Raw genomic sequence first — 140816 nt, 5'->3', positions numbered from 1 at the left:
CCCGCATCTGTTCCCTGGCAAGCCCTCTTCCCAAAATGGGGCGAAGTCTCCAAGCCCAGGAGTCTTTCTGTCTTGGTGTATTAGGGCTCTCCCGAGAAACAGAACCAGTAGATAGATAGACAGAGAGATGACAGATAGGGATAATTTTTTTCAGAGAGAGAGAGAGAATGACTCCCAGGGACTGCCTCACGCATTACGGAGGCTGAGAGGCCCAGCCGCCGCTGAAACAGCACTGGTCCCAGCCTGGAGGCCTGAAACCCAGGAGGGCCGAGTGCTAGGGCTGGAGAAGACCGATGTCCCAGGTCAGCAGTGGAGCAGAGAGAAGGAACTCCTGTTTCCTCCACCTTTTTGTTCTACCCAGACCCTCAGTGGACTGAATGAGGCCACGCACTTGGGGAGAGCACCCTGCTTTACGGAGCCCCCCGGCACGTGCACCGTCAGGGTGCACTCGTCGGGGTGCACCCTCACACACACGCCCGGAAGGAACACTTAGCTCAGTATCTGGGCATCCTGGGGCCCAGTCAGGTCGTCACAGAAAATTAGCCGTCACACTTGGCAACTTGGTATAAAGATCAGGGCCTCAGGACAAAAGGCTTTTTGTGGTGGAAACTGTTGGTAAAAAAGGTGGGGGCGACCACAAACTAAGCCTGACAAACTCCAGGGAGGCCGGTGTGGGGGCCGCCAGACTCAGAGCAAACACACAGGATGGTCTGAAACTAGGACTTCTCAACCCCAAGCGGGTCAGGGCAGGTGGTCCTGTCCCAGGCCGTGTCTTCCTGGACAAAGGTCAGGCTTTACATTAACGGAGCCTGTCTGTGGTCTTCCTGCCTCTAGGATAACACACCTTTAGAAGGTTGAGTAATCACCTTCCCTGGGACCCCTCAGGGCACCATTTCCCGCTGCAGCACCAGACCACAGAGCCCGGCTTTGTTGCCTTGCTGCCCAGCCCGCCTCCGTGAGCTGTGAAGGCTCATTGTCAACTGCCCTGTGCCCACAGCGTAAAGGAAGCGTTTGTCGCCTCCTTTTCCTCTTCATCCCATCTCAGATTTCTCCGCTCTGCTTTCTCCCACCTCCCTGATCGACCACCAGTGATTTTCATGTAGCCCTCCGCACGCCTCCTCCTTTCACTGTAATGTATGGAAACACTGCAAAATGCCATTCTCCTGAGCATTTCCTCAAACTGTTGAGGTTTTGCTTACCTGCAATTGTCACCAGTTGGGCTCAAAGAAACTCACAGCAATTCCCTGCAGGTTTGGACGTTCCTTACTCCAACAGAGCAGATATTGGAAACCTCAGTGGTGGGAGTGGAGCAGGGAGAGGCGGGTCGGAGGCGGCGCAGTTTTTACACCGATCGGCTCAGCAGGGCAAGTCTGCAGCGGCACGTTCTCTGCCATGAACTGACTGGAACCCAACTTCAGCCCTTGTCAGAAACAAGTGGCCCCGGACACGGGGGAGGCGTTCTGTGCAAGCACGATGGCTTTCAAAGTTTCTAACGCAGCAGAGCCCCTTTATTTGCCACAATGGGAACAGCATGCAGAACCCCGATGTGCAGAACAGACGAGAGCACAGCTGCTGTGGTGGGAGCTTTCCTCGTGACACCCTCCGAGGGAGCCCCAGGCACCTCCGGGCGCAGTGAACTGACATCGTCATAGAAGAGACGTCTTTGCTCTCTGGAATCTCTTGAGATGCCTCCACAGCCACCATGTGACTTGATGTGTGTACGGTTCGATTTCTCTTTAAAGATTTTATTTATTTGTTTTTAGAGAAAGGGAGGGAGGGAGGAAGAGAGGGGGAGAAACATCAATGTGTGGCCCGCACCCGAGGGATGGTCACTTCTCTAACCGGAAATGCACACCAGGGGTGGCTAGCTAATGTTTACCCCCCAAAAGCCACCTTCCAGAGTCAGGAGCCCTGAGTTCTTTCATTGCGGTCATCTCTAGTCATCCACAAGGCTTGCTACTCAGCGTAATGGAGCACGGGAATGCACTTGACTGGTGACATGAGTGATGGCTGAGAGCAGAGGGCTCAGTAGAGATGCTCCCATCTTGTAAGAACAGGACACAAGAACCCGGGAAGTGTTCGCCTCTCCCCTGGGCCCAGTTCCTGAACAGTCCCGGGTGGAGGTGCTGATTCAGAGATTCCTGGTCACCTGACCCCACTAGAGGGGCAACTAATTCGGCCTTTGAGGCTTATTGTTTGCTTCACCTAAGTCTTGCAGGAAGCGTCCTGTCAGAGCAGCTCAGGGGGCGCAGAGTGGGTCGTCACCGAGGTCACAGAACAGGTTTTGGGACGGATCCCCCAGCTGGTCTGATGATGCACGTTTGGTATTTGAGGCAGAGGGTCATCTGACACTTGCCTCTGCTGTGATCTGGCGGCGAGATTATGAAGGGAAAGAGCGAATGTCTTCGTCTATCTAGGGCCGGGGCCAATTTGTGTGAGGCCTGACATGTCTGCTTTAAGGGCCTTCTTTGAGAAAGCATGAAAAACTACAGATACAAAGTCAGGTACAAAAGTAAACACTTATACAGGATGAGAACAGAAATTATAACATGTGTTGAATTTTAAAAAGCTAATAAATGCCGCAAAGATCTAGAGAATGACATATTTCCATTAATTATGACTGGTACAGCTCTGTGACACGTATTCCTGCATTTTGGGACGGTCTCTTCCTGTGACAGCTACTCTGTACTATTTTCTATGGAGAGAATAAAATTAATTCAGTCCCTGTTCTAACTTGGTGGATCAAAGTTTTGTGTTATTAATTTTTTAAATTCATAAAATATGCAACTTCAGCAGACCTGTCCACCGAAGTTCTTCCACAGGATTTGTACCCTATACACAGAGGAATTCTGATCAATTTGATTTTACATTGGTTCTTCCAAAAAAAAGAAAAAAAACCAGACTGTTCATAATCGCAGACGCTGTACAGAGAGTGTATTCCTGACGGTTTCCTTTGCTGAGAGTGGATGAAAACTGAACTTCCGGTTACAACTCGATGGCGCCTGATGGAGAAAACTTTCTGCACGGAGTGTGGAGCTCACGGAATGAAAGGGGCTGAAGGTGAATGAGGGGACGGACTTTACTGTTTGTTTCTGTGTTGTGGTTAGGAAGGCTGCTACTTCAAAGCATTATCTTATCTAAAGAATCAGCACTAAAAAAAAAAAAAACCCAAACCAATTCTACCATATTTTGCCATGTATAATGTGCTCCCACATTTTTGACCCAAACTTTGAGGAATAAAATCTTTTGTTTTAATTTTTTAATTCACTTTTTATGTATTTATATTTAGATACTTGTTTTTATATTATAAAGGAATTTCAGCATTTATTTTTGAACATAAAGTACAAGAAATTTTATGTAAGAAATAATTACATTGAGCCCTGGCTGGTGTAGCTCAGGGATTGAGCGCGGGCCTGCGAATCACACAATCGCGGTTCGATTCCCAGTCAGGGCACATGCCTGGGTTTCAGGCTAGTTCCCAGTGGGGGACACATAACAGGCAACCATACATTGATGTTTCTCTCCCTCTCCCCTTCCCTTCCCCTGGAAAGATAAATGAATAAAATATTAAAAAAAAAGAAATAATTACATTGAGCACGGGCCTGTGAACCAAAGGATTGAGGTTCAATTCCCAGTCAGGGCACATGTCTGGGTTGCAGGCCAGTCCCTAGCAGGGGCCCGTTCTCATCAGGGGTCACACAAGAAGCAACCATACATTGATTTTTCTCTCCCTCTCTCCTTCCCTTCCCCTCTAAAGAAATAAAATCTTTAAAAAAAAAGTTAATCAATATTTTAAAAAAAGAAAGAATTACAAAACACAAGAATAGATACAAAGTATTTTAGGCATCTCCTGTGGGAGGAACTCAGTCCAGCAGGCTCCCCCCCTGGCACACACAATCTTGTTGTCCCAGTGGGAAAAGGGGTAGCAACTCCATCTAGTGGAGAACGCCCCGAGCCCTTCTCCCAAACAGCTTTCATTGGGAATGGTATGTGCAGGGGTACACAGCATACAGGCATAGCTCATCAATCAATGTCAAAAGGCTATAGTCATACAAAAACAGGTATTATCTACAGGTAACAATGGAAGGAACACAGAGATTTGTCATAGGTCAGGGTCTGTTAGTCATGCTGACGCCAGAGGGTCTTTGAGACGCATTTCATGAGATAAGGAGTTTACTCCTCTGCCTTGAACTTAAGCATCTGGTTTATATGACAGGGCTATGCTGGGCAAAGCAGAGCAGGCTTCAGTGGCTACAACGTGTTTATCAGGCCTGGTTCCCACGAGAACCCTCGGTGTTAGAGTCAGGTCAGGTCTATCACCTACATTACCTGGTTTTCCAGGGAGACTTCTGGCCCCGTTCAGAGCCTGCTCTTGCGGGGCTGCAGCCTCCAAAACCACATAAGTGGTCTCCAACAACTACCCGTGTATAATACGCATCCTTCTTTTCCCTCAAAAGTTTGGGCGGCAAAGCCCTGGCTGCTGTAGCTCAGTGGATTGAGTGTGGGCCTTCGAACCAAAGTGTTGCTGGTTCAATGTCAGGGCACAGGCCTAGGTTGTAGGCCAGGTCCCCAGTGGGGCAGGGGGTGCACAAGAGGCAACCACACATTGATGTTTCTCTCCCTCTTTCTCCTTCCCTTCCCCTCTGTCTAAAAATGAATAATTAAAATCTTTTAAAAAAAATTTTAAAAGTTTGTGCAAAAAAAGTGTGCATTAAACACAGCAAAATACGGTAGCTTCTGGTTTTTCGCAATTACAACCTTGTTTCTTTTGCTCCCCTCACAGATGCGCAGTGGGAATGCCATGGAACACACTCATCTCGAACAGGCTCTCTCGTCCCGAATCTCCCTATCCCATCAGTGGGTAAGTTTGCCCAGTGGGTTCTAAGAATATTCCTGCAAAGGACAGATAGGAATAAGTTAGCTATACATGGAATGTCGGCAAACCACACAAATACATCCCACCGAACCCAAACTGAATGTGTCAACAACTCAGTTTTCCTCAGCTAGATCCCCCAAATGCATATGACCGCTTGACACAGCCTGACGAGAGGGGAGACTGGCCGAAAAAAACTCTTAAAACCAAGGGACAGTGCCTTCATGGATTGTGGTACGAATACCCGCCTTTGCAGAATTTATAAAAAGCATCTGCCAGGTAGCCTTGGCCAGGTGGCTCAGTGGGTCGGAGCATCGTCTGGCAGACCGAAGGGCTGCGGGTTCAATCCCTGCATAGGGGAGGCAACCGATTGATGTTTCTCTCTCACACTGAGGTCTGTCTATCTGTCTGTCTGTCTCTCTCTTCCTCTCTATAAAATCAATAAACATACCCTTGGGTGAGGATTAAAAAAAACACAAAACTCCGTTTACCATGTAAACAGATTGCCGGGGACCCAGGGTCTTGGAGGAGGCCATCAAGTGGGAGCTTTCACACTTAGATTCGTCTGTTTCATGGTGCACCGCCTCTGCTCCAAACTATCACAGGCCACCAATGCCTCCCCAGCTGGGAACGGGCCTCAGGAGGGTCGGCAACAGAAAGGGTAAGCAGAAGATGGGCTTTCCCCATTTACAAGCTCCTGCTTATAATTATCAGAAAGTCACATATAACTGACATTTTTTGTGTGTTTTTGCAAAACTCCATGGCCCTAAATGCAATTGAACATGGTAGAAACTAGCTACGAATCACACCCAGGGGTTTGTGAATGAGGAGGGGAGGATGGAAAGATCCCAGGAGGCATTCTGGAAAGGGTAGGTTTTGGTACAGCTTTGGTAAACGGTGAGACACAAAAAAGAAAGGGAAGAGCATCCTAGGAAGACACAGAAGAAGATAAATACGCTGGAAAACATCAATCTGTTTACAGGAAACAGCTTCAAACTGGCTAGAGCAGAGTGTTTGTGAGAACATAAAATTAGATTTTAGCAAGCCTGTGTCTGGACATAAAGGAGTAACTGGTAGCCAGCCAGTCCACCAGGTGTGAACAACCAGGAGACTACACAGAGCATACGAAAGAGTTATTCAGGTATTGGCCATCAGGCGTTTCTGGACCCTGATCCCTGGGAGAAAAGAACTGAGAGAGGTGAACCCTACCATAACCCTGGAGTTTGTCTTTCAAATGGTCTCTGGACTGGGTGCAGGAATGGGGGTGTCTAGCCCTCTCTTGGCTGTAGTAGATGATTTTTGGATGGTTCCTTCAAAGCATCCCCACACCTTTTCCTGGAAAGCCCTCTCCTTATCCACATGAGGTAAGAGCTGCCTTGTTTTTATATGACATCCCCACGCCCACTCCCTACTGTTGATTGGTCCAGGCCTGGACACCTGATCCCAGCTGGACCAATCATATTTGATCCCTGGAATTATTCAAAATAGGTCTTGATAATAGTGCAAAGGTTCTTGGGTACAGAAGAGTCTCTACAAGGGTAAAAAGTGTTGGGTACAGAATCTGCTAGCTGTTGCCAGCCATGTCAGAAACCAGCACAGAGAAAAATTAAAGACAGGTGATGGATGAGAGCCTGGGCCGTGTTCCAGTGTGCTCCAGCTGTTCCCAAGCCCAGTGACATTCCTTCCATTCCCACGATTTGGTTTTCAATGCTCTGTTCCATGGCCCAGAAAGTCGCACCATTGCCTAAGTGAGCTTGAGTCACCCGCGGCACAATCCTGACTAATACCCAGCAAAACTTTCCCCCACACATTTCCTCTGATATGCCACTGGGCTTCTGCCCCCAGCCTTCCCCGGGTACATCCTCAGGGTGACACCAGGCCAGAACCAGCTGCCAGCCAAGAACCGTAAACCCCAGCGCTGGTCCTGGTGGGTGTTACCATGCCGCTGAACACCAGCGTACCAAATCCGTGTGTTCACGGCAACAGCTGAAAAGAGCCCACAAAAGCCCAATCTTCGGTGCGCAGGCCCCCACCACCAGATTGTGGAGACCCTCGGGGCACAGCTTAATGTGCACAACTATTTGCAATGCACAATTTCCTTTTTACTCATTTAGACTAAATTAAATTCACTTTGGATTTCTCCAAGTTATTGCTTGTTGACTTTTTCCCACTTTATGTTCTAGATACATTCTCCTTCAAGCTGAAAGCCACTCCTGGTCTCTATTCCCTGGGAGCCTCAGGTGCCCAGTGCAATAGGGTTCACAGAATAGGTTAACTCCTTCACTGCTGGGAGGTTAGAGAAACGGAAAATAAAATCTGTTCCACAAAAAGGCAAGCAGTGTTAGAACTTCAACACACACACATGCACACATGCCAGGCCTGGCTGAGAGCAAGAAGCCCACCTCCCACCATCCCTTCTGCAGACAGAAATGCTGGCATTCGTAGCCTGTCACTCCGAGGAGGACAGCAGCTGTGTTATTCTATGATTTATGGAGCAGATTTGCATTTCCTTGCCTTTGAAGCTTGACTGTAATCTGCCACATAAATATTTGAAAGACAGGATGGGGGAAACAGAACGCAGCAGCTTCATCGAACACTTGGCAGGTAGAAGATTTGGTCTGGTGTTCATTTCAGAGGACCCCGTCGCCCCTGGGCCTCTTGGGGGGGGGGGGTGTGCGTAAATGGGAATTCAGTGTTTAAACTCAATTCTGCAGACAAAATCCCACTTGAAGGAAATGCCAGAAGAACGCCTGTCAGTAGTCAGGGCTCATCTCGCGTCCAGTTTCTTGGGCCACAGAGCAGGCAGGTTCCCTGCACCTGCTCCAGGACGTGAGGAGCAGGGTGCGGGAGTCTCCCAGACAGTCCAGAGCCCCCCACCCTGACCTGTGCTGATGGGGGCCTGAGCTCTGNTTGGGGGGGGGGGGTGTGCGTAAATGGGAATTCAGTGTTTAAACTCAATTCTGCAGACAAAATCCCACTTGAAGGAAATGCCAGAAGAACGCCTGTCAGAAGTCAGGGCTCATCTCGCGTCCGGTTTCTTGGGCCACAGAGCAGGCAGGTTCCCTGCACCTGCTCCAGGACGTGAGGAGCAGGGTGCGGGAGTCTCCCAGACAGTCCAGAGCCCCCCACCCTGACCTGTGCTGATGGGGGCCTGAGCTCTGCCCTGCCCCACGGACCCCTGGGTCAGGGGTCTGGACAGGCAGGGAGCTCGAGCACTCACCTCCCTGAGACCATCCGAGCATCAGCTGTCCCAGGGAACCCGCCACCCTGCAGGGGGCCCTCGGATTCTCCGGGTGGTACAGAGAGTACTGTCTGGAGGTACTACAGGTTGGTATCAGGTGAACTCTTTGTAGCCCATTATAAGCTCTGAGTCCCGTGGTAGAAGCAACAACCTAAGTTTGTTTCACTTACTCGTCTGAGCAGGAAATGTGCACCCCTGTTTTCACAGTACTCTTATTGATATACCACAGAGTAAGTAGAAAGTGGAAGTTGTGTCCTACTCCAATTCAGTATGTGCTGCTCTGCCCACGTGTGTGAGAGAAGGGAGCAGCCCAGGTGGCCTCTTTCCTCGAGACCAACTGGGGGGGAGGGGAGGACACTGAAGGACGGGCACTCCGATCTAAAAGGCCCTCACCTAACACTTTGAGGGGACAGGGCCCGAGATCCAGGGACCGGAGACCCAGCCTGAATGTCAGGAGCATGGGTGGCGTGAGCCTGCCCTGCCCCACCCCGCCCCGCCCCGAGTGTTCTGGGGCCTGAGTGCAGGTACTCCCCTCTCTGGCCAGTCGTCTGAATGACCTGCGGCCTCCCTTTCACGCCGACGCTCTGTGGCAGGCTGGCCCAGAGCCACGGTCCAGGTATGTCCGGTGGGTGGAGTGTTCTCTTCTCCCTGGAGGTCCACCTGGATTTCCAGAGCTCCAGAGAAACCATCCCTCCCACCACCACCCTGTCTGTACCAGGGGTTACCTGCAGAACATGAGACAGGGAGATTGGTGACAAGAGTCAGGCATGGAGCCCCTGCACGATGGCACAACCTCAAGGAGAGAGGAGCCCTGGCAGACTCAGCAGGGAGTTTCAAGTCGGAGGAAGCAGTGCCCCAGGTCCCAAGTGGTGGGCTCCACTGCAACCATCCTCCCTGGAGGCAGGCTCACCAATTTCCAGCCCCCAGAGGCCAGGCCTAGGGCCTTATAGCATTGCCACCCTGGGGAGCTCTTGCTCTCAAACCCCAAGCAGACTGCCAAGACCCAAAGGCCCAGAAAGGCCAAGCAACTTGCAGACATGGGTGAGACATCCCAGGGACTTCCAGATAAACTGAGGTTTGAGGAACCCTGGGCAGGGTGGTGCCCTGGGGCAGTGAGCCAGGGACAGGGTGCTGAGACTCATGTGGCTTCACTGGGACAGTCCATGAGCCTGTACTAGTTCCCAAATTCTTAAAGGAAAGCGGGACTTAACGTGGATCTGGTGACTGCATTCTGGGGAAGTGGCTGTCGGCAAGAGGGATGCAAGAGGCCGGTTCCCAGAGGAAGCCAGGCGAGCGCACCTAACGTCACAGCCGGCAGAGGAGGGGCAGGGGGGACCCCACTGCCTCGGGCCTGGTCAGGCTCTGATGGGCAGGACTGGTTCAAACCGGCAGGGCCAGGTGAACGTCAAGGGAGAGACTCTCGCTGCAGGCAAAGGAGGGGAGGAGGGGAACTCCCAGTCTCTGAGGTGGAGTGAGATTTGGGGACCCAGTGCCACAGTCAATCCTTATGCCCCCCCAGAAGTGGGCTACAGAAAGGTGGGGGAGTCCCGACACCAAGAGTCCAGACGCCTCCTCAGAGCTCCACAGAGTGGCCACCCCTGCACCCACACAAAACAGGAGCGGGTAGCCCAGCGCCACAGTGGGGGAGCTGTGAGCCATGCAAGGCCACGGGGGACACGGAAAGACACACCCAGAACGTAGATCCGCTGGTTGGTTACCTTGCACTGTCTTCTTATACCCCGTTGATGGGAGCAGGAGTTCTCTGCTACATGGGTTAGGCAGGGCCCAAAGGCACCTTTGACCCCTAGGAGCTGTGGTCAAAGCCTCGTGGCTCTTCCTCTCCTCCCTGGGCTGAGCCACGCAGCCAAGCCCATTGTCCCATGGCCTCTGCTGCCGTGTCCCTGACCTGGGAGGGGCTGCAAGTCTGAGCAGGAGAGGCTCCTGGAGCTGGAGTCCTTGGGGGTGCTCTGTCCCCAGTCTGCAGCTGGAGCTGGGCTGGGTGCCAGGAGCAACTTCAGCTACCTCATTAGGCAGACTTTGCTCCAGCCCGACCGACACTCACCTTCTTCCCGCCTCTTGGCCTTTGTGCCTGCTGGTGCCCCAATCTGGAATACCTTCCTTCTGATGTTTACCTGACATGCGCCCCCTCTCCATCAGCTGCCACCTTCTTCGAGAGGCTGCCCCTGACCACCCAGGGCAGTGTATCCTCTGTTCACGCTCTGCTGTACTGATCTGTTTATTCCTGTTAACACTTAGGCCAATCTGTAAGGACCCTAGCTGTTTACCTGTTCATTCTCTGCCCACCGGAATGTCAGCCCCTGCGGAGGAGGGACCTTGTTCCTCGTTCACCGCTGTCCGAAGCACTGGCTCAGTGCCTGGGTGTGGTAGGTGCTCAGTAAGTATCTGTCAAATGAATAAACAAAGGAGTGAGTGCAGCGTCTGCAAGCTGTGTGGTTGCTTATGCAAAATAACTTCCCCCCACTGCCCACCACCCCCTTCATAGCAGAGCCCCAAACTGCGTTTGGCCACCTGTCCTACTCAGGCCCGTGGGTTCCCCTGAGCATTTGTGGTGTCCCTGTGTCGGTGACTTTTGTCAGACAGGAGACGTGACATCATTCTGGCAGAACCACCCGCACAAGTCTGCCAGGTCAGGGTCGGGGGTTCTAAAGAGGTCTCCCCTTTTATAAAAAAGCAGCAGACTGTGCCCTTTGACCTGGATACGACACCCATAAGGCTGCGGAGCCTGTCCCCTCCATGACTTCACTGAAGAACAAGACTCCTTGTCGGGGGCGTGATGAGTTTCTCATTATTAAGCCTCCGTGAGTTGCATCTCTTGAAACTCACAGCCAAAAGCATTTGAACCACAGGGGCTGTGGCTTATACCACCCCTCCATCCTAGTGACTGCCACCAGCTCTGTCCCTTGGGTATTGTGTCGGGTAGATGGGAAGTGACGAACCAGTTCCTGCCTTGTTTCATCTGCACAACCAGCAAACCTCCCTGAACCTCCTGCAGCAGGCAGTGTGCCAGAGTGACTGACAAGGAGTGGTCCCTGCCCTGAAGGGGCCCGAGCCCACAGGAGGGAGAGCTGGCAACAGAGCCTGGCAATCAGGGCGCCTCTGACAAGAGAGGTGCCCTAGCAGAGCTGAAAGCAGGGGGGCGTGTGCCCAGGACAAGGAGCTGGGAGGGTGACTGAGCAGGTTTCACAAAAGAGCTGAGTCGTGAACAAAAAGCAAGTCGCCCAGATGGACGAACTGGCCAAGAGCCTGTCAGGCGGAAAGAGCAACAATCTCCCATGCTCCGGAGAACAAAAATACCTAGGCTGGACCACTTTTTAAGCACCTGCCATGGGCCGGGCGCTGTGCTCCGTGATACAACATACATCCCGCCTCTGGGATCTTGTGCGAGGTCAATACCGTCGCCCCACTTCACAGTGTGGAAAGTGAGGTTCTGAAGAGTTACGACTCGCCCAAGGTCAGTACAGCCAGAAAGTGGCAGAACCAGGCTTGGAACACAAACCCCCAGGCTCCAGAACCCATGTTCTTGCTACCGCCCCCGCTCTCCTCCGGCAGGAGAGGACCCTGTGTGTTTGGGAAGCACACACTGGCCCAGTGACCTGCAGGGAAAGAGCACAGCTCTGGGAGCAGAAGAGGAAAGTGGGTGAGCAGGCAGGCTCTCCTGGGCGGGTTTCTTCCTCCCCGCTGGTCGGGTAGTGATGAGGCGCGAGGCTGATGCAGGCAGTGGGCAGGAAAGAGAGTGTAGGTGGCCTATGAGTACCGAGCTCTCTTACACTGTGTTTATTTTTTAAGTCGAATATCTATATTCAGGGCTGTCATCTCAGCAGCTCCTTTTCAATCACCCTTACGGCTAAATATGATCCTAAAAATTAACCAGCCCACACATTTGTGTTCATCAACCTGCTGCTAATATTATACAGACGGCAAAACAAATGAAACCCAGCGATAGTTAGTACAAGCCCCCTGACATGGTAACTGGCCTGCGGCTCACAGGGATGTGGCTTCCAGACTTGCCTTATGTGGTGACCGACGTGACCGGGAAGGTGAAATAAACATCTGGCCTCCGGCTCTGGGAGGCACTGCAAGCTGACACCCCAAGTCCTGTGGACCCTCTCCTTGTCACAAAAGGAGGGGGATGGCAGACACCCATCATCATAATAAAACCACGGCACCAGCTAATTCCCGAGGCCTCAGCCTCAGCAGGGAAGGATGAAATATTGCAAGCCAGCAAAAGCCAGCCAAGTGATGATACAGTAGTTCTGTTTTACGTTACATTAAATGTTACTATTTCTGAAGGGAATATCTGTGGAGCGCTGGGGTAACCCATGGCAACCAGCTAATAAATTGTAACTTACACTGCCTCCACTTATTGGAGGGGTGGAGAAAAGCAAGGGGGAAAAGATCAAAAAATTGTGAAAAGCAAAGACTGGCAAAAAATGCCACATTCCCTCTACCCTGACTATCCCCCCCTACCACACACACACACACACACACACAAAGACAGGCTGACTCAGCATTCTCTAGCAAAATTACTTAAGGAGAAATTAGCAGCTAAGTGTCTAGAATCTTTGACCTTCATGTTCACATATGTGGTGCCTTTCTGAAATGTTGGTCTACTTAAATGTTGCCGACTCTGGGCCCTGCCCTCTACAAGGACGACCCTCTGCATCATTTCACAGCCTCTGCGGAGGGTGACGGTCCTCCACACCGAGCTTGCACGGGGGTCTGAGCGCTTAGCTCACGTTTTTTCCCTCCTGTCTGCAAATAGCTCATGCCTAATTGCCCTCATACTTCATACTCGCAGTGGGCCGGGGAGACTGGCTCTGCTGAGCCTGCTCCCTGACCTCTACTCCCAGAGATCCCTCCCATCCATTAACTCCTGTTCCCTGGGCCATTCGGTCTTTCACACACTCCCTGAAACCTGGGCAATGGATCCATCGTTCCAGGGAATTATTCATGAGGCACTTTGGGGCCTTCAGACAGTACCATCGCCTGTTAGGACTGATTAAGTGTGTACACGCCCTATCTGTCCATGTGAACAGCACCGAACTTAATGAAACTGCTCCCTGTTCTGAAGTGCCCATCACTCAGCCACCTGGGAAGAAGGGACCAGTGCTCACGCCAGCTGAATGAGTGTCGCTGCGCATCTTTTTCCCCCCAGTCTAGCCACCTCTGCCGTGTGCGTAGAAGAGGAAGCCCGGCAAAGCCCTCGGGGCTCAGGCTGGCGGGGCTCTCCTGGTCTCTGGCCCCGGGAGACCAGCGCGGGGCACAGAAACAAGTGGGGGGCTGGCATCGGACACTTGGGATCAAGCACCACCTCATACTTCTTTTTTAAAGTATATTTTATTGATTGTGCTATTACAGTTGTCCCATTTTTTTTCTCCCCTTTATTCCCTTCCACCCTGTACCACACCCCTCCCACCAGCATTCCCCCACCTTAGTTCATGTCTATGTCTGTTCTTTGCCTTCTCCATTTCCCACACTATTCCCGTAACATCCCCCTGTCTACTTTGTACCTACCATTTATGCCTCGTACTCCCTGTACCTTCCCCCCATTCTCTCTCCTCCCCCTCCCTGCTGATAACCCTCCATGTGATCTCCATTTCTGTGATTCTGTTCCTGTTCTAGTTGTTTGCTTAGTTCATTTTTCTTTTTAGGTTCAGTTGTTGACATTTGTGTGTTTGTTGTCATTTTACTGTTTATATTTCTGATCATCTTCTTTTCTTAGATAAGTCTCTTTAACATTTCATATAATAAGGGCTTGTTGATGATAAACTCTTTTAACTTGACCTTCTCTGGGAAGCATTTATCTGCCCTTCCATTGTAAATGATAGCTTTGCTGGATAGAGCAATCTTGGATGTAGGTCCTTGCCTTTCATGACTTGGCATACNTGGGCATATTTCCCCCCCCCCCCCCCCCCCCCCCGTCTAGCCACCTCTGCCGTGTGCGTGGAAGAGGAAGCCTGGCAGAGCCCTCTGGGAGACCAGCGCGGGGCAGAGAAGCAAGTGGGGGGCTGGCATCGGACACTCAGGATCAAGCACCACCTCATACTTCTTTTTTGAAGTATATTTTATTGATTGTGCTATTACAGTTGTCCCATTTTTTCTCCCCTTTATTCCCTTCCACCCTGTACCAACCCCCTCCCACCAGCAGTCCCCCACCTTAGTTCATGTCCATGTCTGTTCTTTTCTTCTCCATTTCCCAAACTATTCCCGTAACATCCCCCGTCTACTTTGTACCTACCATTTATGCCTCGTACTCCCTGTACCTTCCCCCCATTCTCTCCCCTCCCCCTCCCTGCTGATAACCCTCCATGTGATCTCCATTTCTGTGATTCTGTTCCTGTTCTAGTTGTTTGCTTAGTTCATTTTTCTTTTTAGGTTCAGTTGTTGACATTTGTGTGTTTGTTGTCATTTTACTGTTTATATTTCTGATCATCTTCTTTTCTTAGATAAGTCTCTTTAACATTTCATATAATAAGGGCTTGTTGATGATAAACTCTTTTAACTTGACCTTCTCTGGGAAGCATTTATCTGCCCTTCCATTGTAAATGATAGCTTTGCTGGATAGAGCAATCTTGGATGGAGGTCCTTGCCTTTCATGACTTGGCATACTTCTTTCCAGCCCCTTCTTGCCTATAAGGTCTCTTTTGAGAAATCAGCTGACAGTCTTATGGGCACTCCTGTGTAGGTAACTGTCTCCTTTTCTCCTCCTGCTTTTAAGATTCTCTCCTTATCTTTAATCTTAGGTAACTTAATGATGATGTGCCTTGGTGTGTTCCTCCTTGGCCCAACTTCTTTGGGACTCTCTGAGCTTCTTGGACTTCCTGGAAGTGTATTTCTTTCACTACGTTGGGGAAGTTCTCCTTCGTTACTTGTTCAGATAAGTTTTCAATTTCTTGCTCTTTCTCTTCTCCTGCTGGCACCCCTATGATTCTGATGTTGGAATGTTCAAAGTTGTCCCAGAGGTTCCTAAGTCTCTCCCCATCTTTTGAATTCTTGTTTCTTCATTCTGTTCTGATTGAATGTTTCTTTCTTTCTTCTGGTCCAAACCATTGATTTGAGCCCCGATTTCCTTCCCTTCACTGTTGATTCCCTATGCATTTCCCTTTATTTCACTTTTCATAGCCTTCACTTTTTCCTCTATTTTTTGACCATACTCAACCATTTCTATGAGCATCCTGATTACCAGTGTTTTGAACTGTGCATCTGATAGATTGGCTATCTCTCCATCGCTTAGTTGTATTTTTTCTGGAGCTTTGATCTTTTTTTTTCATTTGGGCCATATTTCTTTTACTGGGTGTGCCTGTTATGTTGTAAGGGGTGGAGCCTTAGGTGATCTGCAAGGCATGGCAACCCACATCACCTTGTTGTGGCGCTGTCTGTGGGGGGGGGCTGGGAGGGAGCAATGCTTCTTGCTTGGTCTTTGGCTGGTTTTCAGTCACTTCCCCCACTAGCCACAAGCAAATTGGGCCCTTCTGGTGCTGATTCCCAGGTGGGTGGGTGGGTGTACGCTCTAGAATCCTGTGGGTCTCTCCAATGAACTTTGCTGTGATCCTGGGAATTTCGCCTGCCACCACAACCCCCACAGGTGTTTTCAGTCAGAGGTTTGAGGCTTTATTTCCTCGGGCTGAAACCCTGGGTTGCGCAGTCTGTCTCGCTCCCCACTTGTTCCTCCTGGTTTATCTGCACATGAATATGGGACCACCAGGTCCTCCAGCTGCCACCTTGCCGTGAGTCCTCTCTGCCCCGCTGCCCATCTCCGCCCCTCCTATCAGTCTGGATGAATGTTTCTTCTTTAACTCCTGGGTTGTCAGACTTCCATTCACTTTGATTTTCTGGCAGTTCTGGTTATTTTCTGTTTTTGCTTTGTCGTTGTCCTTTTTGTAGTGCGAGGGGGCAAAGTGCATCTACCTACAGCTCCATCTTGGTCAGAAGTCTCAGGCACTCCTTAGATGGGTATTATTTGGCAAAATCATTTTGTTTATGGGGACTTCATTTCCTCATGAGCAAGTGAGGACAGTGTCTCAGTTTTGCATGCTGTTGTTTGCAGTAACCGAAAGCTCAGCTCTGAGAGGGGGGATGTGTTTGTTCATAGGACAGTGGGTCCCACAGGCTGGAGGCTCAGCTTCTGCTTCCTGGGGTTCTCTCCTAGGGGGTTCATTTTGCCCCAAGGTCTCCACACCAGAGCATGTCTCTCTACCACGGGACTCGTTACACCATGCTTCAGTCTGTGTGTCTGTCTCCTGCCGTAGACCTGATCCCATCATGTGTCTCTGAAAGCCCCCGACTCTAGCTCTGTGCCAGGCACGGATGTGGTCAGGATGAATAAGTGGGTGAATGAATGAGTGAATGATTCTAAGCAATCTCATTTCTTAGAGGAGGAAAAGGAAACTTGGGGGAAATAAAAAGCTGTAATATGTGTGAAAATGCTCTGTAAACTGTGAGATGCTGCAAAAACATTAGGAAATGTTATGATGACTGATTATTCCACTCACGACGCTTTCTGCTCTGGGAGTGGCTTCTCGGCTGCGGGGCGAGCCTGGCGGCGGGCCGTGACGCATGGGTTGTCATGGGTTGTCATGGGGCAGGGTTAGTGACGGGACAGAGGAAGAAGGATGGCTTTCCCAAGTAGGATAGATGACTTTTGCCCCCTGAAAAAAGTAAGACTGGACGCAGGGAGAGCACGATGTGAAGACACAGAAACACACACACACGGAGGAATGACGCCACGTGAAATGGAGACAGAGAATAAGAAACTGCGCTCCTGCACACCAGGGACATCCTGGGGCCACCGGAAGCGGGAAGAGGCTCTGGCAGGAGCATGGCCCTGCTGGCACCTTGGTTTGGGAGGCCTGCCTTATGGCGGCCCAAGGAAACCCACACACGGATGCTGCTGGGTGTAGGCAGAAACCAACTGTGTTTTCTTCCCTCCGCTGCCTTTCCCTGCCCAGATGGAATCTGTTAGCCATCCGTCCCAGATGAAATCTCAGGGAGATCCCATAGCTTCTTTGAGTCTTCTTGAAATATTAAAAGGCTAAGTCTGTCTAAAGTCAAAGCTTCGGTCCTCCTTCTATTCAAAGCTTCTCCTCTTCCCAGTTGTAGGGTGACTCAAGCTGAGAGAAAGGGGAGCACGGGGCTACTTGGGGTGGTGAACCCGTTCTACGTGAAATTGCATTGGCAGCTGCAGGACATCACGCAACTGTCAGGCCCGTAGAATGTAAAGAACAAACTTTAATGTAAAGTTCAAAAGAGCAAACTTTAATGTAAACTGGGGGCCTTAATTAATGTAATGATTAAAATGTGTACTATGTAACAACAACAAAAGAAACTTTACCACCCACAGTGTAATTCATTACAAAGGTCAAAAGGTGCCTTTGCTGTGAAGAGATCTGATGGACATTCCCTCAGCCAGCAGTGAGGGGATGGCCTCTGGCTATGGGCAGAGGGCAGCACAAATGTCACCTGTGGGTGTCCTTGCCTCAAACACTCAGCCTGAGTCCAATCACGATGACATGATCAGCAAAACCTGGGTCCTAGGACACCAACAGGGCAACCAGCTGAATGCCCTAATGATATCAGTGGTGTTAGTTCAAAGGTCAAAAGGCGGGGCCTCTTCCAGATTAATGGAGACTGAGAATATGTAACAAGCAAATTGTAGTGAGTGAACTCAACTGGATCCTGGATTATACAAGTACTATCAAACACATTAGTATTAGATAATACTATTGTATTAATGTTAACTTTCTTCAGTGGAATAATGACATTTTAGGAGAGTGCTTTATTCTTAGTAGTTATATAGCAAAGTGTCATTATGTTTGAAATTTATTTTGAAATGCTTTGGCAAAAAAAAAACACACCAAAAACCACTCACATAAATACAATCATGTAAACACACACCACACAGAAATATATACACAGGGAGAAAAAGCAAATGTGGCAAAAGACTAACCAGTGAATCTGGGGGAGGGACGTGTAAATATTCATCACGCTATTCTTTCAAGTTTTCTGTAGCTTTGGATTCTTGCACTAGAAAGCATTATGGGGAAGGCAGCAGAGAGCGTGAAAATCCCATTTCCTCCTTCAGACACCGTCCCAGTTAGCCGGCTGCCTTTTGTCCACTTGTCCATCTGTCTGCGGACTCCCTTCACCGCGGCCGAAGTAGGAAAATCAGGGTAACCTATTCGGGTGCATGCCTTTGTTGTGATGCATTGTTCTTTCAAAACCAGGGGCCTGGCTCCTCTGTGTATTCCTACTGGGTCTCTCCCTCTCCTTTTCTCCCCTCCCTTCTCTTTCTACCAGGGATCTCCAGGGCCCCAGACACGAGCGTGGCCTTCACACCCGCCCCCCCTCCAGCCCTGCACACCCAGGTGAGACGTCCTCGGGGCAGAAGCAGGGAAAGAAGCCCCAGTCACAGCCCCAGCACCCACCTCCCACTTGGACGGAAAAAGACAGAGGGACTGACACTTAGCTTTAGGTTACCAAGCCCACAGTAGGGGTGGTATTTGGACAGGGTTTTGGTGGACAAGGGGCTCAGAACTGCGTGGTCTGGCCCTGGCCGCAAAAATGTGGACCAGGCCAAGCCCAGGGCACTAGACCATCCAGCAGAGTTTCTGGAAAGGACAGGTCCCTGCAGCTTCTTGTCACTGATGCCAGAGAGGCCAGCCGGCCCCACTGGCCCTTGGCAAGGGTCCCTTTGCCCTCTGGAGTGTCCAGTCCTGACCGTGTGCACTTCCAAGGGCCACACACCCCTCTGGTATTTGGCCATCTTGTGACATCATCCCTTCACTTCCCTCTAGGGCACTACTTGCTCCCCACACAGGGCCAGTGAGGGGATTGCCATGACATGGGGGGAGCCCGGGGGGACCCCACCTCCCTGGGTATTGCCCGAGTTCCATGGCAGTCAGTCCTGGCTTATCCGTCAGGTACAGCGAGCAAAGCACCTCAGTGAGGCCCATGATACTTTTAGGGGCCCGCAAAAGTGTTTTAATTTCTTTTAATGTCAGAAGAAAAAAATAATAAACTTTTAGGGCCAGAGATTAGATTCTTCTTTATACTAACACAGTCATAAAATGTAATTGGTAATATTTTTTGCAGAGGAAGGCTTGCCCCTTCACCCTCCAAAGAAAACCTAGGCTATCGGAGGTCGAGACACAGCTCTGAGCTCTGGCCGGCTCTACGCTCCCACCCGTCCCCAAACCCAGGGTGCCCAGGAAGAAGCCCCATGGCCCTCCTCTCTGCTGTGACACCTTCTCAGTGTCTCTCCTGCTGCTCTTCTGGGGCTCGTGACTCTGCAGCAAAATGAGACAAATGAGGACAATGTGACGTGTTCCTCACAGCGCTAAACGCACACCAATTACAGGACGGGTGTTTGTTTTGGTTTAAATCAAACTATGAATGTCTATTTGCTTCCTTTATTTTTGGTAGTGAATTGTCCCTTCATCTCTAACATTAGGGTCATTGGAGATGATATTCGGTGACATAATGAATGACCATTATTTCACAAAATGTGAAGGTGGTCCCGTCCCTCCCCCGTCGTGTGGACGTTGAGCTGCTGGCTTCACGCTCTGACAAGCAGTGGCTGAAGCCATCTGAGTTTATTTTCAAGGGACTCCGGTAGCTCGTCCTTCCGGAAGCCTTCTCTGGCCCAGGCCCTGGGCTCCGTGGGTCCCCGCAGGTCTCCACACCGCTTAGCGGAGAGCTCACCTCCTCTTGTCCTGTGAGCTTTTTCTCCTCCGCCTCCCCTCACCTTTGGGGAGACGGCACTGAACCCCACTTCTCTGTGTCTCCTCCTCTTGGCACAGTGCCCCGGCACGTGGTAACTGCTCCATCGACCTTTGTTGGATAGGCGAAGAAGTAATGCGGATTCCCGGAAAAATTAAGTTAATGGGTAGAATTTCTCCAGTTTTTAGTCTTTTTCTCTCTACAGTTTTTTAGAGCTTTGGCACCTGTTATTGCTTGTCCACTGGCCAGTGCTAGCAGATGACAGGAAGAATTAGCAAGTGGCAAATGAATATTAATGGGCCCAGACATTGTGCTAAGTCTGACAGCTTGTCTTCTCTGTGGCCAGGTGTTGGGGCTTATGCTTGTGGTCTCGTATTGTGTGTCAGAGTCTGGAAATTTAATTAAATTCAACATTTCTAAGCAACTTAAGCACACAGTAGCTAAATATATAATTTTGTGCTAAATCGTAGGCTGTATTTTGATCTTAAATTTATCAGTTTTCCATGGTGCTCTGCAAAGTGTGCTGTGACTAGTAGGAACTCCACTGTATAAAAATGTTCAAAGCCAGACCACAGAGACCCTTGCTACCAATAGTGGTAGAAAGACAAGCAGTCAGGGGAGGCGTTTTAGGGTTGGAGCACTTACTGACGGCTGGGTATGATCTGGTAGGAGAGGAAAACCGGAGGGCGAGAGAGACGGGGGAAACCCACCACTGTTTTGGGGGCAGAATGGGAATGGAATGGGGCTCCCGTGGGGGATGGGAGCCTGGACGTGAGGGGATACCGGAAGAAGGGTTGGCAAGATTTGATCAAGGCCAAGGCCAAGGATCTGTCCCTGTTCCTTCCTCCCACTGCTAGGCTCTGGGAATGTGGCTTTCTCTTGCTTGTTCTTGCTCAGGCTTTAGGTGAGTCTGTCTTAATGTCTGTGGACACTGAAGGCACAGTGAACAACTAAATCAATTAGTTATTATTGGGTAAGAAGAAATACCTTCAGTCCCTCTGCTAAAGATGAATCTTCCCCCGTTCAGCACTGAGGGTGTTAATTGTCTACTGAGAAAATCTCCAGGGGCCACCGTGTCCAACCCAGGCAAACCCTAATTTCTTGGCTGGTATGTGAGGACTGCCAAGTCCCGGCCCAGTGCACCTTTGCCACATTGTTGCCATTTCAGCTCTACACACACTCCCTGAGCCAGCAAAACTGAGCTTGCCTTGTAGCTTTCCACACCGGTCCAATGCCTGGCCTCTACTTTTGCTAGTCCAGTTCCCTATTTTCCAGACCTGGACGGCCTTTCACTCCATCTCCAGCAATAAAAATTTGGCCTGCTTTTCAAGATCCAGCTTACGTTCTACCCCCTTAATGGAGACCAGGCCTATTTCCCTAAGTGGATGTTATCACTATTGTCTTTGAACTCTCTGTTTCCTTCAAAGCACTTAAGAGATTCTGCTTTCGAGAACAGTGATTTCTATATTCTATTATCTCTGGTCCACAATGCAGACCCACAGATTTGTTGGGAGACATTCAGGGTAGAGAGTTTTATTCATCTGTGTCTAATACTATGCCTGGCACACGGCTCTCGTTTTGGTTGAGCCGAATTCGTGCCCTCGGGAAGGCCGAGCTGAGCTGTGCATCTGTTCTGGGGACAGTCTGTGCATCCGAGTTCTCCAGGTTGCAGGTCACAGATGCGCTAACAGGAAGGGCATAGCCGTGAGGAAAATGTGTCACCGCATCTCACATACTCAGGTGTCCAGGGGCTCTAGGGTTGACTACGGGGGTTCAGTGGTGTCCTTATAGACTGGCCTTTGTCAGCACGGGGGCCACCCTGAGACCCGGTCACAGGGTAGCTGCCGCAGATACGAGTTGTACACACACACCACACACACCACACACACAGCACTGGGGAGCAAACACAACAGACCCTTCCTTCTATGATTCTTCATCGCAAGGAAACATCTTGTCTAAGACTCAGCCAGCAGATCTCTTATCACATGTCACTGGCCAGAAGCAGGACACATGGCCACACCTAAAACACCTGCTGGCCATGGGGACAGAATTATCAACTTTTTTTCCAACCCCACAGACTTTATCCAGAGTTCACCCATTGTCCTACTTGTCCGGTGTAGTAAGAATACGGGGTCCGGGGTCCAGTCCAAGGTCACCTGCTGCCTTTCGGCTCTCACGTCTCCTCGCCCTTCCTGCCTCTGCCTCAGTCTCAGCCTTTCTCTTGTCTTCTGGACTTCGACACTTGGAAGAGATGGGGCCGGCTATTTTGCAGAATGTAACTCGATTTGGGTCCACCCGACGCTTCATTCGAGTTGGGTTAGGCGTGGGGGCAGGAAGACTCCAGAAGGGACGCTGTGTTCTCACTGGTCCCCCCAGGGAGCGGGCCATTGTGACTTGTCCTGTTGGTGGTAACTTAACCGCCAAGTCCTGGACACGCCCTCCAAGTTTCTCTCCGGCACAGTGCCGTTTGTCTTTGTAATAGATAACTAACCTGGGGGGGAGTGATTTGAAGTTACCTGAATCTCCTGGGAACAGAATTATCTTGATTGACTCGGACAACCAGATTCACAGCCTTGGTTGGGGGAAGGGCTCAGAGACACCCCTGAGCACATGGCCACCACCTATCTGCATCTTGCTCTGTGTCAAGGAGGAAGTGACAGTCGTGCCAGGCAAAGTCACTCTACATCACGGGCTGTGTAAAGCCTGGGCCCACCGCAATGGGGTCCTGAAGTCCGGCAGTCATGGGCAGGATGGAAGCCCCCCCCTCCTACCAGGAGGTTATAACAATGGCTGCCATTCACGTCTAGCCCCTTCCTCCTTTACCTCCTCCCCCATCCTCAAGCTCGGCCAGTGACCCTGCAGAGAAAACGTGAACGAAGGAGTTCCATATTCTTCTACCTACATCGTCGCCCATGCACTCAGCCTCTCCTTCCACATTACATGCTGCGTCTTGCTCCCAGCTCAGGCCACGGCCCCGCGGGCACCCCAGGCCCCGTTCCCACTCATACACTCGAGGGCGTCGCCCAGCAAATTCCCCGTCTCCCTCGCCCTCCGGTTTTCCTCTCCTACCAGATCATACCCAGCCGTCAGTAAGTGCTCCAACCCTAAAACGCCCTCCCCTGACTGCTTGTCTTTCTACCACTATTGGTCCATTTCTCGATTTCCCTTTATATCAGAATTTCTCAAAAGGGGTGTCTGCAGCCACGGCTTCCATTCCCTCTCCTCCTTTTCTCTCTGTGACGTCTCGTTGGTAGGCTTCCACACTTACTACTCCACGAAGACTGTTTCGCACAAAGTAACCTAAGACGTTCATTGGCTAAAGCCAGTGATCCAGTCTCAGCCCTCATCTTATTGGATCCATTAGCGGCACAGTATTTGGCATAATTGAGTCCTGCTTTCTCTCAGAAACACACTCTATTTCTTGGTTTCCAGGACACCACGCATGCCTGGGAGGGTTTGTTTGTTTGCTTGTTTTTTCACTTGCACTGGCTGGTTCTTCTCTCTCCCATTTGCGATTCTTCCTCCTTTCTGAATGTTTTGGTGGCCCCGGGGAGCTCAGTCCTCGGACTTCTCTTGTCTCACCGATACTCACTTCCCTGGTGCTTGTATCAGGCTGGCGACTTCAACATGCTACCTCAGCATGCTGTCATCTACATGCTGATGGATTCTAGACTCAGACACCCAGCTGCCTACCTGACACCCTAGTTTGAATGTCCACAAGGAATCTCACAGTTAACAAGATTTGTTATCTGCTGTTATATAACAAACCCTAAAGCGTAGTGGCAATTTGGGCTGGGCGCAGCCGGATGACTCACTGGCTGGCCTGGCCCGAGGTCACGCATGCAAATAAAGTCTTCTGGAGTCTTTACTGACACTGCGTGGTTTGAGATGCCCATGCTTGTGTGTCTGGCTGTTAGGTAGAACAGTTGACCAGAGTACCTTGGTTGTCCTCCATCTGACCCCCCGGCAGGCTGGCCTGGGTCTCTTATGAGGCTGAGGCAGCATTCTAAGAACGCAAGCCCCGTGCGTGACTCACTGGGCTGTTAAGGTGATCATCTCTCACCTTGCAATGTCAAACAGAACCCACCCCGGCGTGCTCCACCTACAGGCTTTCCCTCGCAGTGTAAATGGCCACTCCACCCTTTGGGGTGCCCAGGCCAGAGACCCTACAGTCATTCCAGAACTCTTCTCCTGCTTCCGTGCTCCTTACCACATCCACCACCAAATCCCACCAGCTCTTCCTTAGAGAGACATAGCCTGGATCCAACCACTTCTCACCGCCGCCTTTTCCACCGCCCCTCGGTGGCTGCTTCCATCTCTCACCTTGATTGCCACACCGGCCTTTCCCTGGTTTCCTGGCAAACACTCTTGACCTCACAGTCTGTTTTTAACGCGGGAGCAATTATATTAAAACATGGATCAGATCGTGTCCCTGTTCTCCTCAAAGCCCCCCCCTCCAAAGTTTTTACAGGGGCCCACAAGCACCTGCCTGATCGCTGGTGTCCCCTCCCGTGCACACAAGGTCACCTCTCTGACCTCATTGCCAGCTCTCCTCCCTCCCTGACCCAGCCCCGTCACAGCGGCCTCCACTCAGTTGGACCTGGTGTGCTCCTGGCCCAGGGCCTCTGCACTTGCTATTCCCGGGGCCCAGAGTGTTCTCACCCCAAACATCCTCCTGTAGGGCTCCTTCACCTCTCTCTGGNTCTCCTCAAAGCCCCCCCCTCCAAAGTTTTTACAGGGGCCCACAAGCACCTGCCTGATCGCTGGTGTCCCCTCCCGTGCACACAAGGTCACCTCTCTGACCTCATTGCCAGCTCTCCTCCCTCCCTGACCCAGCCCCGTCACAGCGGCCTCCACTCAGTTGGACCTGGTGTGCTCCTGGACCAGGGCCTCTGCACTTGCTATTCCCGGGGCCCAGAGTGTTCTCACCCCAAACATCCTCCTGTAGGGCTCCTTCACCTCTCTCTTGTCTTTATCCAAGTGACACTTTCACAGGGAGATTCTGACGGCTCTATTTAAAGTTGCAATTCCTCCTTCTTCAGCACACTCTTACCCCCTTCCTGGTTTGAGTGTTCTGGCCGTGTGGGAGGCAGTTAGACAGACGTGAGTGGGGGATGCCTGGCCAGATCCAGAAGGTCATCAGGGCAGAAAGTCCTGGGTGCCTAGCAACAGGCAAAGCTGGGAAATCAGGAATGTCGCCCCCAGGGTCACCTTTCTTCCCCTCACGTAGTGCTGGTCGTGAGGTCCAGACCCTCCCTGACCTCCCCTTCCCTGGCACGCTGCTGGTCCCGCTGCAGACCCCCTTGGAGGAGGGACAAGGGGCTGATGAGTGGCCTCATGCGACTCCCATGGGGACCCTCGCACAACCAGTCTCGTAAGCAGTAACCCCTAGAGATAGCATCTAGGCCGCAGGTGTGTTTCAGCTCCAGGCCCAGAAAAGCAGCAAAACCAGATGCAGTTGTCTCAGGACCAGCTGCACTGACTAATGGCCCCCCGCTTAAAGGGCACACCTGGAAAGACAACGCGTGTTCTGTTGAGATCCTCCCCTGACACCTCCCCGAAAATCCCCACCCTTGAAGCCCTGGGGACAGAGGACCCAGCAGGGCTCTCAGAGAAACCAGCCGAGCCTTCCCCCACTCCCTTCCCCCAGATGAATTTTCCTTGCCTCTCTCTTTCTCCTAAACTCTGAGGGTTCGTCGTTGGCCTCTGCTGCTTATTTTATTTCCCGGGCCCATTTCTTCTACCTCTGTGACTTTCTAAATAAACGTTCTCTTACAATTTGAGTCTTAGCTCTGAGTTCTCTCCTTGCTGGAACTCAAGTCCCAGGTTGCTGACCCCGTCTGACCCCGCCTAGTCACCTGGTGCCGTTTCACCACCACCAACAGCGGCCCTTTTGGCATCTGACACACTATTTATTTTACTCATTTACTTGAGTAAGTGAGTAAACTCCTTGAGAGCAGTATTTCCTTTTCATATCTTCCATCTACCCAGTACCTGGAACAGAGCCTGGCGTTTAATAGATGTTTAATCATACTTGTTAAATGAATGAATTCATTGAGCATCTACTATGAACTAAGCATTGCAGCCAGTGTTGCCCCTACATTTCCCGTACTAACCCTATTAAAAACAAAAGCACTACGGTATCTCCTCATATAAAGTTGGTATTGATAATCTTAATTTTACAGATGAGGAAACAGAGGCTAGTGGGTTAAATACATTATCAGAGGTCACAGAGCCAGTGAAAGAGAAAGTATGGAATTTGAGCTTGGACTAGCAAGCTACACTGCCATTTGCCTTGCCTATGTCCTCTGATGCCCCCGAGGTGGGGCCGGCAGCTTGGTGGCCCTCTGGTCAACATTTTTGTGGTGTGGCTTCCGACTGCCTCGCTGGAGTTGCATTGCTGATCCAGACCCGCAGCGATGAAAGAAAAGGAGAAGAGGAGGAAGAGGAGGAAGAGGAGGAAGAGAAGTGTGGACTGCAAGGCGATGGAGAGCCGGGAACCATTTGGCTGCCTCCCGAGTCTAGGATAGAAGGAATACAGGACCACCAGGAAAAAACCTGAAGAAAATAAAAACCGGAGCCACTTTGAAAGAGACACATTGCCAGCCCAGAGGAACTGCCCCAGGAGCCTTATCCTCAAACCTTGGGAATGTTAACGCAGGGCGGGGTAACCTCTGGGCCGAGCCAAAGGCCACCGTGTATCCCCACTACTGTTTGGGAAGATAATGAGAAAGTAGGACTGTTAGGACTACTGAAAAGAAAGTTGAAAACGTTCTTTAGAATTAGCATCACTAATTAGCTGACCCACACCCACAGAAATGCCTTCCTCCTATTGCCGTCACTGTTCCTCTCCCCTTTCTCATAGACACCCCTTGCCTTTGTCCCTCATTGGAACTGCTGCTTGGGTTTCTGCCTCACCAGTGAGTGCTTCCCAAATCCCTGTCCTTTGGGATCTCAGATAAATGCTTGCTGCCGCCCACTTTGGCTTTTATTTTCAGGTTCACACACCCATGGGAGGACTCTGTGTGTTTCCCCCCGCGCCCCCCCAGCTCATAGTACTCCTTTCAGACCCAGGGTTAGGTCTGTCTTCTTCTTCTCTCATGGTAACCATGGGCTTCCCAGGCAGGAAACAAGCCTTTTAATGAGCAGCAGAATTTAGGAGCAAATCTAACCCCACCCCATCTGCACCTCCAGGAGGCTTTGCTCACTCCTCCCCCCTCCCCCACCACCAGCTGGCCTCGGGCAAAACTGGGCCTCCGTCAGATCTGGTGGCATTCAGAAATGGTTGTGAATTCCCACCACTCCACAGGGCGAGGGGGCTCTGCGGTGGGTGAGGATGAAAGGGGACCACTGACTGGCTGACATCTGGCGGCCAGGACTGGGCTGAGGCTGGGAATTCCATAGGTCGCCCATTGTTGCAGGGTGGCTACTTTGGTCTTGTGACTGATACGCACACACATATTTCTTCTTAAGGGTTTTTTTTTTTTTTTAATAAACAGTCTAGGACCAAGACAGACGGCTGTGGTTGATAAGGTTGGGAGGAAAAATAGCAAGTACTGTGTTTGGGTTATCACGTGCTAGCTCACAAAGAAAAGGGCTTTGTTCTGCGTTGGTTTCTTTAGTCAATTAAATATTTAAATCTGCCATGAGGTCCCTGCTGTTTAAGCAGAGATACTTCAGATAAATTTTATAGCCACATGTGGTTATTTAATTTAAGGTCTCTCCTTTCTTTCTTTCTTTCTTTCTTTCTTTCTTTCTTTCTTTCTTTCTTTCTTTCTCTCTCTCTCTCTCTCTCTCCTGCTTTCTCACTCTCTTTCCCTCTTTGCTGTCAGCTCTCCCCTCTCTCTCCTCCCTCTCTCCCTTTCCTCTCTCTTCTGCTCCTTCCTTTATTCCTTCCTCTTCCCCACTTTTCTTTGGCTCAGTCTCTCTGTTCCTACTTTTTTCCTTCCCTTTCTGTCCCCCCACCCCCTTGTCGATAAATGGGAAGTTATAAGTGAAGAAAAGAAAGATGGGGAGGTCACAGAAATTACGTGATTACAAAAGCAGCTTGTTTCTATCCACGTGTGATAATTTGTGTTGTGAGCCCCAGGTACACGTGTGGGCTCCTAAACACTGTCGGCTTCCTGTAAAGCCTCAGAGGACATGCTGTCCCTGACTGAGTCCCCAGGGCCCAGAGTCTGGGCTGGGGTGGGACTTGGGGGTCCCAGGGAGACGGGCATTGCTGGTGGACGGCTCAATCCCTTGCCAGGAGTTTTGTGACAGAACTAAAGAGGATGATCAGAAATCAAGGCTTTTAGGTACAAGTAGAAACAAACAAAAAAACCTGTCTGTATAAACCATCTGTTTAAAGCAGTTTGGTGTCTGCTACACCGAGAACTAAGTCACCCAGAGGACGCTCATGAACTCCCCCAATTCCTGGACGCTGCGGCTCCCTGGAGCAAGGGAAGTGGTGGTCGACCCTGTGGGCTCGAGTGCCTGCTAGGTGCCAGGCACAGTGCTCTCAGTCAGCCTGACTTCCAGTAACTCACAGGGTGACACACACACTTGTAAATAAACGACTTAAATCAGTGAGAAAGCACGCTCCTGGAGGTCTAGACTAAGCCAAGGGCTTTCCTAGCTGATTAACTCGGTGTTGGAAGGGGGCAGGCAGTGGAGGTGAGGAGGGCTACCCTATAGAGAAGCTGATGTTTTCGTTATTCCTACGAGAAGAGTGGGAGTTGCCAAGTGCATGGGTGAGGGAAGGAGAAGCAGCAGCTCCAGCCGAATAATAAATAGCACATACAAAGGCACGTCCAGGAAACCATCGCACCTGGGCAAGGCCAGGTCAAAGCAGGAAGATCCAAGAGCACAGAAAAGTTGGGGGAAGATGGGGAGCAGCTGGGGAAGGGGGCTGTGCCTATAACCCATTCACAGGAGTTTGAAACTGCTGCAAGCAATTGGCAGCCCCAGAAAGGGTCGCCCTGAAACTCTAGGAGGGTGGATGCATGAGACCCCCACCGGGGAGACCAGGCTGGAAACCGTGGCAACAGTCTAGAAACAGGCAATGAAGCCTGAGTGAGGGCAGAGGCCACGAAAACGAAAAGGAGCAGCAGCTTTTAGAGATGTTACAGAGACAGAACCTGCAGTCACTGGTGCTACCTGGACGTGAAAAGCAAGAAGTCTAAAATCAATCTAAATGTTCTGGCTTATACATTTGAGTGAGAAGTGGTATCATTCACTGAGGTCGGAAGTTGAGCAAGAAAAGGGATAGTTTAGTGGGAAAATTACTGAGCTGAGTTTTGGGCATGTTTGGTGTCAGGTCTGGTGACACCCAGGTGGAACATTTCAAAAGGCGGTTGGCTTTATAGGTGTACAGGTGAAGAGGAGGGACAGGGCTGAAATGACAATTAAAGCGTTGTCTACGGCGGGGAAAACAGGGTCAGGGGAGAAGGGGCTGCAGGCAGAATGCACTGGGGTACAGGCTGTTTCCCACACCCCACGTCTAACCCAACTGGAAGATTGTCAGCTCTCCCTGCACGGTGCATCCTGGTTCTAGTCTCTCCACCGCATCACCACCACCCTGGTCTAAGCCTCTGTCAGTCCTCACCGGGCCCTGCGGTAACCTACCGGCTGGCCTCCTTGCTCCTGTTGCTGCTTCCCTGCAGTCTGTTTCCTACACAACAGTCAGACTGGCCTTTGCATATGCAAGTTAAGTCCTGCCACTCTAATGCTCTGAGCCATCCAACGATTTCCTGTGACTCACGGCATAAAACCCGAATTCTCACAAGACCCGAACGATCCGAACGATCCGGCCTTTGCCTGCCTTTCTGAACTCACCCTCCATCAGCCTCCCCTGGCTCTCTGCTCCTGCCGCCAGGACCTTGTCTCTCCCACATGCCAAGGGGCTCCTGCCTTGGGGCCTTTGCACCTGCTTTCCTCTGAGCGTGAAATGCCCTTCCCCCAGATCTTTCTGTGGTTTCAGTATCTCCAACAAAATCAAGTCTGACTTTTATCTCCTTGAACACAGTGTAGTTGCTCTGTGGGCTGTGTTGGATGACGCCAATATCCCAGGGTTTTGTGGACCTACCTCAGTTTTCTGTTGTTCCTATTGGTCCTCACCCGTATTGTCTTATTTCTGGGTTGTATCTGACTATGTACTGGAAATTTCACTTTGGAATCTTTTGGGGCCCAGGGTGATAGGCTTCTCTTCCTGGAAGGAGTTTCATTTGCTGTGGAAGCTACCTGGTGCTGCTCCCAGTCTGGAACTACTTTAATCCCAGTTCAAGGGTTACCTGGCCCCCTGCCTTCTGAGACCACCCCAAAGCCCAGCTGTTTTGCAGATACTTATTGCATCTCTGTCGACGTCCTCAAGGCAACAGGCCTCCGAGGGATGCCCCCCTCTTCTCTTGGCTCTCGCCTGGTCATTTCTTGCCACTTTTACCCTATTTTTCAAAAAAGATTTCATTTATTTATTTTTAGAGAGAGGAGAAGAGAGGGTGAAAGGGAGGGAGGGAAACATCACTGTGTGGTTGCCACTCGCAACCCGCCCCCCACTGGGGTCCTGGCCTGCAACCCAGGCATGTGCCCAGACTGGGAATCGAACCAGCAACCCTTTGGTTTGCAGGCCAGTGCTCAATCCACTGAGCCACACCAGCCAGGGATGCTTTCACTGTATTTTTAACATTCCTTGAGTTTTGTCCAGGTATTTTGGTTGACAGTAGGAAAATGGGTCCAAAGTTCTCGGTCTGGTAATACCAAAAGCAGCAGGCCTCCTCCCCCTGTTTCTTCCTCATTCCTCGTCCAGGCCTCTGTGCAAACGTTGCTCCTCGGAAGAGCCGTTAATGACTGTCCCATGGAAAACAGCCACCTCCATTCCTGTTCTTCTGCTCAACCCTTCTTCATGGCACTCGCCACCATCTGACATTGGGCACATTTATTTGCCTACTTGTTTATTGTTTGCCTTCCCAACTAGACTTTATTTACTCATTCATTCAGCAACAAAAACATTTTGGGAGCACGTATTTTGTGCTAGGCCTTATTCTAGGCATAGGCAGACACTGGAGAACAAAGACCAGACTCTGGCCAGCAGAGACCTTCTGTGCTGATGGAGAAGACGGACAATAAACAGGAACATAAACACATAACTGAACTCCACGGGGACAGGAAGCTTGCCTGCTTTCTTTAGCACCTCAGGGTGTAGAACAGGGCTTTATGTTCACTTTTGTTAAATATTTGTTGTTGTTTTTTAAAATTCTTGTCCTCATGTTATTTTCCAGTATTATTTCATCACTGGTGTTTCAACTGTGCAGTTGGGTTACTGCTTTTTCCCCTCTTAGGCATAGTAAGGGTTAAACAGACCTGTATGTCGGCTTGGAAATATAATCACCATTTATTATATTACTGTTATGGGGAAATATGTTCTGAGTTCCAAAGAATTAACTTCCCAGTGAACTTTTGGAAACTGTCGGCCAGGCTCATGTGCATTTGGGTGAGCTCTGCCAATGCCTTTGCCCTCCTTCATAGAAAGGGGCGACGTGCCAGCCGGATCGGGCCAGACAGCCCTAGCGATCGGCGGGGTAGCAGATGTCTGAGAAAGAGCGCCCTCCCGTCCAGAAGGCTCTGTTCTGCTCCGCGCTTGCGTGTGTTTGGATTCCTGGAACACCAGATCTATGGCGACGCAGCTTCCCCCGTGCGAGGACAGGAGCTCGGTGATCAAAGTAACACTTTTGTTTTTATTTTTATTTTAGTTTTTTTTTTAATTTATTTCCAGAGGGGCCAAGCCAAAGTCTGAGGAGCCCTCCACCTGGACACCAGCCTGGCTGCCCCAGGACATTGAGAGAGGGGGAGAGATCGGGGGTCAGCCAGTCTAGCGCAGAGAAGTCACTCCAGCGTGACAAGTGTGGTGGCATTCGGGCTGAGCCAAATGCTTGCCTACCCACTGGCTCTGGGTTATGTACGCTCCGCTTACCGAAGGCAGTGGGCGCGCGAGGGAAGAGCACAGGCAGTGAGCCAGAGCTGGGCACCAGACGAAAGAGATCTGAGGTTAAAAAACCAAAGGAATCGGGGTTTGCAGAGATCTGGGGAGAGAAGAACTGAGAGCAAGGAAGCACTCGGGGTCTGGGTAGGAAGGATGGGGGGGGCCTCTGGAATGGAATATGGATGAAAAGGCAAACCCTTTCAACTCTTTTCATCCGGGCGACAAGCTATGTCGTTGAGGGACCTGTCGATCAAAATTGGAAACGGACTCGGACAGATGAGATGGGACCATGAATTTGTGAAAAGCCGTCAGGAGATTCTGAGCTGGAGGAGCCCGTCTGGTTCAGTCTCACACTGACGTTTGGACGAAGCCTGGGAATCTGTATCTTTTATGCTTCTGGAGTAATTCACGCACAGCCAGTGTGGGGCCTTCTGACCAGTCTAACCAACTTCGTTGTACAACAGGGGAAACTTGAGTCTAGACAGGTCAGAAGACACAGAGGTGGCAGAGCCTGGACTGTTTCTGGCTCCTGGTTTTCTGCCCCTTGGACTGTGTGAGATTCATGATTATGGGAGAGAACAGCGAGTGAGGACTGAATGCTAAGTACCAGGACCTTTCACTGTGAGGGCAGGTGCTCTCGTTGTGCACTTCGCGAAAGGGGAACCGAGGCTGAGGGGGCGGAGCAACCTGACCAGAGCCGAGCACCAGGGAATGAAGATCTGGGACACAAGACTTTCCAGACCCGCTGTTCTCCGTAGACCTGCGAACAAGTGGGCGCAGCTCTGGGGCTTCGTGGAGGAAGGAGGCTGTTGGCCAAATAGAATCTGACTTCCCACTCTGGGACGGGCCAGTCTTCAGGCGGCCACGGGGGCAACTCCAGCCCCTTCTCCAACACTAGATGCCATGCCTCGGGTTCTTGGCACCCCCCTGTAGGAAATGCCTCAGCGACGACCAACCTACCCCCTCGCCACCCTGATCTCAAGATATAATAGTCAACTGGTTTTTTGTTTTTTTTTTAGACAGATGGCATCCTATGTGAGCTATTCCTAGTCTTCAGCTTCGGGGATCCTCGCCTGTGTGGGAGGGTAATCACCAGGAAGAAACTAGCTATCTGGAGGGTTGTTTAGCGGCTGCTTTGTGCGGTGGGGAGCTTTGCTCTTTCCACTTGGCATTTCAAAGTGCAGCAGAGCAATTAACATCTGTGCTGGAGCACCAAGTGTCAGGCTGTCTGTGCACAGAACGCCTTGCCCTCCGTGTTCCTTGAACGGACAGAAGGGAACTTGGCGAACGCCCCTCTCCCCAGCATTCGTATCTTTGATGACAGCTACGGTGGGTCTGGAGCCCCCCTGTATCTTAACCACAAATGTGGTTTGTGTTGCTCTTTCCCCCAGGGTTTTCCTTATTCTGAAACACCAGCTTCCAATGAAAAAAAAAAAAAATTAGGAAGCGTCCAACGAAATCTGGCTTTCCTGCTTTTCTTGAAAAGTAAGAAAATCGGGCAACACTGGCCCTTTGTTCCCCACTGCGACGCTTTGCAGAAGCTGGGAGTCAGCCAGGCTTCGGAAGGCTTCTGTGTTTAACTCCCTGGGGGAGAAGAGTAAGGAAGGAGTCTTCCATAACATTCCAAATAGCTGCCCGATTCCAGGCTGATTCAGGAGAGGTTTCTGTGTTCCAGTGTAAGATCTTGGGAAGCAAGCTACTGGTGTTCAGAGTGGACATCAGAGGCACTGGCTGACTGGGGACTCTGTCCCCTGCTCTCCTTTGAAGCCTCTGTCTCCCTTATGGCTGTCTCTGCCTGCAGATGACCCATCATGCCACTGGTCAGCTCTCGCTTTATTTGTTTCTACGTGTGGCGGGCAGAGGCCTTCTTTTCATTGAATTTACTCTCCGTGCCCTAGACTTAGCATCGTCTTTTGGATATCTTAGCTGGGTCACGGATGTGGCAATTAGAAAGATGCTACCCTGTGAACCAGCCTGGAGTTGACAGATTCTTTAGGAGGAGGCAAGGGGTCTGGGTGATACAAGGTGATGTAGAATGAGAAGAAACAACTGAGAAGGAATAACGGAATACAGGTTCAAGGACAAGAGGAAGTGGACCAGGTGGAGGTTGGGGGCAAATGCTTGGGAAGTATGGGCTTAGAAAAGGGGTTGGGCAGCGTGGTGGGTCAGAGAACTCCGAAGGAAACTTGGGTGGGTCTTCTGGAAAATTCCTTGACTCTGCTCTTCCTCTCTGCGTCCATATCCAGTTCTCCAGAAAATGCCATTGAGTCTACTTTCAAAAGGCGTCCAGACTCCACGCATTTCTCAGACCCTACCACCCCAGTCCTAGCTGTGGTCACCTCTCACCACGGTAACCATAGGAGCCTCCTTGATCGTGCCCCTCCTCCGCTCCTACCTCCCAAAGCTTGACCCTTTCTCTGCAGCCAAACTGCCACCCTGGCCTGTGCAACCCTGCAGGATCGGGCCTCTGGGACCCTTTTGAAAACATTCCTCCCTCTTCTCTCTCTCTCTCTCTCTCTCTCTCTCTCTCTCTCTCGGGGCTCTTTCAGGCACGCCTTTCAGTTTCTGAGCCTGTTAAGGGGCTTTGCCCTTGGTGTTCCCTAACTTTGGAATGCTCTCCCTCAGGAAATCCCCAAGGCTCCTGCATCCCTCTAATCAGATGTCCCCTCAAGTGTCATGGCCTGAGGCCTTCCCTGACTACCACGCCTAGAAGGGAGTCCTCCTCCACACCCCGCCGAGGCATGCACACTTCCCCCAGGTTATGATATACATGTATCTGCTTCCCCCTAGAATGGAAGTGCCAAGAGAGCAGAGACTTCTCTCGGCACATAGTAGTGGCTCAATAAATAAATGCAGGGGTCTAGCAGAGGGGGAGAAGTGAGAGATGCCAGAACCAGGGTTGCTTTGGGGGAAAGAGATAATATTCAGCACACAAGAGGAGATTTTCAGTACAATACTTGGCATATGTGATAAATATTTAATCCAATTCAATTTAATTCGAGTATTTATAGTGCAATTACTACATGCAGGTCACAATGCCAAGAGTTGTTTGTAATAAATGGTTATCTAAGGGCAGATCCTGCCGGCAAGGAATTTATAGCTAAGGGAGAGGGGTGGGGGTGAGTAAGACCCCTTGGTTATTTTTAGATCCCTCATAGCATGTTCTTTGTTGCCCTGTATGCCAGGAGTATTAATGTCTTTTTTTTAAATAAGTGAATTATCAGTCTATTTCTTCACTAAATCTTCTCACTGTCATACAGTCCAGTAGGGTGAAACAAGTGTTACAAACCCATAGTCCCTTTCTCAGCTTTGAACTTCAGCCCACCTCCCCCACCCCACCGCTGTTTGGCCTTCTTCACTTGCATGCCCTTGGACATCTCTAATACAATCCATCCAGCCTCATTCTGTGTATTCTGATCTCAGCCATGGAGGCTGAGCTGTTTTTTTCTGGCCCTTTCTCACCCTCAACCCCAGGAGCCTACGTCCCCACCACCAGGGGACCCCCTGACCCCTCTCCCTCCCTAGAGCCACTTCTCCGGTCCTGGTCACCATCACTTTCTGTCTGGATTTTCAGCAGCACTCCCAGGCTCCTGTAGAAGCCCCCTTCATCCGCCCTCCACGGCCAGGCCAGTGTGGTCTTCTTACAGATGGATGTCTAAACACAGTCCTGTCTTATCCAAAAGGCCCTGGGCGAAATTCCAACCCCATTAACACATCATACAAAGTCCTCCTGGTTCAGGCACTGGAATTCTTCTCTGCTCGTTTCTTGCAATGTCTTGTCGCCTAGTTAGGACCCAATAGTGATTTCTGGTCTTCTAAGTGGGCCCCTCTCTCTTCCCTCTGTTCCAAGGCCTGTGCGTCCTCTGTTTCCTTCTCGCCTGTTCTTTTGATGCTACCTAGTTATTATTTCCTCTGAGAAGCCTTCCGGGGTGACCAAGCCCCCCTGTTCCTCACGTCTGGACCCCCAACACAGGGCCTGCGTCCTTGCATGTGCTTCCTCAACACTGTTCTTTTCTTGCCACACCTGTTTTGTGGTCTTCCCACCAGACTTCAGGCTCCAGGAGGGAAGGCCTATCCTGCTGCCTCAACACCTTGGGAGGGTGACGGCCCAGCACCTGTGGATGTCAGGTAAGTACTGAATGAATGAAAATGCACTCGCTTGGACAGGACTTCTGTTACAGAACACACACACAGGGGCCCGGACCGCGGAGGACGGTATACTANCAAGCCCCCCTGTTCCTCACGTCTGGACCCCCAACACAGGGCCTGCGTCCTTGCATGTGCTTCCTCAACACTGTTCTTTTCTTGCCACACCTGTTTTGTGGTCTTCCCACCAGACTTCAGGCTCCAGGAGGGAAGGCCTATCCTGCTGCCTCCTCAACACCTTGGGAGGGTGACGGCCCAGCACCTGTGGATGTCAGGTAAGTACTGAATGAATGCAAATGCACTCGCTTGGACAGGACTTCTGTTACAGAACACACACACACAGGGGCCCGGACCGCGGAGGACGGTATACTAATACTGTCCGGACCACCTCCTGGGCTCGACTGTCTGCCACCAATTGGAAAGACGTCTCTCAGTGCCAGAGATTTGTGAAAAGGAAAGGAATGGTTATTTAATGCTATACAGACCTAATGTCTTCAGTGAAACATCAAAGTCCTTTAGGATATCCACCTACGCACACAGCGTTCCCTTCTCCCCCTGCCCTAATTCAGGGTACCGTAACTCAAGAATAGAGCACATGTCCGTGTTTCCAGGCCACTGGCACCATCAGCTATGTCGCTGTCCAGGCAGGATCTCTAATTAATCCAAAACCATGTGGTACCTTCTCACAGTCCACTGGCAAGAGTTCTTTGTACCCATTTTTCTAGGCAAAAGTCTCTTCTGTTTCCCAGGCCACATGGCCAAAGGCAGCACCCCAAAGCTGTGTGAGCCTTTTCTACCAAAGCTGCAGGGGTCTGCACTCTGGCCAAACCACGGGGATCTCTTTTCTTCCACCAGAGCCAAGAGGGGGTCCTCACTCTGGCAAAGCCTCGTGGTTCTTTCTCCTTCACATGGCTGCTGTGTCTGGGTTTAAATCCCCACGCCAATCTTCCTCTGTACCCCCATTTCCGACTCCTCCCACAATCAGTTACACCTGACAGCATTCCTGTATTATTCCAAGTTTACTGGGCTGCCATTGTGAGTCTGGGCAGACATGGCCCCGTGTCCTGAAGCGAATCTTCTCCGAGCTTCCATGCAGGCACTGTAACTCGGGGGACCTGCCCCCCTACTTCCATCTTGGGGGGAGTGACTTCTATCCCTCTGGATCCACGCCTGGCCACAGCTATTTAACATATCCAAGTGACCCACCAAAGGTTATGATATGTTAAATGACCAGGCCCTGGATTAGCTGCAAGGCTGTGGCTGTACAAAACAGCCCTGCATGTTCTGTTCCATGTGTCCCTTCCCCCGACTCACACCTGTGGTGGGGAAGGGGTGAGGACATCTTATATGTCTTTCTAATATTTCCTAGACACCTTGAGCTCTGGACCCAATTCCAAATCCCTTTTGGGGGCCCCTCACTTGGCTGCACCCTGTATCACTTCCTCATAACATAATTACAGCTTCCATCTGCTGAGCACTGAAGATGTGGCAGGCACCATTCTGTTTCACAAATGATGTCATGGACATCTCACATAACCCTATTAAGTAGCGGCTATTTCTCCATGCGACAGATGGGGAAATTGAGGTAGAAAGAACATTCCACCAGGTTAGTCTTGAGGAAGTGGAGAGGAACCAAGAGTTAGAACCCAGGCAAGGGCAGAGTCCAGTTCAGTCTCAACTTCTAGGAAATTCAGTCCCAGAGTGAAACGTAATATGGGGTTCCGCTACGAGAACAGATTCAAGCCTTCTGCGAGGGCTTTGTTTTCGTGTCGCAGAGAGAGGACGCGCTCCTGTGCCGCCCTCCTCCAGGTCCTTGGGTCCTGTGGGGCTTTGGGACGGGCCTGGGCATCTCTCCGGCAGCGAGAGGCTGTGTGTGAACCCTGGTTAACTTGGGGGGCTGCTGGCCCGCACGCCAGATGCGTCCGGGTCCTCGGGTGGCCCTCCCCACCCCAGGTGTGGCACCCGCGTGGCCCCCTCCCACGCCCAGGCCCCCGGCCCAGCCGCCGGTCTCGGGGTCTGGGGGAAGGGGCGGGCCCGGGGGCGGTGCCTCTGGCCCAGGCCGCAGCGCTCGCCCTGCGCTCTGCCCGCCGGGCGCAGCGGCCGGAGCTGGAGGGGGCGGGGACTCGGGAGGGGCCGGGCACCGCGACTGGTGCCTTAGCGGGAGGGAGGAGGCGGCGCGTCCCCTGGGGCGAGCTCTGGGCCCACGGATCCACAGACGGACGAAGGCGCTGAGGGAGAGGGCTGCGGCGAGGTAGGATCGGGGAAGCGCGGCCGGCGCAGGGAGTGGCGACGGCGAGGGGAGCGGAGCCCCGGGAGGGCACGGGGAGGGGCGCCGGGGCCGGGCGCCCGTGCACTCCGGGGTCAGGCCCGAGACCCTCCCCTGGCCGGTAGGGCGCACAGCGAGCTCGTCTCGGCAGCGGAACGCAGAGCCCCGGCTCCCTTCTGCCTCCGTCCCTTTTCTTTCCACTCAGCAAAAAATAAACACCCGCGAAGGTAAAACAATAGCGGGGCCACCTGGGACGCTGCGTGCGCCCCGGCTCCCACGCCGGGGCTGGGGGCCGGAGCTGGGGATGGAACCGGGAGTGGCGGCCCCGCCTCGGAGCCCCTTCCCGGAGCCCCTTCCCGACTTGGCCCCGCGGAGGGTGGGGCTGCCCGCGGCCGGCTCCGAGGGAGGCGAAGGGAATTCCCAGGAGTGAGCAAGCGTTAGGCGAAAGTACGGCGGGAACCATCGGGCTTCCCACTGTCGCCCTGCTCTGGGCGGGGAAACTGAGGCGGAGAGGACGCGGCGACTTGCTCAAGGTCAGCGCGCGAAGGAGGACCGCTGGCCCGGAGCGCGAGCCGGGGCTCCCACCGGCACAGCCCTCTCGGCTCTGCGGCGGGCAGGCTGGCCTCTGACGAATCTCTGCCCTGTTTGCTTTAGGAATCTGCTGGCATTGTGGGAGCGCCTGGGGCACCGGAACGCGGACCCGAGCCGCGCTGTCGCCTCGTTGGTGCCCGGCAGGTCCGGGGCAGGTGGCAGCTCCGTGACCCACCATCATGGATGGAGACAGACTTTCTGATGGAGAAACCCAAACCGGCGATGCCAGCCGCGGCGATTTGGCTGTCAGAGGTCTGGACAAAAGCTGCCCCGTTCCCTTCGGGGAATCCGAGTGAGGGAGAGTGCAGACACCTTCACCGGGAAGCCAAGGACATTTCTGTATAATCAGTGGATGGAAAGGTTTCCTCAGACTCGTTCCCCTTTTCCTTGAGGATTAATCCACCGCAGTCGACGATTCCAGTGGAAACCGCGAGACACATGATGTGGCAGGAGCCTGGAGCGCCCGTGGGATTGTTCTGGACCTTTCCCGTGCAAAGGGGAGTTTAACACGCCCCCCCCCCCGCCCGACCTCCCCCACTGCCCCCTGCGGATCCCTTCTCAGCAGCCTAGTCTTGTTTTCTGAGTTAAGTTCTGTTTCCCAAACTGTCCCCTGGAGCTCTAAGTGGATTGCCAGAAATGAGAGATTAAATCCTGGGAGAGGAGGAAGCACCCCTGCGCTGCGTCTTCTCTCCGCTGCCGACATGAAGTGCTTTCTCCGGCTGCTGGGCTGTCTGGCGGTGCTGGGTAAGTGGCGCTGCCTCCCTGCGATCGATCTATGGGAAAGTTTAACCTGCCGTTGGTTCCTGTAATTCCTCGTGGTTTTTCCCCATCCACACTCGGCTTCCGAGGCACTCGGCTTCCAGGCACCCAGACACCCCGAGGCGGCCAACGGGTGACACAGGTTGCAAATGGAGTACCAAGAGGCCCGTTTCTGACCCAGGAGGAAATGGTGGCATGTTGTCTGCTGTCTTTAAGAAGGAGCATTTGCTGTCCTTCTTAAAGGACAAGTGTCTGTCCCAAGCCTTGCAGTGTGGTGGGAGACTCCATCTGCGTGTGGGTGGTGTGGGGACTCCATGTGGACCGAGGGCTGGTCCTTGCAGATTACAAACACCCAGCCGAGGGGCTTCACTTCCGTGGCGGTCCAGTAAATTCCTAGCCCGCCGAGGCAGCCTGGCTCCCACTCTGCCGGGAAGGTGGGTTTGGTGACGACCCGTGGTGCTTTTTCTGGAGGGGGGTGGTGTAGTTGGAAAAGAGGTTGAAGGGGTGCTTTCGTCCTGCCTGAGTAGTTTGGATGGAAAAAGTGTGTTTTAAAAGATTTTATTTATTTTTAGAGAGAGGAGAAGGGAGGGGAAAGAGGGGCAGAGAAACATCGATGTGAGAGAGAAGCACTGGTCAGTTGCCTGTGACGCGCCCTGGCCGGGGACCTGGCCTGCTACCCGGGCATGCACCCTGCCTGGGAATTGAACCTCTGATCTTTTGGTTTGGCGATGTCACCGAGTCACACTAGTCAGGGCTGGATAGAAAAAATGTTTGAAGTCGCCAGGCGTGTGTCCCCTCACCACGGAAACTCGGGTTGTTGCTCTGGTGGATGAGAAGCTCGTGGATGAGAACGCTGGAGGAATTGAAACTGCCAGGTTGGGGGTGTGTGAGGGTTGGTGTTCATGGCCCCACAGAAGGTCAGCATGCTCAGAGCCCGATGAAGAAACTGGCCCCGAGAGACAAACCTTCGGCACCTCCCATCAGGATTCTCTTCCCTGTGAAGAGCTCCCCTTTTGCGTGCCACTTGCGCATTCTCAGATTCAAAGCTACTTCCCATGCCATTGAGCTCCGTCTTAGGTGTGGTATCTTAGGACCCACACTGGGTCTAGGATAAGCTCCCTGGCCAGGGTGTCTCCCCGCATCGCCTCAGACCTCACGGTGAGTGCACCTCCTGTCCTCTGTGTGGCGGGGTCCCCTGCCTTCAGGACAGGCGGTCACCGCTGCCTGTGGGCTTCGCCTCTCCACATCCAGCTGGCTGTATTTATTCGTGACCCGCTGGCCCTGGAGGTTGCTTTCAGGCACTGCCTGCGCCCTTGCAGGAGTTTGCAGACGGGTAGAAAGGGAATGGACTCTGAAGTTCGAGGACCCCAGTTCCAATCTCAGCCCCACCGGGACTGGCATCTGAATCCCAGGAAATGGGGTGATGCCTCCAAGGGCTGCCTTGACTGCGTGTGTGAGGGGGGTGGGGTTCTGAGCACCCTGGCTGCTTTGAAAAATGTCCAGACAGGTAACAAATGTGTTCAGTCAGCGGTTCTCAGACTTAGGTGCATGTTGGAACCCCCGAGGGAGCTTTAAAAATCCAGGCGGCAGACCAGATCCTCCTGGAGGCAGATCCAGGCACTGGTCTTTCAGGTCTCCTGGGTAATCCCCGTGTGTAGCTGAGTTAGGGGACCAGCGTGTAAGGTCCTGGCCCCTTAAGCCCTCCCACCTCAAGCACCGGGTGCACCTGGTCTGGTGATGACGTTTGTCGACTTGGGCAACTAGCTGCCCGGAAATGGGCCAGGATGGCATCCCCGTGTCTCTGCATGACTCTGAGTCTGCTGCGCCCTCAGGCAGAATCTGGAGCCCAGGAGGCTCTCTGTTCGCCAGTCCCAAATATCGTTTAGATATTGGTTGTACTGTATTTGCCATTCATTTAGTGTCTGGGTTTAAATCAGTAATTAGTGCTTCATGTGGATTCGAGAAGACAAACAAGAAAAGCCCTCAAGGAAGGTTTGGGTGTGGGGTAGGGGAGAGAGGGTGGGGCCAGGGGGGAAGGAACCACTAATGGGGCAACGAGGAAAGGTGACATTTGTGCCTTTTGTTCCTTCTGGCTGCTTGGGAACTGAGAGGCTGCGGGCTGGTCCCTCTGCTGGGCCCCTCAGTGCGGTGGAAGCTGGGCCCTGGCACCTGGCACTGTTGTCTTCCCCCCGTTCCCAGCCTCGTGTACAAACAGGTGCCGAGGGGGGAAATGAGTGTCAAGGGGGACGGTGGGGACAGACCAGATGTGGAGAGAGTGGGAGGTTTGGAGCCGTGGATGAGAACGCTGAGCCTCGGCCCATTTTCTGAGCCCCATTGGGAAGCGCCCCCTTTCTCACCCCTCTGTGACCCTCTGCACGGTGGGGCCACGGGCAGTGCTGCTACGGTGCTGACCTCGGAGAGCAGAAGGTGTTTTGGGGGAGACAGAAACCCGCGTGGGGTCTCATTTCCTGCTCGAGTCTGGTGTGGTTGGAGTCACATGGCAGCATTCTTGCTGTGCAATGCAAATGAATGTGTAATGTAAATTTAAAACAGCCAAAATCTCAAGGTTTTATGCCCATGTGAGTCACACCCCTGGAGTAAAAAATAAAATTTTTTTTAAGTTGGATGAGGCTAAGGGCCCTGCAAAGTGAGAGAGTTCTGGAAGCACCTGGCCTCCGGGAAGGGCCCTGCGAGTTAGAAAACCCCCTGACCGTCTGTGAAGGGAAGGGGGATTCAGGGCAAATCTCCCAGGTATTGGTGGCTCCTTTGAAGTCGTCAGGCCTGTGCTTTCTGCTCCCACCCTTTGCCATGCCTGGGTCTCGTTTCTCCTTTTCTCCCTCTCCCGGGACTGGTTCCTGCCCTCTCAACCACTGTGCTGTTTCTTCCAGTCGCAGCTCTGTGTCCCCCACCCAACCAGGGAGCCAGTGGCCGCCACTGCCAACCTTGTTCCATTTCTAAAGCCTGCACCTGGTCGAACCAGGAGGAGGACTGCAAAGTTCTGCTACTGAGAATGGGTGGAGCCAGAGGGGCAGAAGATGAGAGAGAGAGCGCGAGAGAGAGAGCACAAACATGAGAGCAGGGGCTGGTGTGAATGTAGTGTAAGGAGGAAAAAGAGGGAATGAGGAGAGAAGGACAGGCGGCTGTGCCTGTGCCTGGGAGCAGCCTGCGTGAGTGACAGTGACAAGGGAAGATGACAGCTATGTGGGAGAGACAGACTAGGATTTGTGTCTGAGGGATAGGAAGGGAACCATCAAGAAAGATGAATATGGTCTTCAGGCATGTAAAGCAGACTTCGATTTCACATCGGGAAGAGTTATGCCTCCCAGATCAATGCCGACGCTGCCCACAGGCGGGGGGGAGAGAGAGAGAGAGAGAGAGAGCTTTGAGAGTGCGGGCAGTGGAACATGGAGGCCATTGGGACGAAGCTGCATCGGTGCAGGCAAGCCTGTGGAAGGCTGACATCCCGCATGTTTTCTTTTCCGGTGGGACAGAATGTCACTCGGAGAGCCAGGAAGCCTCTGTTTCAGTCGGGTGGGACTCAGGGAGCAATCCCTTCCTTCCCAGTTTGTTAGGGGAGCATTCTGAGGGGAGAGGCCAGAGGGCGCTGCCAAAAGGAAAGGAGCTTGGATGTTCCCGTGGGTGAGCCTAGACACAGGACTGAAGGGATCAAAGGCAGAGGCAAGGGGAGGAGGTAGAGAGAGGAGGCACAGGAGACGGGTCAGGGTGGTTGGGGAAGGCTTCTGACGGGATCGGGGAGGAGAGTGACCTACAGGTGAACAAACACCCTGTCCCAACAGTTATCCCAGCGGTGTGCACTTCTCTTCCCTTTCCCGGGGGCCTTTTGACGAGGGTGCCGGGGAAGGGCACTCTGTCTGGAGGACGGGAGTGGCTGGGACGCCTTTCCACTGTGCGAGGCATTGAGCCACCCTGGGCGCCCAGGGCGGAGTGGAGCTGTCTCGGTTTCCAACACGTTTCACTGCAGCAAGAGAACAGTGGTAACATCGCCGCTCCTAACTCTGGCCCTTACTGCGAAGCGAGCTGTGTCTCATGGAGTCCTCAAAACAGCTTTGCTGGGTGGACACCTCACAGCAGCACCGTTTTTGTAGACAGGGATGTGGAGGTCCAGGGAGGTTGTTGTCCCAGCAGGACACGGTGCTCCACAGGGGGAAGGACCCAGGCCCTTTCTGTCTTGTTCCCCGTGCGTGCCTCCGTTCCCAAGGTCATCCCATGTCCAAGTTGGCTGTGATAGGAAAAGGGTGGGTGAGGGGCAGACCCTCTTAATTTAAGGACACTTCTTAGAAGTTGTGCATATCACTTCTGCTTACATCCCCATGGGCTAGAACATGATCACATGACCATACTTTGCTGTGAGGGAGGCTGGGAAATAGTATCCGTAACTCGCGGTGTCCCCTGTGCCGAGCTAAAATGTAGGGGTTCTATTACCGTAGAGGAAGGAGAGAACAGGTATTGGTACGCTGGTCTGCGGTGTAGTCTCAGAGCTACCAAGTGGCAGAGCAGGCTTTTGAAGCAAGGACCTGTTGTTCCAAATTCAGTGTTCTTCCATCCAGCTGGTCCATCCCGGATGACCCTCTGCGAGTGTGACCCCCCAGTCCCTAGTCTCTGAGAACAAGAGACATGAGCTAGGTGGACCAGCAGCTGTTACAGGGGAGGCGGTGTAGGTCAGCACATACCCACTGAGCGTTGTGAGTGTGGCCGCAGCGCCGTGGTCTTTGTGGTGTGCCTGTGTGCCGGGCACCGCTGCGCCTTCAGGTAGCAGGACTGTCAGTGTAGAGTCGTGAGGGACCGTCTCTGTTGTGCTGGCCACTGTGGCCCCCGATCTCAGCCGTGGGCCCGTCGGTAGGTGGTCAGTCACGTGTTTGATGAGTGGGTGGGTTCACAGGTCGCTGTTGTTTCTCTGTCACCTCCCTCACTCGCAGTGGGGAGATTCAGGCTCTGAGAGTTTACGTCATTTTGCTCGAAGGGAAAGAACTAGAATCTGTCAGAGCCTGGATTTGAATCCAAGATTTTCTGGCTCTAGCGTTCTCACCTTTGCTTCACCAGACAGGGGTTCTCAACCTTTTTTGGGCCGTGGATCCTCTTGGGGTGGCCCTCTGGTGAGGCCTCTGGACCCCTTCTCAGGGTAACATTTTAAAAAGCATTAGTGAAAATACACAGGAAAACAAAGGAAATCAATTACATTAAAATATGTCATCAAAATATTTAAAGAACACATGGCATGGCATTAAATTACGAGGTCTAGCAAACATCATAATTTTGACTTAGTGAAGAGGGAAGATGCTTCTCTGAGGTGTCGGCACGAACTGCAGTGTGATGTGAAAGAATGTTTGTCACCTGTCGTGACCAATCATGGGTCCCGGAGACTTGATCTTGACGCTTGCTTTCGGCCGTTACCAGAGGAACCATGAACATTCCCTGAGAGGTCAGTGGAGATAAAGATGTAGCCCCCCCCACACCCCACAACTCAAGTTCACAGAGGTCCTGAATTCTGTCCACAGACCGCTGTGCAGTTCAAGGTTCCATGTCAGCGGTGGTTGCCGGGGAAGGCGCTGTGGAAGAAGACTTCGGCTGCGCTTTCCGAATGGCAGCGTTTGGGTGGGAGGGCAGTCTGCTCTCAGTCGAGTGCTGACAAGTCACGGACTCAGAAGTCAGACGGCGGTAGAGTCGCTCTTTAGAGACCCGAGAAATGGCTGCGTATGGTTTCAGGTACGAGTCCACGTGGGACAGTGTGGACGTGGAGAGTTGGCGTGGATGCGTTGAGTGTGGATTTGGGCTTAGACTAGGTCCCCAGAGCCCAGGCCTGGGGATGGGACACGGTGACTCTGGTGCTGGCCTCCCACAGTGCCTGGCCTCGTGCATCCTGCCTCACGGCTCCCTGACTTGTTTTTTGGGGTTTCTCTGGGAGTTTCTCGTTCGCCGCGGCTGGACGCCTGTTTCCTTGCTGTTTCGAAGTGAACACAGCTATTCCTCATAAAGGGCTGGCGTTCACTTTAAGGACATGTAGGGCACCTGTGCGTGAATTCCCCTGATTTTCAAAGACTTAAGTGGTTGCATCAAAATCAAGCCCGTATTTGTAGGAAATCATGTTGCCCAATTCCCTCATCAAGAGCCCGCGTTGAAGTGGGCCTCGGCGACAGGCCCTGCACGGCAGCCACGGCAGTGGGCCTCCCTGAACTGGGGGTCCTCAGTTAAGTGGGATTTTGTGCTTGTTTTTGAACTCTGCTTTCAGAAAGTCTAAACTCACGAGCTGCCGTCGCAAGGATTCATTCTAGAAATTACCTTCCAGGCCACTGGCAGCCCAGCCCCTGCCTCCGCCTCAGCCGTGTCTCGGTGGCAGAGGAGGAGGACGAGCCTCGGGGCCCTGCGTGGTCCCGAGTCAAAGATTAAATTATATGGACTCTGCCCCGGCTGCTGAGTGGTCACGTGTACTTTAGAAAGCTTTCTAATGGGCTTTATAATGACAAGAGGCGCAGCAAAGTTCCTGCCTAGCCCTCTTGTCACCCTCTAATTAAATTCACCCAAATTCTCTATCCCTGTCACCCAGGTGCCCCAGGCTCTGTGGGACACAGCCCTGTCCTGCCCTCCAGGAGATGATAATCTAAGGCCAGAGGTAAAGCAGCTGGTGGATCCCCTTGCAAATGGCCAGGAAGACATGGATGTTTTGTCCATCCAAGGACGGGCTTTTGTGGGAGGAGGCGGGGCAAGTGTGCTCTTGTTTTCAGCAGGAGGAGTGAGGCAGTGCTGTGCCCGGGAGAGGGCTGAGGCTAGACGAGGTCTGAGTGCTCGCTCTGGAAAGGCGTTCCGGAACAGCCGGAGTGTTCGTCATTCCTTAAGAAGTAGAAGAGAGGTCCTGGTGGAACTGTGGGCTGGCAGACACCCTGAGCTCCTGGGGCTTTGCAAGGCTAGGGGAGCCCAGGCTGGGCAGGCCGGAGCCCTAAAGGGGTTGCGTAGTACGAATTGGGGAAGTTGCTTGGTGTGAGGTCTGGGTATTTGGGGCAGAGACGGATGCAAATATCAGAGAGCTCTGAGTGGGTATCCTGGAGGAGCATTGGGAGGAGTGGCCAGGGAAGGCAGGAGGCCTTCCTGGAGGTGGCAGACCCAGGGTGAGAGTGAAGGGACCAGGACTTGTTCTTGTATCAGAGGATGAGTTTTTATGTGTCCATCAAAAATCATCTGGGCAAAGACGTTGTAACAAAACTCTGGACCCAGAGACATTGTTGCCCAGTCTTCTAGTGGCGGCCTCCTGCCCTGCACTCGTAAGGTCCCCAGGCCTCCCCGTCGTTAAGAGCAGGACAGAAATCTGATACTGGCTGTGTGCCTTTTTCCCCATTCGGAGGCTAGAGGGAGTGGAGGATGGTCAGGATCGCCTTGAGTCGGTGTCACTGTGGTGTATTTAGTTCTGTGCTTGTTTCTGACGCCCACTTTCCTGGACCCAGGAGCGCAGCCTGCTCCTCCTTTGGGGTGGTGACAGTGAGAACACTGTCTGTCCCCTCAGCAGGGCACTGGGTCCCCCTGTGGTGCGCTGTGGACAGAGCCTTGTCGTGAGGGGGAGGCCTTATTCGCCCTTCCCCCTGGAGCCCCATGCATTTGCACCTTCTGTCTCCCAGACAGACATTCGTTACATAGTATCAATCTGCTTTTCCTGTGACTGTGGTCACTCGCACTTGGATAATCCAGCTCTGGAGCCACTAGTCTGGTGCCCAGGTTTGCTGATGATCAGGGGTCACGCAGCTGACCTTAGCCCCATATCTCAGAAGTTAGGGGAGGTGGTGCCTTTGTTAGGTGTTTTTGAAATCTCTTAAGGCGGCCGTTTCCCAACACCAAGTGTTGCTCTGAGAGTTTAAGCAGCCAGGTCATTGTTTGCTCCGGCTTGGGGACAGGGCCTGCGCATCATTTGTTGTGTCAGAGAGTTGAAGAGTCTCCCTGAATGTATCCAGTGTGCCAGTACCGGGAGCAGTGACAGGCCACACGCGCTTGAAGATGCTGCCCGGGCTCGCTAGGGTGCGTACCGAGTCGTGCTTGTTCAGGAATTGGTTGCATGGTGACCTTGACTGACTTTCAGGGGGAAGCAGAACAGGAGACCTGAGGCTGAGTCCCCCTTCATCACCAGTCGTGGCTACAGGGCCTGCCCTGGCCCAGCACAACCCCCTCCCTTGATTTCTATGTGTTTTTGGAGAGAATGAGATTTTCACCGCCTCTTAGGTGTAACTCACCCCTCCCCTCACCAGGAAACCTTAATTTCTCACTGAAGATTTGATTTGATTAAGACATAATTTAACACAGAAGATAAAGGGCTTTATTAGGGTAAACACATATAAAAGTAAGGTAGTGAGCGATTGCTTTCAATTTCACAAGACAGCTTATATTTATTTGCTTTATTTTTTTTGAATTTTAATTTTTTTTGCCAGAGATAACAGGTGAATATTGTTCCTTGGTAAAAAAAAAAAAAAAAAAAAAAAATCCCAACAGCACAGACAGGAAGTAAAATATGCAACTTCTCCTGTCTGCCCCACACCCCTTCGTGAACCTGACATGTATTCTTTATGAGTTTTGGTGCAGTCTGCCAGGCCTCACCTGTTACCTCTGCGCATCTGCTCACGGAAACATAGGCACTTTTCCGACGTGAATGGAACCATCCAGAATATACTGCTCAACAACTTGATTTTAAAGGGATGACCTACTTCCCTGTTTTTCAGACTTAATTTTGTGGCCATATCAGAACTGATTTGGTTATTTCATAGCTAGTTGAAACTGTCATTTGTGAAATCACTGGGGAATAGTGAGCCTCGTTCAATAGCTGTATAACGGAATACTTTTTGTCTTGCTTTATCAAGAGCAAAAGTCATAATAAAAACACTGTCCTTAAATGTTAATGTACTTTACGAAAACAATTGACTTGTTTATTCCAAATAGTTTCTCCAAAAACACAGATTTAACAAATTAAGCACACACACACCACACATTGGCTATTTTAGCTATAATCTTGAAACTACGCTGAATGGAAAGGAAGCCTGTTAAAAACTCGTTAAGAGGATGACCATAAACGCGGGGTTTTGTGTATAATTCAGTCAGGTGTTCTCATTCATAGACTGTCTCAGAAACGAGCGACTCCCCAACTCCCCTGATTCTCCTGTGGAGAAGGGATGGGACCGGTGTCACCTCTGGGGTTGCTGGCTCCCAGACAGTAGAGACCTTCATCCAAAGAAAGAGAACTTGTTTCTCTAGCCCTGCAGAAGCAGCTCTTGCTGTGAAGAGATTACCATTTCAAAGGGTTGGTTACTTCTCAGGTTCCCGAGCATGATTTTCTTTGAAACCCCTGGAGCGTCTGCAGCTTTCTTGGACGGTTCACCTTTGGTCCCGATTTTTAAAGCAGCCGCTATTTCCGAGGGCTGGTGGTTGGATTCACAAATCATAGCCGACCCTCTCAAACAGCCCTTTGACCTGCTGCCTCCGCTCAGAGGCCGCTGTTCTGTTAGCATCTTCGTACAGCCCTTTCCCCGTTCACGTGTGAAATATTGGAGCGCCTGTGCCGAGAATTAGAAGGTGAAATCGTGATGAACATTTTAAGTAGTCAGCTGATGTGTATTTTAATCTTTAACAAATAGATTAATTAAGAGCACTGACATTGGGGAGCTCTTTTCTATCCCTACGGTGACTCTTTTTTCCTATTATTACTTAACATCTTTTCTTCCTGTTTTGTTCTCTTCTTTGGTAGCCGTGGATTGCACATACCATAGGCAGCGCTGGTGACGGGGTCCTTTAGGAGTAAGAGATGAAGGATGCCGATGACAGGGGGAGGGGGGTAGAGCGTCCATAGGGCAAGCTCACGCTTTTGAAAATACGCAAGCGTGCTGAGTTCTGGGTATGTGGGATGTCCTTATTAACTACTGGGGAGAGTGTCTTGTCTATGGAAATGGGGAATTTCGTCCTCCACCCAGAATTTCTAGGAAGCCAGAACAAATGAGAGGCAGAACAGCCCCGTTGCGTCCCACCAGGGAGGAGACCAGCACCCCTGGCTGGCCTTGAGGCCCCTAGGCTGGCGTGTGGCCCTGGTGAGGTTGACCTCTCTTTGTCCTCAGCCTCCCTTGTTTCCTGCACCGTGGCTCCTCTCAGGGAGCCATGGGGGAGCAGGCCGAGGGGCAGCTCAGGACCGTTCCCCACGTGAGGCCTAATTTCTAGGTCAGTGGGGTGCAGGCTCTTCCTGGTAGGCACCTCGCCAGGAGAAGACATTGATCTGCACTTCTCACGCATGGCACAGGAGCTTCCCGCTTCTGCATGGGTCCCCCTAACCTGCAGGCCCCCCAGGGGTTGTAGGCTTAGTGCCCAGCAGGCGGGGGCTGCTCCCGGGAGCCATCCTCCTGTCCACAAGGGGCGCTCTCTGGGGTCTTTCGGGTTTTCCTCACTGGTTTTGTTTTGCTGTGGTTTTTTTGGAGGGCTGGAGACGGGAAAGCCTGTTGGGAGTTCTGCTCCACAGACGGGCACCTCTGTCACTATCAGAGGAGTGACTGGGCAGATAGATTCCTTCTAGGCTCACTCCCCAGCAGACGGCCCTTGGAAGGTGACTTGCTGAGCAGTTTCTCAATGTCTCCTGATGTTTCACTACAAACTATAGCTTGCTCAACAGTTTTGCAATCTGCCTTCTGGCATTTTGCTACAAAAGATTGAGCAGGCTGGCGGCAAGCAGCCCTGCTTTTTCTCATTCCCTTTGTCACGGTGGGCGATGGCCTGGAGCTGGGTGTTCCAGCACATCTCTGGCTGGGAGGAACGCCACTGTCCTTGTCCAGTCTCCTTTATCACGCTCCTGTCACGAACCCAGCTCTTCTGAGAGACCCCCTGTGTGGCGGACTTCTGGGAGGGAGAAAGATCAAGAACTAATGTGCCTCTGTGCTTGAAGTTGCTTTGGGAGAATTGGTGAATCTCATGCCTAACCCTCTTACAAAGGGGAGTTATTCTGGAGGTGAGGGAGAAGCTGTGTTAGCCTGGGTTTGGGGTGGGGGGGTGGGAGGGGGACTAGAAACCCTCAGATGAAAGAGAGACTGGTGTACCTCGTCTTTGTTTTAATTAAAACATTATGCAGTACAAACATTTGCTTCCCCACTCTTAGCCCCACCACAGAAGAGCTGTAATTTCCCATATTTGGAATCTGGGGAGAGCCAGGCCTCCTTTGAGGACAAGGCCAGGTTCAGTCTGTGCTTTGGGGGGAAGTAAGTACATGTGAGCCTTGAGGGCTGTGGTATTTACAGTGAATTTATGGTGACTGTGTTTGCCTCCTTGTCATCATGTATTCAGCAGTCCCCACGTCCCGGGGCTGGTGCTGTGCCCATCAGTAATCTGACTTTTTTCCTTCTGCGTATTTTCCCCTTTGCGAATGTGTAGGCATTGAGCTTTAATCAAGAAGGCTTTCACTCTGTCATCAGCAACTGGGGTTGGCTGGAGTCCTGCGGAGGGTTTTAAGTACCTAATCTCTTAAGACGTTCAGAGTATAATCTCCACGGGCTCTGATCGTCCTGCCTGCATCTCAGAGATCGGCGAGGTCTGCAGAGGAGGCCCGGCGGGGACGCTGGCATCCTTTGGGGGGACCGGGTGTCCTCCTTGCTGGCGACAGGTTTTTGTGTGCTTTTTGGCATGGGGACAGGGCCCACTGTTCATTTGCCATGTCAAGAGAGTTCAAGCCGCTCCATGAATGTGACCAGTGTGCTGGTACAGAGCACCAGGGACAAGCTCGCTGGTGTCCGTGCCGTGTGCCCAGGGCCGGCTCTCAGGGAGACACTGCAGGGTGGGTAACAGGGCTGCTGGCCAGTGGTGCCCACACTCTTGTTAAAGTATATCGGGGCGCTCAAACAATCCGGGGCGCAGGATCCGAAGTGTGCACGTTTATCATTTGGATGTGACTTCACGTGTGTGGCGTGTGTTACACGAAATTAGACTACAGGTGCTCTTCAAATGGTCATTTCTTTATTTTCTGTTTCCACCCCCTTTCTGATGTCAGCTCGGCCTCTTGATGTCAGAGTGCCCTGCAGAAGACCTCAAGTGCATCTTTGATACTTTCTCTCTCGGTAAAACTCCTAACGGCACAGACTAATAATGAGGGAGCCGAGGTTGAATGAGTGAAGTGTGTGAATTACCGAATATTTTTCAAGAACATTGTTTCTGCGTTTAGGTAAATATTGTAACTCAACGGAGGCTAACAGAGTACCTAATAAAGGTCCTTGGGGACCCTGCTTTAGGAGACAAACAAGAATGATTTGTGGTTAGTGTGTCAATTGTTTATGTCAATGGTGTTTCCGAAATACTAGATTGTGTGTGAACACAGTTTGTTCTCTAACGTTTTTTAAGTGGTCCCGGTGAAACCCCACATACATGTGCTGCTGACGGCTTGCGTGTGCTATAAAGACCTGTTTTGCGAAGACCTGATTCAGCTGTATCAGCAGTATCCGAAATTCCCACTTCGGGAAGTCCCTGATTCTTACCTCCCAAGATTAGTTACATCGCTCTGCCAGATGCGTCCCAGCACCTGTACTTGTCTATTGTAACGAGAATTAATACATTAACAAATGCCTGCTGGGGTCCCCTATGTGCTCGGCAGGCATTGGGTTATATGGAGACACGACCACTGTTCTTGTGTAGTTTTTAGGTTAGCAGAGAAGTCGGACAGTAACAAGTACATATACATGTAATTAACCGCAGTCGTGAAGCTACACTGTATGTTACTTTTTCCTTTTAAATTAAGTTTACCTTTTAATGACTGGTTTAATGCCAGGATTATGTTGTTGGTCCTGGGGTCCCAAGCCCCTCTTTCCCCGGCTGCTCGGCAGGGACGTTAGTGGAACTGGATGACATCATCGTGTTCTGAGTCGGAAACAGCAGTGTCGTACGGTTCCACCTATCAGTTGCCCAGGCAGTGTGCTGTATCGAATGTTGAATACATGCCGTAATCAATGAGCTCTTCATAGTGGGCTGCACTTAACACCGTTTTCTTTAGCCGAGGAAATGCCAGCTACCGTTTCAGTAAAGGCAATCCGGAACGTCAAATCGCTAACCTTGGTGGAGCTGTGATGCGGACGGGGGGTGGGGGTGCTTTGAGGGGACTCGAGAGCCTTGCGTCCGGTCTGGGCTCAGTGTGGCGCTGGGCTCCTTTCCAGCCCAGGTGGAAGCGTGTGTATTCCCCGGTCTGTAGCACTGTCAGCAGCCCAAAGAATCTGGGCCAGTTGCTGGAGAGCTGAGGTGGAAGGCACAGCTGGGGCAGGAGGAAGGAGGGACCTGTCAGCACAGCTCACGGAGCTGCTCTCCAATCCCAGGTGATGGGAGTGCTTGCTTCCACAGCTCAGACCTCGTGTGAGCGGGTTTGCACATCCAATAGGTTCGTGTGCTCACAGGGTGCTCAGTTACATGCCAGGNCAGTTGCTGGAGAGCTGAGGTGGAAGGCACAGCTGGGGCAGGAGGAAGGAGGGACCTGTCAGCACAGCTCACGGAGCTGCTCTCCAATCCCAGGTGATGGGAGCGCTTGCTTCCACAGCTCAGACCTCGTGTGAACGGGTTTGCACATCCAATAGGTTCGTGTGCTCACAGGGTGCTCAGTTACATGCCAGGCACGGCCGGTCCTCCCTGTGAGCCCGCTGGCCCCATGGGAGGCGAGGGGTGAACCAAGGAGAAGGCCCAGCTGGGCCCTGCTGGGAGAAGCCCAGCGCTCTGGCGTGATCCGGCCCTATCTGTGGAACTGGGAACGGGGCCCAGCCGAGGGCTTGCACCCGGAGCTTCCCAAACCTCCTCTGCTGAGTACTTCTCTGCATCTGTTTGGATTCCTATGCACACGTGTCTAATTGTGCCACTCTATGATAATGCTCACTATTTTCGCACACCCGCAGGATAATTTCCGGTTCAGCTCCAGCCCACAGCTATTTGTTGAGCGCTTCATGGGCCAGCACAGGACGGGATGGCGAGTCAGGGAAAACCCAAGTGTATGACCTTGGTTCCTGCCCGTGGCAGACGCTGTTGGTTGTTCTGTCAGAGCCGTTCTTTTCTCTTCGTGGCGGCAAGGCCCTGATTAGTTTTCAGTGCCAGGTTCCCCGCCCCCACCCACTCAAGGAAAGGCGAGCCCGCGTCCAGCTCCAGGGTAAAGGCTGATTGATCCAAGCCAGTCTCGGAGGTCTGTAGTTTAGACATGGCCATGTGACCCAGTTTTGGCCAATGACATGAGAAGTCTGCTGGGGGCGGATTCTGGGGAGGACATCTTCATTCTGAAAAGAAGGGACAGCTCCTTTAGATCCTCAGCGAGGAGGCAGCCATCTTGTCACCATGAGGAAAGTGCGTCTCTTGAGGCCGTCAGAGCATGGATGGGGAGAACAGGGAACCCTGACGCCAACGCCCCTGCAGGCAGACCCAGTGGGCCGGCCTCCACACTGCCTGTCTCACCATCTCAGCCAGCTGAGTTGGTGTTCTCTACACCTTGTAGTTGAAGGCAAGCTATGTTAGGCACTGCCTCCAAGCGGCAGGAACTAGGCCTTATTCTTATAAAACAGTACAATTCAGATTATCATCATGCCCTGGCCGGGTAGCTCAGCTGGTTAGAGTGTTGTCCCAATATACCAAGGTTGTGGGTTCAATCCCCAGCCAGAGCACAGACAGGAGTCAACCATCAACAAGAAGAACAACAAATTGATGTTTCTCTCTTCCCCTTTCTCTTTCTCTAAAATCAATCAAAGGGTTGTGCACTTAAAAAAAAAATCATCTGAAGGCATAGCATTCAGAGCCTGTGGTTGGCACCATGGTAAAGAAGGAGGGAGGTAAAGATGTTGGTGGGAGAGGCCTGAGTGAGGACACGGTATTTGGAATGGATCCCGAGGTAGGATTAGGGTTTGCAGAGGAGGAGCAGAAGGCACCCGAGGAGCGACGGCATGAGCAGACCTGTGGAGACGGGAGTGGCCGTGGCCTTGTCAGAGAACTGTGGGATTATGTCCTGACTAATTCCACAGGCAGAGTCTTGAGCACGGCAGATTGCGGGCTCGCACGGTAATGCCTGATTATGTGGTGGGAAGGACTGGGGGCCCTGGTGGAGGGGAAAAGTATGACAGGGGCCCTTGGGAGGAGGACTGGGCAGACGGGTACCAGGGTGATTGGAAGAGAAGAAAGGAAAAGCTGAGTGACCAGTTTAAGCTCCTGGAATAATTCGGTGGTAAGAGATCAGATCTGAGTAGAACGCAGTAGGAACTGGGGAACATAGCAAAGGACAATAGGGAAGGAATAAGATAGCTATTAGAAGGGGTGTTGGTGGAATGTCAAGGAGGGGGAAGAATACAGGATGACTCCAAGAGTGTGGTGACTTGGGAAATGACATAAAATGGAAATTTGGAAAAGGGAATTGATTTCAGGAAGAACACTGAGGTTTTATGACAATGATAGAAGATCTAAGTAATAGGACCTTGAATTCATCTGAAACGGTGCGCTAGTTCTTGGGAACCGGAGGCCAGGGGCCCGAGATGATGCATAGCTCAGTTGGTTAGAGTGTTGTCCCAACACACCAAGGTTTCAGGTTCGATCTCTGGTTAGGGCACAAAAAGAATCAACCAATTAATGCATAAGTAAGTGGAACAACAAATTGATGTTTCTCTCCCTATCTCTTTCTCTCTCCCTGTCTCTTTCTCTCTCCCTATCTCTTTCTCTCTTCCTGTCTCTCTCTCCCTTTACTCCCCTTCTCTCCCTCCCTTCCTCTCTCTAAAATTAATACAAATAAAAAAGATTTTTAAAAAAAGATTATGTGGAAGAAATGAGAACTCTCTAGATTCACACACCCTCCCGATTTTCCTGCCTCCCTTGCACTTTGGTTGGGTCTTTGTGACGGTCGTTAGTCACTAAAGTGGGAGACAAGTGACAGGTGCCATTTCCTGGTCAGGCAGCTGAGAGCCGTGTGGGCATCCCTCCATCCCTTCTTCCTGTGCCACAGTGACCTGGGTGCCAGGGGCTGAGGTGTGGGCACAAGGGGAGGGAGCTGTCCTTCCAGCCTCAAACTTGGATCGATCCACCCTCGGCCAGGAAATCCGGTGGCAGCCAGGTCTAGAGCTGTGACAGCGTGGCACTGCTCCCTGATATTTGTTTGGCGAGGACCCAGGTGATACGAGGTCTCCAGGTCATAGTTTTTTGCTTAACTTCTGCCTTGATTTGCTCATGGCTCTGCAATGAATGGGTGAGAGCTTGCTGGCTGGTTTTCATTCCACTCTGAGACTTTCATTGATTTTGTGGGCGGCTTTTGTTCTTGTCCCCCCCAACCCCCAAGGCCCTTTAGCTTTCCAGGGAAGGGGATCCCTGTTCATGAGCTGTACTAGCGAGGGGGCTGGTCTCCACAGGTCACCAGAATGTCAAGTGGCTTGCAGAGGGGAATGTGTTGGTGGCTGGTACCCACTGGTGACCCGCTTGAGTGTCTCGGTCATCTGGCTAAAAGTAGACAGCGTCAGGAAAAAGTTCCAGATCTCCAGACTAGACTGAGAACGAGGTTCAGAGCTCACATTTGTAATCTTTCCTACTCTCAAAAGATTCAAAATGTGCCTTTTCTTAAAGGCTCAGCAGCGCGGCGCCTGGCGCTTGGAGTGGGTCGCTCTCTTTGTTACCGCGGCGTATTCATTTTGCCCGGCTGACTCACATTATTTTCCTAAGGGCAGAGGCCGGGACACAGTGCTGGGAGGCCCTTGGCATCTGGTTTTCGTCAGGCAGCGAGTAAAAGTGCAGACGTTGAATCTGATCCTGTTTTAAACAAGGCAGAGGCCTTTGTGCGGTGCCTGTTCTGCTCCGCGCGAGCCCCGGTGTTTCTCTGCTGCTTCTCCTCTCACTGAGAACTTGGCCCCATAAATATATCCAGGAGACCCCCCTTCAGACCTGGGAGGCAGCCAGCATTGGCCTCTCAGGGACATTTTTTTTATGTTTGAAAATGTAAAGACAGGGAGGGACCATTTTTTCTCTTTCTTTTTTTTATCCTCACCAGAGGCCTCTTTTTTTCATTGCTTTTGGAGAGAGAGAGAGAGAAATATCAATACAGGAGAGAAGCAATGATTGGCTGCCTCTTGTACGCACCCAGACCGGGGATCAAACCCTCAGCCCTTTGGTTACAGGATGGTACTCCAACCAGCTGAGCCACGCTGGCCAGGGAGGGACCATTTCTTTGTTTCATGGAGAGTTGGTGTTATTTTCCCTCCACTTTCAGTAACATAGGGGGTCGTACATATTGCTGATGCCAACCCTTCACACTGTGAAGAGATGAATTCACTCACTGTGCTCCCTGCCTCCTCCACCAGGCCTGGAAGGCCCGAGTCTAGTCTCAGGAAGTAGATGACACTGAAGCCATCTGTCCTGCCAGTCATCCATCCATCTGTCCACCCAACCAATATTCACCACGCCGTTATTATTGAGCCAGCCGTAGGATTTGGGGCAAGTGACTTCATTGCTCCCAACTCCCATTTCCTCCTCTGCAGTGGCAGGAGCCCCTCGCTCCGGTGATTGTGAGCCTTAGATGCCCCCCCCCAACCCACCCCCCCCGCCCCCCTGAGCAGAGTGCTTTGCATCACGCCTGGCTCGAGGCAAATGCCCCGCAGATGGTGGTTGTCATTATTCTTTTCCAGGGCCAGGGGTTCCACCCTGGTCAGCTGACTAGCTGCAGGTTGCCTGAGGCACGTGTGACCATTTGGAGGTTGGGTTGAGGCCATAGTATGTAGCTGCTGAGCCAGAAAGTTTGGCCTCTGGACCACATTGCCACCTCCCTTGGGACATCTTGCTGTTCTTGGTTTGGTCTTGGCGAGGCCATGTAGCCGGGCTCCAGAGGATGGCACACACGGGTCACTGTGTCGTCTGGTGTTCAGTGCGCTGGGAGCCCCAAGGGGGCTCCTCACCCCATTGCTTGGGCATTGCTGTCTGGGTCTCACCTGCCTACTTAAGCTCCTGTTCCTGTGAGTCCTGCTATTGGCCCGCCTGTTCTTTAGCATTTCCTTTGTGTGGACTACATCTCCAGTGTTGTGGAAAGAACCTGCGTGGGCTGTTTCAGTGCACTGGAACGGCCGAGTGTCTAATTAGTGTCCTGGGGAAAGTGAGGGATTTATCCCTGATGGTGCGTGCGTTCCCTGAGTTGGTATCACCTGGAGCACAGGCGTCTAAGAGGCAAGAGCATGCTGGTCAGCTGCCTGTGACCTGAGGGACCCACAGTGTGTCCCCGCAGCTTCCTTTGTTGTCCCACTTAGCAGTCTCAGTCCCAGGCGTTTCACCACTGACGACTCACTTGCTTCTGCCTCTGGCAATGTTAGTTTCCTGTGACTGCTCGTCAGCGAGCACTTTCTGACTCCTTCCACCTCTCTCCCCACAGCTGAGGAAATTCTCACCTTTCCTGTTTGCCAGCCAAAAGCCCTTCCTGTCTTGGCTGGTACGAGTGTTGTGCCAAGAGGAACTTTGGAAGTGAAATTGGACATGATAAAGCACTGGCACCGCTGCTCACCTCCCAGCCCTTTAAAATTCCTGGAAGTCTCTCGGACCCGTCTTCTTTTTGCTCCCTCCCCCATGTCTTTGCTTCCTGCTGCAGGTAAGGCTAGTGACATTTAACCAGAAGCGAGGCAAAGGCGTGTTCTGTCCCCAGCGCCCGTGGGGAGTGGCAAGCACTGCTGGAATTTGTGTTCTGCGTTGCACAGCCCGAGGAGTTCGAAGGCTGGGGGAGCAGATCACAGTGTGCTCGGAAGGAGACTGTGTCTCGCTCTGGCTCAGCACTATGCTGCAGCCGACTCCGCAGGGAGATGCTGCCTGTTGTGGGAAGGCACTGACGTGACCCCTCGTTAAGGCAGAAGAAAGGAGAGGCCTGGAGGCCACAGCCAGGCTGGCGTAGCGCAGAGTGGTCAAGCCGGCCACCATCCCACCCTGGCCCTCACTGTCCTGTCTGCTGTCCCACCCCCACCCCCACCAGAGCTGCCACATCTGTGGGCTTCCCTCCCCCACCGCCTCTGCCCCACCCAGGCCGCAACCTTTGTCTCTGCTTCTCCCCAGCGGCTCCGCATTTCACTGAGTCCTCCAGCTCCTTCCTGACCTGGGCTGGTCGAAAGTCAGACGGACGTGGGGAAGTGGAGGCTGACATTTATTGACCCGGTGTTGCCTCAGCCTCTGTGGCTCACTCACGTTCTCTGACTTTGTCATTGTGGGGCCAGGGGACTGACCTGCAGCCCCCTGTCCAGATGGGCGGTAGAGACACGGCAAGGTTATGTGACTTCTCCGAGTCACAGCCAGCACAGGCCACCGCTTCCCTGAGCCCAGAGATGTTTCCACCCGCTTCTCTGTGGTGTCCTTGACCTAGGGCAGACGCCATCAGTTTGAAGTATGTGGTTCTTCGAATGTTGACAAATGTAAACAGTTGTGTAAACCACCGTCACAGGTAAAGATGGAACACTCCAGTCACCCCCCAAAATTCCCTCTCCACCCCCTTCAGGCCCCACAACCGTGGACCTGATTTCTGTTACTAGTCTTGCCCTGTCCAGAATGCGGGCCCCGTGGAACCCCACAGCCTGACGCCCTCCCCATCTGGGTTCTGTCCCTCAGCTCAGCCCAGTGCTTTGGGAGTCACCCCTGCGGTTGCTCACGTCCAGTTCACTCCCTTTATTGCCGAGGAGCGGCAGCGTGCGGTCACACGGGTCGGCACGTTGTGCTTACCCTTTGCCCAGCTGATAGTCCTGGGGTCGTTTCCAGGGTGGGGCCCTGAGGAACATAGCTGCCATTCTGTGTGTGAGTCTTATGTGGGCGGGGCTTCCCACTGACCTGAGTAAATACCAGGAGAAGTGGGACCGCTGGCTCATGTGGCCGGCAGATGTTTAACTTTGTAAGGCACTGCCAGGGTGTTTTTCGAGGTGACTGCCATCCCACAAGCCACCAGCACAGTAGGAAGGGGGCCTGGTCTACTCGACCTCTAGCCCAGGATCTTACTGGCTGCTGAGATGTTGTGAGTGGCCCGTGAGCGAGTCCTGAGCCTGCCCCGCTAACGGGGAATTCTGGGGAAGTTCCGCAGTTCAGAGCCAGTTGGCCCTGGAGAGGTTTTCTCCCGGGGGCCTCTCGTCCCTCGGGGCAGCCTCCTCCCCTGATGGCTGCTGTCACAAAGACACCCCACAAAGACACCCCGCGTTGCTGGCTTCCCTCTCTGCCCCCACTGGGGTCCATCAGGAAGAGTCACCTGTGAAATCCACTGCTGTAATGGGCCCACTTGCAGCTTGCGGACCCTGGGACGTTCCACACTTGCTCACTGCCCCCATGACCCTGGCTTCTGGCCAGAGCTGGAGGTTGGGGCGCCCGCTCCCCAAGCAAGCCGAGGCCAGAAGCCAGTGGGAGCCGTGGGGACACGGCCTGGGCCTCCTTGTGCTTGGGGGGTGTCTGCTGGTGCGTGGGCCTGTGCAGGCAGCTGCTGCTGTGAGGGACATCTCGGGGCTGGATGTCCCCGAGTGGGGCTCTCCTTAGCAGATGCCTCATGCCTAATAGTTTCCTGCACGGGTTTCCTGTTAGGTCCCAGAGCCTGTGACAGAGCCCAGGCCAGTCAGGGCTGCTGTCACTCTGGGTTTGCCCTGGTGTGGCGTGCTGGGGAGATGGAGAGGGGTTTGAAGGACACGTGGCTGGGTTCCACTTTTTTCTCTGAGTGGGGTGGCCGGTAACCGGCGAGGCGTCCTTGGGTGGAGATCTGGGTTGGACGCACAGGTCCTGCCTTGCAAGGAGCTGCTGGCACACTGAGGGCCTGAGCAGGGACGTTTGTTCTGCAGCCCGCGGGTGGGATCGAGGAGGGCAGAGGCTGGCCGGTGAACCCACCCGCTGGGCTGAAAAGACTCCTGCCCTGTCCCTGACTCCTACTAATCTTGGGTGGTCTGTGGTGAGTCACCTGCCCTTTCCGAGCCTCAGTGTCCGCCCTGTGGAACAGGAGCAACTCTCATGGGGGTTGGCCGTCTAGTCGCCCTGCGCGTGCGGGACGCCCCCTGTGCACCTCACTCGGCCCCCGAGGCCTCGCCTTACCTCCCCGGAGGTGCCGTGGCAGGCCAGGCTCGCACCAGGGAGCCCCCTCCCTGTCTAGGCCTCTGGACCACTGCGCTTGGGGGAGGACGGTATGTGGATGGGCGTCCCGGGGACTGGCTGGCCCCAGGCGATGTCAGCCGTGCCAGTGTGGAAACCTCCTGCTTGCTCCTGCAGAATGACAGTAATGAATGCACAGAGCAGGATGGAGCAGCCGAATGGCAGGACTCAAAGGCCTGTCAAGGGAGAGAGTCAGGCCCCTGCAGGTCACTTGAAGAGTGCCTGTCCAAAATGGGGTTTCTCGGTCCCCCAAGGGCATGGATGAAAAAGAGCAGGGATCCCACCCTGGGGAGGCTGGGACTTAGGACTACAGACCAGGTGTGGGAGGGATAAGAACCCTGGTCTGGGAAGCTGGCGATGGGAGGGTTTTTCTAAAAAGATTTTTTAAATTTATTTCTAAAGAGAGGAGAAGGGAGAAGGATAGAGAGGGAGAAAAACATTGGTGCGAGAGAGAAACACTGACTGGCTGACTTCTGTAGCCCTCTCAACCTGGGACTGAACCTGCAACCCAGGCGTGTGCCCTCACTGGGAATCGAACTGGTGATCCTTTGCTTTGTGGGACAATGCCCAACCAACTGAGCCACACTGGTCAGGGTGCAGCCTGGACTTTTTAAGCCACTTGGTCAGAAACTAGTCATGTGACGTTGGACAGGTTGGCCTCAGTTTCCCTTTCTGTAAACATGAGGGTAGGTCTGGTAATGACTCCAGAGCCCTTGGCAGCTCTCATGTTGCAATAGCTGAACGAGGCTCCGCAGGGGAGTGGGCAGCATGATCCTGGCACCTCGCGCCTCGAGCCGTTCACCTTGTGCTTTTCGGACAAGATGGACAGGCAGCTGGGTTTCAGTGTCTTTGTTAGGGCGGTAAGTCTCTGTGGTTAACGAGGAACGGCCTCAGGGGCAGAGCTGGGGTAGTGAAGACTGCACATAAAGATGGGTGGGACACACGAGTTCCACCGAGGTGAGATCATTTGAAGCAATAATATGCAGAAGAATCTGGACCTGACTTTGCTGAGCAGCTTTTGCGGTGGGCTCGCTCGCTGGCAGGGGCCCCTGGTGGCCCCCTGCTGACATTTGCCACCGAGTTCCCAAGGCCCAGCGTGGATCGTGATTGATGACCCTTCAGTGGCAACTCTGCCCCAGAACAGCTGTGTGACCGCCACCGCCACACCCTTTGGCTCAGGCTACTCTTCAGTGTCCTGAGCTCCCAGCTCTAAAGCATTGGCTTTGATTCTTATCAAGGCTTTAACCTTTCCACCTGTCCTTCCCGAGTTGCACAGGTCTGTGTCTTCCCACCCGTGGGACAGGGGCTTCTAGCTCCCTCCCAGGTCAGATTTTGCTCTGCTCCGAATCCTACTCTGTTTGTTTCTTTGAGGTTTATCTTTCACACCCTGGGATTCTCGGATTTTATATCTCAGGAATTCGGTGTCTGCATTCCTGTCCCTCAGGCGTGGGGATTAGACCCTCCCTGCTCTAGCTGCTTGGAAGCTTCCAGAATTCTGACACTCTTCAGGGGGACTGAGCTGCAGCCTCACTCTGAAGTGTGTGCATTATGACCTCTTGTCCTTGCTGGAGGTCATCCTAGGTTTTAAGAGAAAGCACAAGGACCAACTTCGCCACGAAATGTATTTTTGTAATAGGTGATTCTCGCACACATTAAAAAACAAATCCAGGAATATGAAAACAAATGAAATCTGTATTTCAGAGTAAAATTTTATGGGACAAAAACTTCAGTGATTTTTAGTGGTTGGTGATCATTATATCAATCATACTTTAAAAATCTGATAGCATTTCATTAGACGCCGCCATGTTGTAAACGGTTGTCAGGAACAATGAGTTGATAACTGATGTTCCTAACTCTTCTGACCTGAATCCTAACGCAAAGCCCCGCTCCCCCGCCCCCGCTCCCTGCTGTCCAGGACCACCGGCCAGCCCTCTCGCTCTGCCCCTCTGCAGGCTGCTTGTGCTGTGACAAGTGCTGTTCTTTGGACATGTTTTCTGCTCTGGACGCTGCTAATGCTTTTCCTATTATGGAAAATTTCAAATACGCACTAAAGTGGAGAGAATAGGGTAATGAACTCGATGCACCCATCGCCCAGCTCCCACCGTTACCAGCTCACGGTCAATCCCATTTTTCTCTGTGCATCGAGTTCATTACCCTATTCATCTTCAAGAAAATCCAAGAAACACTTACTGTATTCCCCTGTGTGTGTATGGAAAGCTCTCATCTGCTAAGCTGCATTTATTAGTATTTTGCTTTCCCACTTAAAAGTAATTTTCAGAACAACAGGAAGGGAACATTTTGTCTCCATCGGATTGGTGAAAATGTAAGAGTCACACAATACCTAGTGATGACAATGTGGAACGAAAGGAACGCTTGAACACTGACCTTGGGGTGTAACCTGGAGCGGCGACATTGCCGACCAAGTTGGGCGATGCCTGGTGTGAGTAAAGATGCTCCTAGTGTTTACTGCAGTGAGCACTTGGGAAGCCCTTAAAAGTTCACTGACAGGAGCCCTGGCTGGTGTAGCTCAGTGGATTGAGTGCGGGCCTGCGAACCACAGGATCGCACTTTGATTCCCTGTCAGGGCACATGCCTGGGTTGCAGGCCAGTTCCCAGCAGGGGACTCATGAGGGGCAACCATACATGGATGTTTCTCTCCCTCTCTTCTTCCCTTCTCCTCTAAAGATAAATAAATCAAATCTTTAAAAACAACAGGAAAGTGAATAAATAAATTGTGGTATTTATATACAGTGACTATGATCTGCAGTGGGTGAAATGATGACCCTGGAGTGATGTGTCAACGTGCACGATGCTCCAAAATGTTTTGTCAGATTAAGAAAAGGCAAAGGGTACAAATAGTGTGATGCCATTTTAAACAAGAAATGTATGTCAGTTTTGGATTCATATAATATAATAGAAGCCTATAAGTGCACGAGAGTGAGAAATACGAAGTTCCGGTTATTTCTGGGCTGTGGGGGTGATGGAATCGGGAAGGGAGTGAAACAGGGACTTCACCCATATCTCTAATACTTGCTTTCTTGGGAAAAAAAGAAAAATCTGTATCAAATGGGGCGAAATACCAGGGTTTGACCGCCCTGGGTGGGCACAGGTATACGTTTCTGTCTGTCTCAGGAACTCGTTCAAACATTTAAGAACTGGGTAGTTGTTCTCCATCTTCTGAGAAGCTGGCGGTGGCGTAGTCACGTGATGTTGTTGGGGTCTGGACCGAAGCTAAGAGGTGCATCTGGTCGGAGGAAATGTGTATTTTCTTTGTCATCTAATGACGGTAGATCACAGGTCCCCCCAGATTTAAGGGGTTCCTGGAGGCCCCCGATCCCATGTATTTTCCGGACACCGATACGATAGAAAAAGCCGACGAAGGAGGCCCTCCTGATTCCACCCAACGAGGCTGCAGAAGAAGCAGTCATGTGGTGTTTTCTTTTTCTCATGCAGAAGGTCAGAAGAGTGTGGCGGGAGGAGGCGGAGGAGGGGCATCCTTCCTTCCCCCATGTGGAGGCTGGTCCCGGAGGCAGCATCCCTCTGTTCCTTAGCACCTGTCTCCACACCTGAGGTTGGCACTGCTGCGGGGCAGAAGGGCTTCAGGGGAGCTAGGATTCAGGGAAAGAGACGTGATTGACCATATGTATCTTGGGATTGAGGGCCAATCTTTACCCAGGCACCAGCCTTCAAGACCTGGTCCCTGCCTATCTGTCTTCATTCCACTCTGCTTGCTAACCACCTGGGATTACCCTTGGAACCAGAGCCTTCTCGTGAACTTGCCCTTTGTCCCCGGGCCTCTGGCTTTCCATGTACCTGACCTCTTAGATGCAATGACTGCCTCTCCGTACCTGTTCCTGGGTGGCCTGCCCGACCCCTGCTTACTGCCCAAGACCCAGGTCAAGGTGATCTCTGTGTGAAGGTGATCAAGGTGTCAAGGTGATCAAGGCCCTCCCCGACTCCACAGGCTGACCCCACCCTCCCCCAGCTCTTGGACCGATGGGTGTGTAACTCCATGCTCGTGTCTCCGCCTATGACTGTTTTCTGGGTGGTGATGCAAGTGGACTGGTTCAGAGTATAGACTACTCGTGTGGCCTGGGGGGACCTCTTGGGGGCCGCACTCACCTGCAAATGGGGAGAAGGATGGCACCCACCTCATGCCGCGATGTGTGTGAGGCATTCGGAGCCGTGCCTGGCACGCTCAGCGCCCCGAGGTCGTGCTGCTGCTGCTGCTGCTGCCGTCTTCCTGGTTTCTTCCCTTCCTCTCTGTCTTCCTCCTTTCTGCTCTTCGTCGTCGTCTTCTTCCTCCCCTTCTTCCTCTGCCCTTTTCTTTCTTGTTTTAGCTCAGCAGCACCGGAAAGTGGAAAACATTGTAAGCAAAACCTGTAGGTGTGAGTGACTCCTGGCAGGCTCAGGAGGGAAAAGTCGAATTCGGGAAGGACTGATAGGAGTCGGATTACACAGATGGGGATGGGGCCAGAATTTGGAAGCCCTGGAGAGGACTTTGGACTCGAGGGGACTGGGCAGAGGGGAGTCCCCGGGCCATTGTCCGTATATGTCCGCAACTGCACTGGGCACCGTGTCTGGCAGTGACTTCCAGGGTGGGTTGGCCAGGGCGGAGGGAGGGTAGCAGTAAAGATGCTGGTTTTAAAGTAGGTCCTTTAATGTGGGAGGGAAGAGTGCCCGGGCAGGGCGGGGACAGTGGCAGCAGAATGGGGGACGTGCTGGTGAGGAAGAGGTGGGACCTGTGGGCTAGTTGAGGGGGAGACGGAGGGGAGCATCAGTATTTGGCAGTGAGATTTCTAGCCCGTTCAACCACATGCAGCAAGTCACAAAAAGCGAAGATAGCACTCATTTTTTTAAAAAAATATTTTTATTTTTAATACGTGTGGGATGGCTGAGTCGTTGGCATCAAACTGGTGTGTTTTTCGAGAATTCTTACTGTGGGTGCCAGCGGGAGGCACTGTGCCCTGGACCAGCCACAGGCAGGCCGAGAGCAGGAGACGCAGGGCCCCGCCGCTGTCCTCAGAGGGCCCAGCCTGGGTTTGGGTTTGGGGGTTGCAGGATTACGCCCTCGGCCTTCCTGCCTCTCTATAATGAGTTTTGGTGGAGGTTAGGTCATATTCATCCAACTCGTTTAAAGTCATTTCCCTGACTGTGACAGGAGAAGGGACAGCCGGTGTGATGGTTGATAAGGGAGGTGCAAAGCGCATAGGGGCTGGACCAGGGGTGCACGCCGGGCTCGGAATGCAGCTGCGCAGAGCCAAGGGGAGAGGCAGCGGGAAGCGGGCAGGTTTCAGCGGGCAGGCATCCGCCGTGGGACGTGGCCGCCAAACGAAGCCGTCTCGCCCGCACCGAAAGACTTGCAGTGGGTAGGACCAGGGGGATGGTCAGCCACGCGTGAGGAACTGCATGTCATTCGGGGAACTCGGAGGGACAGAGGCCAACTGCAGTCCATTTGTAAGACACGGGGACAGGACACGAAGGCAGGTCACACACGTAACCATGAAAGGTCTCGGGCCGTTCAGCCTGGGGACAGGAAGCCTCAGAACGCCAGATGGGGAACTCCCTGGTGGCCAAGACTGTTCCCCTGTGTCTCGCTGTAGCTTCAGTGTTCGGTGCCTCGAATGTGCTCAGTGACTGCCCACCGAGCGGATGAATGGGAGGCTGGGCTTGTCTTGTGTCCAGGACCCCGGAATGTTCTCACAGGGGCTCCCCACCGGGGCTGCCATCAGTGGAGACGCGCCCCTGCAGGGAGGATGTCCACAGGGGCAGGGGGTGGTTAGCCCAGAGGGGCTCAGCACCTGTCGATCTTCACACAGGTCAGGACTGTTGGTGGACGAGAGTTGGGGGTAGGGGGTACAGTCTGTGATCACGCAGGGTGGCCAGGAACAAGCAGATTTGTAAACGAACCTGCTGGCAGACTTACAGGTGCACCCTCACCCCCAACAATGCTTTTTATAATTTCTGGATAAAATGCCCTAATTTGAAATAGCATCGAGTAGAATTTAAGTTAATGGTGTGAATTGCCGTTCCATCTGCTCAGCCTTCATGGCCCAGCAAATCTGCGAAGCCATTTGTCACAATTTGTTTTAAAGCCAGGAGGAAAAATACTGTTGGATGCCGTCCAGGACTTCTGGTGGAGATGCTGCCTTCGGAACGTGGACGGGGTGGGTGGTGAGAAAGCCAGGCTGGGCAGAAGGAGGGCCGTGTGCTGGAGGCAAGAGATGAGGTCCCAGTTTCTTTCATGACCTTGGCCATGCCACCTCCCGGGCCTCAGTGCCTGGTGTAGCAGAGCCTGGCAGACCACAGATTCTTTGAGTCAAGGCCATGCCAGGTGTCCTTCTATTTCATTCACTCATTCATTTATCTAATTTTCTGAGCTCCTGTTGTGTGCAAGGCATCATTCTAGAAGCTGGGGAATCCAGAAGTGCCAATACTTTTCCTAGTTTTGGAACCCAGGATGCGAGGAACATCACTATCCCTCTCATTGATGTTACCGGGAGCGGCGTTTCCTCCCCGCTGAGCCCCACGTGCGTGAGAACTGGTCTGAGCTCCGGAGGGGCTGTCACCAGGCTTCCTCCTGATGTGCCCGAGGCCTGAAAGGGAGCCGGGGGCAACTCGGGACAGCAGGAACATCAAGCTGTGCAGACTTGGAAAACTGTGAGCAGGTGCCTCTCAGAGCACCTTCGAGCACGGAAGGAATGGTTAGCCAGGTGTGGGGGACTCCTCCCAGGGAAGGTGATGTGGGTGGGGTCCTCAGTGGGATGGGGGCCCTGCTTTGTACAGGAGAGGTTAGGGGAGGCCTCAGAGTGGGGTGGGGGCGATGTGAGGCCCCTGTGAGGAGGAGAGCTGTTCTGTGGTGTGGACGTGCACTGGGAAACGGGTTCCAGGGCCATAGCCAAAGTACTCAGCTCGCAAGCATTGCTCGGGCACCTGCCTTGTGCAGTGCAGAAGGTCACACAGAGGTGAGTTAAGGTCAGGCTGTGACTCCAGGTGCCTGAAGTCTGTCGAGATGGGTGATTGTGCAGTCAGCGGCCCAAGGCACAAGGACAGAGTGACCGACTGCCTAAGGGGAGGGGCAGGTTTCCTGGCAGAGGGGACAGATGAGCTGGGCTTTGAAGTGTGAGTAGGAGTTGGCTGGGGGGGTAAGAAAGTCCACTCCAGGTGAAGGGCTTTGGGATCTTTCTGCAGAGGGCGGGTGGAGGCCAGCCACCCTGTAACCAGGTGTTGTTCATTTCATTCTTGGGAGGATGTGGAAACTGACTTTACTGCCCCCCAAAAGAGGGTGGTTATCACAGTGTTTGAGGATGAGAATTCTTTGTGCATAGGCTGCCTCAGGTCTTTCCTGGGACATGGTGGGTGTAAAACAAGAGAGCTTTTCTGCTGTCGGGAAGGGTGAGGGGCTGGGAGGTGGTGGCCGCAGCTGCAGCCGCAGTGGCCTGGGGAGGAGGTGGAGGGGACTGCAGGGAGGAGAGGAAGGAGTGGGGTTGAGAGTCACTGTGATCCCTGGAAGTGTGGCCTTTGAGAGTCACTAGGAAGGAGCAGAATTTAGGGACAGTTCCATGAGCGAGGGTGAAATAAAGAGAGGAGAGGAGAGCTTGGACTGGTCTATGCCAGGAAGAAACTGCAGAAGGCAGACAACGGCGGGCATTGTTTCGGAGGGATAGGCAGTGTGGGCCGACACGGTGAATGTATTGAATGAGTTTCTGGAACTGGCAACTCAAGGGCTTGGTCAAGCTCAGCGACTTACCATCAGTAAGGAGTGGGAACTAGAAGTGAGTGTTGAGGTGGGGTCTAGACATTTGGGATTCTTCTGTTTCCAAGGAGATTATCAGTTACCTAGTGCCGTGTAAGCAGTCTTGCCAAACCGTGGTGGTTAAAGCAAGAATCATTTTAGTCTCTTTGGAATTCTGTAGGCCAGGACTTCATGAAGGGTGTGGCTGGTGGTCCTGACTCAGCATCGGGTGGCAGCCCGCTGGGGGCCGGGACCCAGGGGACCCGCAGTTCCCTCCAGCGGGTGGCTTGGGCTTCCTCCTAGTACGCTGCCTCAGAGCGGTCCGACTGCTCACTCGGCAGCTCAGATCTCCGAGTGGATGCCCCAGGGAGAGGCCTTTTATAACCTTGAAGTCACAGTGTCACTTCTGCCATAGCTGTTAGCCCACCCAGATGCAAGGGGAGGAAATACAGACCCCATCTTTCAATGGGAGCAATGTCAAAGTCAGTGCGAGCAGAGCGTGTGGAATGGGAGACAGCGTTGCAGCCAACTTTGGGAAACACGCTTCGGCTCACATGGGGAACCCGCACAAACAGATGAGCTGCGATGACAGGCGGAGGGGCAGTGGGGGCACCATCGAGGTTGGCGGGCAACCCCAGCCAGTGGGCGAGGGCAGGGGAGGAGGTGGGGCACAGACAGCGGGAGGAGAAGCCGGGCATTTAGCCAGGCTTGTGGTGGGAGCTTAGAGACTAGTTAGAGGCTGGTATTGGAGGTGGTGGTACGTGGGGGGCGGGGGTTGCGGGTTGGCCAGGACCACGTGGCTCTTGTGTTTTAATTGTTCTCTTCACAAGCTCAAGCCCTCCGCCCTGTTTTCCCCTTAGATTTCTAAATGACATTTCATTAGGAAAAAATGTGAAATTACCTTTGTTTTTATTGTCTCCCCGTTTTACTTTGGCGTGGCGTGTGTTTTTTTTATTCCTTTATTTTCGAAGAGGTAATGCGTGCATGTGCTTAATGAATCAAGGTACAAGGGGATGCAGACCGTGGAAATTAAGTCAGTTTCTCACCACCCACCCCAGAGACGGCCGCATTAGCGGCTTGTGTGTGTCCTTCAGAAAACAGCCCGGATCGTTCGAGCTTTCCTGAGCCTGTAATTTTAAATGTTGCTTCTTACTCAGGTCAGATCCATTCCACGTGGGTTGTGCTTTCTGCTTTGTGTAGTTTCTGAGTGTTCTTGTAGTCCCCAGATCCTGACTCTGATGTTTTTTGTTCTGTCATTTGCATGTACCTTTCCCCGGCAGAGGGAAGTGTGGGTAGTTGGGGAAGTCCAGGGGCTTTGAATTTTCGTGTCACAGAATCACATAATCTTAGAGCTAAAAAGGGACTTTAAGGATTGTTTAGATGTTTTCCCTTTGTTTGTCTGGTTTGGTTAAAAATACTGTTTTTCCCGCATGCAGGGACTTCAGCCCCAGAGAGGAGACCGAAAGTTGTCTAAGGCCCCTTGGCCCCTGAAAAAATACTAACAGCCCCCACATACACCAATCCCCAAACCAACTCTGCTGTGCTTCCAGGGTGGCCTCCTGAGACCCCCATTCCCTGTCTCAGGCAGGGGGAAGCACCTGATCCAGCTGTGGATGCACGCGCGTGAACCCAGGATGTTTTGCACGGTTGGCAGGTGGGGACACTAGCACGGGCCCAGGCCTCGTTCGTGGCCAGCCTCCCCTGGGCTGCTGGCCTTCCTAGGGACGCCGGCAGCTGAGCTGGGCGCAGGACCCGGATGCAGCTTGGAGAAGCAGAGGCAGTGTGTCTGCAGTGTGCATTGTCAGTCCAGAGTTCTTGAAGTTCCGCGTGTCCACGGCATTCATCACTTAGAGGGAGCCTGCCGGGGATGGCTGCCGTGGAGAAACTCCCTCAGGCCCCATGTCTTGCAATTCTGGAGTTTTGCCTTAGAAAGTAAATCAAATGTTCTGTAAACACACTGATGTCACCATCCCTACCCATGGGGTTTTTAAATTTAAAAAAAGAGTTTATTGATTTTAGAGAGGAAGGGAGAGGCAGAGACACATCGATTGGTTGCCTCCCATACATGCCCCAACTGGGGATTGAACCCACAACCTAGGTATGTGCCCTGACTGGGAATTGAATCCTGAATCTTCTGGTGCATGGGACTATGTGCCAACCAACTGAGCCACGCTGGTTAGGCCTCAGGCTTCTACCCATGGGTTTTAAAACTTCTTCAAAGCCCCTGATGCCTCACCTGTTCCTCACTGCAGGCCTTTGTTTTTATGGGGTTGGCTGGCAGCGCCTGTAAAGGGAGTTCAGACGGGAGCTCCCTCCCCCCAGAAAGTGCCTGGTGCACTGGAGTCTGTTCTGCTGGCCGTGCCGGTGTGGTGAGTTCATCCTGTCAGACAAGGGCAGCTCTGAGTTAATGAGTGCATTCTCTCTTTTGCCCCCTCGAGCATGGATTTCCTTTAAAGTGCTTCCCAAGTTTGGGGAGACAGAAATAGAAGGCCAGAGAAAGAACTGCTGGGCAGGATGGAAAAGGAATCCCTCGGCAGCCACACGGCCATTGGTTGCCCTCTGGGTTTGCTTTCTTTTCCATCTCCGAGTGCCCCTCCTTCTGTGTGTCATGTGGTTAGTTATTCGGTGCTTATCTCGAAAGTGGTTCCTGAGATGCTTTTAAATCCTGGAAAGCCTGTCACAGTGCAATGACAGTCGGCTGTGCTGAGGGACGCTGGCCACCACCCGCAGAGCACAGACCCACACCTCCCCCGGCCGTGCGCACCGGCGACCAAGGGGAATTCCTGTCATCAGCACTGGAGAGTGGAGGCCTCTGGGGAAGGTCCGCACGGTCTGGTTTCGATGACCCCGAGAGTGTTTCAAATGGGCGGCTCTGGCAAAGTGACAGCCTTCACACCTGTGTCTTCAAACCCCCATGAACGTGGTCGTTTCCTTTCTGGACCATCTCGGCTGCCTTTCCTCTGTTTTCTCCATCAAGCATCCCCTGAGTGAGTGACATCAGTCTGGCGCCAGCTGTGCCTCGACCTCTGCAGTGATGACGTCCGTTTGGGAGCCGTGGGGTCTGCAGCTGCTGGAGACCAAGGAGGACTGAGTGCCGGGTATTTGGAAGCAGCCTTGCATCAACGGCCTTCTGGCATCTTCCCAAATTAGTCAGTGGGTTCTCGTGGCCTCTGAGGGACTTCCCGTCTGAGTGCTTGCCATTCGTCAGCTGTGTGAGTCCTCTCTGCTTGCTCTGTCCTGCTGAGGGCTGGCTGGACAAGATGGTTTCTGGAGACTTGGACGGGCCCAGGGAGTAGGTTCCCACGAGGACCTCATTAATGCCTCTACACCCACCCCTCCTCCGTCTCTGTCACACCCACCCTGACACCCAGACCTGGGAGCTGATCTGGACAGCTCCCCGAACAGCCGCACTGGCTCCTGTCTCTTGATTGCATTTCTCAGCCTCTCTCCTGCTGGACCGCCTGCCCCAACCCCCCAGTGGTCTGCCGCAGCTGGAGCCTTAGGGGCTCTCATCTGGATCAGCGCAGGCATCTGCCAGGGCCCCTTCTCATTCCTGTCAGACCGTCCTCCCGAGACACGGGTCAGAATAGACAGCCCTTACTTACACTTCTCCATGGCTCCCCATCGCCCACGGGCAAAACCTCTTTCAGTGTAGCGCGCAGCCCCTCCTGATCCATCCCTTTCTGCTCCTTCATGCAGGCCTCCCTTTGCCCTCGGCGTACCTTGCATCCGGCAGTGGGGACCTGCCCCACCTCTCTGGACCCTCCGGACCCTCCAGCTCTCTCATGTAGCTCTGTGTGCACTCGGTCTGCATACTGCTACACAGAAGCCCGCTTCTCTGGCGTTTTCCCTCACTCCCAAGGTCAGAGGGACCCCTGGCCCTGTGTCCTCCACGAAGCCCTCCCAGTGTGTGAACGCTTGACAGCCTCTGTTTGTACATCCGTCTCCCAGACTGTGAGGATTCGGGTCTTGTGGCTCAGCAGCCCAGCACAGTGCCCTGCAAAGAAGGGGCCCCCTCAGTGTTTGTGGAATGAATGAGGAGGGACCTTGGAGTCAGACGCGAGCTGTGGTTGTGCCGGCCCTGCAGCCGCTGTGCCAAGGTGGTTCACCTGGTGGGTAAAGCGAGGACAGTGTACTTCCCTCACTCTGTGGTGGTGGAGTTAACATGCAAAGATGTGCTGGAATTGCCCGCGTGGCACACATTTTGGCTGAGGGCCTCTATCTCCCCTTTCAGGTGATGACTTCAGAAAAGCCTCAGTTTCAAGACAAGCATCTCATTACCTTGTATCTGTTGTCTCCTTTCAGAGGGCTTCTCCTCTGGGCTCTAACTTGGGGGGTGCGCCCGGGGAGCCCCCACTGCACAGGGGCTGGGTTGCCACCAGGTGGCAGAGGCTGTTGAACCCTTCCTGCTCGGTGGGCTGTTCGGCGAATGTGTAGAACCCAGACCCCGAAAGCTCTGGTCCCCGAGAGTTCTCCAGGGCCTCAGGAGGCACGGTCTGCACCCCCCAACACTCTCGCCCTCGCTCTCGGCAGGAACCTATAAGCAGCCCCATGCCCGTGTCATGTCCTTGGCCTTGTGTAAGTCAGCGGCAGTCTGCATGTTGATGCCTGAACTGCCTTCTCAGGATCGCCCCAGCCATCTGTCGCTCAGGTGTCTTCCCTGTGCCCTGGAAGGACGGTTGTCACCAGGGCTCACGGCACCTTTCAGTGCTGTGCAGGGGGTTCAGGAGGGATCGGCATGGAATTGAAAGTTTAATAACTCAGAAAATGAGGGTTTTAGGAAAGCGACTAAACAGCGTTAAAAAAAAAAGCGTTGAGGCCAAACCTGTTCTACCAGGCCTGTGAGCAGGACCCAGCTCAGACCAAGGGTGGCTCCTTGACCTTGGGACACGGCGCCTGCCACCAGCATGCCTGGCCCCGCAGGCTTGGCCTTTGTTCTCTCTCTCCCTCCTCCCTGTTTCATCAACCCCCCCCCCCCACCCACCACAGACCCCTGGCCACCCCCACCTGTCCCCACTTCCATAACCTCATGTTTATCGGCACAAAAATGTTCACTCTTCTGACTTCTTTTTGCGGGGTGAAGGGGAAGGGGGCCTGAGAAATGACTTTTGACCCTTTGTCCTCATTATAGGAGAATCCATGCAGAGACACAGAGTGCAAATAAAATCAGCCGCTCACTACCTTGCACTTCTTTAGAGTTTTCCTGCGTACAATGTGAGCCTAGTACTTCCTCACACACACACGGAGGTGTGAGGTGTTTCTCTCCCTTCCAAGTACTAACCAGGCCCGACCCTGCTTAGCTTCTGAGATCAGACGAGATCGGGTGCATTCAGGGTGGTATGGCCATAGACTTGAGGTGTTTTTCTTTCTTTTTTTTTTTTAAGATTTTATTATTTTATTTTTAGAGGGGAAGGGAAGGAGAGAGGGAGAGAAATATCAATGTATGGTTGCCTGTCGTGTGTCTCCCACTGGGAACTGGCCTGCAACCCAGGCATGTGCCCTGACTGAGAATCAAACCTCGATCATCTGGTTCGCAGGCCCGCACTCAATCCACTGAGCTACACCAGCCAGGGCTTGGAGTGTTTTTCTTTATAAACATAACTTAAAACCCTCTTATAGCCCCTTTCTTCTTTAACCTAGTAATGCGCTTTTGTAACTGGAAAAGACACCGGCTTTTGGGCTGCCTGCCACTACAATAAGCAATGACAGCAATTGAATCTTTACGGTCGCTTTATTCAGATGCCCGCGATCTGAGAAGATGGTGGGTTCATACCCTAACAAACTGTCTTCCCCTTTCTTTCCTGGCCAGACCTTTTATAAGGTGGGGGGAGGATAAACAAGGTGAGGTGAGGGCTTTGAGATTCAGAAGCTGCAGCATTCCTGTCCTGGGCAGTTAGCTGTTTTCAGGGGAGGGTGGTTGTCCGCTTTCCCTGGAACACAAAGGCCTGGATGCCTCCAACTTGTCTCCAGGTGGTAACCTCTAGCAGGGCCCCAGGAGGTCGGCTGTTTCCCAGGAGCCAGGATGGGCCTTATCTGTAGTTTCTGAAACAAAAGCTTTAACGTACACATTACTTGCTAGACTTAGAACTTTTTCCTTAAGCTAAAATTTTCTAAGTCTTTCCACTTTTTTAGGTATTCTTAATATTTTCCTCTGATTTTTAATGGCTGTATAGTATTTCACCACCTGGGAACATGCTGTGACTCATGTCACCTGGTCTCCTGGCGGGCGGGCCTCTCCCGGCTCCTAGAACACCCTCGGCACGCTGCTCACCTGTCCCCTGTGCAAGGTGGCCATGCTGCCCACCTGCACAGCCTGCCTGTCTTCTAGTGCCGGATTCTGCCCTCCTCCCCCATTCTCTTCTCCAGGGTGATCCAGAATTCATCTCCACCCCACAGTTCTGTTCTCCGCGTCTGTGCCCCCTCTGCCCACTTTTCACAGTTACACCCAGGGCATGTTCCTCGAGTCAGATTAGAAAGTCGTGCAACCTGAGGGCTGGTGCGAGAGGCTGGACCGCCCACAGTGAGGGTCAGCGCCGAGACAGGAGAGATGGCTGTGGATAAGTAACAGGTGCCTGGGACAATCCCCAGAAGCAGTCGGTGCACTTGACTGTTAGTGTGTACATGAGTGTAGGCATCGGTGCTCTGTTAGTGTGCTAGATAAATTTCAGGGTGCCTGCCACCCGCACCTGAGGCAGGGAGCGGCCCCTCCCACCATGACCCCTGCTGCCCGAGTGCTCGAATGCCAGGTATGCAGGACAGATGCCCCCCTGGTCAAGTCTGGCTGCACCTGGCTGGGGGTGGAGTGTGTCCCCACAGCGGTGGAGGCCCAGTTAGAAAAGGACTGGCGGGGCCATAGAGGGAGCCGTCTGGGGAATTGGCCCTGAGAACCATTGTGGGGAGTTGACCGTAGGCACATGTGAGCTGAGGTTTTGGAGCACAGAAACTGGTCAAGTACAGGAAGCTGATCCCCAAGGAGAGGAGAGGAGCTGGTTGGTGGGGCTCAGGTTAGTGATTTTCTAGCTAACGTGCAGGATATCAGCCCACGTGTGTGTGGAGACTGTCATGGTCACGGAAGATGGCCATCTCTGCCGCCAGCCTTGCTGTTTCCCTCACTGTCCACCCAGCCAGCCCAGCCCCCACAGCCACCCTCCTTTTCCCACAGGAAACTGGATGGGACCTCCAGGACCCAGTGCACATGTTCTGGGCTTTCTCTGACCTTAAAGAAGTGGACACTTGGAGCGACTTTCCTGCTGGACTTATGGCTCATTCGCTCCTCACCAGTAGCACTTACTGAAGCATCTAATATGCCCCAAGCGCTGAGCTCTGCTCAGGGTTTGCAGGTGGTAACACAATTGCTCACTGTCTAGTGATTCCACCCCCCAGAGAGGCACAGCGGCCTCGGAGGCCAAGGGAACACAGGCCCGGGGGGGTTGGGAGAAGAGGAGCCTTCGTGTCTGCACCAGGGGGCAAGCTGGAGTAGAAGCTGCTCCGAGGTCCCTCTGAAGACCCCCCATGCAAGACCTCAGCAGCGGGGCAGCCCTGTTTCCTAGCCCTGTGTCTCCATAGCCTGGGTGTTCAGAGGCAGGGCGGGCATGAGCTTCCTGAAGCCTCAGCCAACTGTTGACATCCAGGCCTCGTTCCGATGCCCCAACGAGCCCCTCTNGATTCCACCCCCCAGAGAGGCACAGCGGCCTCGGAGGCCAAGGGAACACAGGCCCGGGGGGGTTGGGAGAAGAGGAGCCTTCGTGTCTGCACCAGGGGGCAAGCTGGAGTAGAAGCTGCTCCGAGGTCCCTCTGAAGACCCCCCATGCAAGACCTCAGCAGCAGGGCAGCCCTGTTTCCTAGCCCTGTGTCTCCATAGCCTGGGTGTTCAGAGGCAGGGCGGGCATGAGCTTCCTGAAGCCTCAGCCAACTGTTCACATCCAGGCCTCGTTGCGATGCCCCAATGAGCCCCTCTCAGTCTCCTGCATCCCGTGGCCCTGGCGAGTGGACATCCTGGTGCTGCCTGAGGGAGCCTCCCGGCATTTTCTAGGAAGGACCTGGGCTCAGTGTCCTCTTCCTGAGGCTGTGAGAGCACCAAGAGGGACACAGGAGGAATGCTGCCAGCTTCCGGGAGGAAGAACAGACTGAGTGCGCTGGGGGCATGTGCACCCATGGCGAGGGTGGCAGCCAGTCTAGAGGTGGTTGTGAAACCTGGTAGCGAGACCTCTCAACCAGGCTGAGGATCTAGAGAAACCGGGACATCCTAGGTGCAGGCATGCAGCCTACAATAGTCAGAGCAGCAGTTGTGAAACGCATGTTTGTGGGACAGAACAGGCGTTGGCTGGTTCTGAGTGATGGCCCTTTTACGGGAAGCTTGCGGTTCCCGGGCACCGAGCTGGGCCATGGGGCTGCCCTCGTAGTAGTAAAGAGCGGCTGCCTGACACCCAGCGCGTTTCTGTCCTCTCTGAAACAGGGCAGAAGGGAACAGTGGTCAGCAGACCTCGGGTGACCACAGGGAGAGCATTGACAGGCAGGTCATCCGACCTCACCTTTTAATTCTTCTTTCCCCCAGCAAACAGGAGGCAGATGTTGGCACTCAGAGTCTGTTGGAAGCCTTTTGCACTGGATTTGCCTCCTTGAAGCCTGGTGATGTTGGGAGAGGGGTCTGTTTTGGTAGCGGAGGGTCGGGCCGGCTCTGGGCCTCCCTCTGGCCGCCTTTCCTTCCAGGTGCTGCTTCCTTGCCGTCTTTGGATGGGCGCGAGAACCTGGGGGCGGGGTGTGACTCTGGGGCCTTATTCCTGCCCTTTCTGGGGGAGGAGCCCGGGGTGTTGGCAACAGTTGAGTGACAGGAGAGGAGGGGCTGAGATCAAAGAGCAGGGGGGTGTGGCCTTTCCTTTGGTCCTGGTCCCCAGCAGGTTGTGGAATGGAAGAGCCAGGGACAGACCTCCTAGCTCCTCTGTGGTTTAAATGGCCCAGGCAAGGGCAGCTGGAGGGTGTGTGATTTCAGGTGAGGAGAGAACAAGAGGTAGGAAGCGGGTGGAAAGAGAAGGACTTCTCGGTTTTGGCAGACAAGTTAGAAATACCCTAAACATCCACATTCTGGGAATGAATAAAATGCGGTATAACCCTATGATAGAATACTATAAATCTGTATAAAAGGAAAGCCCTAGGATTCTATTCCTTCTCAAAAATATTGAAGAGGAAAGGCAAGGAACATGTTTGGAATGATAATGTTTAGGCAAAAGTAGGCTGAGCAGCCCTGTAAATTTTCAGTGGTTATGCATCTGTATGTCAATGTATTTCTTCCAAAGCCTGGAGCATCACGGTCAGCCCTGAGTCACAGTGGTGCCTCTCTGTGGGGAAATGACAGGGAGTAGGGTTAGGGCGGGTGGTCAGGAGAGACTGAAGGCTTGCAAAATTTTAATTAAAAGTCTTAAGTGAATATTCTAATTGGTGGAACACTGGAATGTTTCGATATTTCTGAGGGTACAGTTTAGTAGTCCTCTAGGTGGCAGCTTCAGCACCTAGTAAGGAGTGGATTGGGCGACCGCTGGGTGGGCGGGACCCAGCCTGGGGGCTCCCTAGCCAAGGTCTCGGCAGCGCTCAGTGAGGCAGCCCAGTGACTCAGCCGCGCAAATGCCCCCAAGATCAAAGTCCTTTCTGGAAGAAGTGAGTCAGGACTTTGCAGTCTGCTTGGCTGGTTCTGTGGCTGGTGGTCACACCTTTTTAGAAGCGGTAACAATAATTTAACACTTATTAATCATTGTCTGTGGAACAGCTCTATTTTAAGTACTGCTAGGGATTTGAGTGAAGGAATGAGTGAGTTACATTTTTGTTCTTGAACTTGAAACCAGGCCAGGTTCTCCTCTTATCTCACCTGACTGTGAGTTTGGTCTTCCTGCTTCTTGCTTCCAGCATCCGGTCTTGCCCTCTGCTCTGCCCTCCTCCTGCCCCAGGGTGATGATTCAGAAACTCGAATCTGATCTGTGTCCTCACTCTCTGAGCTCCCCTCTTTCTCCACCTCCCCTGTCCCCAGTTCCCATGGGGCACTAGTGTGCCCTCCAGTCATGTGACAGAAGACCTCAGCAAAGTTTGTGCTAATCCAGGCCCAGGAGGGCCCAGCTCAGATGTCACTGCTTTTGTGAAGCCTTTTTGGACTTGCTTTCTCCTTCTGAACCATTTGAATTTGTACTTTGCCCCTCACTGCCCTCACACGCTGTTGCAGAATGATAATTAGTGATGTGTATTTCCTTTGGGATTCTCAGCGCAGGATAAAACTATGTCTTATGTATTCCTCCCTCACAGTGTCTGTCCTGGTACCCATCATATAATAGGTATTCAAAATACATTGGTTGAGGCCCTGGCCAGTTAACTCAGCTGGTTAGAGCATCATCCCAATACACCAAGGTTGCAGGTTCAATCCCTGGTCGGGGCATATAAAAGAAGAGACCAATGAATGCATAAATAAGTGGAACAACAAATCAGTGTTTCTGTTTCTCTTTAAAAAAAAAACAACGATAAATGAACAAAATACATTGCTCGAAAGTGTAGTGTATGTCCTAGTTGTTTTTGCTGTGTAACAAATTACTCCAAAATTTGGCTTAGAACAATTATTTTATTATGCACAAGGCGTCTGTGGGTTAGGAGGAGTTCATGTGTGCACAGCAGGGGTGGCCTCTCTGCTCCGCAGCGTCGGGGACGCTCTGTGGGGAACGCTCCCAGGCTGGGAGGCGGCTCTCGGCTGTGGCCGGAGCAGTGTGGAGGCCCGTTCATGCACAGGGCTGGCGGCTGGTGCTGGCTGTTGATTCTGAGCTCCACCAGGCTCTCTACATGCTTCTCCATGGGCCTCGGGCCCCTCCCAGCGTGGCAGCCTCAGGACATGATGGCACAGGGCACCAGGTAGTAGTGTGGAAGCCGCATCCCTTTTTATCACCTATCCTTGAAGATCACATGGTGTCACAAACCTGCCCCGATTCAAAGGGGAAGGAATAAACGCGGCCTCTTGGTGGTGTGGTCATGTTGCAGAAGAGCTTGTGGAACAGGAGACATTGCACTGCCATGCTTGGGAAATACAGCTGCCCTCGTGTGTGGAAGACGTCAGGTCCCCAGCTAGAGCTCATAGCCACACCACTGTGTCACTGCGGTTGGTGGCTTCATGCTTCCTGGGCACTTATTATGGGCTAGGTGTTAAAAGTGGCAACTCATTTACTCCTTCAACAACACTATGAAGATTACATCACTTTGTAGATGAGGACGCTGAGGCACAGAGAGGTCAAGGGACCAGCCAAGGCCTCACAGTGACTAGCTGTGCTGGGAGAGGTCAGGGAGGGAGAAGATTCCAGCCTTATCTCCATCCTTCATGGCTGCCGTAGGGTTGCAGCATCGCCCTTACCAGGTGGGAGTCGATGGCTGTTTCAAGGGATATTTTTATGGAAACATAAATGGAAATAACGACCCAGAAGCACGTTCTGGTGCCCATGGCCCCGGGGAAGCTGAGCTGCGCGAGCCATCCTGGCTCGGCGGCTCCCCTGTGTGTGGGCCTTGGTTGGGCTGCCCCTGGAGGGCCGTGACATTGACCTAGGGGCCTTCTCTGTAAGGGTGCTTCTCACGGGTGCCGGCACCTTCAGCCCAGCTCCATTGACAGCCCACTCCGTGCCGCAGGTTCTGCAGCTGCCATGTGAAGTCCCCGAGAGGACGGCCCTCGTGGGGTCTCTGTGAGCCTTAAATTCCGTCCATGTGAAGCCCGTTGTACAGGCCCAGCACATGCGGCCTGTTGTTGCTGGTCAGGGCCATGCTTTGTGTCTGTCTGTCTGTCTGCCTGCCTGCCTGTCCTCTGGTCCAGAAAGCTTCTTTGAGTCCATTCCACTTCTTGCCCTCCCTTGGACGAAGGCTGAAAAGCAGGAATTCCTAGACCTTGACACTGGGGTGGCTTCTTCACTGCTCTCTCGGGAGCTTTTACATTCGGGGAAGCACTTGGCTGCCCGGTCTGTCGGGTGCTTCCCCTTAGGCCCTCAGGCTCCCTGTCACTGTGGGCAGGACCAGGTTGGCAAGAGAACTTGGTCTGTGGTTTATTGTCACTTATCTCTGATCGTCACCGACCATGGTCAGTAGGAGCCGCAGCCTAAGCTGACTGAGTCGTGTTCTTGGTCCTGGAGACAGTGACTTTGCCTTGGAGGTCATTTCCTTGTCGGTGATGTGGCTCTAATGAAGTTGGCCCGTTGGGTCACTGCGAGGATGAAAGGAGAAGGTGCCCGCAGAGCAGTTCGGGCCGTGCCAGGCACACCGACTGGCAGGTCACCTTCGTGGCTCCTCGTTTCGAAACAGCTCCCTCCTGCCTGTTGTTACCACGTGGGAAAATGGAGGGGGTGGGGATCACCCACACTGTCAGAACTCGGTGATTCGTGCCGGTTTCATTCGTGTTTGGTTTGCTGATTTTCTAAGTCTGGCATTTTTTTTTAACATAAAATTTTACTGCAGATGCAGTTTAGCATTTTTAACGGAAATTTGAATATTAATGTTCTCCTTAATGCTTTCATACTTACAAAGATTTTTCCTACTTGAGGTAGCTGTCTCACATTGGTAGAAATAAGATGAAATTTAAATATATTCATTTAGTGACTTCCATGGTATTATTTGATTTCTAGGGTTACCTGTGAGATTGTGTGGTGTATTACATTATCCCCATTTTACAGATGAAAAAAATGCACTAGAGCCCCTCCCAGAATTTGTGACAACTGGGTGCTGACCAAGCTTGGGGGGACAGTAACGGCCATAGCTGGGACAGTGGATGTGGAATACGGGGAAGGGGTGGCTCCCCCGACACCGTGATCCGCTCTGTCATGCACCTTGAGCACAGAGGGTCCCCGAGCCCCGGCCTGGTCCCCAAAACACGTGAGAAGCTGGCTTCCACGGGCACAGCCACCCCTCCCTGCTCACTGACTCCTGAATCATCACGCCGCCCCTAGCCAGGTTCGTCTGGGACTTCACACAAAGCAAAGGGGGAAGCGGATGCGGGCCAGCAGCAGCTTCTTGACAAGCGAGTTAAGTGATGTCACGAGTTTGTTTATGTGGCCGGGGGCTTGCCTTTCCCACGCAGCACTTACTGTGTACACCAATGATCCTTAGTCTTTTTCGGTTTTGTTTTTGCCTTGAATCTCTTTGCGAACCTTTTGAAATGTACGGACCTTTTTCTAGAAGGACATGCACATGTGCGTGTAATATAACTTTTAATTTAATCTTGGGACTCACAGGTATCTGTATCAGTCAGACATTGGCAAGAACAAATTTCTTAAAAGCTAAGGGCTAAAACAACAGTAGATCTGTGTTAATCTTATTATGAACCTAAACCTACTCCCAAAAAGTGTTTAAAAAATCTTAATGGGAGAAACCGCTCTCCAGAGTTGAGATAAGGTGCAGGGGTTTTGCATGCACCGCCAGCCCCGCACAGGCACAGCCTCCCCAGCATCAGCATCGCTCACTGGAGTGGTACTTTTTTTTTTTCAAAGACATAGAGACACCATCCTAATCGCCCAAAGTTCACCACTTCCCCTAGGGTTCACTCTTGATGCACTAGTACATTCTCAGGTTAGGGACACATTTATAACGCTGTGTGTCCCTCATTATACCACAGAAAGTGTCTTCACTGCCCTAAACCCTCTGTAATCTGCCTGTTCATCTCCTCGACCCCTGTAACTGCTGATCTTTTAATCGTCCCCATCGTTTTTGCCTTTTCCAGAGTGTCACGTGGTTGGACTCACGCAGTGCCTGGCCTTTTCTGATTGGCTTCTTTCACTTAGTGATATGCATTGACGTTTCCTCCGTGTCTTTTCATGGCTTGAAAGCTCCTTCCTTTCTGGTGTCGAGTATTACTATTCCATGATCTGGAATGGATGGACCAGTTTATCTCCCTCTTCGCCTACCAAAAGGCGTCTTGATGCTTCCAAGTTTTCGCAAATATGAACAGAGCTGCTACAAGTGTCCGTGTGCAGGTTTTTGTGTGGACAGAAGATTTTGGTTTCTCTGGGTAAATACCAAGGAGCGCGCTTGCTGAATTGCATGGGAAGAATAGGTTTCGTTTTGAAAGAGACCGTGAAACTGCCTTCCGGAGCGTCCGCACCAGTCTCATTCCCACGGCGACGGACGAGAGCTCCTCTCGCTCCGCATCCTGCCAGCATTCGGTCGTCAGGGCTCTGGAGCCCGGCCGTTCTGAGAGGCGCGGAGTGGCATCTCCCTGCTGTGATCTGCATCTCCGTGATGACGTCTGGTGGAGCATCCTTCCCCATGCTTCCGTGCCATCTGAATGTCTACTTTGATGGGGTGTCCATTAAAGACTTTGCCCCATTTTTTTAATCGGGTTTTTTTCTTACTGTTGAGTTTGAAGGATGCGTTGTATATTTTGAATAACAGTCCTTTATCAGACACACCTTTTACAATTTTTTTCCTCCCATCTGTGGCTTGTTTTCTAATTCTCATGATAATGTCTTTTGCAGAGTGGAAGTTTTTACCTTTATTTATTGATTTTTTTTCAGAGAGAGAGAATCAACAGTCTGTTGCTCCATTTATGGGTGCACTCATTGGTTGATTCTTTTATGTGCTTGACCAGGGATGGGACATGCAAACGCACTGTGTTAGGACAATGCTCTAACCAACCGGGCTACTTGGCCAGGGCCACAGGTTTTTAATTTTAATAAAGTTTGGTTTATTAATTCTTTCTTTCATAGATTGTGACTTTGGTCTTGGGTCTAAAAAGTCATCACTACACCCAAGGTCGTTTGGGTTTTTTTCCTGTGTTTTCTTCTAGGAGTGTTATAGTCTTGCGTATAACTGTTAGGTCTGTGATGTATTTTCAGTTAATGTTTATGCACTGTATACGGTCTGTGTCTGCATTCTCTTTTTATACGTGAACGTCTCGTTTCTTGAGCACCGTTTGTCGAAGAGGTGGTCTCTGCCACACTGCGAGTCTCAAAAGTGGGCGGCTTCGGTCTCCCGACGTTGTCCTCCTTTATCACTGGGCCGCTTATTCTGCGTCCCGCGCCTCTCTCTATAAGCCCCCGAGTCCGTTTGTAGATGTCCCTACGATAACTGGCTGGGGTTTCATTGGGGTGGCATTGAATCTACATGTTGAGTTGGGGAGAACTGACATCTTGCTAATATTCAGTCTTCCTGCCCAGGAACGTGGACGGTCCCTTCATTTATTTAGTTCTTATTTGACTTTGCTGGTTTTCATCATGGAAATTGATATATATATTTGGTTAGAGTGATACCTAACCATTTCTTCTTTAAGGGCGCCAATGTAAAAGGTACTGTGTTTTTTACTTCAAATTCCATTTGTTCATTGTTGGTATATAGGAAATCAATTGACTTTTGTATACTGACCTTTATCCTGCAATCTTGTTATAATCTCTTATTAGCTCCAAGAGGGTTTTTTTTTTTTTTTGGTCAATTTTTTAAAGATTTTTTTTATATAGGTGATCCTGTCATCTGCAGACAAAGACAGCTTTGTGCCTTCCTTTCTGATCGGCATATCTTTTATTTCCTTTTCTTGCCTTACTTATCAGCAAACTTGTGGCATGATGTTGAAAAGGAAGGGTGAGAGGGGAAATCCTTGCATTGCACCTGATCTCCGTGGAAAAGCTTTCTTACCGTTAAGTATGATGTTAGCCGTGGGGGGTTTTATTTATTCATTTATTCAGTAGCTAGTCTTTACCAAGTTGAGAAAATTTCTCTTTATTTCCAGTTTACTGAGAGTTTTCCTCATGAAGGAACGCTGAGCTTTGTCGACTGCTTTTTCTACGTCGTGTGATAGCGTCCTGTGATTTTTCTTTCTTAGTCTGTAGATGTGATGGATTGCATTCAGTGATTTTCGAATGTTGAACCAGCCTTGCATACCTGGGCGAAATCCCATTTGGTTACGGTATATAGTTCTTTTTATACTTTTTGGACTAGATGTGCTAGTGTTTCGTTGAGGGTTTTTGCATCTATGAAAGGCGTTGGTCTCGAGTATTCTTTTCTTGGAATGCCTTTGTCTGGTTTTGGTGGTAAAGGAATGCTGGCCTTGTGGAATGAGTTGGGAGGAATGATTCCGTCTGCTTCTATCTTCTGCAAGAGAATGTACAGAATTGGTATAATTTCTAACTTACATATTTAGTAGAATTCACCAATGACCCATTGGGCCTGGTGATTTCTGATTTGGGAGGTTATTATTGATTCAATTTCTCTAATAGATACGGACCTAATCAGATCATCTCTTTGGATAAGTTTTTGCAGATGGTGTCTTTCAAGAAATTGATCTTTTTCATTTCATTTGTCAAATTTGTGGTCGTAGAGTGATTCATTCCTTTATTATCCTTTTAATTTCCATGTCATCTGTGGTGATTTCCTCTCCTTTATTTTCTACATTTATAACTGGCATCCTCTCTCTTTTTTTCTTAGTTAGCCACCATTGAGTCTTACTGATTTTATTGATCTTTTCAAAGAACCAGACTTTGGTGCTCCTGGTTTTCTCTATCGATTTCCTATATACAATTTCATTGATTTTCGCTCTAATTCTTATTATTTATTCTGCTTGCTTTGGATTTAATTTGGTCTTCCTTTTAGCTTCCTAAGGTGGAACTTCAGAATATTGACTCGAGATCTTTCTTCTAATATACACATTCAATGCTGTCATCTTCCCTCTACGCACTGGTTTCCCTGAATATAACAACTTTGATGTGTTGTTAAAATTTCTAATTGAGATTTCTTCTGTGACCCCCGTGTTATTTAGAAGAGTGTTGTTTAAACTCCAAGTATTTGGGGATTTTCCAGGTAAATGTGTATTCATTTCTAGTTCAGTTCCATTTTGATCTGGACATTGTACGATTTTCAATCTGTTCAACCTGTTAATGCGTGTTTCATGGCTTAGACCAGGGTCTGTCTGGGTGAGTTTCCATGTGAGCTTGAGAAGGATGTGTGTTCCGTTGCTGGGGGACGCAGCGGTCCGTAGGCGTGTATTGTATGCACTCGGTGGACGGTGCTGCTGAGTTCCCCCGTGTCCTCCCCCAGTTCCTGCCTGGTAGAGCGGTCGTTTCTGGTAGAGGGGTGTCGAAGTCACCAACTAGGAGAACGGATTCATCTGCTTCTCCCCGTGCTTCTGTCTGGTTTTGCGCCACGTGGTTTGCTTTGTGAGGTAAGCATACACAGTGAGAATTGTTCTGTCTTTTTGGAGAACTGACTCATTATCATCATGTCCTTCTACTTCCCTGGTAATGCTCCTTACTTTGAAGTCTGCTCTGTCTGAAATAAATGTAGCTACTCCTGCTCTCCTTTGATAATGTTACTGTGGTATATTTTTCTTCATCCATTTCTTTATAATCTGTATGTGTCTTTGTATTTAAAGTTTCTGATAGACAAGATACAGTGGGTTNTGCTCCTGATTTTCTCTATCGATTTCCTATATACAATTTCATTGATTTTCGCTCTAATTCTTATTATTTATTCTACTTGCTTTGGATTTAATTTGGTCTTCCTTTTAGCTTCCTAAGGTGGAACTTCAGAATATTGACTCAAGCTCTTTCTTCTAATATACACATTCAATGCTGTCGTCTTCCCTCTATGCACTGGTTTCCCTGAATATAACAACTTTGATGTGTTGTTAAAATTTCTATTGAGATTTCTTCTGTGACCCCCGTGTTATTTAGAAGAGTGTTGTTTAAACTCCAAGTATTTGGGGATTTTCCCGGTAAATGTGTATTCATTTCTAGTTCAGTTCCATTTTGATCTGGACATTGTACGATTTTCAATCTGTTCAACCTGTTAATGCGTGTTTCATGGCTTAGACCGGGGTCTGTCTGGGTGAGTTTCCACATGAGCTTGAGAAGGATGTGTGTTCCGTTGCTGGGGGACGCAGCGGTCCGTAGGCGTGTATTGTATGCACTCGGTTGACGGTGCTGCTGAGTTCCCCCGTGTCCTCCCCCAGTTCCTGCCTGGTAGAGCAGTCGTTTCTGGTAGAGGGGTGTCGAAGTCACCAACTAGGAGAACGGATTCATCTGCTTCTCCCCGCGCTTCTGTCTGGTTTTGCGTCACATGGTTTGCTTTGTGAGGTAAGCATACACAGTGAGAATTGTTCTGTCTTTTTGGAGAACTGACTCATTATCATCATGTCCTTCTACCTCCCTGGTAATGCTCCTTACTTTGAAGTCTGCTCTGTCTGAAATAAATGTAGCTACTCCTGCTCTCCTTTGATAATGTTACCGTGGTATATTTTTCTTCATCCATTTCTTTATAATCTGTATGTGTCTTTGTATTTAAAGTTTCTGATAGACAAGATACAGTGGGTTGTGTTGTTTGCTCCACTCTGACAATATCTGTCTTCTAATCAGTGCATTCCAGGGGTGTCAAACCCAGAGCCACATCAGCCTTGTGGTTGCCTTCAAAGGGCAGAATGTAATTTTAGGACTGGATAAATGTAACTGCTCCTTAACAGTTAAGGGAGAGCTCGGCACTGCCGCTGGGTAGAAACGAGGTGGAGGGCTGGACTGGGCCCGCAGGCCTTGTGTTTGCCACTGTGCTCTAGATCGCTGACCAAAAGATATTGATAGAGTTGGATTAATGTCTACCGTATTCATTACTATGTTTTATCTGTTGCCCTTGTTTTTTGTTCCTGTTTTTGTCTCCCATGCTGCTTCTGCCGTTTGTGCCCAGCCCTTTTCATACAGTTATATATAATAACTTTGACCTTCTTGAATTACATAAGTGATATTTGTTTACTGCAAAGTAATTCAAACAGCACAAGCCTCTTAAAAGTTAAAGTTATTATTTAAAAAACGGTGATCCCAGCCCAGAGGAGCCTTATACCCGAGGCTGAGCAGGCAGATGGGGAGGGGCAGCAGAGTCGGAGGGCGCCCGGGCTGGCACAGGGGAAGGCAGCAGCTTCAGGAGGAGGAGAGCCGCCCAGCAGGGCCGGTGCCAGGAGAAGCACGTGGGCAGGGTGGGGTGTGGAAGGGGCATCCAGCGGCTGAGAAGAGAAAGCTAATTTTTATCTCCATCATAAGGTCCACTTCCTAAGAAAGGCATTACTTCCAGGGAAGGAGCTGAAGGAGATGTTGGATTAGCAGGTGCAGCTGAGTGTGTGTGGTTGAAGTACAATCCAGTGTTTGTTTATTTGTCAGCGCTGTGTATAACTGGCTCCCGGCGTGGACAAGTTGTTTTGACCTTGATGCCCCTGGCTCATTCCGGCCACTTGACACTGTTTACCTTTCCGGGGGGGGGGGGGGTTGCAGGTAACATGCCGGATGCAGGGATCAGGCACCTTTGTGAGCTCTGCAGATAGAGCGCAGGCTGGCGAGCTGTCTGGGTCTTCTGCGTCACAGTAGGCAGCGTCTGTGGGGCCTGCGATCTTCTGCCCCTCCACTAGAAGAGAAAGAAACTTTTTTGACCCAAATCAATGGAGATTCCTTGCAGGAGGGAGGAGCTTAAAGCCGCTGAGAGCCTTACCTTAGCATAGGTTCTTTAATTTGGGCAACCGGCTGGCACTGGCCAGGCACAGACACCAAAAGGCATCGGCCCTGCTAGGTGTTAGAATTGTTGAAAATCCCAACGCCCATCTCACGCCAGGCTAGTCACGTCGGGTGGGTCCACGCACCTAAAGCTTCCCAGCAGATTGCAGTCTGGGCCCAAGGTTGGGAAGTCGTTCCGTAAAGGACGATGCTGGCTGGGCCTGGCCTGCCTCCAGCCTTCTTAGCAGCCGGCGGGCAGGGGCTGTGGCTGCTCAGGCGTAGAGCCCGGGGAGGCACGGAGACCTGAATGTTATTGATGTGGTTACATTGTTCTCGGAGTTTCTGTGGTTCTGGGGTACTGCAAACATCTGTTCAAATGTCACTGTATAAGGTTTTTAAATCATCGTGGGCGGAGTGTGCAGTCCAAACGTCACACAGCCAAGTTTAGCATACTGAAAATAGCCAATGAGCTGCCTTCTCGAGGGCTTTCAACAGAGAAACGAAGGCTGTAGCAGAATGTGTCGAGTGAGTCCGCACGGACTTTGTTCTGCTGATGTGTCACCCCCCCACCCCAGATTTTCAGTTTCTCTGTTTCTACTGCTGGGGTTGAGATGGGGTTCGAGTTGAGATGGGGTTCGGTGGAAGGTTTTGTCGGGGAGACGAGGTTCTGTGCATGTAAGAGTTTACGAGCCACGAGCCTTCCTTCGTAGGGTCTGTTTGAAAGTCTGGGATTTTGCATATTAGATCATCGTGCTTCGAGCATGGGGGTGGGGTGGAGCTGAGAGCTGAGCCCACTGGACTGGAGTCCCCCGGGCTGCTCACAGGCTGGATCCAATTCAGCTAGGTTTACACCAGGGCGGCTGCAAGCTGTGGTTCCATTTGGGAGGGGAGTGGGCTGCAGCTGTGGGTGGTCCAGAGAGGGTGTCATTGTCAAGAGGCCACTGGCCAGATCCAGTGCTCCGTGGATCCTGAGGTACAGAATGTTCCAGCCAGAAGGGGTCTCAGGTCTTGACTGAGGACAGTTAGGGGCTAGGTCCCGTGCTGGGGGCTTTATGGACTGTATCTTACTCAGTCTCTTCGATGACTCTGAGGTGCACATTAGTATCCGCATCTTACAGACGAGGAAACGGAGGCTCAGAGAGATGAAGCGACTTATCCAAGGTCACAGCTAGTAAGGGACAAAGCCAGCATCAGCGCACTTGCTAGTCTGCTGCAGAGCCTCCTTAGAAGTCACTTCAGAGATGAGGAGATCCAGGTCCCGAGGGGAAAGCATTCTGTCCAGGAGGACACAGCCAGTTCCAGGTCCCAGCGTCGCCGCGTCCAGACCTGGCCTGCCGTTTCTCCACCCTGCGGTGCCCAGCTGCTGCCCAGGGCGAGGCCAACGGGCTGTCTTCTCCCGCCTTCTCGGGGGCTCAGGCAGAATCAGAGTTGTGCTGGCTGGGATGGGAAATGAAACCCGCGTGTCTTCCCGTCCCCAGTCTGCCGGGAGACTGCGTGCAGAAGAACACGGGGAAGGCGGGCAGAGGCCACCCTGGGGAAGCTGGAAGGCGGGGCCGGTGGGAGAACTGGAGCTGCGATCTCACTTTTTTGTGGCCCATCTTCCCGCTTGGTTCCCTCTGCGGTCGGTGTGGGCATCTGGGCTGCAGCACCAGCCCCGTCCACGGTGGGCAGAGGAAGGAAGGACCACTCCCCCGCGGGGCATGCTGGGAGTCTCAACTTCTGACAGTAAAGGGGGCAGCACCGAAGAAGGGGCCCCACCCCACCCCCCAGCCCTGTGACCCAGAAGGGACCGTTTCATTTCAGCCAATTGCAAGAAGGTTGCCTTGTTCGCTTCTCTCTGAATGTGTGTGGCAAGGATTCAACTTTTCCTGCTCATTTTAGTAAAAACCGTCATAAACAGCATGAATAAGTGGTTCTAAAATACCACATAAATGACAGAGAGAGGGACTAAATGACATTCCCAGGGGTCGTCTGCTGAATAAGCAGCAGAACCACATCCTTGCACAATCAGATTCCCATGTATGCCAGTTAGGGACAGCGCTTTACATGGAGTGTTTTAATCGATATTTATAGATCACAGGCCGCCTCGGAAAGGGCCAGTAAGCTGTTTATGTGACTGTCGCGTCATGCAAATAGCAAGCCCTCTGAAGACCGTTGCCTGCCCTGTGGTTCGGTCTGAGCAGTAAGTGAACCTTCGTGTGCGTGTGTTCCCACAGGTGCAGTGACAGCCCAGCGTCACGTCGCCGTGCAGGAAGGGCCCTTGTACCGCACGGAGGGCTCCCACGTCACCATCTGGTGCAACGTCAGTGGCTTCCAGGGGCCTCCCGAGCAGAACTTCCAGTGGTCCATCTACCTGCCCTCCGCCCCCGAGCGCGAGGTCCAGATCGTCAGCACCGTGGACCCCTCTTTCCCTTACGCCATCTACACCCAGCGCGTGCGCAGCGGGAAGATCTACGTGGAGAGAGTCCAGGGGGACTCGGCCTTGCTGCACATCACCGACCTGCAGGCCCGGGATGCGGGGGAGTATGAGTGCTACACGCCCAACACCGACGAGCAGTACTTTGGGAGCTACAGCGCCAAGATGAGCCTCGTGGGTAAGGGGACGCCTGTGTTCGTGCGGTCAGTGTCCCGCCCGGGTGTCACGGTCAGTCCAGGCTGTCGTGGCCTGAGCGGCTCGGACAATGGGCATTTGTTTCACACGGTCTGGACGCTGGGTGCCAGCCCGGTCAGCTCTGCTCTGGTGGGACCCCTCTTCCAGGCTGCGGACTGCTGACTTCTCACTGTGTCCTCGTGTGGCGCATGGGCAATGAGGGAGCTCTCCGAGGTCCCCGGGTAAGGGCACTCGTCCCTTTCATGGGGGGGCTGCACCCTCATGACCTCACTTCCCTTGGGCTTCTTCTCCAAATGCCGGGAGAAGGGATCGGGTTTCAACTGACGAGTTTTGCGGGGGATATAAACATTCAGTCTGTAACACCAAGTTACTTCTTTTAGAGTACAGCTTTAAATGACTTTAAAAAAAAAACCACCCCCAAACCTCTCCACATATTTTAGAGATCAACCAGTAATGTAAATACCAAGTGTGTGTCTCTTTGTTCACAATAATAGAAGGTTGTGGCTGAAGCTTAAAAGGCTCGGAAGCAGATGTTGCGTTTTCCAGGGGAGCCTAACTGGCCCTCTCGCTGGTGAAAGGGGATATGAAAATGTAGGGTGAGGATGTTTGTGGTCAGTGACGTGAAGAAATGACGGGGGTGACGAAGTGTGTGCTACCAGCTGGGAGAGAGGCGACGTGTCTGCGAAATGGGCCTTTGGACGGGCTCTGAGGCTCCTGGGCGTTGCCGAATCATGAAGTGGACGCAGCCGCTGTCCCTGTCCAAACTGCGCCTCTGGAGGTCCCAGCCCCGTGAATGTGGCGTGTGCCCCAGCTGGCCCGGCGATCCCCGAGGGATGGAGGGATCTCACTGGGAAGGGCCAACACCGTCAGGGCCCTTCTCTCTTGCTGCCCAGGTCGTAATGTCCAGGCTTGATTATGATGGTGGAACTGGACTCAGTGACCCTTCCCGTTGACGAACACTGCCATTGCCCACCCCCTCCACCTCCAGCTTCCTCGGTGACTTCTCCTTTCCCTGACAAGTCTGAACCCCAGCAGGAGGCCTGCACCCCACCTGAGATGGGTGCAGCAAGAAAACACTGGCTGTGACTGGGGTGTCCTCATCAGTCGGGGGTAGGATGTCAAGTCCCCAGGGGAAAATTCTGGTCAAGGGACCACAGGGGACTCTTCACTTGCCTGAGTCATCCCCACATTGGGGCTGCCTTCTGGTGTCACGAGAATGATACAGAAATTGAACCTGTTAAAAAATGGTGATGATGCTTCTTGCTACCAAATTAATTAATTAATGTATGTATTTGTTATATACTTATTTATTTTTAAAAAATATTTATTTTTAGAGAGAAGAGAAGGGAGGGAAAAAGAGAGGGAGAGACACATCGATGTGTGGTTGTCTCTCAGTGTCTCCCACCAGGGACCTGGCCCACAACCCAGGCATGTGCCCTGACTTGGAATCAAACAGGCAACCCTTTGCTCCACAGGCCTGTGCTCAATCCATGGAGCTACACCAGCCAGGGCTGTACTCATTTATTTTTATTGTGCCTTTTTTCCCATTACCATTCATCCCCCTATATCCCTTCTCCTCCAAATGTTTTATGGGTTGTTGTTGTTTTTTTAAATAGCCTTCCAGTGCAATGCATTGCTGAAGTCACTGGGGAGGGGATGTGGAGAGGTGGCTGGCAGGGAGGAAAAGATGAAGTCATATAGAAATATAAAACTCCCCAAGTTCCAGGAAGGATTTCCATTGGAAGGTCTTTCAGAAGCCAATTTCCAGGATCTTGAAGCAACACCAGAATGAACAATAAAACCCAATTTCACCTAAAAGAAAATGCTTTTTATAAAGAAATATCAGAGAGTTCACTTATTATGTACAGTGAAATACAACCCACCTTTTGTCTGAGTGTTTAAAATAACCAAGCAGGTAAGAGGAATTGCCCCAAACCTGCAGTCTAAATCCAAACGGGAAACTGCTGTTCCTGTGCAGTTTCCTGGGGTCACCTGCAGCCTCACACCGGGGGTGGAGGGCTGCGTGGGGTCAGCTGTGACTCACCTGTGGGTGAGTGACACCCACAATGTCCTGTCAGCTCCTGTAGACTCAGGCCTGTGGCTTCTTTTACGCGTCCGTCCATCTCTCGTGCTTGGTCTTCCTTTTTTCTTGCTGCCTTCCATTTTCCCAGCATTCTCATGACGTGCCCATAGTAGGACAGCTTGCCGTCTGCCCCCGGGACTGTTCAGACTCTGCGGCTTCGTCGTGACCGTGCGTGTGTCTGTGTTGCAGTGATCCCGGACTCCCTGCAGGCCGCCGCCATGCCCCAGACCCTGCACAAGGTGGAGCAGGACCCTCTGGAGCTCACGTGCGAGGTGGCCACCGAGACGTTCCAGCACAGCCACCTGTCCGTGGCCTGGCTCCGGCAGAGAGGCAGCGAGAAGCCCGTGGAGGTCGTTGGCCTGAGCCGAGACTTCATGCTTCACTCCAGCAGCGAGTACGCCCAGCGGCAGAGCCTGGGGGAGGTGCGGCTGGACAGGCTGGGGAGCAGCACCTTCCGCCTCACCGTCTTCCACCTGCAGCCTTCCGACCAGGGCGAGTTCTACTGCGAGGCCGCCGAGTGGATCCAGGATCCCGACGGCTCGTGGTACGCCATGACCCGAAAGCGGTCCGAGGGAACCGTGGTGACCGTGCAGCCCACAGGTCAGTCTCTCTTGTCCTCGTTCTCCACCTGGTGGCGAGGGTGGTCCGACACGGGCAGGGTGTGCAGACGCCTTCTTTAGTGACCTCTGAAAGTACACTGGGTGTTCACGGGCAGCTGGAGATAATCCGGCTTCCTCCAACCAGAGGAAGCTGAGGGGGGTGTCAACCCCCGGGATCCTGAGACCTACCTGCAAGCGAGTCTCAGGAGGAGCTGCCCAGGCTGACCCTGGAGAGGGCCGGGGCTCTGCAACCTGCACGGAGTCTGCGGCTCCTTTACCCTACGTGGGGTCTTACCCTTCCTTGAACTACAAGTTCGCTCTAAACGTTGGGAGGTGTCACAGAAACCGTTTGCGTCTTCTGACTGGGCTCCCATTAGCCCACGCCTGCCCTCTCTGCAGGCATCGCCTGCCTCTGGTAGCAAATCCTGTTTCCAGAACATTTGAGATTAGGAGCCTTCCAGCATAGGCATGATATCCTGAGCTAGAGAAATTTTGGTGTAAATGGTTAGTTTTTACATTATTTCATTGGTGATGTTTTAGGCTTTCCCCAGTGCTTTGTCACGTGTTCCCAGTTCTTCAGAAGTTCTGGGAGGGAAGTAGGTGGTGGGGAGATGCCGTGCCCGGGGGGGCCTGATGGCTGGGCCCCAGGAGGAGTCTCAGGGTGTGTTGCAAGGCCAGGCCCAAGAGCCCTGGGTGCCACAGTCCCTGTCTCCTCAAGGGAAAGACCTAGAACGGGGATTGTCTGAGGGCTGGGTGCCGGTGATGGCTGCACCTTGCGAGCTGAGAGCCCCCTGCTTCTCCTGTTATTTTCCCCGCCCCGTCACACTGCACTCGTGTCCCGCCAGGCTCCCCATCAGAGCTAAGAGCTGCTTCTGATGCCTCTCACAGGCCTGGGTTCACCTGGCTTTGGTTGAGGGTGGTCATTGTGCCATTAACGAGGTGTCGAGAGTGGTCCAAAGAGCCTTTCCCAGTGTTCCATTGACCTCTGGTGAGTGCAGTGTGGGTTGTGGGCGCAGTAGGTGCAAGTGGAGCCCCTGGGCAGCACCTGTTTCCTCACCTCCCTCTCCCTGTGGCGAGTGGCCCTGCTCTGTACAGAGTTGTGCCGCCATTCTGGAGCAGGGCTTCTAACTGACCTACCAGTGCAGCTTCCCGGGCCTGACCAGCTCAGAGTCCTGAGTCAGGCTGCGGGGCCAGGGCCTGGGAGGCTGGGTTTCCAGCTCACTCCCCTGGTGAGTTTGCATGGTCTCTCTTCTGTCGAGCAGAGCTCTGGGGGCAATGGGGCGGCCTTGATTCCCTGGACATCAAGTGGGTGTGAGGGCTTTTAGGAGAAGGGTTGGGCTCCTCGGTAGGGAGCACCATCTCTGCTCTGTAGGACCCGAGCTTTTAGCAGCTTCTGGGTCTTCCAGTGCTTAAGAAATCTGCAGAAGGCCCTTTATTTCATATTTATCTTTTCCCTCCTTGGATGGTTTTAATATGAGCTTCGAAAGTCTGGACCAAATTTTGAGTCTTAGTGCTTTTAAATTAGATTGCATCAGCTAATCTCCTTTATTTTAATCTTACAATTTGGAATTAGGTGTTTTTAAATTTGCCCAGCGAACGTCTCCAGACTAAGCCAGCCAAGGAGAAGCTCGGTGGAACAGAAGTTGATGGCTTCACTCTGGGTGTCGGTGCTGCTCTGGCTCAGAGCCTGCAGCCACGGCTCGGCCTTCTCCCAGTGCATCCCAGCAAGCACCTCGTGGGCCCCTGCAGCACTGGGGGTGTGGCAGCAGCGCTGGGGGTGCAAAGACGATTTGCACGTGGTCACTGTACCGGGAGAGCTCAGGGGCGGCCAAGCTGGTGGCCCAGTGGGGTGTGCTGAGTGCCACACTAGGGTCGTGTGTGCCGTGCTCTGTGAAGGCCATGACTGGAAAGTGCCCCCACAGACACAAGCTCCCCTGGATGGGGCAGTTGCGATGGCACACCCAGGAAATCCAACACTTTCAGTGCCTTGAGCCAAGTCTGGAGGCCTGACAAGGGAGCAGGATGAGAGGCATGAGGCTGTTGGACATGCAGCAGGCAGGGGAAGTGGAGTCTCAGCCGTGAGGGATCCACGGAGAAAGGAAAGGTAGCCGGAAGCCCCATGCGCCATAATGTGCACCTTGGCCTTGACTCTGTGGACCAAGTATTTTCAAGCTGTTCTTCTTGGAAGCTTAGAACCCCCTTAGAGGTCTGAGATGTTGCACGTGGGTGTGTGGGGGTGTTCATGTGCATGTGTGCCTGCAGGGGTGCTGAGGGAGGGTGTGGGGCACCCCTGGTTCAATCCCCCCTTGATTCAACCAAGTGCTTTCTATACTGGGCACAAAAGATTTTGTATGAGGAAAGGAAGCCCCAACCCAAGAAAGATGGCCTCTGCGGTGCAGGAGAGGGACTTAGCACAGGGTCCCGGTGGCTGCCCCTCCGCCCCCTCCGCCCCCTCCGCCCCCTCCGCCCCCTCCACCAGAGCCCGGGCCCCCTGGGCCAGGCACCCTAGAATCCACACTCACACGTCCACTCCTGGCTTTCGCTGGTACATGCTCCAGTGCTTCTCTGGAGGAGGTCAGCCGACACGTGACATGGCATGAGGACACTCAGGCAATGGGCGGGGAGAGCCTCTAGCTAAGGGCCTGAGGCCCCCTGCCAACAGCCACACAAGTCCGTGAGGAGGGTCCTTCAGCCGCAGCCAAGCGTCCGGATGGCTGTAACCTCTTCGGGTATCATTTACTGCTGCTGCCGTGGGCGTGGGTGGTGGCTGTGGGGTGTTAGTTGGAAGTTGTACTCATAGAGGCAATTCTAAGTGTAATGTAAATTGCTTTAATGTATAGATGAGAGGAGGGCATGTTGGGAGAATAAAAATACAGTAAATCAAGTGAGGACACAGCAGACCTGGGCACCAGAGGTTTCTAGGAAGAGAAACTCAAAGGTGACGGTCTGTTATTAGAGTAACGGAGAGGTCAGCGAACCGTGGCTTGTGCCTTGACAACCTGTGTCGTTTTGTTTTGTTTTTTAATAAAATGCAGATGTCATGATATTTTTAAAAACAAGCAGCCCCCCTACAAATAAAGTTTGAAAAACCGCTGCTGCAGACACTTTGGGACACAGGGACTGAGAGTTTCAATGGGCAGGGGGGGCTGGGGGGGGCAGCGACCCAGTTGAGTCTGGATTTAAAAGTGAAACCTGGAGGCCACCTAGAGGCTGGTCAAACAGGTTGGATCTGATTCGAGAGGCCAGGTTAGGAAAAGCCAGTAAGACCAGGCCTAGGTGAGAGCCAGTGGCCTGGAAGGGAGGCAGTGAGTGGGTGCTGGGGCAAAAGAATGGGGGGCGCTGTGGAAGGGGGAATTCAACTGTCTGGGTGCCCGGGCTGGGACTCAGGGTGAATCTGCGAACTGTAAGGAGGAGACGCAAAGTCCTGCCCCTGAGTCTCTGCTTCCCTGTGAGTGGCGGAGCTCCCCCCCCCCCCCGCTTTTTTCCCTGTAAACGTTAGCCAAGGAGTCCTTCCTGCAAGCAGACTCTCCTTGCATTCACTCAGTTTGTGAAACACCCAGCGTGTCATCGGACATAGATCTCAGTTAGATGTGAACTTGGGAGTGAGGAGGGCCCAGGGGAACAGCCGAAGGACCAAGTGGTCAGGGGAGCAGGTCCCTGTGAGAGAGGGAAACCGACGGCCAGGCAAGAGGAGAAGCAGGAGGGAAGGCATGGGAGGGAGCGGGTCTGGAGGCTGAGGCCCATTGGAGAAAACCCTTTGGTTGTGATGGGGTTCAGGGGGGTCATCGGTGTATCTGCTAGGTCAGAGAAATGTGGGGAAAGGGCCAGAAGGCAATTTCAGTGAGCTGGGGCCTGAGGGGGTATTGGAAAAAGTGCAAATCAGTTTCTGGAGGTTTAACGGCCTGAGTATCAGCAAGGGCAGATGGCTATGCAGAAAGGAGGCTGGGGCACTGTGAGGCTTGTGTCTGCAGCCTGTGACCCTAAGGACTGCGCTGGCGGGGGTGGCGGGGGTGGGGGTGCTGCGTGAGGTGACAGTCTTCAGCTCTCATCTGAAGAAAGCCAGAGTAGCCAGCCCAGGAAATGGAAAGGTCTGCGGCCCAGGGCACCTGTTAGCACGTCTTCAGGGCGTTCATGTGGGAGGGGAGCTTTGTTATCATTGGTGTTGAGACGTAAATCATTGTACTTTGGTTGGTCGGAGCACCGGTGTCTGGCAGACAGCGTGGGCACAGGCCCTCACAGGTGTGCCCGTCTCCACCGAGGGTGACAGAAAAACCTGCCTCCGTCAGCCCATGTCTCTTAGGGCTGGTCTTGGGGAAAGGGAAGCTGTCATATTGGAGGGAGCCCTTGATGGTGTTGAGTGTTCTGTGCTCAACAGTTTGGGGAATAAAGTTAGTACCTGGGGGAAAAATAGGTGTTTGGGGCAAGACGCAGCCCAGGTGGGAGGGGATGAGATGGAGAGCTGGGGACAGAGCCAGGCTGGGGCTGGAGAAGAGGAATGGGGGACTAGGTTTTCATTTGCTTGCAGAGTGCACGGGATGGGGGTGCACGTGGGCAGGGGCATGAGGTGGTGGGGGAGGCTCGGCAGTGCCGGGGGAGGGACAGTCTTCACGGTCGAAGCCCACAGGGTGTTCGGACATCCTTTGCAGTGACTCCCCCCAGTGTCCTCCTTAGATGAGCGGAGCTGGAAGGAGGAGGGACTTGGGCAGTGGTTACAGCTGCAGCCGCCCCTGCCCACAGTTCTCTGGTGCTGTTGGCTAGAACAGAGTGTTTTCTCCAGCCCTGGACTCCTCTGTCCCCCCCACATCCCCCACCCCACGGGTGCCTGTGAGAGAAGAGAACTGCCCCATGGGAGTGATGGTCACCGAGCTCCAGCACACGGTGGGGGTTCTGGGACACGGTGGGGGTGCCGGGACACGTCAGGGGCATGCGCTCTGCATCAGTGGCCCCTCCTGCCACTTCACACATCAGCTCTTTGGCGGGGCGTGGCTTCGTTGGCCACTTCAGAGGTGTTTCGGCTTTCACTGCAAACACAGGTACTTTTGACTACACCTTAAGGTTTGGCAGGGGGTGAGCAGTGGAAAGCACTCGTTTTCATTTTTCCTGTGTGATTTTGTTANCCTCCTGGGCCAGGCACCCTAGAATCCACACTCACACGTCCACTCCTGGCTTTCGCTGGTACATGCTCCAGTGCTTCTCTGGAGGAGGTCAGCCAACACGTGACATGGCATGAGGACACTCAGGCAATGGGCGGGGAGAGCCTCTAGCTAAGGGCCTGGGGCCTCCTGCCAACAGCCACACAAGTCTGTGAGGAGGGTCCTTCAGCCGCAGCCAAGCGTCCGGATGGCTGTAACCTCTTCGGGTATCATTTACTGCTGCTGCCGTGGGCGTGGGTGGTGGCTGTGGGGTGTTAGTTGGAAGTTGTACTCATAGAGGCAATTCTAAGTGTAATGTAAATTGCTTTAATGTATAGATGAGAGGAGGGCATGTTGGGAGAATAAAAATACAGTAAATCAAGTGAGGACACAGCAGACCTGGGCACCAGAGGTTTCTAGGAAGAGAAACTCAAAGGTGACGGTCTGTTATTAGAGTAACGGAGAGGTCAGCGAACCGTGGCTTGTGCCTTGACAACCTGTGTCGTTTTGTTTTGTTTTTTAATAAAATGCAGATGTCATGATATTTTTAAAAACAAGCAGCCCCCCTACAAATAAAGTTTGAAAAACCGCTGCTGCAGACACTTTGGGACACAGGGACCGAGAGTTTCAATGGGCAGGGGGGGCGGGGTGGGGGGCGACCCAGTCGAGTCTGGGTTTAAAAGTGAAACCTGGAGGCCACCTAGAGGCTGGTCAAACAGGTTGGATCTGATTCGAGAGGCCAGGTTAGGAAAAGCCAGTAAGACCAGGGCTAGGTGAGAGCCAATGGCCTGGAAGGGAGGCAGTGAGTGGGTGCTGGGGCAAAAGAATGGGGGGTGCTGTGGAAGGGGAAATTCAACTGTCTGGGTGCCCGGGCTGGGACTCAGGGTGAATCTGTGAACTGTAAGGAGGAGATGCAAAGTCCTGCCCCTGAGTCTCTGCTTCCCTGTGAGTGGCGGAGCTCCCCCCCTTTTTTTCCCTGTAAACGTTAGCCCAGGAGTCCTTCCTGCAAGCAGACTCTCCTTGCACTCAGTTTGTGAAACACCCAGCATGCCATCGGACATACATCTCAGTTAGATGTGAACTTGGGAGTGAGGAGGGCCCAGGGGAACAGCCGAAGGACCAAATGGTCAGGGGAGCAGGTCTCTGTGAGAGAGGGAAACCGGATGGCCAGGCAAGAGGAGAAGCAGGAGGGAAGGCATGGGAGGGGGCGGGTCTGGAGGCTGAGGCCCATTGGAGAAAACCCTTTGGTTGTGATGGGGTTCAGGGGGGTCATCGGTGTATCTGCTAGGTCAGAGAAATGTGGGGAAAGGGCCAGAAGGCAATTTCAGTGAGCTGGGGCCTGAGGGGGTATTGGAAAAAGTGCAAATCAGTTTCGGGAGGTTTAACGGCCTGAGTATCAGCAAGGGCAGATGGCTATGCAGAAAGGAGGCTGGGGCACTGTGAGGCTTGTGTCTGCAGCCTGGGACCCTAAGGACTGCGCTGGCGGGGGTGGTGAGGGTGGGGGTGCTGCGTGAGGTGACAGTCTTCAGCTCTCACCTGAAGAAAGCCAGAGTAGCCAGCCCAGGAAATGGAAAGGTCTGCGGCCCAGGGCACCTGTTAGCATGTCTTCAGGGCGTTCATGTGGGAGGGGAGCTTTGTTATCATTGGTGTTGAGACGTAAATCATTGTACTTTGGTTGGTCGGAGCACTGGTGTCTGGCAGACAGCGTGGGCACAGGCCCTCGCAGGTGTGCCTGTCTCCACCGAGGGTGACAGAAAAACCTGCCTCTGTCAGCCCATGTCTCTTAGGGCTGGTCTTGGGAAAAGGGAAGCTGTCATATTGGAGGGAGCCCTTGGTGGTGTTGAGTGTTCTGTGCTCAACAGTTTGGGGAATAAAGTTAGTACCTGGGGGAAAAATAGGTGTTTGGGGCAAGACGCAGCCCAGGTGGGAGGGGAAGAGATGGAGAGCTGGGGACAGAGCCAGGCTGGGGCTGGAGAAGAGGAATGGGGGACTAGGTTTTCGTTTGCTTGCAGAGTGCACGGGATGGGGGTGCACGTGGGCAGGGGCATGAGGTGGTGGGGGAGGCTCGGCAGTGCCGGGGGAGGGACAGTCTTCACGGTCGAAGCCCACAGGGTGTTCGGACATCCTTTGCAGTGACTCCCCCCAGTGTCCTCCTTAGATGAGCGGAGCTGGAAGGAGGAGGGACTTGGGCAGTGGTTACAGCTGCAGCCGCCCCTGCCCACAGTTCTCTGGTGCTGTTGGCTAGAACAGAGTGTTTTCTCCAGCCCTGGACTCCTCTGTCCCCCCCACATCCCCCACCCCACGGGTGCCTGTGAGAGAAGAGAACTGCCCCATGGGAGTGATGGTCACCAAGCTCCAGCACACGGTGGGGGTTCTGGGACACGGTGGGGGTGCCGGGACATGTCAGGGGCATGCGCTCTGCATCAGTGGCCCCTCCTGCCACTTCACACATCAGCTCTTTGGCGGGGCGTGGCTTCGTTGGCCACTTCAGAGGTGTTTCGGCTTTCACTGCAAACACAGGTACTTTTGACTACACCTTAAGGTTTGGCAGGGGGTGAGCAGTGGAAAGCACTCGTTTTCATTTTTCCTGTGTGATTTTGTTAGGGTTGGTCTTACCTGTGTCCTATTGCCAATATTCACATGGGGGTGAAGAATGTGCTTCAATGTAGTGATTTTTCAGTTTATTAGGATTGGGGGGTCAGCACTAGCACCTAGGGGGTCAGACTGTGTACTTCGGTCTCACACATCCCAGTGAGGTGAGTCCTGCTGTATCTGCTGAGAATATGTGCAGTCACGTTGCTTGGTGAAATTCTGGGTGTAGAGGTCAAGGCTAGACCTCTGCGCTCTGCCACGTCGGTGATATGTGGCGTTCCTTACCGACTTGTGGGGGTCAAATCTAGGGCAGGATAAGCTGCAGATGGAGACTATCGGTCTTGAGCCAGACAGCAGGCCCTTCAGGCCGTCTGGGTCTGGCTGCCTTGAGTTTCCTCTGTGGTGTTCAAGGGCGTCTCTGACCCCCTGGGTGGGAGCTGGGTTTTTGTCCCTCAGGTTAAGTGTGGTGGCGTGTCCCCGTAGTTGGCACTGGAAAGAAGGGTTGGGCGGTGGGACTGGGCTGAGGCACTCTGGGAAGCTGGGGTCCTCATCACCCAGAGCGCACGGTTCTGTGGCTGTTTCAGACAAGGAGTTCACCGTGCGGCTGGAAACGGAGAAGCGCCTGTACACCGCCGGGGAGCCGGTGGAGTTCAGGTGCGTCCTGGAGGCTCAGCGCATCCCCGACCGGTACTTCGCCGTCTCCTGGGCCTTCAACAGCTCACTCATCGCCAGCATGGGGCCCAACGCTGTGCCCATCCTCAACAGCGAATTCGCCCATCGGGAGGCCAGGGGACAGCTCAAAGTGGCCAAGGAGAGCGACAGTGTCTTTGTGCTGAAGATCTACCACCTCCGCCAGGAAGACAGCGGGAAATACAACTGTCGTGTGACAGAGAGAGAGAAAACGGTCACCGGGGAATTCATCGACAAGGAGAGCAAGCGTCCCAAAAACATCCCCATCATAGTGCTTCCCATCAGTAAGTGGAGACACGTGCTGCTTCCTTTTCTCACCTCCTCCCCCTGGTCTGGTCCCGTAGCTGGCTTCCCTGAGAGAGGTCGGGGGGAGAGAAGAATACTCTGCTGGAGGGGAGGGCAGGGCAGGGCAGGGCAGGGGGAACCCCTCTAGGGTTCAAGCTGGCAGAGAAGCCCGGTTAACCGCACCCCTTCCCCAGCTTACCTGCCCGCCCTTGGCAAGCCCCCAGGTGTCTGCACCGCAGACCCCAGCACTGGCAGCCTCAGTTCACCTGGGAAAAATTCAGGACAGCTGTTCGCTCCTGTGTGGAATTGAAGTGCCCACTTCTTCTGAAGTGGGGAGATGCTGGTCTTGACCTCTTAAGAGGGTGGGTCTTTTATGGGAGCATTTGAAATCATAAAGCTCATTATTCAGAAGGATTTGCTGTCTGGGTTTTGAGGGTAGAAGGGCTGGCATTTCCCTCACTGTCTCTTCCCTATTGAAAGTGTGTGTTTAGAAGTCAGTGGGGGGGTGTCTCCCATTTTCCTGCGGGAAGACTTTTAAAGCTGCACTGGCTTCCCAGGCTGCTTAGGTGGGCTCCCTGCCCCCGTGGAAGCTGGCATTGTCTGGGTGGGTCATGGTCATGGCCACGGCCGGGCCTCGGGGGACTGACAACTGGTGTCTGCCTGTGTTTAATCATCCATAGAACCAGGATGTTCTCATTAATATCTCATTTCTTTCACAGTTCTATTTTTAGTAAAAGGAGAATTAAAAATCTTACAATGCTGTGATTTTAAACAAGATAGTGAAGTTTCCAAACTAACCATTAACCTTTTCTCAGCTGCTCAAACTGTTCTTTCTCTTACCGTTGCCGTGATTCCCTTTTTCATTTTTATTTACACTCTTGCATTTTTAATATCGTTCTCTTCAAGAACGAAGAGAAAAAAAAATACAGGGGTCTTGCCACTTTTTTTTCCTCTTCTCACCAATAGGATTGCTTTCTGTTCATGATTTTTTCTTTTAAATCACACACACACACACACACACACACCTAATTATCTTGAAATTCTTTTTACTAGACTTTTTCCCCCTACAATGCCCAGCATGGTGCTTCGCATAGGGCAGGTGCTTGCCGAGTATTCACGGAATGGAAATTGTGAACTGAATGCCCACTCTCTTGACTATTTTCCTGTTGGTCAGTGCTTGCTTTCACCAGGGACTCTCTGCTTTAAACTTGCCACTAATTCCTCAGTGTTTTGTATGGATCCAGTGAAGGGCAGCCACACTGTGTACTTCCTGTATCTTTTGTGCTAAGAGATTTCCCCCAACCCCTTCCAAGAACTTGTTTGATGATCTGTGGCCTGCTATATTGCTTTTCCAGCAGATGACTGGGTAGTTAAAGTCCCCCAGAACCACCAGATCCTGCCCCAAGGCCACTTGGGTAAGTCTACCAAAGAACGCAATCACATCGGTAATGGTGATAATGCCTTCGATTTTAATGGCGCTTTTCTTCCCGAGAGCCCCAAGTGCTCCCACGTCTCTCATCTCCTTCGCCCACCCCCCAAGTCCCTGTGGAGGCCAATGTTATATCCGTCCTGTGGAGGAAGAAGCCAGAGCACCGTCCAGAGACATGGCTGAGCCAGTTCCGTTAGCGGTCGAGCTTGCATTGCATTAGAAATGTTTGCTTCTAACTCCACACCCACTGCTCTGCGCTTAGCCTGTGCTACAGCATCCCCCACCTCCTGAGCTGAGAGCTCGTTCGTGGACACGCACTCAGAGTCTCCTTAGTTCTCTCCTGGTCTGCACTTAACCCAGGGTGCTGTGCATTGGCAGCTGCCTCTTCTCAGGCCCGGGAACACTTGTAAATAGTCTCTCGGGCAACGTCCGCCTCTGCGTTTGCCTGGGCTGCCGGAAGGGTTTGTTTTCTCACAGCCCCACGTTCTGACGGTGCCATTTTCCAGGCTTCTAGAGCGACAGAGCACCCAACAGCAGCCCCTGTAACAACAAGCCAGGGCTTACACGAGAGTCCACTGGCTGCCAGTAGGGGACAGGAGTGACACCCTGCAGGTCCTTCTTCTGATTAAGGCCAGCGAAGGATTTGTTACCCTTTTAATTCCTCGTTTGGAAGTGATATCACTGGGGATGAGTCTTTAATCTCAAGAGGAATATTGTTACTATTAATGATGAGATGAAAAACAGTGACCTGATCTAATCCCCTCAGTGCGTGACCCTGCGAGGTAGGAAGTATTAGTATCGATCTCCATTTTGTACAGGAGACTTTAAAGTTTGGCTAGGGTCAGGTGGGAACCCACGGTCACAGACCTAGAGCCCCGCTGTCTCCAGACCCTCGTTTTTAGCCGCTGACACGATCGAGGCCGGCTGGTCAGGAGCCTAATCGTCCCCGTGAACCCTTGTGGTGTGGCTCCAGAGGTTGCCCTCCTGGGAACGTTCACCTTGTGCAGACGTTTTTGGTTTTTTGTTTGTTTGGTTTTCCTTATAAAACAAGCCGATTCACACTGAGGAGCAGGTGTGCTCACCCAAACCAGAATGCACGCAGGGGGCCCGTGCGGGGGAGAAGACGGAGTCCAGGGCCTGGTCACGGGTGCAGGCGTGCCGCCCCGCAGTGACCCGTGTGCTTCTGGTCGGGACTTGATTTCACCGATTGATTCAACATTATTGTGTCTGTTTCATGTGGGTGGTGCCCAGAAAATTGGAGCCACATGAGTTACGGTATTTTGGGTTCTTTTGTACTTAGTTTGGCTTTTTGAACTTCAAATACATAACTTTACACAATGTTAGACTCATGATTGAGATAGATTAGTATGTCCACGATGTTTATAGAAGCAAAGAGTTATTGGCAATGGTAAAAGCAGCCAGGATTGTGGTGACCAATTTTTGAAAACTCAGTATGCTCTAGGTGATTCGTGTACGTGTCTCATCTGTTTTTTTAATCTTTAAAAAAACTACATGAGATAAATAACACACTCCGAATTTTATACACAAAGACATGTAGAGTTTAAGTAATTTGATTGAGTGAGTTCGCATGGCTGAGTGGGTAGCAGAGGAACGAAGGCCGTTGGATCCTTACCCCACATGTTGACTGGCCCAGTGTTTCAAGGTCAAGGGCAGTGGAACCTGAGTGGCTTAGGTCTGTTCCTCGGTGTTAACGAAAGGGCGAAAGCTCGCTCCCCACACACCCTGTGAAACTAGACCGTCTGTGCCCAACAGTGTCCTCACCCCAGCACACGACATCTTCCAAATACTTCCTGTCAGGTTTTTTTTCTGCTCCGTAATGTTGTCCCAAAGGACTCAGACGGCACACTCTAGATGTCAGCGTTTCTTTGACGGCTGTAACACCGAGTGGTGGGAGTAGAATTTTTTAGTGATTTAACTGAATACAAATCCAAATTGAAAACCCTTGAGCCCCACTGAGCAGATCACCTGATGGGTTAATGGCGCTGTGCCACAGCCGTGGCTCAGGTTCTCATTCAGCCCCAGTCTCAGACGCTCAACGTCCTCACCCTTGCGCCCGGCGGGGGGCCTCCTAGGTCATCAGAGCCCGGCTCAGGGGGGTGGGCAGTGCCCAGAACCCGCAGGGCGACCCCGACCAAGGTCAGTGCTTCATCCGCCAAACAAAGCTCACTGCACACAGGATGGCGTGGGCCCCCACCCCCCTTTCACCTTCTGGTGGGGAGCGCCCCGTAGAGACCCCCCGGCCCCAGCGCGTGCTCTCTCCCTGTCCTCCAGAGAGCAGCATCTCCGTGGAGGTGGCCAGCAACGCCAGCGTCGTCCTCGAGGGCGAGAACCTGCACTTCTCCTGTGGCATCCGCACGGCGGGCAGGCCGCAGGGCCGCTTCTCCGTCATCTGGCAGCTGGTGGACAGGCTGAACCGGCGCAGCAACATCGTGTGGCTGGACCGGGATGGCACCGTGCAGCCGGGCGCGTCCTACTGGGAGCGCAGCAGCTTCGGGGGCGTCCGGATGGAGCAGGTGCAGCCCAGCTCCTTTAGCCTGGGCATCTTCAACAGCAGGAAGGAGGACGAGGGCCAGTATGAGTGCCACGTGACCGAGTGGGTGCGGGCAGTGGACGGCGAGTGGCAGGTCGTGGGGGAGCGTCGGGCCAGCACCCCCATCTCCATCACGGCTCTCGGTGAGTAAATGTTCGAGTCTTTCACCGGGACCGCTGGGTCCAGAACCTCGCCCTGACTTTTGTCACCCAGAGTCCCTCCAGGAAATAGAGGCATCTTCAAAGGGTTTACTGGAAGGAACACCTTATGGAGGTGCAGGCAAGGTTGAAGGAGACAGCAGGGCATGGAGGGGCCCCTGGGGACCCCTGACGCTGGGAGCTGTTAGCACCCGTGGGGCTGCAGGGTGGGAGTGAAGGTGTAAGAAGTCTGGCCAGAGGAGCGAGGCCACTCAGCCGGAAATGGTGGCCCCGGGTAATGGAAAGCGTCCGTCTTCACAACCAGCCTGAAAGGCAGGAACAAAGCCACGAAGCCACTCTCTCTTGCCCCACCGCCCCCCACCCCGGGCTCTGCTNCCCGTAGAGACCCCCCGGCCCCAGCGCGTGCTCTCTCCCTGTCCTCCAGAGAGCAGCATCTCCGTGGAGGTGGCCAGCAACGCCAGCGTCGTCCTCGAGGGCGAGAACCTGCACTTCTCCTGTGGCATCCGCACGGCGGGCAGGCCGCAGGGCCGCTTCTCCGTCATCTGGCAGCTGGTGGACAGGCTGAACCGGCGCAGCAACATCGTGTGGCTGGACCGGGATGGCACCGTGCAGCCGGGCGCGTCCTACTGGGAGCGCAGCAGCTTCGGGGGCGTCCGGATGGAGCAGGTGCAGCCCAGCTCCTTTAGCCTGGGCATCTTCAACAGCAGGAAGGAGGACGAGGGCCAGTACGAGTGCCACGTGACCGAGTGGGTGCGGGCAGTGGACGGCGAGTGGCAGGTCGTGGGGGAGCGTCGGGCCAGCACCCCCATCTCCATCACGGCTCTCGGTGAGTAAATGTCCGAGTCTTTCACCGGGACCGCTGGGTCAAGAACCTCGCCCTGACTTTTGTCACCCAGAGTCCCTCCAGGAAATAGAGGCATCTTCAAAGGGTTTACTGGAAGGAGCACCTTATGGAGGTGCAGGCAAGGTTGAAGGAGCCAGCAGGACATGGCGGGGCCCCTGGGGACCCCTGACGCTGGGAGCTGTTAGCACCCGTGGGGCTGCAGGGTGGGAGTGAAGGTATAAGAAGTCTGGCCAGAGGAGCGAGGCCACTCAGCCGGAAATGGCGGCCCCGGGTAGTGGAAAGCGTCCGTCTTCACAACCGGCCTGAAAGGCAGGAACAAAGCCACAAAGCCACTCTCTCTTGCCCCGCCGCCCCCCACCCCGGGCTCTGCTGCCTGCTGCCCGGGGAGGAGCCCTCCTGAGAAGCTCTGAGTAGGGCAGGAAGGGGTAGAGAATCCCCTGTGGCCATTTACTTAGCGTTCACCACGTTCCTGGCTGAGTCTGAGCCCCTAGCCGAGAGGTAGGCCTTTCACTTTACAGGAGACTGAGTGAGGCTGATGGATCAGCTCACCTGCTCGGGGCTGTAGCTTTTAAACAACAGACCCATGGCACAGACCCAGGACCCAGCGATCTGTCTTAATTTTTTTTTCAAAGCCCGTGTTTTGTTCTTCTTCTCTCCAAGGCCCCTCCTTAAGAAAGCTATCTCCTCGTTAGCAGGAAGTTAAAGATACCTTGAGATTTGCTAAAACCGAAGAATATTAGATTTGTTTCTCAGGGGCTACTTAAAGAGGCTTCCATCAACGTGTATCTGCCTAATGCAGTCAGTGTGTTACATTCTAAAAGGTAGCCTGCTTTTCTGCTGGGGAGGTGGCTTGTCCTGTTAGGCCTTCTGTTCATCAGGAGACTCTGACGTCACTTGTCCTTGCAACTTTGTGTCCCCTCCCTGAAACCACAGCACCTCCTTCCCTGAGGGGGGGGGGGCTGCTGGTGCTGTTGAACAGGCCACAGCCCTGAGGTGTTTTGCCCCCCAAAGAGACCTCCATTGCCACAAGACCCCCAGCCTGGAATGGCAATGACCTCCTAAAAGCATAATCCCAAAGATGGACCTGCTTTCTGCAGCAATCACACAGTTCATATCTGTCTCTAGAAGCTTCGCCCAGCGTGGCGTTCCCTGATCAGCTCAGTCCCTGTGCCTCCGTGGAAGCAGAACCTGGGAGGAACAGGGTGGTTCCCCACCCTGTGAGGTTAGGGATTTCTGAGGGCTGGTTAGAGGTGGTTGGGACTGTTTCTCAGGAAGTGATTTTACGGTTTCAGGTTATCCCCTGAATTTCTTCATACTCGACGCGTAGTTCCCACGACCAGGGGCTCTGACCTGGGATCCGAGGGGCTGGTTCTACTCACCTGGTCTCCCGCCTTGGGGCACTTCTGGCCAGAGGCATAACCATAGTGGCCCAAGGGTGTCGAATGGGAGAAAACAGGAGGGCACCCTGGGGTGAGGTCACCTTTTCAGCCTAAAGTAAACAGCGGCACACAGATTTTCATATGTGTACAACTGAGAAATGGCTCCCCTCTCCACAGGGAGGTGTCAGGGACTGGTGCCCAGGGGAAGCATTAGGTAGGTACAGTCTCCAGCTGCACCTGGGCCATAGGCCTGTTCACTTAGGACAACTCGAGTGCTCTGTGAGCTGTGACCGTGACATGTGCCTGTGCCGGGCCAGGACAGTCAGCTGCTCAGACACCCCCCACCCTCCGGGAGTCGAGGCCACAAACACCTGGCAGAGGCCCTGTGCCTCGCCATCCTCAGGGCAGCGTATTCGGCACACAGGCGCACAAGTGACCATTTCACCGTTTCCTGTGTGAGGACGGGCCTCTGTATGTTATCTTTTTAAAAACTAGGAAATGTAAAGACAGCTCTTGAAATCTAAATGGAAGACCCATAGCCTTTAACAAGTCATGACTCTGTGTGCTGACTTAGCCTCCCCATGTAAAGCCAATGGGTTCCTTCTGTCTGGAGTCTTTTAGCTCCAGGATTCAAAGTCCTTTCCTTTATGGCTCTGTGCTTAATGAAATACATATTTTTTTAGATGTCATTTATATTGTGTGTCAGGTACTATCCCAAGCCTTTTACAAATGCAAACTCCTCTAATCGTTGCATGGACCCATTTTACAGATAGGGGCATGGAGGCAGAGAGAAGTTAAGTAACCTGCGCAGTGTCACTGAGCTAGGAAGTGTCGGAATTGGGCGCTGGCTCCGAGGTCTACGCCTTTAACCCCAGCCTCAGGCTTCCCATGGGACACACAGCCTAATAAGGTCCTTGAAATCAGCAGGTTTGTGGCCTAACACTGCAGTTACAACCAGCAGCCTAACACTGGGCAGCTTAGTTAACTGCTCTATGCCTCAGTGTCCTCACCTGTAAAAAGGGGTGATTGGCCTACCCGTCCTCGAGGTTGTTCTGAGGGTACAGTGAAGTGTGGGGAAGCAGAGCAGTTGGCACCATGCCTGGCACAACAACAGTGCCCAGTAAATAGTGACCACTCAGTTGTGTGGTCATAACCACTGTATGCATGTGAAGGTGTAGTTCAAGGCTGGAGGGGGTGGGGTCACTCATACTGAGGACCAGGCTGTTTCTCATTCTGTACGGAACCTGGAGAGGCTCAGCCTGCCCAGGCCCCACCCGCTGGAAATCTCTGCCTCCTGCTGTGGGCCCCTCCCCGCCCCTCTTCCCCGGATTGCACAAGGAAAGTGGAAAGTGGAAGGGGACCGGCCTGGGAACATGGGATACCCCCTCCACCTGTCCTGTCCCCCTTCTCCACACCCGATGCACTGGTGGGCCGGGCAGAGGAGGGCTGGGGTGATGCGGTCATTCTGCAGGGGATGAAGGGAATAGCTTTGGGGCTCTTTTGTCCTGCATCAGCCCAGAATCCCGGGATTTCTAGGAGTGGTTCTGCCCAAGGGACTGAGGGACTGCAAATCGATATGGGTCCTCCAGCTTCCAAACCCGAACGGCCATCGCGAGGCCATTGGGGGGGCTCCAGCAGGGAGGGGTTGGCAGTGCTGCTCAGGGAGAACCGCCTGGCCTCCTTCTGAGGGGTCTCGGGAACAGTGGGTTCATGCCAGCACATGCCAGCTCTTGTAATACTGGCCTGGGCACAGAACGGACGCCCGGGCCTTTGCTCTGCCCCGCCAGCTCTTGCCAGGAGCCCCATCGCCGCATCACACCGCCCTGAGAAAGCCAAGTGACTCTCCTGGCCTGAGCCCCTCTGCTCTCTCTCCAGAAACGGGCTTCGCGGTCACAGCCATCTCCCGCACACCGGGGGTGACCTACAGTGACTCCTTCGACCTGCAGTGCATCATCAAACCCCACTACCCAGCCCGGGTCCCCGTGTCGGTGACCTGGCGGTTCCAGCCGGTGGGCACCGTCGAGTTCCATGACCTGGTGACCTTCACCCGGGACGGAGGAGTCCAGTGGGGGGACAGGTCCTCCAGCTTCCGAACCCGAACGGCCATTGAGAAGGCCGAGTCCAGCAACAACGTCCGCCTGAGCATCAGCCGAGCCAGTGACACGGAGGCGGGCAAGTACCAGTGTGTGGCGGAGCTGTGGCGGCAGGACTACAACAGCTCCTGGGTGCGGCTGGCCGAGAGGACCTCCAACCTGCTGGAGATCAGGGTGCTGCAGCCAGGTGAGCGGCTCTGAAGCCCTGGGCGTGGCGACAGGTGGGGAGGGAGCAGCACGTGCACTCAGTGAGCCCTCGGTGTGGCCGCTGCGACTTCCTAACGTCTGATGTGGAAGAATTTCAAACCTGTGGGGAGTTGACAGAACTGTTTTCCCTTTTATTGATGGCCAGTGGCTAATGTCTCCCATTTGTTTTTTGCGGGTACTTAGTCACTGTTGTTTTGGAAGCATCTGAGGACATGCTGGTGACATCGGGGCACTCCCTCCTGGACACTTGAGGGTGCGTCTCCTGAGAACAAGGCCACTGACGATTGCAGGGCGTCGCTGACATTTTCCCAGTTGTCCCAAATGCCTTGTATCGTCTTTCTCCTTTCCAAACAAATCTAGTCCATCCACTCAGATTTCTTTAACCCAGAGTAGCTCCCTGGCTGGGTGTGTGTTCTGGGGCACTGGCATTTGGGAAACTGTCCAGACCGGTTTGCAAGAAGCTCTGTCTCAATGTTGTCTCCTGTAACCCCTGCAATATTGATGCGAACAGGGTACCGTTGGCCACAGTGTGTGGGCAGGAACCTCGGAGGGGAGAGGGAAGGGGGACCTTGCCGAGGTCCCCTAACTTGGTCCCGTACTGAGGGTCTGCTTTGTGCTAGGTGCCGAGGGTGGGCGTTTCACTAGAATTTTGCTGTCACCCGGGAAAGACCGGCTGGGGCAGCGTCACGAAGCCCATGAGAGATGGAGCTAGGGTTTGAGCCCTCACTGCCTTTCCCGTGCTGGTTTCCTGGCCCGGCCCTGCCCTCCTGTGCCGAGTTGGAGCTTCCTTTTCCTGTGGGGCAGGGCCCCTCTTACAGCAGGTGGTGAGGAGGCACTCATTTGGGGAGCCCAGTGGGGCGGTGGTTTCTGCACATACTCTCACCTTCCGCAGGCCCTTCCCCTAACACGGGAGCAGGCAGGTGCGTGCCGTGGCTTCCTGGGGTCTGCCTGCCCTTCTGCTCCATTGGGAACCAGACAAGGGGGGCCCAGGCCCTGGTCCTGCCCCCCCACCCCGCCCCTGGCCCTGGAACAGGAGAGTGTGGGCGTCCACCCACACGGCGAACGAAGGGAGTTGGATGGGAGGTGACTTTGCGAGACTTTTTCCTGACTCTGTCACACCCACTCTGCAAAGATGGTTTCAACACCTTGCGAAAAGGCGTCTTCTTTACGCTCCCAGCCATGGTTAGCATGCAGCCCAAGTTCAGACGGTCACAGTGTTGTTTTCAGCAGTGCCAGGGTAGAGGGTGGGCATGTCCCAGTCCACCCTTTGCCTCTCCTGTTCCCCTAAGGAGTCCTCTTCTGTCCCAGAGTCTGGAACAAGTGAGCTGTGTAAGTAAAGGGACCGTTCCTTAGCCAGTTAGAGTCTAAACCTGGACGACAGGATGCTTGGGAAGAGCTGTTCTGCTTCAGCAGGTTTCCAGGGTCACGGAGAGCTAAATAGACACCTCATTCGCTGTGAGCCCTCGTTGCGGGAAGTGCCCAGGGACGCACTTGCGGGCCTTCCTGAGTGGAACTTCAAGGTCGTCATTGCACCTATTGGGGCCTCCTCCCACCCTCAAGGTCGGCACTGTGAGTGGTGGCGCCTGTCCCATGGCGCTGCAGCCCTAGAAGGCAGAGGAAGCACCGACCCCAGGACCTTGCCTGGTATTGCCTTTTTTGCAAAAATCTCTATTTCTTGTTTCTGTGGCTTCTTGGAATCTAGGACTGGAGCTCATCAGGGAACAATAAGGAATTAATTTAGCGAAGGTTCAGGTTGTTTTGATTCTGATCAGTCCATGGCCTCCTGGAAAAGATAAGGGACAGAATCGCGTTTGGTACCCCATGGGAGCCAGGCTTTGTGCTTGGTGCTTGTGTTTTCCCTTTCAACTCATCCCCCAGTGAGGTGATGGAGACATTTGTGTTTCCATTTTGGTTTCCCCGGGTGTTTGGCGGCCTTGACAGTGGCAAACCAGCTCAGTGGGTGGGAACCTGGCCCTGGCCCCGGGGTTGGAGCCCAGGTCTCTCAGACATCCCCGTGTCTCCAGTTCCCATTTTCCCATCGTATTGCTTCCTGCGTGGAAAAGGCGGCTGGAGAGTGAGGACCTGCTCTGTGTCCGGTGTGGCTCACGCCAAGTCGGCCGCTCTGTGTCTTCACTGAACAGAAAGGATCTTCCGTGCGGTCCTGCGGGGCGGCTCGTGGTTGGGAGGCCTGCGCCCGGAGGTGCCCAGTAAGGCACTTGCGCCGAGGCCACGCCCTCCGGGGAGGGGCCGAGGCTCCCGGAGAGTGCATCCCTTAAGTGTTACTGTCTCTTCCTGATTAAATATTGATGCTTTAGCACTTAATATTTTCCAAAGAGCTTTGTGTTCGCTGTTGCTGTTTCCCACACACTCTAGTTGGTACAGGAGCTTTTATTTGGGGGACACAGAAGAGGAAGAATACTCGAGGGCTGGCGCTGTGCCCGGACCGTGTTGGACGCGTGGTGTGGGTGATGTCTCTTCACCTCCCCCGCGGGCCTGGGAGGAGGGCGTTGCTTTGCCGTTTGGTAAATGGAGTGACTCGGGCTCAGGAGGTTCAGGCTTGCCTAAGTCGGAAAAGCAGTGAGTGGGAAGTTGGGATTTGAACGAGGGTGTGCCTTATTAAAAAGCAGTTGAGGACTTTGACCCTTTTTAAACCGTGTCATCAAAAATTATTCTTCTTCATCCATTAGCAATCTCATTGATAGAAGAGGCCACTCTTCAATTTTTTAAAAAAATGTATTGATTTCAGAGAGAAAGAGAAAGGGAGGGAGAGAGGAACATTGATTTGTCGTTCTACGTATTGATGCATTCATTGATCAATTCTTGTATGTGCCGTGACCGGGGATCAAACCCACAACCGTGGCATGTCCGGCCAGCCCAAGAGATCACTCTTTGTAGATGACTGATGTGAGGAGTCCCAGCCCTGGTGGCCGTAATAGTGACAGCCACCGCGGTAATACTTGTTCAGCATTTCCTGCGTGCCCATCATGACCCCAAATGCTGTGCACGTAAGAACTTACTTAGTTCTCTCTCATCCATGCAGTGCCCCAGTGGAGGGGGGGCTGTCTCACCCATTTCAGAGATGGGGACAGACAGAAAGGTTAAATAAATTATCCAGTGAGCCACAGGAAGAGGCAGAGGCGAGAGTCAGAGCCAGACAGGCAGTCTGGCTCCGGAGTCCAAGCTCTTAATTTTATTAGACAGTATTATGGTATTTTCTAGACAGTTATTTATTTATTTTTTTCCCCTCAGGAAGCTCCTCTGGTACCATGTACTTTTCTTCAGTTTCTCTTCTGTCTGGTTCACCATCCCTGACTTCCTGATCTCCTTTAGCAAACACTTAAATTTGTTTTTTTTTTTTAGTTGGGGGTCACAAGGTACCCATAGAGGTTCCTCAAAACACAGTTTGACAACAGGGTAGGAGTTTAATTGGTACCTCCTGTAATTCCGCCACTTCTTCTCATTTCTGCCACAAGATGGCTCTCAGACTTGGGGATACTGCAGCTCAAAGCCAGGGCTGGCTTCTCTTCTTTCTCCTCTCCCTCCACACTTTGCCCCTCAAAGCATGGCCTCTGCCCTGGCTGGTGTAGCTCAGTGGATTGAGCGCAGGCCTGCGAACCAGAGGATCACGGTTCAATTCCCAGTCAGGGCACATGCCTGCGTTGCCGGCCAGTTCCCAGCAGGGGACACTTGAGAGGCAACCATACATTGATGTTTCTCTCCCTTTCCTTCCCTTCCCCTCTAAAGATAAATAAATAAAATCTAAAAAAAAATTTTTAAAAAACATGGCTTCTTGTCCCTCCTCTGGTGTCTTCTGTGGGACAGCCCTCCACTGCCTGTCCCCCACCCCGTTTTTAGGCTGTTTTGCTGAATATTCTCGTTCTAACAGAACCTAATAGAAATGAAGGACTGCCGGCTCACTGGCCCATTCGTCCGCCTCCCACTGCCGCAGTCACCAGCTGCCCGGAAGGCCCCGTGTGGTCTGCGCCCCAGGCCAGCCCTGGCCACGGCCACCTGCCGACCTGACCGCATCGCAGGTCTTCCATTCATCAAACTCTCTGGCTGGAGGGCACCGCCCATCTGTTGCAGATGCATTATTGACCATTCTCCATGCGCGCTTCTGAGTCGGTGTGCCCAACCCCGAGGAAACCCTTGGGGGACGCCCCCCCCCCATTCTGTCATGGCTGTGGCTCAGCCTTACTCCCGTGGATGGCAGGGTGGGACCCCCAGGGCCATTTGGGCAAGATCGTAAGCCAGTTCCACATAAGTCAATTCTTATCTCTTAATTCTTATCTCTTTGAATTTTGAAGCAACATTTTGCTTCCTTCTGATTTTCTTTAGCACCAAAGCAGTGTCCGAGTGCATATTCCTAAATACAGAAGCAGTGGGGCCATGTCAGCACCCGTTCTCCGAGGCTTATGACCACACCTTGGCCTGGCTACTAAATATTGCACAGGAAAATTGACACAGCAATAAACAGGCCTCCAGGAGGACGGCCCCCGGTCTAGAAAGCCGACTTGTCACGGGGTGTATTCTGCTGGGATTGCGCTGATGGGCAGTCAGGATGAATATTTAATACCCTCTGGATGCTTCCAAATCTGTTTTCTCCAGTTTATGAGGGCTGACCTAGCACACGGGGAGTGCTGAGGGCTTTTTCTCTGATTTCTGTGAGTCCAGGGCATGTGACAGTGGCTTTCCTTGTCACACAGTCTAGCAGGTGACAAGCTGCCTCAGCCTTCGGAGGGATTAGTTCCAGCTTTCTTTCAGAAAACCTGGGGTTTTTATTCTATCCAAGGTGGCTTCTGCTTGCTGGGTGCTCAGAGGTGGAGGGGCGTGAGGGCAGCCCCAGCCTCCTGCCACCCTTGGGCCTCCATGGCCTGGTGACTCCAGGGACACCCGTTTGGAGTCAGTGAGCTAGGGTCTTCTCTGTCTGCAGAGAAGGTAAGGCCGACGGGGTGCATCCAGGTTACTCCTAATAAGTTGTTTCTACTTCCAGACTTTTGTTATTTTGTCCTTGCTTCCCCCCAGTGCCTTCTGCAAGCATGTTTGAGTACCTACTGTGTGCCAGTTTCCCTGCTGGGTGCTGTGGCTGCAGTGGTGGGTGTGACACAGGTCTGCCTCCTGGGCTGTCCTGGGAGGAGAGAAGTGCAGGGAAGAATTTCCCGGGGGCAGTGGAGCCCACCTCAGGTGTGGGCCAAAGGCCTGCAAGGCAAATGGGCTTGTGTGGGGGGGTGGGTGCAGGCAAGGAGCATAGCTTGGATAGAGAACATGCAGCCTGCTTTGACATGACTAAAGCATGGGGGTGGGGAGGGGTCCCCCCAGGAGGTGGCCAAAGGCCAGGGGAGCCCCCTGGGGACTGGGAAGCACGTAGGGCCACCAGGGCCACCCTAGGTGAAGGTGAACAGCAAGGACAGACCAGCCTGCGTTTGCATCCCACTCTGCCACCTACCGGTGCTGTGACCTTGGGCAAGTGTTTTTTATAAAACTGGTGATAATGATATTTACTTCATAGGGCTGGTAAAAACCAAACGGTTAATACTTATAAAGCGTTTAGAATACTGCTCAGCACCTGGGGTTGTGTAAGTTTGTTAAATATGAATATTCTAAACTGAGCAATTAGGACTTTATATCATACTTAAATTATATACTCCTTTTAATAACGATTTATAAATAGTCCCTTTACTAACTCTAAAATGAAATTCATGGACAGTTTAACATTTCTACTCACATAACCTTTACAGACTGTTACAATGTGCTAGTTGTGGCGTGAAGGAAGAATGTTGTAGAAAGCAGTTCATGATAAAATAACGGCCGGCGTTAACCTGCCGGTGCTCGGGGGCACACATTAGGAGGTGCAGGACTGAGCGGGCAGCAGCTGGGCAGAGGCGCTGCCCATCTGTCCCTATGTCACGGACAGCGTCAGTGACGTCACAGGCAGCATCAGGGACGTCACGGACGGCGTCAGCCGCGCCTCCCCAGGCAGCACTGCCCTTCGATTTGCGAAATCCTGAGCGACTCTTGTGACGGTGCTGAACAGAGCAGAGAGAACCCTCCTTTGATCTACCTGACAGGTGTTAAAACTGCGCCAGAAAAAGCGCATCGTGCTGCTAGTAAAATGGGAGCAGGTCCTGGGCCAGAGCTCTCACCCCCTAGAGTGTCACTGGGAAGTCACGCAGGACACGAAGCAGAGGTTTGCTGCACGGAGTCATCTCGGATGGTGCACTGCGTTCCTGGTGACAGAAGACTGCCCACACAGGCGGCTCTAAGGTGGGAGTGGCAGGCTCCTGTTTGCAGCTTCAGAAGCCCCTCCAGGCGGAGGCTGAGGCTGGAGGCGGAGACACTTGGATTCAGGCCAAGTGTAAGGTCTGAAAAGATATGATTAGGGCCTTAAATAGGGAGTGATCATGAGGAGAAAGCAGAGTAGGGGGCTGAGGGAAGTGCTCAGGGTGCGGGACTGTAAGTCCCCAGGGACAGCAGTGCTGCAGGGACAGAGATGGCTCCCTGAGAGGCACTGGCTGCCGGATCCCAAATGCACGCCGGGCCCCTCGAAGTCTAGCCCCTTGAAGTCTGGCAGAGGCGTGCCTTCCTAACCGTATCTACTGCCCACGGCCACTTGTTATGTCCCGAATACGGTGCACACAGAAGGCCTCACCTTGGCTCACCTGCCCCTCTCTCTGGGGTGCCCTTGCCGTCCCCCCCTCCGCCCGGGGGCCACCTACTCAATTTGTTTTTCAGGGCCTAGCTCAGATGTCACATACTTTTTGAAAAGTTCTCTCCCTCCTGCCACAATTGGGATTAAATGCCTTTCCTTTACATTCCCATACCTCCCAGAAAACATTAATCGCATATTTATTCAGTCATTCGTTTATTGAATTGATTAGCAGGTGATTGGGTCACGGTCCCTGCCCCTCAGATGCATATTACTTAGTAGGAAAGAGAAGGCCTTTGGAAAATTACCATTGGGAGTGAATCAGTGAGTGACAAGTGTCGGCGAGGGGGAAAGGGAACCCCACACGCAGTCAGCGAGGTTGTACGTTAGTGCAGGCGTTGTGGGGGCTCCTCGAAAAATTGAACCCAGGGCTGCCGTTTGGCCCAGCAATCCCCCTGCCGGGTGTTCTCCCAGAGAAGACGAAAACGCTGATCTGTAGCCCTGTGTTCACTGCATTCTTATTTATAAGAGTCAAGATAGAAACGCAGCCCAGGTGCCCTCTGATGGATGAATGGAGGCAAGAAGATGTGGTCTGTACGTGCAATGGGACTCAGCCACCAGAAAGAATGAAATCCTGCCATTTGCAAGAACGTGTATGGACCTAGAGAATATTATGCAAAGCGACATGTCCTAAGTCAGACAGGGAAAGACAAATACTGTTGATGTCACTTATGTGCAACCTTAAAAAAAAGTATCAGCAGAATAAAACAAACACATATAGATATAAAGAACAAGCTGATGGTTGTCAAAGGGGCGGGGGCTTAGTGCATAGGAATACAGAAAAGAATTTAAAAATTAAAATTAAAAAAATTTTAAGAGGGGGAGAAAAGAACATTGCCTCAGAGCCAAGTGGTTCTCAGTCGTACGTCCTCGCTCCGAGATGTGGTGGTGTCGGGATGAGCTTGGGTACGGACAGGGCTCAGCCTGGGCCCGGAGACGTGGTGACCCTGGGAGAAAGGTGGACGCTAAGTTGAGATGAGTGAAAGGAGCCCCCCAGCCCATTCTCTCCCCCTTGGGCCTGGTCCTAAACCTGTGGAGCTCCCAGACTCCTCCCTGGCACAGCCATGCTGGGGTGGGAGGAGGCGGGTACGAAGGCATTGGATGGAAAAACGTGAACGTCAGCACCAGGCAGCGTGTCACAGTTGTGGCAGGGTCAGGGGATCCCTCACTGACAGAGGAGGTGTGTTTTGAGCGAGCCATGCACACACAGGGTGGGGAGGTTGCCTGAGGAAGCAGCTGGGCTGTACCTGTAGCCTGGGCTGCAGGTTCCTCCGTCTGGCCTTCAGCCCGATGGTCCCTACGGTGACAGAGATGCAGAACCCACTGTTCCCCATGTTCCCTCCCGAGGCCTGGGGAGGAGACTCCGGGTGCAGACGGAAAGGGCCCTTCCCTCAAACAGGGGCCAGCCGGGTGGGAGATGCGCTCCCAGGAGGGCCCTCAGCCCAGCCCCTCCGACCTTCCTCTGCCTGGTCCCCCACTGCTGCACAGCAGGGGTTCATCAAGCCTTGGGTCTCAGCTCTCTTCCCTTCGCCTCCAGCCGAAAAGCCTCGGTGAGTCCCTTCGCTCACCACAGCCACGTCCAAGGTTTCTCAGGCTTCAGAGTGCACAGGAGTCACCAGGGATCTTGTTCAACGAAAGGCAGATTCTCGTTCAGTGGATCCGAAGAGGGCACCTCCCAGTCTGCGTTTCTGAGAAGCTCCCCGCTGTCACCAGTGCTTGACACCGAAGCTGCAGGTCTGCGGACAGCAGTTTTAGTAGGAAGTGTGTCACTCACACTTGACAGTGCGCAGTCCAATGTCGTGCTTTGAACATGGGACTGAGCCCAGAAACCGAGAAGAAATGGGTGCAGTAAAAGAGTATCGCCAGTTGATCTATACCAGGCTTGTGCTCAGCCCTTTTCAGAGACTTGCTCGTCATCTGCACACACTCCTGTGACATAAGGTAGATACTTAGGATTGTTCTGATCTTGCAGAAGGAAATACCTGCGGACCCCAAGAGGGCAGGGCTCCCCTAGGAGGAGGGAGGTGGGGCAGAGCTCCCCCGGGGCAGCGCTGAGGGGGACGAGACAGTGCTTCCTAATCAGTCCTGGGGCCCACAGTCTCGCCTGGGTTTCGGGAGAGGTCCTCCCTGACCTTGAGGCGAGGGAGGAAATTCAGAATGTGGACTAGGAGCTGACCCCTCACCCACCCGCCAGGCATGCTCCGGATTTCAAAAATGCCTCTCTTTCAGGCTTGTCAGCGCTTCACAATATTTTGACACGAGAAGGAAAATACAAATGGAAATGCTTTGAAACATTTCCCTGGATTCTTGTCCTCAGACCATGTGACCGAATTAAAGTCTAGTCATAGGGTTCCAGTTTAACATATGCAGTTACTATAGCAATCGAGGTTTCCTTAGGAACGGTTGCAAAAATAATCTGGCCCCAATTAATAATACATTTTAAAGCTTTTCCTGCCCGACACGGAGCAACCTAGTTTTTTTGGCCCAGGCCCAGACAATTCAGGTGGTGTCGTTTGCACTGATAGAGATATTTGCATGCGGTGTATTGGCGTGGAAGGGAATGAAAGGGGCCGGTTGTTTCAAGTACTGTAGGAACCTGGACCGGCAAGCTGATGGGAACTGAGTTTCCAGAACTCGGGAGCTTACTGGTAAACCCCACCCTCCACCCGCTGTGTGCCCTGGAGGCCTCTGGGTCTCAAGAAGGGACGAGGCAGGAGACGGGACTTGTTCACAGAAAAGATGAATCAAGCGGGCGGGGCGTGGGGCGTGGGGTTTTCCTTCATGTGGGTGCGGGCTGCGTCCTCGGTGTCTGGGGAAGGTCTGTAGGTCCGTGCATTCAGCAGCCCTTTGTGAGGAGTGTCTCCTGATTTACGGGGTGTGTCCTTCACTGAAATGCGTCCTCAGAGTAGCTTTGGCAGTCATTGCGTTGGGCCTCGGATCCCGCCATGCCTCAGCTGGCTGACCCCTCTCGACCATTCAGAGGGTTTGTCCCGGAGTTACTGGGCTTCCCAAGTGGCAGCCTTGGCCCGTGGGACTCAGGCCTTGATGCTGTCTTTCCACACCAGCTATAAGCAAGCCAGCAGCCTGCGCAGGCAGAGGAGGCCCAGGCATGACCAGCAGGCTCAGGGCTCGGTCTGCACCCAGAGACGGGCCAGCAGGGGTGCAGGAGACGGGCCAGGCAGACCTTCCCTGTCCTCCCTGTCAGGGTCTGGCCCTGGGTTTCTTTCTCAGCTGGTGAGCGCTTCAGTCTCCAGAAGCAGAGGGTGAAGAGGTGTGGAGGGGGAATGATGCTTTTCCTGTTAGCTTCCTAAGAGGAACTTGGAATTGTGTCTTTTTTCAGTAGGGGGATGCTGGGTAGAGGGAAGCTGAGCCACGTGTAATAATGACGGAATGGGTGTGACCTCAAACCCCCTTCGTAAAATGCATTTCATTAGAAGGTGGCTTGTTGCCACTTCGAAGGCGAGCTCACTCATTAACTGGCAGGTGGGTTCACTCTGGAGTCTGCCCTCTTGGTTTTGGAGCAGGACAGTGAGGGGAAGGGGAGGCTAGAGGTGTCTCTGTTCTGTCTCGCTGCTTGTCACTTTCTTCTCAGTCTGTTCCCCTGCCCCCACCCCCAGGATGGTCACCCCAGAGTCCTCTAGCCACCTGCTGGTCACGGTTCTCCTGGGGACCGGCCTTCACTGGCCTCACGTACCCAGCGAGCACTGACCAAGCACTTCCTGAGGCTGCGGCACCGTGTGCCCAGCCATCCCTGGAGACACAGGGAGGAGAATGTCCTCTGGGCAGGGCGGTCACCTGAGCAGCGTGAGGGGACGGGGTGGATGCCCTCTGAATAACTGCAGACAAAACTGGATCTCTGCCCTCGGGGAGCTCACAGGCCAGGATGGAGGAGAGACGAGGGGAGCAGCCTGAAGATACACGGGGTTTGGGCGGAGCTCAGAGGCAGCGTGTGCAGCCCCGTGGGAAGGGGCGAGGGACAGGGGCTGCGAGGGACAAGTGGAGAGAAGGGTCGGAGAGCGGGTGGCAGAGGGGACAGGCAGAGAGCACAGCCGGGCAGAGACCAGAGCTCGGGGGACACTGCACGGGGTGTGGGGCCTGAGGAGCGAGTCCTGGAGATGAGTTTGGACTGTTCCTGGAAGAACTTTGTGCTGTGAAGAGGAATGGTTTTTTCTGTATGACCCAAAAGCAATGGGGAACCATGAGACCGTTCAAGCAGGGAAATGAAATGGGCAGATGCGTGATTTCCTTGGGTCCCTGGGGAGTCCGTGCGAGGCGGCGGTGGGGGGGTGGCAGCCAGGAGGCAGGGAGAGGGGGTGAGGGCCGAAGCAGGGGCGCACAAGGAGCAGGCACAGGGAGGGGTGTTGCGGGTGAAGCCAGCCACGTGCAGCCGTGCTCTCACCAAGCCACGCTTTGGAGGAAGCCACCCCCGTCCTGTCCTCTGGAAAACTGGCGGACAAAACCGGGCTGGGAGCCCGGAGGTGAGAGGTTTGGGACGGGCTGTGTGTCCAGGGCTGTGCGACGATCCTGCTGAACTGCCCCCTTCCCTCTGCAGTGACAAAGCTGCAGGTGAGCAAATCCAAGAGGACCCTCACGCTGGTGGAGAACAGGCCCATCCAGCTGAACTGCTCGGTCAAGTCGCAGACCAGCCAGAACTCCCACTTCGCAGTGCTCTGGTACGTCCACAAGCCCTCGGACGCCGACGGCAAGCTCATCCTCAAAACCACGCACAACTCCGCCTTTGAGTACGGCACCTACGCCGAGGAGGAGGGCCTGAGAGCCAGGCTCCAGTTTGAGAGGCACGTGACCGGCGGCCTGTTCAGCCTCACTGTCCAGAGAGCCGAGGTCAGCGACAGTGGCAGCTATTACTGCCACGTGGAGGAGTGGCTGCTGAGCCCCAACTATGCTTGGTACAAGCTGGCAGAGGAGGTTTCGGGGCGCACAGAGGTGACGGTGAAGCAGCCAGGTGGGTACAGGGGCGTGGCCATCCCGGCTGGCGGGTTTAGTTTAGCAGGGCCGCAGGGGCCTCTGTGGGGTCCACCCTGGTGGGGTGCAGCACACAGACCCTTGCGCTGCTCCCCTGTGAACCGCCCACTTTGCCTGTAAGGGGTCCCGGCACTGACGGCAAACTCGCGGTTCTTGACTCTGCGGTGTGAATGGCGTCTTCACCCGGGAGAGGCCTACGGGATGCTGTGGGCAGCAGGAAGTGGCCAGGCAGAATTCTGGTGGTGCCTGACTCTCTTTCGGGTTTGTAGTTCGCACCCGGATCTTGGGCTAGTGGCGGCTCTAAACCCAGGATTCCTGCCTGCAGGGTGTGTTCTGCTGCCCCGCATCTGTTCCCCTCTCTTCTGTACCCCCATCCCCGGCCCAGAGTGAATGTGTCCTATCTCCAGACCGGGTCACCACCCGGCCCCTTAAGACGCGTGGGTGCAGCCTGGCAGGTGGCACATGCCCTGTACTGGGTGCCCCACGGTGGGAGAGTGCACCGCACCCCAGGACTGAGTTCCACTTGGGGCACCAAGTCCCCCTCCTCGTAATCTCCCTCTCAGGCTTCAGTTCTGACCCTAGGACAACCCAGGAGGGGGGTCTGGGTCACGTCCTGTCCGATCCAGTCATGCACTCGTAACAGCGTTTTAACATACGGAGGACCACACCTGGACGGGGCCCCACAATGGAGCTGAATTCCCTGTACGAAATGCAAGGATATGTGGTCAGGGGGATCTTTTTTCTGTAACAGGAGCAATTTCTGTGGGGCTTGGCACAGATTCCCTCTTGCTCACAGCACCCTGATTTTGAGAGTGCGGGTTACATCCTCATCAGCCAGCTGCTGGCCTTTTCAGCACCGAGGAGGCCGTGCCCACAGTGCTACTGAATTCTTATTCTTTCTGACCCCCAGGCCACCTCTCACTCCCTCCTGACCCTCGCTATTAGGGTGACCCATGCCTTTCCCAGCCGTTTTCTCCTCTATTTCCAATGAGTCTAGCCCACATCCCTGTTCAGGGAGCAGCATGGACAGTTTCGGGGTTCTGGTTCCGACCCTGCTGGGAGGCCCTGGGGGAGGGTTTGTGGAGAGAGCTGGTGAAGTCCGCAGTCCCACGCGCGGACGCCCAGGCCCTCACGGTCACTCCCCACGCGCTTGCCGCCTCACCCGGAGCAGCTTCCCATCCTGCGAACTCCATCACGGTGCGGGCCTGCACAGGTGCGCTGTGTTCTGTCTTCCGTTTTTACTGTCCTTTTCTGTGTTTAGACACACAGACACTCAGCGGTGTCTTAGCGTCACCCATGGGATTAAATGTGGTAACATGTGGCCGAGGTGTGCAGGGGGCTGGGCCATCGAGGTGTGTGTCGATGCCTCCGTGGTGTGTGCCCAATAACAAAACCACCTGGGGACACTTCTCGGATTGCATCCCCATCTGTAACGACACGTGACTACCCGTGACGGGAGCTCTGCGTGCCCTGTCAGCCTCTCCTTCTCCTCGTTAACAACGCTCTTGAACTTCTCACCTAGCGTGGCCCTAAGCTCCCTCTCCCTCCTCATTCCTGCCTGCTTGACGATTTGTTGTCACCGCCTGTCCCTCTGGAAGGGCAGTGGGGTGCTGCTTTGCCAGCTTCGGTCCCGTCTCCATGCTTTTGCTTACACTGCCATCGCTGCCTGAAATGCCACTTTCTTGCTTCTCCCCCGTCTACACCCCATTCCCAAGACGTCATTCAGCACCACCTCCAGGAATCCTTCCCTGATAGCTCCCGTATCACCAGGGGTTTCTTATAAAACACTCGGCACAATGATGTGGTGCTTGCATTTTCTGCCCACTCTACTGTAGCACTTTGAGGACAGGGATGTGTCTTTGTATCATCGCTGCCCTGTGGCCCCTGAATAAATATTGATTGAATGAGGAATGAGGGGATGTTTTCCCTGAGCGCCCCAGAGCCTTTGACTGTTCTCTTAGCCTGGAATATGCTGACTACAGACACTCATTTATCTCATTCCTCCTCAGAGAGCTGTTCCTAGCACTTGTCGACCAAAACAGCATCCTAGTCACCCTCTGTCCCTTTCCCATCCTGTCATAGTGCATAATACCACGTGGCATTCTGTTTAGTTAGCTCTTCACATGCAGGTAACCAGGAGCACTTCTGCCTGTCTGTACTTCCAGAAGTTCAAGTATGGTCAGTTACTGTGTATCACCTTCCCTTACTTCTGTATCTGTGGTCTGCCTCCTCCACTAGACTGAGGCTCCCAGAGTGAGCCCTGGTGCTTTGTTTTTGTCCCCATTCCGCCCCCACGACTTGTTGTCCCCCAGGCGGCCTCAGTAAGCTTCCTGTTCAGGGAGCAAATGGAGCCAGATGTGAAGTCCAGACGGGGCCCAGCTTGGCCCATGCAGAACACAGCGCCCCCTTGCTTTTCCTCGGATCTTGTATTCCTAAAACTGCCCTGCCCTCGCTGGCCTCGCGGTGACATTTCACACTCCCCCTTCTGCCGGTTCGCAGAAAAGCTCTGGTCTGAGTGCAGCCTGCCGGGGTTCCCGTGCCCTGCGCCCTGCCTGCAGGCCAGTCCCAGGTGCTTTCACACGGGGACGGTTGCCGCTCCGCCCACGTCTTTTCGGGTTTCAGTTGCTCTCTTCTCTTCTCAGTCCCAATCGTGTTCCCTCCCGAGAATAGTCTCTGCCCTCCCAGGTTCTTAGTCACCATCCATCCTTTCTCTTTTCTCATTTGTGCCGAAACTGAGAGATTCTCCCTGGGCCCTAAACGTAGGGAGGGGGTTCCCCCTCTAGCGGGCAGACTCTGACCAGGCAGACGGGGGTGCAGGAGGGCCAGAGGGTTCTTGTCCAAACGCCCTGAGTGGCGCCCTGTGCAGAAAGCCCAGGGCACTCAGCCCTCGGATTAAAGCAACGCCTTCCCCCTCCTCTGTTGAGACTTTTGGTTTGTATGTTTTTCCTTTTTTGGTTTTTTTCTCCCTGCTGCTTGTTCTTCCCCACCCCCACCCCCCTTTTTCTGTTGAGAAAGAATACGCTTCAGAGCTTTCGGCAAATACAAAAGCACAAAGAAGAAAATAATCTCTCAACCCAGAGACAACCTGTGTGTGGATGTGGATGTGTGTGTCTTTTTGAGGAGATAGGTTATTTAAAATATTTTTTTCTTTTTTAAAAATTAATATTTTTAAAAAATACATTATTTTTTTTACCTTTTAATTACAAAAGTAGTCATCTGCACTGTGAAAGATTCTGGCACTTCTGCAATGTGAAAAGTAAAATAGCACGGCCTTCCCCCTCCTCGGATGTCACTCGGGACGTGCCTTCCAGAGGTGCCTCCGAGTGCTTGCTGCTTCCTGGCTTTCTGATGCCTCTGGTCCAGACTCGCTCATTAGGGCCTTTTATACGATTCTGTGCCTGCCATCAGTGTGTGCCAGCATTAATGACACTTTTGATGGGCTGAATTTTCCCCTGGCTCCAGCAGTATCAGTCATTTGTTTAAAAGCTCCTTGGAGAGGGGTTCCCACCATCTTTTTCCCGTCCCTTCCCAGCCGCCCATGCCCGTCAGCCGTATCGTGGTGGTCTGCTGCCGTTGGGGTGTGTGGTCATCTACACAAGTTATCGGGGACGAGAGGGGGTGCTTGTCCTCTGCTAAGCATCTGAACTGATCAGGGTTACAAATTGGGGGGCAGCCATTACTGTCGCATTGAACCCCTTAAACTCAGACTCCCAAGCCCCAGCCACGTTGCTCAGTTGGTTAGAGCATCGCCCTGACCCACCAAGGCTGTGGGTTTGATCCCTGGTCAGGGCACCTACAAGCAACCAATGAGTGTGTCAGTAGCGGAACAAGAAATTGATGTTTTTCTCTCCCTCTGAAATCAATAACTAAAAATCTGAGGAAATAAATGAAACAGAGTCACTCGGACACATGACCAGGAACTCAGAATGGTTAGGGCGCCGCGCCTGGGCAGCGTCTCCACTACTCTGGGCGCTGCCTGCCCACTCTACTGAGAAGGCGCCCATTCACCTCTGCTTGGAAGTGGCGTGTGCAGGTGGCCGGTGGTCATCTTGCTGTTGACGTCTCCGTCTTTGCCTTTCCAGACAGCCGCCTGAAGCTCAGCCAAGCGCAGGGGAACCTGTCGGTTCTGGAGACGCGGCAGGTGCAGCTGGAGTGCGTGGTCCTGAACCGCACCAGCGCGGCCTCCCAGCTGGCGGTGGAGTGGTTCGTGTGGAAGCCCAACCACCCGGAGCGGGAGGCCGTGGCGCGCCTGAGCCGCGAGGCCACCTTCCACTACGGCGAGCAGGCGGCCAGGAACAACCTGAAGGGGCGCCTGCACCTGGAGAGCCCTTCGCCCGGCGTGTACCGGCTCTCCATTCAGAACGTGGCGGTGCAGGACAGCGGCGCCTACAGCTGCCACGTGGAGGAATGGCTGCCCAGCCCCAGCGGCGTGTGGTACAAGCGGGCAGAGGACACCGCCGGACAGACGGCTGTGACAGTCACACGCCCAGGTGAGGGTCCGCGTCCCTGGCTTGCACGCCCTCCGCTGTTTCCCTCGGGAGAGTAAGATTTGATGCACTGCGTGAAGTGAGTTTGTTCACGAACACATTGTCAAGTATATGCTTTTGTTCACTACTGCAGTCAAGTATATGCACAGTTACCGTCTGCATTTTCATTCAGTATTGCCTCACATTTTTTTCCCCTAGTGAATGGAAAATTGCGCATCTGGCTTTGGCCTCAGGTAATTCTCTTTCATAACTAGAATAGCATGTGTTAATTAATTATCGCACAGCATAGAATATCTATCTTTTAAAGAACACACTGAGACCCAGACAAGTGGTAGATATGCAGTAGCCATGTGGTTCAGAAAATTGAGCTTATGGATTTTTCAGTGGGAAAAAAGTCGTAGAGAAAGGCCAAGTACAGGCCGCCTCCGCCCTCTCACGTCCTGGCAGTTTCAGGGGTGCTGACAACCACCCAGGTGCCCCTGTCCTTTTCTCGTCTTTACTGTTTGTCGCTGATGTGCCTGAACACACAGGGTGACTGGGTGTGGTGATCATGACACAGTTAAGCTCGTAACCGAGGTGGCGTGGCTCCACACTCCTGGACCCTCTGCCCACCATGCCGTCGTTCATCCACGTCCGCGCAGGACTTCCATGGCGCTCCAAGGACCTGGAGCAGAAATGGAGTTGCCGCCTGTGTCAGTGTGCATGCTTTGTCTGGTTTCTCTTCTGAGCACGCTCAGGCCCCCGCGTGTGTTGTTGGCGCTGTCGGAAGCTTTCGTCGTGTGTTTGTGTCCGAGCAGAGCCGCTTTCCCATGGGAGCACCGAAGCTTCGGTCATGCTGGCCCCGCACACCACAGCGCTCACTTCGGAGCTGAGTCCGCCCTTTGTTTCGAGGAAGGGCTGTCACTCACTCCCTCCTCTTGTCTTCACTGGGGCTGGGGAAACCACCTGGACTCTGAGTCATGCGTTGTGCCGTGTGGTTTTTTTGTTTTCTTTTTTCTACCTTGCCTAGAACCTGCTGCTCATCTTTCCCCAAAGGGAAGATTGTACAGACGTGGCAGCTGAACATGCCCCTCGTCCCTCGTCCCTGGCTCCTGCCTGTCTTGCAGGTCACGATGCTGGGGCCCCAGGTGAGGTGGGAGGAGATGTAGGTTTGTGCGGTGGCATCTGCATCCCAGCCACAGTGAGGCGACTTATCTCCAGTCCTCACAACAACCGCGTCTCCTTGGCCACCTCGTCTTCTTCCTGCCACAGCCTGGGCTCCCAGCGTGACCCTTAAACCTGCAGCCCTGCGTCTCCTGTTCAGCCAGATGAGTGGCCTGGATCACCAGCCTGCCCACCTGCCCGAGTGCAGGCAGGGCCACCCAGCAACAGGGGTTTGTTCTGAGAAAGGAGCTGTGCGGCGGTCTCCGCGCTGTGCAAACATCCCAGGGTGCACCAGTGCACGCCAAGACGGCGGAGTCTGCCGCATACCGGTGCTGCCAGGGCCAGCCCATTGCTCCCGAGCTACAGGCCTGTGTAGCGTGTCCTGTGCAAAACAGCACAAGGCTAAATCAGGCACAAGAGAAAATGACGTAACCACAGAGAGAAATAGACACAGTAAATAGGAGATGGATGAGGTGTAATACAGTGTATGGCTTTATAGCAAACTCTTTATTATAAGTAGAAAAAGTACACTGTGACATAGCGATAAGAAGGCATAGTGTGTTAAATACACAAACCAGTGACAGTCATTTATTGTCACTGTCAAGCACCACGTACTGTGCAGAACTGTGTGTGCTGCACCTTTGTGCGACCGGCAACGCAGCAGGCTTGTTCACACCAGCAGCGCCACGCACACGTGAGTGATGCAACTCAGTGCACGCTTACCATGTCGTGAGGCAATAGGGATGTCCCAGCTCCCTTCGAACCTTGTGGGACCCCCGTCACCTTTGCAGGCCCCTGGGTGACTGACACTATTACTATGGTGCATCACTGTATATGAGCTGACCGTGCTGGTCACGAAGCATTCGGAACACAGAAAGCGTGGCTTTTGAAAAGAAACACCGTCTGTAATCTCACTAGCATTCCGTGGCTGCTGTGGCCACTGGCTGCATGGCATTCACTGCCTGGCTGTGTTTTTCCGAGGTGTAAGTTGGGCGGGTAGAAGATTGGAAATAACGTAACTCCGGAAGTTGCATTGAGAGTCGCCGAGCATCGTTCAAGGTTGGCCACAGTATGAAATACATGAAAGGCAGGGCTCCCGCCCTCAGTGAGATTGGAGCTGAGTACATTTGTAGCTGCATTTGGCTTCATGGGGGAAGAGAGGAAACCTCAGTCATCAGAGGACCGCCCCAGGGTCAGCCATCATGGTGACAGCCCCAGGAGCAGGCAGCGTGGGTGGGGGCAGGCCAAGCGGAACTCCCTCCTGGGGCTTCCTTCCACCTGGAAGAGGAGAGAGCGGTGATGTCTGGTGGGGAGGTAGGTGGCTGGCCTGTCTTAGAAGGTGTCAGACGCAGGAAGTCAAGGTGGTAGAGAGGCGTGTTCAGAGGAGGGTGGTTGAATGAAGGTGGAGTTTGATTTCATTCAAACACCTTGTATTGAGTCACTAATGCAGACAAGGCCCTTGAAGGGGCCGGGAAAACCTGTGAGCAGTTAGGCGAGAAGAAACAAAAGGAGAGGAGGTGGGGAGCACCACTGGGTGGGAATTGACCTCCTGCTACAGTGGGTCCATTGCATGGCCTTTCTCAGGGCCACTTCCTTTGACACAGTGGCCAGTCCAGTGTGCTGGACTCTGGAGGAAAAAGCACCTTCCACTGCCCCTTGCTTTGCAGTATTTCTCTCTGTGGCTTTGGGGTCCCACATTAGCTGTGCTTTCTGGAAGAACCAGCCAGTGAGTGAGGAGCTTGGAGTGGCCAGTGGACTGATTTCCTAGTCTCCATCCTGCTGCTCCCCCCACCTCCCCCTCCCCCTCCCCTTCCCCAGGGAGAGCTGGGGCAGCGTGTGGAGCCTGCAGCAGCTCCTGAGCCCCTGTGCCAGCCATGCACACTGAGATTCCAGGTGGGCCGCGGGGGTGTCCAGGGGCTTGGCGGGACCCCACAAAAGCAGTGGGAACCCGGCTTTGTGTTCACCTGTGGGCGACATGAAGCCAATTCATTGAAAGCCCAGGAAAGTACTTGGGAAATGCTCCGATTTGGGCTCCATCCAAGTAGGATCTGACTGGGTATCTCTGCTTTTGTTGACGCTACGCTGGCATCTTTCACAAGCGCTCATTTCACAAACTGCCTTTTAGGAGCTAGGAAGTGAATTGTTTGCGTAGAACCTTCCCCAGTAAGCCACTGAAAAAAATAAAGAAACAGATTACGGCCTGTCTGAATGTGTCTGTGAGCAGCGCCTCACCTGCGTGGGCACCTCTCCCGGGCTGCTCCGAGTCTCCCCCTCTGTCGGGAAGGCACTGCCTGCGTCATCCCCCCTCGGGGGAGGGGGAGGAGCCTGTGCTCCCTGCAGATTGCCCGTCAGGTCCGGAGTCTTTGTTCAGCTTCAGTCCTCAGAGCGCATTTACCTCTCTGGGTTCTCTGTGGCACAGGCAGCACGCCACGTGCACGCAGTTTGGGCGCCAACGCTGCTGGAAGGGTGAATTCGTGTCCCAGGGCTGCCATAACAAATCAGCACAAACTTTGGTAGCTCGAAACCACAGAAACCCGTTTCCGCACAGTTCTGGCAGCTGCCAGCCTGAGGCCCAGCTGTCACAGGGCCCGGCTCCCCTGATGTTCCTGGGGAGGGGTCCTTCCTGGCCGTTGCCGGCCCCTCGTAGCCCCACGTGGCCACATGTAGCTTCATCACTCCAGCCTCTGCCTCCGTCTTCACCTGTCCCCTCTGCGTGTCTCTGTGTGTCCTCTCCTTTCTGACAAGGACACCAGTCGTTGGATTTAGGGCTCATCTTAACCTGATTAACGTCTGCACAAACCCTGTCTCCAGTCCAGGTCACAGGCTGAGGTTCCAGGTGGGTGCGCATTTTAGGGAACAGTATTCAACCACTCCAGGGGTTCAGAGAGCAAAAGTGTCCTTCCCTCCCCAGAGTCCCACAGGCAGCCACGTGACCAGCCCCTTGTGAATTCTCCCACGGATAACTCCTGCAGGTAAACACCTCTGCGTGCAGTGAGGCACAGAATACACAGCCAGCATACTGTACTCGAATAGGTTTTCTCGAATCTTCCTCTACATCTCCGCACATGGTGTGACCCCGTTCCTTTCAGCAGGTGCCCAGCGGTCTATCATGTGATTATTACTCTAGTGTATTTAGTGATGGACGTTGCGTTTCTCTTGAGCAAAGAAATTAACACAGCCTCTTCTCCCTTCTTCGTCCCCGTCCTCCCAGAGGCCGCCCTGCAGGTGGACACGCTGGTCCCCAACGCCACAGTGCCCGAGAAGGCAGCGTTCCAGTTGGACTGCAGCATCGTGTCCCGCTCGAGCCAGGACTCCCACTTTGCTGTGAGCTGGTATTCCCTGAGGACTAAAGCTGGGGAGAAAGGGGGCAGCCCTGGCCTGGAAGAACGGGAGGACGAAGACGAGGAGGAGGAGGAGGAGGAGGAAGAGGAGGAAGAGGACCCAGCAGAGCGGATGGTCCTGCTGAGTGTGGGCCCAGATGCCGTGTTTGGCCCAGAGGGCAGCCCCTGGGAGGGCAGGCTTCGCTTCCAGAGGCTGTCCGCCCTGCTCTTCCGGCTCACGGTGCTGCAGGCGAGCACCCGGGACACAGGCAACTACTCCTGCCGCGTGGAGGAATGGCTGCCCAGCCCGCAGAAAGAGTGGTACCGGCTGACGGAGGGGGAGTCAGCCCCCATCGGCATCCAAGTGCTGGACACAGGTGAGCTCTCCGGTTTGATGGCAACTGCCTGGAAGATAAAAGTCACAGCTCGGTTATGGGTTAATGAGCTGCATTCTCAGCTGTCTGGGCATTTAGAGTCTGCGCACCAGTCCACGTCGCTGAGCCCTGGTTGCCCCGTGCAAAAACCAGGGCCAGGAGTCAGAGTGACGGGTGGCCTCATAATCTCTTCCGAGAACGGGCACTGCACCAGATTCTGGTTTAGTAAGGTTTCCTCGTATGAGGACAACATATCGTCAATGTTACCTTGACACTCTTTAGGATATCCAGCCTCTTCTGCTTTAGGAAATTAGCAAGTGTTTCAGACTCATGAGGGGAAGAATCCTTACAATGAAGCCCAGGTACCACCCTTAGCCTCCAGCAGCAGCCCGACCGCTGGGAGCCCTCGTGTTCCCACGAAACAAGGCTGCTGGACCAGCTCTGTGTTCTGTGAAGCTTCCCAAATACAAACACCCACAGTGGGCGGGTAGGAAGGGATCTAAACACCATGCCTTATGCTTTTGGACAGTGGGTCATTAAGTCATTCTTTCTTTTTTCCAAGTTCCAAAGTAATTTTTATTTTGGAGGGTGGCTTGGAGGTTTAGGCGCATTTTGCAGGGTTGGTTGGGAAGGTCAGCCTCGCGAGGCAGGAAGGCTACACGGCGTCCGGGAGAGCTTAGTGGCGGCCCCGCTCACTGCCCGCTGTTGCCACAGAGGGGTCCCGAGCTCAGAGTTTCCATCAAACTGAGCGGCTGCATGAGCAGCGACTGACCTGAATCGTTCGTTCGAACAAGGCACTCTTTCGGTTGGCCTCTGTCAGAACGTAGAACATACCAGACAAAAAAAGGCGTTTTTTTTTTTTTTTAAGTAGAATGAGCCTGTATGGCCGACATAAAAATGTCGCTCGAAATTTCTGCTTCTTTTGGTTCAACACATTTTACCAATTCAATCCGACTGAGTTTTCAAGTTTTGTCAGTTTTCCTTCCCTTTGATCACCTCCCGTTTGTTCGGTGGAACCACATGACATGGAGGTTTTGTGGGTCGAAGTGGTTGACTGTCAGCAATTTCATATCCTCTGGAAATCTGAGAAGTGGAAGTGTATGTTAAATACACTATTTAACTATTGAGGACTACTATTTTCTTAGTAGTAACGAGCAACAGCTAAGTAGTAGCAAGGAAGGAAAAAAAAACCTAAATCCTGTTCAGGCCCCCCAACCCTCTTCTTACTCACCACCCAAAAGTATAAGGGAAGGCGTTTGGGTCACATTTTCTCTGCCCACCACGGACGTTCGTATGCATCAAAGCTTCAGAGAACAGAGACCATCCAGCCGCCTTGTTTTACAGAGGGAATGCTGGGTCCCCTACATCATACAGCATCCTTGGCTGGGTGGGGGCACCATGCGTCATCCTGGCCCGTGTGCAGGAGTGGCTGGCCCTGCACTCTGCGCAGCCACAGACACACTGTGGACATCTGTGAGTGGCCCATGTGACATTTTAACTCCTAGCGTCAATCAGGCGAGGGTCGTTTCTCGTAAAACTGCTCTCGTAAGTCAGTGGGGAGAGAACAGGGTACCTTCCCTGAGAAGGACGTTTGGAGCAGACCTGAGTGCAAAGGGACAGGTAAAATAGAACCAGGCAGGAGGGTCAGGCTGAACTAGAGTCAGCTTCCACCCCATCCTAGATGTAGTCAAGGTCACGATCAATTAACCACATTTTATTACGTGGCTTTCCAAGCAGTGCCACTGACTCACCGTGGGAAACGGAAGCCTTGCTTTGTTTGGAAGAGGGGCTCTCCTGAGCGTAAGAACTGGAGGACCCACCCCTGCCGTGGGTGGTGTAGGGGAAAGAGGGTGGGCACGCACCCCGCCAAGTGGCTTCCGTTGGGCTGGGCGAGGTCTTTGGGAGCGGAAGCCCACAGTCCTGGTTCTCAGCGCCCCCTGTCTTGTGCCCCCCGCACGGTCCCTTCAGGTTCCTCGCTGCAGTCCGCCATCTGCTCCAACGACGCGCTCTTCTACTTCGTCTTCTTCTACCCGTTCCCCATCTTCGGCATCCTCATCATCACCATCCTGCTGGTGCGCTTCAAGAGCCGCAGCTCCAGCAAGAACTCGGACGGGAAGAACGGGGTGCCGCTGCTGTGGATCAAAGAGCCACACCTCAACTACTCCCCCACTTGCCTGGAGCCCCCCGTCCTCAGCATCCACCCGGGAGCCATAGACTGAGGCCCCCAAGGGACATGCCCGCCGCCAGGAGCAGAGGCGCTCCCGCGCCACCTCTCGCTCCGTGATGGGCAGGCGCACAGCCCCGACCTCTGACCTCCGGCGCGCCCTCGGGGACCGCGCAGACTCCAGTCGCATTCACAGTCCCCCATCAGTCGCAGAGGCAGGCTGCCGCCTCCAGGTGGCGGTCCTGTGGGCTGGCGGTCTCCAAGCAGGCGTCCTCGTCCTGCGGCGTTAGCTCTCGTTTTTGTTCCGGTAACGTAGTGAGTAGCTCCAGGGGCCGCGTCCGCTCACTGGGGGTAACAGGCAGTTCCGGGGGTTCCCACTTGTTGTGATGGACTCTCTTTAAATCCCTGTGGTTTACCTTTTTTGGATTCTGTGATGTCGTGGACGTGTTTCTCTTACGTACAACGGATGAGAAAAGGAAGGATGGACTTCCTAGCGGCCAAGGAATCTCTTCTAAGACCTTTTGTTAACCGCTCGGTTAACAAAATGCCACCCACGGAGCGACATACACCCAAATATTTTTTACTTTCTTAATAAGACTTGAAAATTATGTGAAACGTGGCCCCAATTTGTATCTTATCTTTTCCCTCAGCTGGAGTTGTTGGAACCACTTTGTAGTCAAGATGAAAGCCTTGAATTTTTTTTTTCTTCAAAGAACTTGGTACATACAAGAGAAACCCTGCATAAGCCCATTAGGAGTAGATGGTGCCCGGCCAGCCTATCTGCCAGGGAGGCAAACATAGGATTCCTCCCGACCTTGCCAAAAAATAAGAAAACTTTTTTGGAGAACAAGTCAAAGGCTCCAGACAGCTCACGCTTTGCAAAGCGGGCAGAGGGCTCCTGTGCACAGCTCCTGCCTTGCAGATGGATCAAAGCCAGTGGTGAGCGAAGGAAGGAAGGCTAAGTTGTCGGCTTGATCTGTCCCGTGAGGGCAGTCTCTCGCTCGTCACTGACCAGGTGGGCTTCTGTTGTAAGGTGCTTTGCCAAACGCTTAAGGGAAGGTGGTCAGTGAGTCTGGGGAGGGGACAGTGCTGAGCTGAACACAGGGCCCCAGGAGCCGTCACACACACTGACAGGGCTCCAGGGACTGTGGCAGCTCAGCTGCCCAAGGAGTGGACAGTCAGCGGTAGGAGGGGCTTCCCAGAGCCTGGCATTGGAGAGCAAGCAGCAGGGCCTGCCCCCAGGAGTTGGGAGAACTAGGTTATTCTTCCTTTCGATTAGATTTTCCTCAAAGAGATGGATGTCTTCCCTCCTCACTGTTTACCTCACTCTGCTTCTCACCACTATACCAGCACCCAGGGGAGGTCCCCACATAGCCCTCGGAAACCCTCCGCCTCCCCGGTCTCGGCAGAAAGCAGCACATGTCTTTGTAGGTTTTTCACCCTTCCATTTCTCAGATCCTGTCTGCGGTTTTAGGCAATTGGGTAGTTCATTGTTATGGCGGCTTTTTATTCAAATGCCCCTTAAAGTCCAACGAAGGCCAGCGTCATCCTGTTACTTCACACACCTGGGCCAGAAGCTCAGCTCCCCGAAAGCAGCATCGCCTCTAGTGTTCGCTCACTCCACAAAGACATTTTTCTGCCCTGGTGTTCCTATATTCCCCGGCCAGAGTGCCATCTCCCTTTCTCTGTGACCTCGTATCTCGAATTCAGGGGGAGTTTCCCAGTTTGGAAAAACCGGCAGGGATCTGGGCACCGAGTATGATCAGAGAGGTCGCGGCGAAACCCTGTTCTGAGACGGAGCAGACGCCGGGGAGGCGGTGGGGCTCCCCAGGTGGTGGGGGTGCTGATCCTGGCCGGGGCCTGTGGGTGCAGGTGCTGTGGGTGCGCAGTGGAGGCTTGGCTGTGGCGCCCCCCCCCCCAAGGGAAGCGAGGTGAGTGTTCAGCCGCTTTCACACCCCCCACCCCCCCTCCTTTCCTGGCAGTTACACCAGGGCTCTGCTCGGGAGTGTCACACTGCCCCCTTAATCTTGTCACCTCCCTTGCTCATTGTCATTTATTGTGCTGCAGATTCACCTCACTGGCCATGGGAGAAGCGGTCTTTTGCCCTATTTCCTCACTTCAGGGGTGTGGGCTTTCAGTGGGAGGTTGCTGACCGCTAATTTATGGACTAGGTCAGTGGGGGCAGAAGACTTGTTGTTCTGTCTGAGTGGGACCATGCCAGAGGGCTGTCTGGGACTGGGGCGTGCCCCTGAGACGAGAGCTTGAGTTGGCTCAAAGCTGCAGAGGGTAACGCTGCACGTAATTAAATAGGCGAAGCAGTTGCAGGAAATTTGAAAGAAAAACTGAAGACAGTATTTTAATAGTTGGGTTTTTTTCTGTGTGTTTTCTATGGGGTTTTGGGGGATACCATCAAAGGGCAAACTTTTCCAGCTTCCTATGAAAAGCCCCAAGACCCACCGACCAACCTTCATGGGCCATTTCTCTGGAAATGTGGTGTCAGATGAGTGGTAATGGCGCCCTCCAGTGGCTAGGAGACTTCCCTGCACATTCCCGGCGGGAGCTGTGAGACCGGGAGAGAGACTGCCACCTACTCTCCTGGCTCGTCTCCATCTATGATGTCGCATTAACAAAACCTACACTGTGCTAGGCCCATCCCAGGACACGGATACGAACACACCGACTTTCACCAGGGTGTTACAGGAGCAAGTTTTCGTATTCTTGTCAAACAATGGTTTCTCTGCGTTAATTGTGGAAGAAAAAAGAGGTGGGGTAAGAAAACTACCCATGCATGATGTAGAGAACTGTTGATTTTTTTTTGTCTGTTTGTTTTTTTAAAGAAAAACTATTTGTAAGATGTTGCACTAAAATGTTTTATATACACTTCGAATACCTGTAGTAAATTATGTTGAAAATATGGCTGGTGACATTTTCTGGAGTCCACGTCCTCCTCTGTCCTCACGGGGTCAGCACTCTCCTCCATGAAACTGCCCTGGGGCACAGCGCATTCCACCCCCCCCCCCCCACACACACACACACCGACCTGCTGGGCCCAGCCGCAGCCTTATCGTGCACTGACCAGAGCCCAAAAGGTACCTTTCTGCAAATGATTTAAAAACAAAACAAAAAAGCTTTCCCAAGACACTTTACTGCCATCTGCAGAAAATGTATCATAATAAAGACACAGACCTGCCTGCCTGTGGAGGCCGTGCTGTGCGACTCAGTGCACCTGCAGGCCTGCGAGGCAGGTTCACAGTGTAGCACTCCTAACCTCTGGCTTTCTCTGGGGGGTGGGGAGGCAGGGCAGGAAATGGGCGGGAGGGGTAAGAGGAGACCGGTGGAGGAGAGCAGGAACGCAGGACAACCTTCTCCTCCGCCACCCAGGGCCTCTGCAGCAAGACCACCCCATCTTTCTCAGACCCCGAAGTGCTCTCCTGGCTGCAATATAATTCGGTGAGCAGTCTCCAGGATGGAGGGAAGGCAGGAGCTGCGCATCCCCCGCCAGTCGCTGTTCCCCACCGGCTGGAACTCAGGGGTGCTGTCTGCAAAGAGAGAAGAATGATTAAAGCCACAGCAGTGATCAGCCCGAACCCATCTGTAATTGTTTAAAATCCACGGAAGACGATGCAAAAGGAACTAGGTAGAGGGTAAAACGCAGAGGAAGGTGCCGCCTTTCCTCTTTCCTCCTGTTCGCATACAAGCCTCCCCAGAGGTTTCAGTGTGTGCCCCCCTGCAGCCTGTTCGCTGCGTCCTTATCAACTTCTGGCAGCTGCTTTCTTGGCCAGCAGTTGCGCCGTGACTGTGTGTCCCTCGGGCTCCCACAATGGTTCCGTGTTAAGTCTTGTGCATTCGTTTGCCTAAATCATGCCAAATGCTCTTTTTTTTCAGTTTTTTTTATATCGTTTTTTAATTTTTAAATTACAGTTGCCATACCACATTAGTTTCAGGCATACACCCCAGTGGCCACGCATTGTGTAACTTTCTAAGGGATTCTAAGGATACCTTACTGAAATCTCACCCCCATCTGACCCCACACGTAGTTATTAGAAGATTGCCTGTATGTCCCCACTTTACACCCCATGCCTGTTCCTTAACAACCAATTTGTATTTGACCCCTTCCCCCTTTCCACCCGTCTGGCAAATGTCAAAATGTTCTCTGCATCCACGAGTCTGTTTCTGTTCTGCTTGTTTGTTTATTTTGTTTTTTAGATTCAGTCATCGATATATATTTATTGCCACTTTACTGTTCCTATTCTTAATCTTTTTTTCTTTTTCATAAAGAAGGCCCTTTAACATTTCATGTGATACTGGTTTGGTGGCGATAAACTCCTTTGGCTTTTTCATGTCTGGGAAACTCTTCATCTGGCCTTCTATTCTAGACAACAGTGTTGCTGGGTAATCTAGGTTGTAGGTCCTTGCTTTTCATCACTTTGAATATTTCTTGCCACTCCCTGTGGCCTGCAAAGTTTCAACTGACAGTCTTATAGGAACTCTCTTAAACAAACTGCTTTTGTCTTACGGCTTTTGAGAGTCTCTTTGTCTTTAACCTTTGCATTTTAATTATGATGTGCCTTGGGGTGGGCCGCTCTGGGTCCCTCTTGTTTGGGACTCTGCACTTCCTGGACTTGTATGTCTATTTCTTTCACCCAGTTAGGGACGTTGTCTGTCATTTTTCTGAATAGTTTGGTTCTTTTTCTGGAGTTTTGCTCTGTTCTTTCGTTTGGGACATGTTTCTTTGTCTCCTCATTCTGCCAGACTCCCTGGGTTTGTTTCTGTGTGTCATGCAGAGCTGCTACATCTATCTCCTGGGAGTGGCAGTGTGTGGCCTAATGTAGTAGGTGTCCCGTAGGGTCCAGTGGCACCACCTCCCCTTTCACCTGAGCTGGGCCCCTGAGGTGCAGCTGCTGTGCGGGCTGGGCACACCCTCCTCCCATAGTTGAGCCTTGATTGCTGTTGGCACATCAATGAGAAGCATTTACCCCCGGGTCGAGTGGCTTTAAGGACCGCCTGTGACCATGGAGGATCACCTGTGCAGGGCCCACCCCACAGGGCAGGGCTTATTTCACGGGGCCTCTGGTGCTCGCTGAGCCCACCCCTTGGGTGGGTCCCTCATGGAGGCCGTTGGGTGATGCTTTGATGTGGTCTGAAGCTGTCCACTGGCACGCTGGCTACGAGATCTCCTGGGAGGTGCAGGCCAAGGTCAACACCACCTGGGCCCTGCCCGAGGCCACCTGGCATGAGCTACAGAGCAACCCACAGACGGCTGCTACTTGTGCTGGGCTTAGAGGTGTCCAGGTGCGGCCAAGCTGTGAACCAAGGCCGGCTGCCACTAGTGCCAGGCCTGGGGCCACTTAGCGAGAAGTGTGTGGCATGCTGAGCCAGATACTGCTTGTCTGAGAAGTGTTGGAAAGTCCAAAGAAGCATGAACCAAGACAAGCTGTTTGTATGGAAAAGCCACTGGAAACACCTTGGGCAGGCCTGAAAGTTGGGTGGAGCGGAATCTCCAGGAATCACCAGGGCATGGTGAATAGTGTAAGCCGGGTTGATGGTGACTCAGATGTGGTGCCCACTTGCTGCCTTTGGGGGGGAGGGCTCATCAGAGGAACGGTGGCCTGTGCCAGCACTCTGTCGGGGAGAAAGCTGCCCTCCCAGCTCTCACCCTGGGACCAGACACTGCGGTTCATCCCCACATGTCCCTGGCTCCTTTCAAGCTGCTGCCCCATTGCTGGAGCTCAGAGGGAGTCAGTCCCCAGGAGTCCGGGCAGGGGACCTTTTAGAGGAACTGCCTGGGACTTCAGAAGCCCTCCGTCCCCCTCAAACTCAGTCCCTGCTGGTTTTTATAGCAAGAAGTAGTGGAGACTTTTCTTCCCAGCACTGGAACTTGGGGCTGGGGCCTGGTTGGGGCTGGGACCCCTAGCTCCTCAGGGGGCTCCTCAGCAGCTGGAATGCCCCTCCCAATTTTTAACCACCATGCCTGGGCATGGGACCGCCCCGTTCCACATCTCCGCCCCTCCTGCCCGTCTCCATGTGGCCACTGCTTTAAATTCCTAGTTGCGTTCAGCTAGATTACAGGTGGTTCCGAGTGATGGTCACTCTGCAGGTGAGTTGTAGTTTTGGTGTGGCTGTGGGAGGATTCACGAGCCACATCTACCTACGCCACCATCTTCCTAAATGCTCTCTTTTTGCCAGGGAACATTTTATAAACGAAAACAGCGTGATGAAGTGAGATTACCCTCTACATCCCTGGTGCCAATTCCCTTAATGTTTATATGAATGAAGTGAATGGACACCTCTGCGAGAGGCAGGACGTTTCTCACGTCTGCGGGGTCGGGAGCGGTGTTTCCCTTTCTGTGTTTTGGATTTGTAAGCCTCCTGGGGGTAGTTCCAAGCTTGGCGAGAACGGGAGCCGGGGAACCAGAGTCACATGCTGGCGAGAGCCGCACCCCATGCTACGAGAGCAGCCTAAGGGAGCCCTCCTGTCCTGCCCCCCCACCCACGATCACCTACAGCGACTGCAGGTACAGCTGGATGCGTCCTCACTGGTACGAGGCGGTGCCTGCGTCCGGCCCTCCTTTGGGCGGCAAGTCTGCTGTGTGTGAACAGAGCCTGCTGGGCCACGTGCCAGACGCACTGCCGATCCGGCATTTCCGAGCCACTTCTGACGCACGAAGTCAGCTGGGCCGGACACTGAGGTGTCTCTGGAAGGGCTTCTTGGGAGCACAGCCTCTCTCTGTCTCTGCCTCTTCCTCACTCGAGGATGTGCTCATTGATTTGAGACAGAGATCGATGTTAGAGAGAAGCGTCAACTGGCTGCCTCCCCCCCACACCCCGAGCAGGAACTGCACCTGCAGCCTTTGGGTAGATGACGTCCCCACCCACTGAGCCACCCGGCCAGGACACTGCATCTCTAATGAAGGCGTTGGCACTGCCCATAGGTCAGGGGAGCATCCAACCAAGGCAGACGTGTGAATCACTCCTCATGCCTGGAGGCCTTCGCTGGGGGTTCCTTCTCAGCCCCGGGGGACTGGGTGGCCCTTTCCTCAGCCCTGCTCTTGAGGGGGTTAGCCGCTCCTGCTGGCCAGTCCAAACGGCAATGGGGCTGCCGAGCCAAGAGTTGCATCCTGCTCCTGTGTGCAAGGTTAAGGGTGCTG

The 140816-nt window shown here is 53.2% G+C and overlaps 1 protein-coding gene across 3 annotated transcripts; it reads left to right on the top strand.

Moving 5' to 3' along the window:
* The first annotated feature begins 38104 nt into the window (after window positions 1-38104).
* On the top strand, window positions 38105-136582 carry IGSF3 (immunoglobulin superfamily member 3). Of its 3 annotated transcripts, none has more exons than XM_037038740.1 (12): window positions 38105-38206; window positions 38876-39556; window positions 90055-90432; window positions 92722-93132; window positions 101440-101829; window positions 103189-103245; window positions 105552-105953; window positions 110067-110471; window positions 121750-122160; window positions 126263-126670; window positions 131022-131507; window positions 133473-136582. In XM_037038740.1, the coding sequence occupies exons 2-12, from the start codon at window positions 39514-39516 to the stop codon at window positions 133721-133723; spliced, it is 3642 nt and encodes a 1213-aa protein (XP_036894635.1). In that variant the 5' UTR covers window positions 38105-38206; window positions 38876-39513; the 3' UTR covers window positions 133724-136582. The 3 variants fall into 3 exon arrangements, with proteins under 3 accessions (XP_036894635.1, XP_036894634.1, XP_036894636.1); XM_037038739.1 differs by having other exon boundaries at window positions 103186-103245; XM_037038741.1 differs by lacking the exon at window positions 103189-103245.
* The last annotated feature ends 4234 nt before the right edge of the window (window positions 136583-140816 follow it).

Source organism: Sturnira hondurensis, unplaced genomic scaffold (assembly GCF_014824575.4).
Source record: "Sturnira hondurensis isolate 20B ecotype Veracruz unplaced genomic scaffold, ASM1482457v3 Scaffold0024822, whole genome shotgun sequence".
Classification (NCBI taxonomy): Eukaryota; Metazoa; Chordata; class Mammalia; order Chiroptera; family Phyllostomidae; genus Sturnira; species Sturnira hondurensis.
This window is presented reverse-complemented; position numbering and strand designations above follow the sequence as displayed.

Bases quoted from the DNA above. Each gene is read 5' to 3' on its own strand.
- IGSF3 (XM_037038739.1), top strand. From the start codon at position 39,514: ATGAAGTGCTTTCTCCGGCTGCTGGGCTGTCTGGCGGTGCTGG. The intron at 110,472-121,749 runs GTGAGCGGCTCT...TTCCCTCTGCAG, and splicing joins GATCAGGGTGCTGCAGCCAG to TGACAAAGCTGCAGGTGAGC. The intron at 131,508-133,472 runs GTGAGCTCTCCG...CGGTCCCTTCAG, and splicing joins CATCCAAGTGCTGGACACAG to GTTCCTCGCTGCAGTCCGCC.